At 33.9% G+C, this 142,137-nt stretch overlaps 14 protein-coding genes, 4 long non-coding RNA genes and 2 pseudogenes across 27 annotated transcripts; 12 read left to right on the top strand and 8 right to left on the bottom strand.

The window, feature by feature from the left end:
- Positions 1-6,719: 6,719 nt before the first annotated feature.
- On the top strand, positions 6,720-9,409 carry LOC112764213 (probable disease resistance protein At1g15890). Of its 4 annotated transcripts, none has more exons than XM_025809763.3 (2): positions 6,720-7,030; positions 7,251-9,409. In XM_025809763.3, exon 2 carries the CDS (start codon positions 7,313-7,315, stop codon positions 9,194-9,196), a length of 1,884 nt encoding a protein of 627 aa, XP_025665548.1. In that variant the 5' UTR covers positions 6,720-7,030; positions 7,251-7,312; the 3' UTR covers positions 9,197-9,409. The 4 variants fall into 4 exon arrangements, with proteins under 4 accessions (XP_025665548.1, XP_025665547.1, XP_025665550.1 ...); XM_025809762.3 differs by having other exon boundaries at positions 6,734-7,035; XM_025809765.3 differs by having other exon boundaries at positions 6,738-7,035; positions 7,248-9,409.
- Positions 9,410-12,665: 3,256 nt separating this feature from the next.
- On the top strand, positions 12,666-14,507 carry LOC112767314 (UPF0481 protein At3g47200). Of its 2 annotated transcripts, none has more exons than XM_072222184.1 (2): positions 12,666-12,869; positions 13,079-14,507. In XM_072222184.1, the coding sequence occupies exon 2, from the start codon at positions 13,117-13,119 to the stop codon at positions 14,338-14,340; it is 1,224 nt and encodes a 407-aa protein (XP_072078285.1). In that variant the 5' UTR covers positions 12,666-12,869; positions 13,079-13,116; the 3' UTR covers positions 14,341-14,507. The 2 variants fall into 2 exon arrangements, with proteins under 2 accessions (XP_072078285.1, XP_025668969.1); XM_025813184.3 differs by having other exon boundaries at positions 12,673-12,869; positions 13,072-14,507.
- A 793-nt stretch (positions 14,508-15,300) lies between these two features.
- LOC114924042 (uncharacterized) lies at positions 15,301-17,748 on the bottom strand. The gene is made up of 3 exons (XM_029294177.2): positions 17,061-17,748; positions 15,870-16,957; positions 15,301-15,786 (listed from the first exon to the last, which is right to left on the bottom strand). The coding sequence occupies exons 1-3, from the start codon at positions 17,718-17,720 to the stop codon at positions 15,741-15,743; spliced, it is 1,794 nt and encodes a 597-aa protein (XP_029150010.2). The 5' UTR covers positions 17,721-17,748; the 3' UTR covers positions 15,301-15,740.
- A 12,155-nt stretch (positions 17,749-29,903) lies between these two features.
- On the bottom strand, positions 29,904-32,287 carry LOC112766840 (uncharacterized). Its single transcript, XM_025812737.2, has 3 exons — positions 31,568-32,287; positions 30,392-31,461; positions 29,904-30,308 (listed from the first exon to the last, which is right to left on the bottom strand). The coding sequence occupies exons 1-3, from the start codon at positions 32,279-32,281 to the stop codon at positions 30,263-30,265; spliced, it is 1,830 nt and encodes a 609-aa protein (XP_025668522.2). The 5' UTR covers positions 32,282-32,287; the 3' UTR covers positions 29,904-30,262.
- A 4,482-nt stretch (positions 32,288-36,769) lies between these two features.
- LOC112762621 (uncharacterized) lies at positions 36,770-39,088 on the bottom strand. The gene is made up of 3 exons (XM_029294734.2): positions 38,807-39,088; positions 38,272-38,680; positions 36,770-38,007 (listed from the first exon to the last, which is right to left on the bottom strand). Exons 1-3 carry the CDS (start codon positions 38,984-38,986, stop codon positions 36,938-36,940), a joined length of 1,659 nt encoding a protein of 552 aa, XP_029150567.1. The 5' UTR covers positions 38,987-39,088; the 3' UTR covers positions 36,770-36,937.
- LOC140180841 (uncharacterized) lies at positions 37,673-39,253 on the top strand. The gene is made up of 3 exons (XR_011874841.1): positions 37,673-37,830; positions 37,918-38,178; positions 38,264-39,253. It is a non-coding gene; the product is annotated as an uncharacterized lncRNA (long non-coding RNA).
- Positions 39,254-41,826: 2,573 nt separating this feature from the next.
- On the bottom strand, positions 41,827-42,912 carry LOC112762619 (F-box protein At2g23160-like). Its single transcript, XM_025808491.1, has one exon. The coding sequence runs from the start codon at positions 42,910-42,912 to the stop codon at positions 41,827-41,829; it is 1,086 nt and encodes a 361-aa protein (XP_025664276.1).
- Positions 42,913-68,741: 25,829 nt separating this feature from the next.
- LOC112762617 (UPF0481 protein At3g47200-like) lies at positions 68,742-70,039 on the top strand (annotated as a pseudogene).
- A 1,094-nt stretch (positions 70,040-71,133) lies between these two features.
- Positions 71,134-72,070, bottom strand: LOC112762616 (probable CCR4-associated factor 1 homolog 11; annotated as a pseudogene).
- Positions 72,071-75,365: 3,295 nt separating this feature from the next.
- Positions 75,366-78,392, top strand: LOC112764838 (anaphase-promoting complex subunit 5-like). Of its 2 annotated transcripts, XR_011875741.1 has the most exons (7): positions 75,366-75,493; positions 76,582-76,759; positions 76,863-76,941; positions 77,027-77,102; positions 77,199-77,297; positions 77,649-77,829; positions 77,972-78,392. XR_011875741.1 is itself a non-coding variant. In XM_025810633.3 (6 exons), the coding sequence occupies exons 1-5, from the start codon at positions 75,409-75,411 to the stop codon at positions 77,255-77,257; spliced, it is 477 nt and encodes a 158-aa protein (XP_025666418.2). In that variant the 5' UTR covers positions 75,366-75,408; the 3' UTR covers positions 77,258-77,297; positions 77,649-78,392. The 2 variants fall into 2 exon arrangements, 1 of the variants encoding a protein (XP_025666418.2); XM_025810633.3 differs by having other exon boundaries at positions 77,649-78,392.
- LOC112762614 (UPF0481 protein At3g47200-like) lies at positions 77,972-80,242 on the top strand. Its single transcript, XM_072221614.1, has 3 exons — positions 77,972-78,112; positions 78,251-79,264; positions 79,931-80,242. Exons 1-3 carry the CDS (start codon positions 77,972-77,974, stop codon positions 80,144-80,146), a joined length of 1,371 nt encoding a protein of 456 aa, XP_072077715.1. The 3' UTR covers positions 80,147-80,242.
- A 748-nt stretch (positions 80,243-80,990) lies between these two features.
- Positions 80,991-82,100, top strand: LOC112764837 (UPF0481 protein At3g47200-like). The gene has a single exon (XM_025810632.2). It carries the CDS (start codon positions 80,991-80,993, stop codon positions 82,098-82,100), a length of 1,110 nt encoding a protein of 369 aa, XP_025666417.2.
- A 1,036-nt stretch (positions 82,101-83,136) lies between these two features.
- LOC112764833 (disease resistance protein RFL1) lies at positions 83,137-85,607 on the bottom strand. The gene is made up of 2 exons (XM_025810628.3): positions 85,343-85,607; positions 83,137-85,202 (listed from the first exon to the last, which is right to left on the bottom strand). Exon 2 carries the CDS (start codon positions 85,128-85,130, stop codon positions 83,292-83,294), a length of 1,839 nt encoding a protein of 612 aa, XP_025666413.1. The 5' UTR covers positions 85,131-85,202; positions 85,343-85,607; the 3' UTR covers positions 83,137-83,291.
- A 5,129-nt stretch (positions 85,608-90,736) lies between these two features.
- Positions 90,737-95,005, top strand: LOC112764839 (uncharacterized). Of its 2 annotated transcripts, none has more exons than XR_003183366.3 (5): positions 90,737-91,436; positions 91,578-91,669; positions 92,748-92,816; positions 94,077-94,283; positions 94,367-95,005. It is a non-coding gene; the product is annotated as an uncharacterized lncRNA (long non-coding RNA). The 2 variants fall into 2 exon arrangements; XR_003183364.3 differs by having other exon boundaries at positions 90,862-91,436; positions 91,531-91,669.
- A 1,954-nt stretch (positions 95,006-96,959) lies between these two features.
- LOC112764834 (UPF0481 protein At3g47200) lies at positions 96,960-99,265 on the top strand. The gene is made up of 2 exons (XM_025810630.3): positions 96,960-97,160; positions 97,764-99,265. The coding sequence occupies exon 2, from the start codon at positions 97,764-97,766 to the stop codon at positions 99,039-99,041; it is 1,278 nt and encodes a 425-aa protein (XP_025666415.1). The 5' UTR covers positions 96,960-97,160; the 3' UTR covers positions 99,042-99,265.
- Positions 99,266-102,151: 2,886 nt separating this feature from the next.
- LOC112762613 (probable CCR4-associated factor 1 homolog 9) lies at positions 102,152-103,058 on the bottom strand. The gene is made up of 2 exons (XM_029294214.1): positions 102,998-103,058; positions 102,152-102,906 (listed from the first exon to the last, which is right to left on the bottom strand). The coding sequence occupies exons 1-2, from the start codon at positions 103,056-103,058 to the stop codon at positions 102,152-102,154; spliced, it is 816 nt and encodes a 271-aa protein (XP_029150047.1).
- A 6,679-nt stretch (positions 103,059-109,737) lies between these two features.
- LOC112762420 (UPF0481 protein At3g47200) lies at positions 109,738-112,572 on the top strand. 2 transcript variants are annotated; one of them, XM_029294653.2, is made up of 4 exons: positions 109,746-109,876; positions 110,602-110,715; positions 110,831-110,880; positions 111,172-112,572. In XM_029294653.2, the coding sequence occupies exon 4, from the start codon at positions 111,176-111,178 to the stop codon at positions 112,106-112,108; it is 933 nt and encodes a 310-aa protein (XP_029150486.1). In that variant the 5' UTR covers positions 109,746-109,876; positions 110,602-110,715; positions 110,831-110,880; positions 111,172-111,175; the 3' UTR covers positions 112,109-112,572. The 2 variants fall into 2 exon arrangements, with proteins under 2 accessions (XP_072079918.1, XP_029150486.1); XM_072223817.1 differs by lacking the exon at positions 110,602-110,715 and having other exon boundaries at positions 109,738-109,876.
- An 895-nt stretch (positions 112,573-113,467) lies between these two features.
- Positions 113,468-119,291, top strand: LOC112762610 (UPF0481 protein At3g47200). Of its 2 annotated transcripts, XM_072222183.1 has the most exons (4): positions 113,468-113,650; positions 113,772-113,835; positions 117,789-118,568; positions 118,903-119,291. In XM_072222183.1, the coding sequence occupies exons 3-4, from the start codon at positions 117,789-117,791 to the stop codon at positions 118,906-118,908; spliced, it is 786 nt and encodes a 261-aa protein (XP_072078284.1). In that variant the 5' UTR covers positions 113,468-113,650; positions 113,772-113,835; the 3' UTR covers positions 118,909-119,291. The 2 variants fall into 2 exon arrangements, with proteins under 2 accessions (XP_072078284.1, XP_025664270.1); XM_025808485.3 differs by having other exon boundaries at positions 113,472-113,650; positions 117,789-119,291.
- LOC140180838 (uncharacterized) lies at positions 114,380-116,491 on the bottom strand. The gene is made up of 3 exons (XR_011874837.1): positions 115,849-116,491; positions 115,551-115,731; positions 114,380-114,654 (listed from the first exon to the last, which is right to left on the bottom strand). It is a non-coding gene; the product is annotated as an uncharacterized lncRNA (long non-coding RNA).
- Positions 119,292-120,498: 1,207 nt separating the features above from the next.
- On the top strand, positions 120,499-122,579 carry LOC112766922 (uncharacterized). 2 transcript variants are annotated; one of them, XR_003815009.2, is made up of 4 exons: positions 120,499-121,193; positions 121,332-121,521; positions 122,083-122,180; positions 122,366-122,579. It is a non-coding gene; the product is annotated as an uncharacterized lncRNA (long non-coding RNA). The 2 variants fall into 2 exon arrangements; XR_011875508.1 differs by having other exon boundaries at positions 120,578-121,193; positions 122,076-122,180.
- Positions 122,580-142,137: the final 19,558 nt, after the last annotated feature.

Raw genomic sequence — 142,137 nt, 5'->3', positions numbered from 1 at the left:
GAATTTATACGTTAGTGTAAATTAGTTAATTAATTAATTACTTTGAAAAAATTAAGTGATCTTAGTAATAAAATTAGTGTTAGAGTTTTGGTAATTAATCTTAGTAATTAATTAATTTAATGTTGGTAAAATTAATAATAAATAATTAATGTTAGTAATTTTTTTATGTAATGTTATAGAGATACTAGAGAGTAATGTAGATACTTGTAAAAATTTCTAGGTATATATATAATTATTTAGTTATGTTAAGTCATTAATTATTGACATTGTAAATACATAGGTTTAGATATTAAAAATATTTTTTAATTATTTAATAATAATGAATGTTGGTATATATATAATGAATATATTTATTATAATCAAGGTTTTATAGATATGTTTGTTTGATGTGATATTTGGCTATATTTTGTATGCTAATTTGGAAGTCAATTAATCAATTGAAGACATAAATGTTAGCTTGTTATGTGAAACCATGAATTTGGATATTTTAAATTTTAAATTTTTATTTTAGAGAATAAAATATAATCTCTCATTTTTAAATAGTTTCTTTCTCATATATTTTTTTTATCTCACCTATATAATAAGAATTTATGTAACATCCTTACTATCAGAAGTCATGTTTTCAGCTGCGCTACTCTGATAGCAAGAAATATTACGACTATATTACATACTAAATATTAAAATAGGAGCCTGTGACTCGACACTGTATCACTTATTTCTTTGAAAACCGGAAATAAACACTTTATCTTAAGAAAAATACAAACAGGCATAGATTCATATACAAGACTCCTTACATAATAACTCATAATATGATATACATATAAAACATACAATTCCTATCCCTCTTACAAACTTGTAATAAAAAAGACGAGGGAAGAAAATAATCTAATTAATACAATAACTTATAAACCAAACGCAGTATAACTCTTCCTAATGCTTCTTCATCCGGTTCCTGAAAAGATAAAGCTGTAGGGGGTGAGAACCTAACCACACGTTCTCACCACGGAGTTTCAAAGTTGTCATAAGAAGATATTTCAATAAGAAAACTGCTTTCAAATTCAGTGATTATCATTGCCTTATGAATCCTTTTAAAAATCCAATAGCTAATCGTTCAAAACCTTTTCAAAGAAACAACGTTCAATATTTTTAGAAATCCAAGGTCTTTCTTTTCTCATAAGCAAATCTCAGTCAGAATCCAACCACGCAATCAAACCACACAATCATTAATTCAGCACCAAAGTCCATTCTTAAATGTAACACGCCAGGACAAACACAAGCAAGACAAACAAGTAAAACACAAGTAGAAAGCAGTTACAGCAAATAGTTCAAGTAGCAGTTAGGAACAATTTAGCAATTAGGCAAACCAAAACAAGTTCAAACCCAAGCAAAGCATACAAATGCATATGATGCATGCCTGTTCTATGGCTGATGAGGCTCATCTGTCGGTTATCCAGCCAACCCGACAAGTCTGAATTGTACTTAGACTGTCCCCCGACGTGCATCCCAAAGAGTCTATGCATAGCTTTTTCTCAAATAATCAATATTGCTCAATGGGGGTAACATTCCCGGGAATTTATATAGTGTCCGGTCACACTTACATCGTAGGGTCAACAGAGTATCGAGTTTTCAACCTGGTACACGTGGTGGCAAGCCATGGTACTTTATCCAGGGAACCTCGTATCTCAGATAATTCAAATTTATAAGCCATGTGAATAATTTCAAAGTTCATATCTCAACATTCTCAACATTCTCAACATTTTCAACATCATAATCGTTCATCAATCCAATTCTCATTTCTAAATTCATTCAAAACCCATATTTCAAAGAAATCCTCATCATCCTTCTTTTCATTCTGTTTTACTAACAATTCTCAATCCAAAACATAACTTTTTCTTTGATAAATGAAGTAATCTCAAATCATATAATACTTAAAATTAAACCTTTTAAAACAACTTTTTCAAATGAAGCTTCTGGTTTTATAAAATTTCGGCAACATCTCCTCTAAAACTCAGATTCTGCCACCCTTTTCTCGCCTTCCCCTGTTTGGAAGGGTTGGTAAGGTTGAAATAGAAGAGGAAAACGTCCACCGACACCGGCAGCTCCAGGTGCTCGCAAACCATTTCGAAGCAGCGGATCGAAGCCCAGCTGTTCGGATGAAGCTGAGACGGGGGGACGAATATCCGGTTCAGCAGCGCCATTTGAAAGTCGGAGAACGGTATCCGAACGCCAACTTGTGTGAACATGGACTTGTAAAACCAGATCCAATCGGGGACACGAGGGGAGTGAAAGTTGAGCTCATAAATACGCTCATGGGGGGCAGGGACAATGGCCTCGTAGTTGGCCTCCTCGTCAGTCCCCCCACACAAGTAGCCGGCTTACCGGAACTCGGTCAACTCCTCCAAGTCCATTTGGTTGGGTGAGCTCCTTATATCATCGGTCACCCAGGCGTACGGGTCGTAGGCCACGCCAGTTCCTGAAGACCGGGAAACGATGCGAGGCATACCTACATCGGGGTACCACTCCGTTAGACTATGAGGTCGGGAGTCCATAGAAACCCAGAAACTACGCCTTTTCAAACTCAGATCATGGCCAAGAAAAGTTAAAAACTACGCCTATCGTGCAAATCACCTAAAACCTACCCAGGAATGGTACCCCTCCCTTAATTCATCTACCCCACCAGTGGAAGGCCATTCGGCTAAAAGTAAACCAAGCATACAACCATCACAAACAACAACTGCGCAGCGGTAAAAATGGCATAAACACAAGAGAAGAGGGAGCAAAAATTACCTGAATCGATTGCAGAAACTTGGGAGGAAAAAGAAGGCACGAGAGGGCTCGAACAGGAAATTTTGGATATCAGGGAGAGAGGAAAGTGAAAATGGCGAGGGTAGAAGGAAAAGAGAAAGAAAACTGTTTAAAAACCCCCACGAGAAGCGCGAAAGAAAGCAGGGGCAAAACGGTCTTTACGCGCGGGGTTTTTTCAAACCATTATGAGCATTTAATGCTCAGCACGAAAAACGAAGCGACGAACGAACGCCTCAGCAGACCAAGGGGCACGCGCACGAAAGACGCGCCTCTCTTACGGTCAGCCGACTCAACGACAACGCACAAACAAGGACATCACGCGCCACCGATCGCCCTCACGACCCTCACTGGCGCGTCGGGGGCACTGTTACGGCCCGGCCCAGGACTCTCGCGGGTCAACCCGACCCGAGCTCCACCCGGCCCGGTTGCGCACCCTCTAACCGACCCGGACACGCATCCCGTACGGCTCATCCGCAGCTATGGGACACCGTCCTTGAGAATATGGGCCTGCCCTCCAGGGGAGCCCACTGCTGACATGTATATAAGGGGAAGATTGGCTCTTCCCCCGAGGTACGTCACATTTTTCACATCACCCCTCTTTCCGCCTGCACATTGTCTGACAAGAGCGTCGGAGTGTCTTTGCAGGTGGCACCCCCCCTTTCTCCACACAAAGTACTCGGGACCTCGCACCTCTTGGACCGTACGACAGTGACCAGACGAGCCCCTCCATCACTCCGAATCCTGACCCGAACCGTCCGGTAGCCGACCTACCGAACAGATTGAATGGTGAGTGCCAACTAAATTCTCAAAGTGATATTTCATATTTACCGTTTTTATCATTTTACTTAAAATTTATTTTTGGACACTATATTAATTTCTTAATTTTAGTATAAAATCAGTAAATTAAAGGTTGAATTGATTCTAACTTATTATACTGAATATAAGACTAAATAATATTATTTTATTTTAGTATTTGTTCATACTCTGAGTCGAGCTATCCGACCTGGGACGATTGGAGATAAAGCGACCGACCTCTTCAGAGGGAAGAACTCACCAGCGGATGCACTCTTTTTCCTGAAAAGGTTTTTTAATGAGGCACCAGGTCGAGACCTAGACCATACCCAATTTAAAGAGGATAAGAAATCCCCACATGTACATATTTGCATTTTTTCTTGGAATAAAATTTATTTAGGTATTCTACAAAGATTTCAAGACGCATTAGTCTGAAGTATTCATCGTCCGATTATAAAGCTACAGGTCGACAAAAAGTGAAAAACAATTTCGCTGCACGACCACGATAAAGATAAATCGTCCGATAAAGGTGAAAACGCGATTCACCCAAAGGACGAATTCGAGATGCCAACCATTTTCTACAAATCGGCAAAGATGAACACAGAATAATGTAAGAAGTTATCGAAAGCAATCCAAAAAAAGAACCTGACGAGGTCTTATGGATAGCTAATATAATAACTTAAAAAGACTGGCCGACGTCAAACAATTAACTTGTAAAGCATACAAGCCCTAATGACTTGTATGCAGAGCTTTTCTCAAACAATAAATAGGAATTCAAAGCATCTCTCTCTTTTCTATTAGGAGAAACTAACTTTAGTCCTTATTGTGGTCACACTTAATTAATTAATTAAAGCAATTAAAATTAAGAGTAATACCCCAAATAGGTCCCCAAGAAATTTATTATCCGACAGTTTTGTCCCCCACAAAATTTAACTAAGATTTCGACCCTGAGGTTCTCAGATATCCCCCAGATACGTCCCCAAAACCGTTTGATCCGGTTAAAGTGATGACGTGTCAGGTTAACTGTGACATGTCACCTTTAGGACATTTTGGTCCCCATCCACGCTGGACAAAACGACGTCGTATTGGAACCAGGGGCAAAACGACGTCGTTTCGGGGAGGACAAATTCGTCCCCACTTAGACAGAGAATGCAAACGGCGCCGTTTTCATGTGGGGGACCTATTTGTCTCATAATAGTATCTTAGGGGACCTATTTGACCTATAATTTGTGATGTTAAAAGAAGCTATATTTACTTCAACGCAAACCTTAAAAACACATTGACATTGGTCTGTTCATTTATCAAAATGGTAACATAAACTTGAGAACCCAAACATGTTAACCACACAAATATTTTACTTCAATAGCAACACAAACCAAATCAAGTCAAAAGAAGGTTTATTTTCTTCAACATAAACTAAACAAAACCATTATAAACAACATAATGTCTTCTTCCTCCAACATAACAAAAGGTGGTAACATAACTAAGACAACAACTTTCACACTAATTCTTAGAAGCATTATTTCTTGAAAGACTGGTTCAACCCTCGTGTTGGAATGAATTTGAACAACTTAGATACTGTGCCACTGGTTACAGCTGATATTGTCTCAACACTAACACTCCCCGAATTCACGGCCCTAATTACTGTCTCCTTTGGACGTCTAAAAGAAAGCTGAGATTAGAATAAAAAGTATTGTTATCACCATGTTTCACACAAAATTTCAGTATTGCTGAAACATGGTGATAACAATACTGTTTATTCCAAGCTCAGCTTTCTTTTAGACGTCCAAAAGAGACAGTAATTAGGGCCGTGAATTCGGGGAGTGTTAGTGCTGAGACAATATCAGCTGCAACCAGTGGCACAATATCTAAGTTGTTCAAATTCATTCCAACACGAGGGTTGAACCAGTCTTTCAAGAAATGATGCTTCTAAAAATTAATGTGAAAGTTGTTGTCTTAGTTATGTTACCACCTTTTGTTATGTTGGAGGAAGAAGACATTATGTTGTTTATAATGGTTTCGTTTAGTTTATGTTGAAGAAAATAAACCTTCTTTTGACTTGATTTGGTTTGTGTTGCTATTGAAGCCAAATATTTGTGTCGTTAACATGTTTGGGTTCTCAAGTTTATGTTACCATTTTGATAAATGAACAGACCAATGTCAATGTGTTTTTAAGGTTTGCGTTGAAGTAAATATAGCTTCTTTTAACATCACGAATTATAGGTCAAATAGGTCCCCTAAGATACTATTATGAGACAAATAGGTCCCCCACATGAAAACGGCGCCGTTTGCATTTTCTGTCTAAGTGGGGACGAATTTGTCCTCCCCGAAACGACGTCGTTTTGCCCCTGGTTCCAATACGACGTCATTTTGTCCAGCGTGGATGGGGACCAAAATGTCCTAAAGGTGACATGTCACAGTTAACCTGACACGTCATCACTTTAACCGGATCAAACAGTTTTGGGAACGTATTTGGGGGATATCTGAGAACCTCAGGGTCGAAATCTTAGTTAAATTTTGTGGGGGACAAAACTGTCCGATAGTAAATTTCTTGGGGACCTATTTGGGGTATTACTCTAAAATTAATGTAGTTGTTATTTTGTTTACAATAATATTATTAAAATTTATAAATTCAAAAATAATTCACTATTAAAAATATTAAGATTCAAAAAAATAATTAATAATTTCATATATAATAATAGTACAACAATTATTTAGCCGCTAGTATTGTAACATCTAATTTTGTAATGTAGTTAGCATTTTAAATTTTATAAATAAAAATAAATAATCAAACCAAAAATTATTTTGTAATATGTAAAAATTTAATTTAATTTTTTATGTAGATAAATTTAATTAGTTATAATTTAATATAAAAATATAAATAATATTTAATATTTATTTTTTATAATTATTTATATTAATTATAATTTAAATAACTAATATAAATAATTAATATAAATTATTAATTAAATAAAAATATAATTATTTAATATAATTAATTATTATAATTATTAATAAATTAATTATAATTTAATTATTTAATAAATTGCTATATGTGAAATTACAAAATTACTTAATATAAACATATATATATAATGTAATGTAATATATATATATTTTTAAAAAATTTTTTATTGAAAGGCCCTAAGGAACTTTCCTCACTTTTTCGTACACTGAGTCTTTTTTTTTCCCATGTGTCAGAATAGAGCCTCTCTTTACTACCATTGGAGTTGCTCTTAACGCCCTGTCCTATCTCAAAACAGCGTTATCTTCTGTGTTCCGGGTCGATCCGAATTACTGAATTTCATCTTCATCTTCTTCTTCTAGTTGATTTCAATAGAGTAGAAAATCAAATCTTTTGTGATTAGCAAGCGGGAAGACATCACAAGCGGGAATCTCATACACTACTAATTACCCTGGAATTTGAGAAAAAGTAAGGTGAGCTATGGTTTCATAATTTGACTCCATTTATGGATTTTTTCTATGTTTACGAATTCTAGGTATGACTGTATGAGATACTGTGCTAATTCACTTTCTATATGTTTGCCTAGGAAGAAAGCTCTGATTATTACTAATGTGATTTTTCAGTTAGCTTCTATGTTTAGTGTTATTTAGCTTCTGCATGTAATGTAAACATTGAACTGTTCCAGCAGGAAGGAAGACTATTCCGGAGTACAAAAGATAATACTTACCCGTCTGTTTTCTGAGCTACAACATGGTTCATGAAGGAGAGCGAATTATCAAGATGGAAGAGGGTATTTCTGTCACAGATGATTATGATTCTGGATATTTGATGCAGTTCCAGTCCAGAGAAAGCACTTTCGATCAAATTTTGGAAGCACTAAAAGATTGTAAGATCTCTCAGGTTGCATTGTCTGGCATGGGTGGATCAGGAAAGACAACCTTAGCAAAACAAGTGGGTGAAAAGGCCAAGCTGTTGAACATCTTCAACCTTGTTGTATTCGTTCCTGTGACATCTACTCCAAGTTTCATGAAGATACAAGGTGAGATAGCTGACCAATTGAGTCTCAGATTGGGAGAAGAAGCTGGTCTAGCTGCAAGACAGAGAAAAAAATCAATGACAAGTAAAGAACTGGTTCTTATAATTTTGGATGATGTGTTGGACAGGCTCAACCTGGAAAAGATAGGGATTTTTAATGGTTGTAATGGATTGCAGCTTAGAACCATGGGTAGGCGTATGAGCTGTAAAGTCCTCATGACTACAAGTACTCAAGAAGCAGTATATAGGATGGGATGCCAACCAAGCATTAACCTGTCTTTATTAACTGAAGGAGAAGCTTGCGATCTTTTGAGGAAGCATGCAGACATTAGTGACGGCTCCCCTGAATCAATTGTTGAAGTAGCAAAACAAGTTGCGAAACATTGTCATGGTTTACCCCTTGCAAGTTCAGTGATTGGATCCACTTTAAGAGGAAAAACTGTTGACCAGTGGAAGGAAGTATTAAAAACAATGCAGATGCTACCAGTGAAGAGTTTGCAATGTGAAGCTGACACATCTAAATTTATTCACCAGATTATAGAAGTAGGCTATCATGAACTGAGCACCAGAGTAACTAAAACCATATTCTTAATATGTGGTTTGTTTCCAAGTGGTCGTGATCATGAACATGAAGTTCTCATTGAAGAGCTGTCACAATATGCAATCCGACTAGGCTGGAGGAAAGATGAAGTGAGAGCAGCCATCAATGACCTCATTGAGTCTAGTTTGCTGATGCTTTCTGATAAAAGCAAAGACCATATCATAATGAGTAGTCTGGTGCGTGACATTGCTAGAAAGATGGTTTATGAGGATATCCCTGCCAGCAAGATGGTTAATGTTTGTGATTACATGTTTGCACAATATAATCAGGAAGATTTCCAGTGGCGTGTAGCATTACATCGACTTCTTCACTTGTTGTATGGCAGTGCAAATGAGCTGGCATCTTCATCAACGACCAATGCAACATTTGCTGAAGAGGGTCTTGAATTCCAAGATGTGTCGTCCTATTCCTATCCAAAGGTTGCTACAGTTCCTAAGCTATCAGGGAAAATGGTGAATTTTAAAAGGCTGTGTCAGGTGGACAAATCATTCCTGCCTCTGCTCAAGAAAGCGTGTGAGAACCACCCCCAGCTGATTCATAGCCAGAAAAACCACTCTGAAATAGTAACACAAAGCGCCTTTGATAGCTTAGGGCGGGTGCTGTTTCTGTTGAAAAATGTTGAGAAGAGGGATTGGGTGTATCTGGAAGATGAGTTACGTATTCTCTGGAAGCAGTTAAACGAGTTCAAATTTGATTTGGAATGGTTAAGTCCTTATGTGAAAGAGGTGTTCTCTACCACTAAGATCACCAGGATTGAAGTACTTCGGGAGAAAGAGAAGGATTTGAAAGACGAAGCTGCTAAGCTGCGTGCACTGCTTGGAGCTGCAGAGGACGAAGCTGCTAAGCTGCGTGCCCGGCTTGGGGTTGTTGAGGACGGAGCTTCTGAGCTACGCGAACGACTCAAGGTGACCGAGAACAAAGCTGCAGATGTTAGGGCTGAAGTTGTCCGCAGAGAATCTGAGATGATTGAATCTGCAATTGCTATTGTTATGGAGTAAATGGTTAAGCCTTGACTTGTTTCACACGTCATTTCCACTTGGTGAGTTTATTTGGTTTTGGTTTATTCGAAAGACATTATGTTACCTTAAGTTTTCATTTTGAATACTTTGGTTCCTCGTATGGTAAAACTTTGTTGCATCCAAACGTATGGTCACTAACGCAATGGCCTCTTTGGATTTATATGATAAAACTTTGTTGAAGTCTTCTGTTAATTGGTACGCTTTCGTTGATTGAATGTATTTTTTTTTTTTTTTTATGTTATCTTTGTAATTGTGTATTTAGAAAATTATTTAATTTTTGTATTTATTTTAAAATTTTTCTATTTTCTTTATAATATAACAAAGACAAAAATATTGAACATGAAAACAAAAACTAAATTGTTCATAATTTTTTTACAATCTCTTATTTATTGGATATATTAATTTTTTTTTTAATTTTGAACTTTTGTATTTCCTGCTCATGTGTTTTTATGGAAGTCATTAGTTAGTTTTTATTTTAAAGTTATAATTTATTACCAATCATATATTCTAAACTCATATTTTAATAATCAAATGTGATATTGGAAGGGCCAAACGAGTTAGCTGAGGTACCAAAGGCCGTAGTTGTAGAGTGCATGGCCAAATGTTGATGGCAAGTGTGCTCAAAACTGGTACTCTGCCAAATAGAACGTTCATTTCCATTATACACCATGAAGTCCATGGCTCTATTTGGCAAACACGTGATTTTGCTTGAAAGTAAAAAATAATGCCTTAAATACTTTACTGTTATTTTTCTCCTTAATTTCTATAGAGGTTTGGGGTTGTTTCAAGTGTTATGTTATGGTGATTCCAAAGCATAAGACATTTTAACTTCCAAGATGGAAGCAAAAGGCCAAAATCACTGGTCTGGGCATTGGACTGCTTTAGTTTTCAGTTTTTCTTTTCACACTTTATTTTGAATCATACTTAATTTTTATAAAAAAAAAATTAGTAGTGTTACAATATATAGTATGATTAATTCAATGAGTTAAGATTTCACATAACTAAATCAATTATCAGGTTCAAGTGTTCAACTTCTACATTTTCCATTCACTTATTACTTTTTCTCAGTCCAAATTGGACTAATAACCTTTGTGTTTTTGGCTTTGGCTAATTTACTAGTTGGTTAAAACCTTTAAATCTCTTAGACAAAAGAAAAAAAAAACCCTTCAATTTTACGTGGTATTACTTGTAGTAAAAGAAAAAGATTTGCAAATATCACTTTCAAAGAAGTAAACATCACCTTTAAAGTCACCCAAAAAAAAAAAACACCTTTAAAGAAAAAGAAAAGCAAGGGTCTCGCTTGTAGAATAATTAAAAACAACATGATTTTATAATGAGTACTGCTAGGGAGTCAATGGCTTAAGTATACAATGTGTACAATGGGCTAAATCTTTAGTCCATGAATAAAATGAACACCACCTATACTACCCGGATACCAGATAATAAACTTTTCGGATCTAGAACTCTAATACCATGTCATGAAATCACTCATCCCAAAAGCGTAACCTGATAAGATAATGTAACACTAATGGTCATATCTCTAATACTTCCTAAACCTCTATTGTACACATTGTACGATTAGACTTCATTGTACACATTGTACGTTTAGACCATTGCCTCTGTATACTTTTTCTTTTACAATTGTCACGTTGCAATTAGTAGGATTGGAATTAAGATTTGTTTATTTTATTCTATTTAGTATTATTGCATTTGTATAGATTTGATCACAACTTGCAACTTTTGAAGTTATGCTAAAAATTATGTTAAAATTTAAATATAAATGTCATTATGTGAACCAATATAATTGGGTTAAAATCATTGATCCTTCCAAAAATTCTCTTCAAATTCCGCTACTTGGAACCAGTATAACCATTTTCCATGATGCAAGCATTATGTGCTGACATGCTGTATATAAAATTAGTGGAAAATTAAGATTTCTATTATTCTGTTTCTCTTAATTACGGATGAGATTTGTAAATTTTAAGAATTTTTTGGTTGCCTGTGTATTTTTTTTCTACATTTCCTTTATTTAGAATTTCATAAAGAAAATATTGAAAATAAAAGTTGTCAAAATAAAAAAATTATGAATATCAAATGAAATGAATTACAAAAATATTATTTGTACACTAAAAGTAGCTACTAAAATTAACCACCAATATATTTATGTATAAATATATATATTGTTCAATTTATTTTCAATGTGTAGTTATATTTTAACATGTATTTTATATTAGTAGTTAATTTTGGTGACCGATTTAAAAGGTACACTTAATATAGTTCATGACTTATTAATTATATTATACATTACATACAATTTTTAAGCTGATATGGAATGAAGTGCATGTTATGCAATACTTCTGAGGGGAAGGCAATTTGGGCCAAGCATACAGAATAGAAGTTGACCAACTCCAAAAAAAAAAGAAAAAAGAAAGATTAAAAGTTGATCAAAGTTGACTTTATTTGCTAATAACCGCCTTAACAAACTCGCTTCTTAAGTTTTAACTTTGCTCGCCATTGTAATTTTGCAAAGTATATTAGGAATTATACCATTGAAGAAAATTGTGTTCAGATCTCAAAGTTATTTAGTTAATTTCACAAAAAAATACAAAAAAAAAAAACCAAACAAATAAACAAATTAAAGAAATTGGTGAAAGAGATCAACGGAGGAATCTTCATTTACTTAATACTGAGCAAGTTGAAGAGGCACAGTGAGTTATGGTTTTCATCTTCTAAATTTTGAATTTTTTTTATTTTTTTGGGTGACTATTTTAAATTTTATTTTAGAATAAAAGTATAATCTCTCATTATTTATTTCATAGATTTGAATTTTTTAAATTTTAAATTTAACTTTAAAAAATAAAGTATAATCTATTACTATTTATTTTATAGATAGGACTAAGAGAATATATAAAAAAAAATTATTTAATAGTAAAAAATCTCACTTTATCCTATAAAATAAAAAAATTAGAATTTAGAAGATCTAAATTGTAAGGCCCAAAACTTTTGAAAAGTCTTATTTTAAACTAATTTCAAATTATATATTTATTTGTAGTTTTAATTTCAAAAATTATTTTTAGTGAAAATAATTAAAGGCAATTAATTGGATTTGAAATAAATTAAAGTTTTTATCCAAATTCTATACTTATAGATTATTTTTTTATTTATGATCAAAGTTCTAGAAATTTGAGAAAATAACGAGGTTTAGCTATTTAAATTAGAATTTTATAATTATTGAATTATTTTCTATATTTAAATTATAAAATTGATAGTTATGAAATAATAAGAATTTTATAAGATCTGATTTTAGATAATTTAATTTATATCATTTAATACTTTAAGTTAAAGATAAAAAAAAATAATCTTAAACAGGACTATTTCTCTATTTAAACAGCTCATTTGTTTTGTTTTATATTTGGTGTTTAATTTATTTCCGTCGCTAAAAAAAATTAATTGACTGAGCGTAGACTATATGAAAGTTGCAACTGTATATATCAGGCGACCAGTACTGTTGACCAAATGCACGTTGACTAGCTCGACTCCGATGTCCGATCCATTCATTCTAGAGTTGCTCTTTCAGAAAGTGCTTTCACAGTGTCAACTTTTGAGATCTCTCTGACTATAGCAAGACCTTGCTGAACTCTCTTTTTGTGAGGTAATGGCTTTGTTGCTCTTCATCTTATATAGTCTTTTTCTCTCTTTGTGATGTTTTTACTCTAGTCTTTTTCTTTTTAATAGGCCAATTTTCATGTCTTAAGGTTGGATGATTTGGATCTACATTTTATTCTATGTGATAAACTAATGATTATAATTTATAGTTGACATTTCTTCCCTGGTGTTCTGATTTTGATTCATAGATGGCAGATCAGAATTGTAATCATGTTACAAGGAAGATTGAAGAAATGTTGAAAGAAGCAAAACCCCTTTTCACACGTGAATGCTGCATCTACAGAGTGCCCCGTCAAATCCGCAAGTTAAATGAAGAAGCATACACTCCAAAGGTTGTTTCAATTGGTGCTTTCCACCATGGAGATGAAAATTTGCTAAAGATGGAAGGCCAGAAAAGAATATACTGTGAAAAATTCATTGAAAGATCCGAGAAAAACTTGGACAGGTTGGTGAGATGTGTGCAGCAGTTGGAACCAAAAGTTCGAAGATCTTACTCAGATAACATTAACCTTAATGAGGAGGATCATGTCATGGTGATAGTGGTAGACTGTGGTTTCATAATTGAGCTTTTACTCAGGTATCATTTCAATTGTTGGACAGATGATGATGCTATCTGTTTATCACCATGGTTGAGGAGTGATATAAGATGGGATTTGTTGTTACTTGAGAATCAACTTCCTTTCTTTATATTGGAAAAAATATACAATTTAGCCTTTTTTTCTAAACTGAATAATGGTGATCATGATCATCCTCCATTTTTATCCCTCACTCTTAAGTATTTTGGCCATAGTCCAAACTTTCCCTCTAATGACAGCATAGCTCATTTCACAGATCTATCAAGAACCTTAAAATTGAATTCATGTACTAGTCTACCTATAAGGAAAGAAAACTCTTTACCTCGCCTTTATAGTGCAACTGAGTTACATGAAGCAGGAGTGTGCTTTAAAGTAAGTAAAACAAGTAAAGACTTATTAGACTTAAGATTTGAAGGTCATACTCTTAGAATTCCAGAGATTAAAGTGGATGATACGACTGAAATCTGGTTGAGGAACGTCGTAGCTTTCGAACAATGCCACTATCCTGATCAGTCCTACATCACTGACTACATTGCAGTCCTTGATTTACTTATTAACACTGAAAAAGATGTAGATCTCTTGGTCAAAAGTGGGATAATCGTCAATTGGTTAGGAGATAGTAATGCTGTGGCTGAATTGTTCAATGGTCTTTGGAAGAACGTTGCACAGTCAACTTTTAATGAAAATTATCTTCGCACTTGTCAACAGTTGAATGCTTTCCGTGGACATCCATGGAACCGTTTAATGGCAACTTTGAGGCGCGACTACTTCAACACTCCATGGAAGATGGTAGCTTCCATTGCTGGAATTGCATTGCTTCTTCTCACTATTATTCAAACAATATGTTCTGTCATCCAAGTAGTTCAAGGTTCCTCCAATTAGTGCAAGTGTTGCAGAGATATATAGTTGAATAATGTTTGCAATAAACATCTTTCTGTATTTTAATTGTTATTGTACTTTGTATTTCTCGTTGTTATTGTTACTGTTATTCAGATAAACATGTTCTGTTCTCTAGCATCAGCTTGTATAATTCCATTTTATTGTTTTTATTAGCCGTTATCATGCTACTAACTCTCCATAGCATAAAAAAAAGAGTTTAGCTTTAAAAGTAATAAAGTATCATGATAGAACAGTGGGTATCTCACAAGTTGTATCATCAAACTCTATTGAGTGAGTTTGAGAGCTTCTCACCATAACGGAATCCATGAGTATGGAGAAAAGGTTCACAATCTATTATTGTGTTACAAGTAATGAACAGAGGAATGAAAAGCTTAAACTAAGTCTTGGTTATCAGCTTTGTATAGTTGGTCTTAATTAGTTGAACGGTCTAACAAAAACTACCAAATCTGGTCTTACTCTAACTAACTTGCTGACTGGAATATAACTAACTCTAATTGGTTATTGCACGTGAATATACATCCTCTAATATCTTTCTATTGTGTATTTAAATACTTAAAACAAAAAAAAATGCTAGAAGTAATAAATTTGTATTAACTAATGGGTCGTTACTCATAGTATATCTTGAAGATGAGCCTTGTGTAAATATGTTTCTTATTTTATAATGTCAGTGATACTTGCCTTAGAGCATCCAAGAAAAAAAAAAGTGATATACACGTCTTCACTTTGCAAGTTAAGATCATTATACTTGTCTTTATTTGTTCCCAATCTCAGCTATATATAATATTATATCTTTGTCGTCGCATAACACAACTTTTATTTTTTTTATAAGGTTGTGCGTGTTTCCTATTCCACCCATGCTGTATTTCAAACTCTTGTGATTCTTCCAAAACTTTTGATTCTTAAATTATGATTTCTGACAAAAGGTTCAACTGTTGTTGTGTTGTGTAGGGTACTAAAAGAGTATATACATCTGAATTGCACTTAAACTTGATGTTGAGTCGTGTGTTTCAGGGCCAAAGAGGTAAATACATAGCTTACAAAATATTTGTAGAAGAATGCTAGGGGGACAGCAATTTTTGTAATTTGTAGCCATCAAATAACCATTAATGGTGATTTTAATGTTGTGAGATTGATGTGACATTTTATCTAATGACTCACTTTTTTTTGCTGGTTACTGGCCATAATTTAATAAAGTTGTTAGTCCCCTAAACTTTTCTTTATTTGTAGACTTGTAGAGGCAGATTGGCATGCATGTCTTGGCAACAAAGTTGGATTCAGGGTGGCTAGAGCTTTCATATCACTTTGCTATCCATCAATTCTTTCTTTGGCTACTTGTCATTCATGCTCAAATTCTAATTCCTAATATCCACCACACCCCTATACTAAACTACAGTCTTCTCTTTATTGCCTTCATCTCCAGCAGCAAACCTGTCCACCGAGTTAAACAAGTAAATATCAAAGCTCAATCAATGGATAGGGTGAAACAAGTTTAAAGAGAAGCGCATACTCACATATTGTATTTGTAATGAGGACCAACTCTAAGATAACCCTTGGATTCAATCTTGGCAGAAAAAGTTTGGAGTTGGAGCCTGACTCTGGCATAAGGAACAAGATGAGGAAGATCTGACCCTTCCTCTAGCTCCTCCTCTTTCACGAACTCGTGTTCCGTGAATACATAGATCAAACTTTCTTTGCTACTGTGGTGACAACAAAAAATATTTGATACCCGCACATCGTCGTCCTCCAAACCATCCACGTGCACTATTGCCACAAGCTTCTTCTCAGACAAGTCATAAATATACCACATTGGAACGAAGTCTACAATCAGAAGAAAATGGCTACATCCCAAACGAACTAATTTTCTAAGACTAAATTCAGGAACTGGCGGAAAATTACACTCAACTTCTTCCCATCTGTTAGCCTTGACGTCATATGACATGAGCAACTGATGATTATCCTCAAAAGAATACAACACAATGAGGGTCTTCTTGCGAGTCTTGGTGCTGTCCTCCCACAGGAAGTACGAGTGAGCTGAGAAGAGAGCACTATCGGGCATTTCCCTTTTTTCCCATAGACCTGATTTTAGGCTATAGATCTCAACCCAATTTGCATATCCATACCCACCCCCAAACATGCACAATTTGCCATCGTATGGGACTACTAAGGGACTTGATCGGGAGCAGAACATGCTTCCACATAGACTCCAAACCCAAGTAGGATCCTCATACTTAAGGCACCACAGCTTTGAGTAGGGACAATCATAATAACCCCCGTTCGGATGTGTTATAAGACCATCCACATCACCAGTAAAGAAAAAGCAGCTACCAACAGAACAAAATCCTCGAAAATCTGGTAACACACCGTTGTCGATCAATAGATCATCTCTAAGAGGCCATTGGAAAGGTATATGACATACTTGTTCAAGTTCAACAGTGCCATTCTTCATAAAGTTGTCGTCAGTGATAGTTAACATCCTGTACCTGGTGGTACTAGAGAATCTCAAATAAGGCTCGGTTTGCTCTATTACAAAATCCTCATTTTCTACCAACATATATAAACGCTGTGTCATGGATAGCTTTAGATCAGAAGAACCAACATCCTGGAATTAGGGAAACAATTAACTATTAAACAGAGAGCTCTGCAGTGTGATAATAATAAATAGAAACGGATAGTTATCCAGTTAAGAGGATGCAGAAACGGACCTCAGGATCAGATTCCCCGCATATTCCATCAGCAGCATCTCCCAAAACAGCACCTTCCAAAACCGCAACAACACTTCCCCACCAGCTATCAAAATCCGCTTTCGATTCAGCAGTGTGCCCCAAATCCCTAATCTCATTGGCGGCCTTAGCCATCAAATTCTTGCCACCGCTGCCCACGACAAAGGCACTGAAACTGCAAGCATTCACAACAAATGCTCCAACCTTAAAGGCGTTCTTTTTTTCCTCGATCCAATTGACGAAGAACTTTGCTCCCCAAGGTAGGTCGTGATCGGAGTAGAAATCCCGTGCGGAATATAGGTTCCAAACTTCCGAAGTTGAAGCAACGAGGAGGACGAGGCTCTCCTTGGGTAGGGCTTCGGGCTCGTAATTCCGGGCATCTACGAGGTCCAAAACGATGCCTTTCGACTCTAACAAATCGCAGAGGCACGTCGCTAGGGCTTTTGAAGTTCCGATTTGGGAAACGAATAGCACCTTGCCACGTTGATTGCGTTTGGGTTGTTGGCGACGGTGTGTTGTGAGGTTCTTTTGGTAGGGGCTGACGCGCATGAGACGACACTTGCAGATTAACAACAAGGTTGTGGCAATGGCCGTGGCGGCGCTCACGGTGGAGAAGAGTGCGGGCGCCGACATGATTGGCATGTTGCTTTCTGTTTTAGGTTTTAGGTCACCAAACACTATCTTGGCCATGCAATGCATGAAATTATATACAAAGTTTCTTAACAAAATGCTCCTTTTTCATGCTGGTTTGTTACTAAATGCTTTCCCCTTTTCTCTGTTTTTTTAATATTTAATTTTACATTATTTATATGTTTATTTCATTATTTTTATTTTTAAATAATTATTCATTTACTAATTGTGAAAATAGTTTTTATTAATATTGAATATATATAAAATGTCTTTATAATATCAATTATTTTTTATTTTTTTATCAATGCAGACAAAGATGTAGATTTCCTTATTAAGAAAAAAATAATTGTGAATTGGTTAGGTGATAGCAATGCAGTGGCCAAAATGTTCAATAGTCTTGGAGTGAATCTTTTGTATCCAGATTTTAATGTGCAAATTCCTTTATTTTTGAAGAGTTGAATGCTTTCTGTAACATTCTATGAAAAATAGTAGTTTCTGTTGCTAGAAATTTTCTGCTTATTCTCACTTATTCAAACAGTATTTTCTATCCTCTAAGAAAAACGCTAGTACTAGATTAATGTTTGTGTTGTCTAATGTGGATTGGATGATTATATGTTCAATTTCCAATATGGTGTGGTAGTTTTGATATCTTTGTATTTTGTAAGAATTGAAGTGTTTCGTATGAACATGTGGCCACTTTGTTATGTAATTATTGAAGACCACTGCATATGGCATATTTTGTATTTTACAACTATTTGTCAAGAGCAAAGCAGTGATCGACTTCTGTTATTTCAAAGTGAAAGTCAATTTTTTTTTTTATGAAGGGGTCCTAACAAAACAAAATTAAGTATTATGTTTGCATCTAACAAAAGAGCAAAAAAGGAGGAATAGTAGAGAAATTCTGGATTTCCAGCGCGAGAATTATGTCATTTGAATCTCTGGTTAAATTATCATTAGAATCGGAATCTTTATTTTAAAAGATTGAACCATCTATATTTATTTTGCACCAATTTTCTTTTAGCAGAGTCCACTTAACCAGAATTGAGTGCGACACTTGTAAAATTATTAACCTCTTTTTATTTTAAAACGCACCTTATCTAAATACTTAGTATCTCGTGTATTAACACTTTTTTTTTTGTCTTAAAATATTGATCTTTTAGCATTCTTATTCTCAATTTAATTTTCTTATTAAATTAAAAATTGAAAATTTTATTTAACTAATATATACTTTTTATTTAGGTATTTATAGTGGATGATGATAACTAAATTTCTTTGTAATTTTTGGAGTGATGACTAAGATATAGAGTTAGTCTCTATTGACTTTTGAAAAAGTATTTAATTTTTTTATTTTTTAAATATTTTTTTAACAGAAAAAAATTTATTTTATATTTAGATAATTTTTTTTTTAAAAATTCAAGTATTAAAAACGCTTTTGTTTCTATTTTTTTAAGGCAAGATATTGTTAGCTTTTAAAAAAATAAAAAATCAAATAATTTACTTTTTTTAATAAAAGTAATTTTTTAAATATATATTCAAATAGATTTTAAATTAAATAAAAATATTTTATTTAAAAATAAAATTTTAATTTAAAAAATCAATTCAAACTAGCACATAATAAAACCTTAATAAAAAAATCTCTTTTTGTTTACATTTTAGATATTGTTTAAATATAATGTATTAAAAATTTATTAAATCTAATAAATAAATAATATATTATCCCATATATATAATTATATATATATATTTAAAAAATTAAAGGAAAAAAATTAGAGACGATAAAGTCTAAAAATCCACCAAAAATCAAAGACTACTACTCCTCAAATCTGAGGTAAAGAATATTTATATCAATAAACTTCAAAATCAATTATTAATTAATTACAAAGAAATAGGCAATTAAACATCTAAGTTGACACTACTTTTATTTTAGGGGAAAGAACATTTTAAATTCAATTAATTAGTAACTTTTTTTTATTTGCAGATTACTATATATAATAATATAATTATTTAGTTCAATTCAATTGTTATCAATAATAACAGTTGAATAAATTGTTTCAATTTATTTTTTTATTAGTCATGAACACACACACACATATATATATATAATAAATTAAAATACATAATTTTTTTTTGTGTTCAGCCATAACATTAGTTAAATTTTGGACTTGAGCTTGATGTCATACTTTCTGTGTCAATATAAAACTTTTTCTTTGTTTAAAAATTATTATTTGTATTGATTTTGTTAAATAAAATCTTATTATATAATATTTTTGCTATTCTTATTTTATATTGTAATTATGAATATTTACAAAATTCTATTACCTTTTAAAAAAAGTTTTCAACAAAATTTTCTAATTATATATATATAATAAAATTAGATTTATTTATTAAAGATAATTTTTTATAATTTCAAATAATATAACTTTAATGATAATTTTTTATAATTTCAAATAATATAACTTTAATTTATCGTGAGTGACAAAAAATAAAATGAGAAGCATGTTACATTATTTTAAAAAAAAATAATGACAAGTATATTATGCCTTTAAAATATTTTATTACGTAAATTTAATGTGATAGTAAAAAAAAATTAAAAGATGATAGAAATAATCATAAAATAATATCTATTCCCTCTTTTACATGACTTATTACAGTTTTTCTTAATTAAGTACTAATATATATTTTTATATTAAAGAAATTATTACTATTGTTTTTTAATTTTTTTCTCCACTATTACATCAAATTTATGCACAAAGAAAAAAGAATAATTTTATTAAAAAATTTTACCAAATAAATTTTTAAAGTCATGATATTTTTTGTTATACAGGATAAATTAAATTTATATTATTTAAATTGATAAAACAAAATATTTAACAAATTAATATAGTTTTATTAATTTTATTAATTAATAATCATTTTTAATTCTATTCTCTTTAGTCTTTTCTCTTTTTAAAATTCACACTTTTTAACTTCTTTCTTAAACCTTTTTCGCTTCACATTTTACTTTTTTTTTCCTCTTCAAATATATATTAAGCCAAGGTAATTAACCATCACATTCTTATGTCAGTAAAGAAATTCAGCATGTAATGTTTGTTTGTTTGATTAAGAAAACTATGGTTAGTTCATTATGTTCTTTATTTAATTCATCATCAAGATCAACTTTAATATTTTATTTTAGTTACCTTCAATTTTTGCGCTAGTTTGTTTTTCCTATTAATCTTTACTCCAATTTTCTTGATTTCTCTTATATATGATATATCGAAATTTTTTTTTATGATATTCTTTAATTTAGTGGGTATGTCTAAAACGAGCTCAACCATTATGTACTTATTGAATGAGCCACATTTATATAGGCCATTAGATTTTATTAGATAAAAATCAAAGGCTAATATAAAACAAGAGTATTGATGGACTCTAATAAATATAAAATATCTTAGTACATAAATAAATGTTTTAAATGGTAATATTTTAATACACAATACTTTAAACGGCAACAAAATCTTTTATTCTTAAATAATTAAATATAAAATATATGAATATTTTTTATTTATTAAAATTAATTATTGCAAAAAAATTTTATAATATTAAAAAATTATATTAAAATAATATTTTAAACTATAACTAACATAAAAATATAAAATAATTAAAATTTTATTTTATATTATTTGACAAATAATTAGATTATTATATTTAAAATTTATTAACTAACTAAATTTATTAAAAATATTATTATATAATATAATTTTTTATAAAAATATTTTAAAAATATAATTTATTTAAAATATTATATATAATACATGAAAATATTAATTTTTTTATTTTTTTCAATTTTTTTAAGAAAAACAGAATAAATAATATAATTTTAAATACATACCTAAATAAAAAGTTAATATTTTCATGTATTTTATATAATTTTTTAAATAAATTTTACTTTTACAAATATTTTAATAAAAAACTATATGATATAATAATATATTTAATAAAATAATTAGTTAATAAATTTTAAATATAATAATCTAATTATTTTTTAAGTAATATAAAATAAATTTTAATTATTTTATATTTTTATATTAAAGCTTAAAATATTATTTTAATATTATAAAAAAATTTTGCATAATAATCGATCTTAATGAATAAAAAAATTTATATTTTTTGTATTTATTTAATTTATATTTTTTAGAACAAAAAGTTTCTACTTTTATATAGTAAAATATGTGATAATCTTCTTAATATATATTAGGGGTGGCAAAACGGGTCGAGTCCGTCGGGCCGACCTGTTGAACTCGCTAAAAAAGGTGGGTCGGACTAAGATTTGAAATCGGTCAAATTAAAAGAATTTGCCAAATTCACAAAATTTTTATGCAAATTTTTTTTATAATATTAAAAGATTATATTAAAATAATATTTTAAATAGTTATACTGTAATAGATTTAATATGTTTTCTGATTTGAATGTTATTATATGATTATAATTATTTAATATATAAAAAAATTACTAGATAGTATATATATAGGGGTGGCAAACGGGCCTAAACCCGCCGGGTCGGCCCGCGTAACCCATCAAAAAAGGCGGGCTGGGCTGGAAAATTGGGACCGCCAAATAGCAAAAGCCCGCCTAATCCGCACTGTTTAAATCACGGGCTTTGGCAGGACGGAGCGGGTTTTCCCGCCGGGCTTAGTATTTTTTTAGCAAGAGATATTTTTACAATGTTTTTGCCAAAATCCAACTTCCCCAACCTAACTTACAAGAGAATAAAGATGAAAATTGAGTGTTTTGGATTATATTTATTTTGTTTTAGAGACAATATTTATAATTATGTTTTGGATTATGTTTATTTTGCTTTGGGAACAATATTTATAATTATGTTTTGGATGAAAACTTGGTTTATATTTATATTTATTAGATATTTATAATTACAAAGACTTTAATGTTTGTAAATATAAAAATTATAATTTGTTTATACTTTTAGAAATTATAATAGTTAAAAGTAAAAAATAGGAGAGATTTTTTATGCATATGTATATTATTTAATAGTTAAAAGTAAAAAAAAAAAAAAAAAAGAGGATATTTGGCGAGCTATGCCCGCCGCCCGCCAGCCCGCCGTTAGGCGGAGAGGGCTAGGATTTTGGGACCGCCTCACTAGGCGGGGCGGGGCGGGCTTCCCCGCTTGCCACCCCTATATATATATATTAGGGGTGGCAATGCGGGCCGGCTCACCCCAACCCGCCCCGCATCACCTAGGCCCGCACCTTAAGTGAGACGGGGCAGCCCGCCCCGCCAACTAAAGTGGGTACAAAATGCTAGTCGTTTGACTTTGTTTTTTTTTTAATAAAATTAACTAAAAAATAATAATTAAACAATTAATTACAAATAAAAAATAGTCAAATTATAATATAACTTTTTATTATTTTTTTTAAAATTTTTAACTTCAATAAAATTGTTTAAAATAATATTTGTCAATAGAACCATCTTTATTTTAAAAAATAAGTCACAAAATTTGAACATATATACAAAATTGTAAAATAAAATAAATAAAGTCACATAATTAGAACATATATACATAATTTAGTGATTTTTTTAATTTGACAGATTTCAAATTCTAACCCAATCCACATTTTTTAGCGAATTCGGCAGTCGGTCCGACGAATTCGACCCGTTTTAATTTACCATCCCTAATATATATATATATATATATATATATATATATAAAAGAAGATTATGACATATTTTATTATATAAAGATAAAAAAATTTTGTTTTAAAAAATATAAATACAAAAAATATAAGTTTTTTTATCCATTAAGATTAATTATTATATACAAATTTTTTTTATAATATTAAAATGATATTTTAAACTACAACATAAAAATATAAAATAAATAAAGTTTATTTTATATTACTTAACAAATAATTAGTTTATTATATTTAAAATTTATTAACTAATTACTTTGTTAAATATATTATTATATAATATAATTTTTTATCAAAATATTTTTAAAAGTAAAATTTATTTTAAACGTTATATATAATACATAAAAATATTAACTTTTTTATTTAGGTATGTATTTAAAATTATATTATTTATTCTGTTTTTCTAAAAAAATTAAAAAATAAAAGAATAATATTTTCATATATTATATATAATATTTTAAATAAATTATTTTTTAAAAATATTTTTATAAAAAATTATATTATATAATAATATTTTTAATAAAAATAGTTAGTTAATAAATTTTGAATATAATAATCTAATTATTTATCAAATAATATAAAATAAATTTTAATGATTTTATAGTTTTATGTTACTGTTTAAAATATTATTTTAATAGAATTTTTTAATATTATAAAAAAGTTTTGCATAATAATTAATTTTATTAAATAAAAAATACTCATATATTTTATATTTATATATTTTATATTTAATTATTTAAGAATAAAAGATTTTGTTACCATTTAAAGTATTATGTATTAAAGTATTACCATTTAAAGTATTTATTTATGTACTAGGATATTCTATATTTATTAGAGTCCATCAATGTTCTTATTTTATATTAGCCTTTAATTTTCATCTAATAAAATCTAACAGCCTTTATAAATGTGGCTCATTCAATAAGCACATAATAGTTGAGTTCGTTTTAGACATACCCTAATTTAGTATGTTAAAGATTAATTTGTCAAGTTTTATTAACCAATGAATTGCTAGATGTTGTTTCTTAATTATCCATAATTTATTTATTTATTTATCGAGTCTTCTTTCTTTCATCTTCTCAAGCTTATTATTGACATTGATGCACCCATGATATAGCTTCTTAATTTGATTGACATGTGTTTTTTTAATTAATTAGCAATCAAAATCTTGTTCTTAATTTAAATCTTGGATTTTGTTTTTTATCCTTTTACCGCTACTTTCATATCATCCGTATCTTGTTGATTCCTAGCCATGATTCTTTCCGTCTTTTTAATTTTTTTTTATCTTAATAATTTTGTTCCTTCGATTTGTTCTTTCTATTTCAGCTCCTTCCATTGTTGACGGCATAACATAACTACATCTCCTCAATCATCGTCAAGACAATTTTGAAAGCAATTGAATTTCAGGTACTAATTAAGTTCCTGCTTTCAACATAAATGAACTACTACTGTTTTGCTTTTTATTTTAGGGTAACCTAACCAGAAAACTAATCTCTTTTGTTTGTGGTTTTCAATTTAAATAAACTTTTTTTAGGTCCTTTTTTTCTTAGTGTGTGTTGATTTTTTTTTTTAATCCACATGAACCAGTGAGGAAGAAAAGTTCCAAGTTAATTGATAGTATGGGTCAGGGTTAGTTATCAATAACTCAATGTTTTTAGATTTTAGGGCAGCTTCTAAGAATTTCAAATATAATAAAGGAATTTGTAAAGGAATATCAATAAAAATTCTTATTTTATTTACTTTTTTAAAGGTTTCCTATCTTAAACGCATTAATTTAAACTCGACAAACCGCAAAAAATCATTGTCCGACCTAAAGTGGACGACAAGATGAAGCGACGAGATACAAGTTAATGTAAGAAGTTATACAAACAACTTGTACAAAGTGATCTCAAATAAAGGATATCCGGCTATGCAAAAGCCGTTCTCTAAAGCAGATGCTCCATGATAGAAAATAAATTTTGAACATTACTTGCTAAAAGTTGTCAAAACAACTAAACAAAGTTAAAGTGTTCAAAAAACTATTAAACTAATACAAAAAACTAAAGTATCATCAAAGCCTGCAGGTCGGGATATTATGAAAAACAAAAGATAACAAAGGAATTTAAAAAAGTTCAAGACTTCTCACCCATTAGAGGATTTGAGAGCCTCGCCAGTCACAACGTCTTTGCCCCCAGCTGAAGGAGTGTGAGGATGCATAAAAACTGACACAGCCGAAATATTCTCAGGAGCAGAAGAAGAGGCCTCCACAACAGAAGCTTTGGGTTAGGCTCCCGAGGTGGAAGTATGACTGACCTGAGGTCCCGAAGTCTTCAGATTCTGAGGAGGCTCCTCCTCTTCGTCCGACTCGAGTGCAGGGACTATCTTCCCGTCCACCACTATATTGTCTACGCTGAAGAGGGAAAGGTCAAGCTCGGGAACCAAGACCTTAACCTGAGCTTCCAAGTTGTCAAGCATCTCGTTCATTCCCAGAGCGGCCAACTCCTAGGACTCAGCAAACTGCTCCTTCAGTTTTCCCAACTCCTCCTCCCGTGCCATTCTCTCCCCAAATACACGAGTGAAGCTTTTCTAAAATTTCTTGGCCTTTTCCTCGGCAAAAGCAGCAGCAGCCTCCGACTTATTAGCTCTTTTCCGAGCTCTTTCAAGGTCGGACTTCAAGGTCTCCTGTTCCTGCTCCAAGTCCTTTTTCAGCTCGTTCACCCTCTTTACATCAGCTCGAGTAGCCATAAGAGCACTAGTTGTGGCCTGTATAGGAGAGCTCCTCAACTCTCTAGCCAAAGTAGCACACATCCCAACTGTTCGAAGCCCTCCACGGGCCAAAGGCTGTAGGTGGTTCTGAATGACAACATCGTCCATGATTAGGTGGTGGTAAGGGAGCACGTTCTTCTCACCCCAAGTTAGGGCATCGAAGCTCCTTGAATAAATGCTCTCTTCATCATCCACCTTCTGCTTCTTGAAGGGGGGTTCAGTGGAAGAAGGAGATTCAGGGGAAGGCTCAGATGGAATAAGCTTGGAAAGAGGGGTAAGAATGATGACCTTCTCCTCAGAGGGACCCGACCCCGATTTCTTCCTCGGGGAAGATCGGACCAAGGACCTAGCCCCGGCCTCCTTTTGTTGCTGGAGATTCTTGGCAACAATTGACTTCTTGGTATTCCGAAAATATTTCATAGCTGATTTTAGAGCCATACTTTCTGAAAACAAAATAGGACGCAGTAAAAAATAACAACTGTAAAATAAAAAGAATTCAGTAAGTAAAGGAAGGAGAACTACCGAGGTCCGACTTCAGAAGGCTGGGATGTCCTAAATATCTTTTTGTGTCCAAATGGAGAGCTTCATCCTATGTACCCAAAACAAAATCAACACTCCTCTCTAAGTCATCTAAATCGGCTAGATCATGCCTAACGATATTAACGGTATCTTGCCAGTATAAGGAAAACGAGGGTTCTTGATTCTCGGACAAGAAGAAAGGTCGGACACTCACAGCACCCAGGACCTTAAAAAGTGATTTTTAAAATTGTGGAAAGAATCATCAAAGATAGAAAAAGCCTTCCGACCCTGTACAGCTCGAAAAGATATCCACCCCGAATTCGGAACTATAGGGTTTTGTTGCAACAAAGAGATAAAAGAAGACGTTCAAAGTATGAACTTTGCTTCAGAAATTGCTCACACACACTCACACATCCCCAGCGATTTACTGAGTCTGCCTCGAGTTAATTCTCTGTAGGGTTCCTTCCACTTGTTTTACTTTTCATTTACATTTTTCTGCAAACTTTACCTTTCTTGCAAATTTATCTTTCAAGCAAAATTTAACATTCTTGTCCAATTTACATTTCCAGTATTTTTATTTTCGAATTCAAAGTCCTTTGATCCAATCAAAGGCATTTTATTACTTTATTTAAATTCAATGCAAACCATTTCAATTCCAGTCATTTTCTTTTTATTTTCAAAATCTTTTATTTATTTGTTGTCTTTTCAGTCTTTTCCTCTAATTTTATCTAATTTGAGGGTCTTTGATGCACTTCTAGAATTGTGGAAGCTAAGATGTTTTAAATAGGGTTGGATTCAGTATAGGATTCATGAATCGATCCCACTTTGTGTCAGCTTTTCCTCAGAATGTTCAAATGGATGAAGTGTCAAGAGGAATGAAAAATCCTAAAATAATTATAAAGTTCGCAGGAGAAGTTGGAGAGTCAACTATTGAACATGTTGCTCGATATTTGGTCGAGATTAGAAATTCGGCCAATGATGAAAGTTTGAAAATGAAGTTTTTCCTTCCTCATTAACGAGGAATGTGTTTACTTGGTTTTTGAATCTTAGACCAAATTCGATAACAACATGGGCTCAGTTAGAAACTACTTTTCATGCCCTATTTTATCGGGGAGAATTGAATGTGGCAGTTACTGACCTGGTGGCTTTGAAACGAGAAGATGGTGAAACCATTGATGATTATATGATTCATTTCAAAAATGCTAGAAGTCGTTGTTATGTGTCACTTCCTAAAAGTGAAGTAGTGAAGATAGCAGCTATGGGATTAGAATTTTATATGCGTTGAAAATTACTCAATGTGCATATTCCTAATTTGGCCAATTTGGCTGAAAGAGTTCGTTAGGTAGAAATTCTGAAAAAAAAGAAAAGGAGAAATATAAGAATGAAAGGAGATTGAAGAGTAAATCTTTTTCTCAAAAGAGAAAGTTGCTTATGTAGCCATGGAATCCTCTGATGAGGAATCCGATTTAGAGGCAGAAGTTGATTTGGCTGAACTTAAGAACGGTCATCCTTATGTTTGTTCTTTACTTAAGAAAATCCCTGACAATGAAAAGTCAAATGTTTCAAAATTGAAAAGTGGAAAGAGATATAGTTTTAATATTTCAAAATCTGATCAGATTTTCGATGTGTTGCTTAAAGATAAACAATTAGTTTTGTTGGAAGGCAGAACTTTGCTTTCAGCGAAAGATTTAAAAGGGAAATTTTATTGTAACTTCCACCAAGTAACTAGTCATTCGACTAACAATTGCGTTCGTTTCAAGGATTTAATTCAAGAGGCCATCATGGAAGGGAGGTTGAAATTCGATGATAGTAAAAAGGAAATGAAAGTTGATTCTGATCCTTTCGATACTGAAGCTAGTTTTGCTGAACCATATTTTGGTGTAAACATGGTTGGAATGTCTTATGACTTTGATATATCTCTAGGAAATTTTGAATCAGATGTCCAATCTGTATACCCTGGAGTAGGAGATGGGTTGTTGGATTTTTTGGTGCAGCAGAAGTTAAAAGATCGGGACGTATCTCTATGTCCTTGATGCAATGTAGTTTTCGATGCTGAAGCTGCAGCAATTTTTGAGAAGGAAAGAATGAAGAAGGAATTGGATCATAGGGAAAAACAAGCCCGTCAGAAACAACCTATTCAACGAATGAAAGGGTAAAGTTCTGGAGGTCCTCAGAAAAATCCTATTGCGCCTACCAACCGTTCTCAAGCCATTGGCATACAATGGATTTGAAACTGCCGAGAGTTCCAGAATAGGGTTGCTCATTACAAGCGTACCCCATAGTTGGGGCATAGAGGTCCTCCTCGAGGTCGATTTTCATATTTCCATGGCCAAGCTAGGAGGTACCCACGAGGCAAAGGCCAAAAAGGACAACAGCCACCTAAGATATCTCTTGCTGACAACGGCAAGGGGGCAACACCATCTGTGTTCTCTCAAATAGTCTTTTCGACTGATGGAGAGACAAATCCGAAGGGAGTTACTTCCCCTGTGAAATTGGATAAAGGAAAAGCAGTCGTTAGTGTTCCAATCGCTGATAAAGATAAGGGTGCTTATCTGGACGAAAAATTACTTCAAAGAAGGATGTGATGAAATGGTCGGTACCATCTCAATTATCCCAACTGAATATCTGGGGGAATATGAAGGAAATCTTATAGAGGATTATGATGTGGACGATGAAGAAACCTTTTCATTCATTCGATATGAGGATGAACCCGATTATTTTCGAAGGGCTTCTGAAAAACAAAAATCTCATTTGCGCCCATTGCATATTACTGCAACTATGAGTGGGATAAAAATTTACAAAATCCTGATCGATGGAGGGGCAGCTATAAGCCTCTTACCCGAGAGGATGCTGATGAAGGTAAGCAAGCATCCTGATGATTTAATCCCAACTAATATTTTAGTAATAGGTTTTAGTGGTGCTTCGACTCCTGCTAAAGGACTTTAAAATATTTGACATGACAAAATAAAAAATAAATGCTAGGGACGATCAGAATTTATTATTTTTAGTCAGTTTTATAATTTAACAACATACTTTATCTTATACTTTTAAACATTGACGAGCAACTGATAGCTAAAAATAATAAATTCTAATAACATAATTATTTATATTAAATTTATCTCACAATAATTTACTATTAACTTTTTTTTATATAATAAAAATAAATAAATAATTTTATTTGAACATAATTATTATGGTATTTTATATTAAATAAGATATAAACTCTAACTAATAAATCTGGCAAAATGATAGTAGTATGATCTGTAAGGAGATAATATCTTGTGCTCGATATGATACAAGTCACATTAGTACTTAACGAAAGTTGAAGATTCTAATATCTCAAAATCATGATAAAAGAGTATATACATCTGAATTGCACTTAGACTTGGGAGATGTTGAGTCCTGTGTTTCAGGCCAGAGGTAAATACATAGCTTACAAAATATTTCTGTACAATAGAAAGGCAGATTGGCATGCATGTCTTGGCAACAAAGTTGGATTCAAGGTGGCTACAGCTTTCATATCACTTTGCTATCCATCACTTCTTTCTTTGGCTACTTGTCATTCATGCTCAAATTCTAATTCCTAATATCCACCACACCCGTATACTAAACTACAGTCTTCTCTTTATTGCCTTCATCTCCAGCAGCAAATCTGTCCACCGAGTTAAACAAGTAAATATCAAAGCTCAATCAATGGATAGGGTGAAACAAGTTTAAAGAGAAGCGCATACTCACATACGGTAATGGTAATAAGGACCAACTCTAAGATAACCCTTGGATTCAATGTTGGCAGAAAAAGTTTGGAGTTGGAGCCTGACTCTGGCATAAGAAACAAACTCAGGAAATTCTTCCTCTTCCTCGTGTTCCGGGAATATATAAATCAAACTTTCTTTGCTACTGTGTTGGCAACAAAAAATATTTCTTACCCGCACATCCTCCTCCTCCAAACCATCCACGTGCACTATTGCCATAAGCTTCTTCTCAGACAAGTCATAAATATACCACGTTGGAGCGAAGTCTACAATCAGAAGATAATGGCTACATCCCAAACGAACTAATCTTCTAGGACAATATCTAGGAACTGGCGGAAAATTGCACTCAACTTTTTCCCATCTGTTAGCCTTGACATCATATGAGATGAGCAACTGATGATTATCATGAAAAGAATACAATACAATGAGGGTCTTCTTGGGACTCTTGGTGCTGTCCTCCCACAGAAAGTACGAGCTAGGCAACGGGTGATGTGAGAAGAGAGCACTATCGGGCACTTCCCTTTTTTCCCATAGACCTGATTTTAGGCTATAGATCTCAACCCAATTTGCAATTTGATAGTCACCCCAAAACATGCACAATTTGCCATCGTATGGGACTACTAAGGGACTTAATTGGGAGCAGAACATGGTTCCACATAGACTCCAAACCCAAGTAGAATCCTCATACTTAAGGCACCACAGCTTTGAGTAGTACCGATCGTCACTCACGTTATGTGTTAAAAGACTACGCGCATTACCAGCAAAGTAAAAGCAGCCACCAACAGAACAAAATCCTCGAAAATTTGGTAACACACCGTTGTCGATCAATAGATCATCTCTAAGAGGCCATTGGGCAGGTATATGACATACTTGTTCAAGTTCAACAGTGCCATTCTTCATAAAGTTGTCATCGGTGATAGTTAACATCCTGTGCCTGGTGGTACTAGAGAAGCTCACACAAGGCTCGGTTTGGTTTGTTACAACATCCTGATTTTTCACCAACATATATAAACGCTGTGCCATGGATAGCTTTAGATCAGAAGAACCAACATCCTGGAATTAGGGAAACAATTAACTATTAAATACAGAGCTCTGCAATGTGATGATAATAAATAGAAAGGCCATAGTTATATAAGGATAAGAGGATGCAGAAACAGACCTCAGGTTCAGATTCCCCGCATATTCCCAAAACAGCACCTTGCAAAACCGCAACAACACTTCCCCACCAGCTGTCAAAATCCGCATTCCATTCAGCAGTGTGCCCCAAACCCCTAATCTCATTCGCCGCCTTAGCCATCAAATTCTTCCCACCTTCAGTAACCTCTCTGCCCACCACAAAGGCACTGAAACTGCAAGCATTCACAACAAACGCTCCAACCTTAAAGGCGTTCGCTTTTTTCTGGATCCAATGGACGAAGAACCTTGCTCCCCAAGGTAGGTCGGGCTTGGAAGAGAAATTCCGTGCGGGAGGTAGGTTCCAAAGTTCCGAAGTTGAAGCAACGAGGACGACGAGGTTCTCCTTGGGTAGGGCTTCGGGCTCGTAATTCCGGGCATCTACGAGGTCCAAAACGACGCCTTCCGACTCTAACAAATCACAGAGGCGCGTCGCTAGGGCTTTTGAAGTTCCGATTTGGGAAACGAATAGCATCTTGCCTCGTGGATCGTGTTTGGGTTGTTCGGGATTGCGTTTGGGTGGTTGGCGATGGTGTGTTGTGAGGTTCTTTTCGTGCATGAGACGAGACTTGCAGATTAAGAACAAGGTTGTGGCAATGGCCGTGGCGGCGCTGACGGTGGAGAAGAGTGCGGGCGCCGACATGATTGGCATGTTGCTTTCAGTTTTAGCTTTTAGGTCACCAAACACTATCTTCGCCATGCAATGCATGACACTATACAAAGTTTCTTAACAAAATGTTTTTTTTTTTTTATAGAAGTAAAAGTGGTGATATACCTTAAAAGTGGTGATATATTTTAACATTGTAATTTTGGGTGTTTTTTAAAATTGTGAAAAGTACATAAATTTCTGGGTCCGATTTCTGTACTTAAAATTTTTAGATTTGTGTACCTCTCAGAAATTGGACGGTCCAATTTTTGTACCTCTACAAATCGATGGGTCCGATTTTTGCTTCTCTAGTTAAATGATTCTACATTTGAATATAACACCCCAACAATCCACATTTAAAAAAAACACCACTACCACTCTAATATTAAAAATAAAAAGTTCAAATGCTTTCCTCTTTTCTTTATTTTTTTAATATTTAATTTTATTCACCTGATTTTATATCATTATGTTTTATTATTTTTTAAATTGTTATTTTTGTTTTACTTTTTATCTTTTTTTAGGTTATTTTTAAAAACTATGATGCAGTGATGAAACTATTAGATAAAATACAAGTATAAATATTATTAAAATTTTGATAATCAAAAATGATATTTAATTTTTAAATTTTATTTTTCATAAAACATGATAACATGTATTTTTAACAATATTGTTACAATTAAATGATATTAAAAAAATGTAATTTGTTGAAAGAAAAAAGAAGTGATATATAAACAATAAAAATATTATATAACTTATGAATATAATTACTCAAAAAAATTGAAAAATTAATAAATACAACGAGGGACGGATTCATGTTGATGGATGTGGGGGTAAGTGCCCCTGTAGAGTTTAAATTTTTTTTAACTAATACATAGTAATAAAATCTATTTGTTCTCACTATATAATTAAATTTGACTCTACTATAATTAAACGTCACTCATCAACTTCAATTATGTAAAAATAAATGGTAATTCAAAATTTAAATGAATTTGTTATAATAACCTTTAAAAAGAAAGAGTGAAATAATTATAGATTTTTTATTTTATAATTGCAACTAATAAATAAATTTAAAATTTTAAAAAATCTATTTATATACTTAGTGAATATCACTATTGTGACGTGTATATATATATATATATATATATATATATTCAAAATAGAAGTTACTAATTTTAATTTACTATCCTAAAGATTCAAGCACCACAAAATAATCCTTGAATGATTTGAAAATTGCGATAAAAATAACTAATAAATATTATATTTATTAAAAGTGACAAACAAAATTTTATATTTAACAAATAACATATCCATTTAATCTAAATTGTTTTGTCAATGTTTGAATAAATATTTAGAAGATGTACAAAAATATTTAGAGAAAAATTTGATCTCTAAATTTTTATTTAATTTTTTATAAAAATTTAGTCATTCACAATTAAAAAAATTTTAAAAAATTCACTTGACATAAAATTATAAATTTTTAAAAATGAAAAAATCTTATTTTTTTAATATTACTTGTAAAAAATTGTATCAAAATATAACATCTAAAATCTTTTTTAGAATATATATTTAATGTATATCTAGTTCGTTGGGTTTTTTTTAATGTATACCTAGTTCTTTGTGCCTTTTTTAATATTGACTATTAAATAAAAATAGTTAAATAAATAATAATAATAATAAAAAAATAAGAAATCAAAATAATACTGTTTATTCATTAATCATTAGTGTTTTTTTTTAAGTTAACTTTAGTTTTTCTGGGACAACGTCAGTTTAATTTTTTTTTTAAAATATGAATATTATAAAGAATCGATTTCGTAATTATATGAGATGAATTTTTAAATGATTATTTAATAATATATATAAAAAGAGACATTTAATTGTATTGACTATGAAAAAATTATTTAATTTTTTTAAAATATAAAACTTAAAAAAAAGAAATTTAATTTTTATATTATTATTTAAAAACTAATTATATTTTATAATAACAAAGTATAATTATAAAAATTATTATCATATTATATTTATTTTGTCCCCACTCACAAAATCTTATGGATCCGTCACCGAATATAATCACACAATCATCTAATATATATGTTTACCAAATTTTAAAAAAAAAAAACTATATATGGCCATCAACTAAATTTTAGTTGTGCAAAAAATTAGCAAGAATGGAGAGAGAGAGAAAGGAAAAGAGGTATGAAGTTATGTGAGAGAAGATAACGAAAATGTGTGAAGTAGATATTGTTTTATAATAAATATAAGAATGAGTATTGAGTATGAAAAGAGAGGAGAAAGAATTAGATTTTAATTAAATTTTATACCTATTAAAAATAAGAGTAAAGTCTCGTTTTTGTCCCAACGTTTGGACCAGAGTAAGTTTTAAAGTTGTCCCTAACGTTTCAATTGTCCTGTTTAAGTCTCTAGTATTTCAAAATCGACTCAATGTTGTCCTGCTGTTAGGGATTCATTAACGGAATTGACGGCGGGACAAAATTGAGACGATTTTGAAACGTTAGGGACTTAAATAGGACGAAAATGTTGGAGACAAAAAATGATACATAGAAATAAATTTTAATTTTATCCTTCAACAATATCAATTTTTTTACCGTACATAGTATTCAATTATTTTTTAATCACATATAAGTAAATTACACTTAATCACATTACTTTTATTCTAAAGTTTGGTACTTAGTGTCGGTTTGAATTGATTTTTTTGGGTACAAATTTAAAAAAAAAAAATTAAGTATATTTATTCATTTTTAAATCTATTTGGATATATCTTTAAAAAAATATTTTTATTAAAAAAGTATTATTAATATTTAAAAAGTCTTTTTAAAAAAGCTATTCAAATATAAAATAAGCTTTATCTATTAAAGAAAACCTTTAAAAAAATGAAAAAATAAGTATTTTTTTTAAAATCAATCTAAACTAATTCTTAATTTGTTAACAAAAAATAAAAATTAATATTTAATTTAAAATATATAAAAATAAATCATTTAAATATTTAATATTTATCTTAAAATATAACTTTAATACTAAATTAAAAAACACCAAGAGAATTTGTGGAGAAAGGAATGCAAATATATAAATAGAATGCAAATAAATAAAAAAATAAAAATAATTTTTTAAATAATTTAATTATTTTAAATAAAATATAATTAATAAGGCATAATATTTATATGACATAGTTGTTGAAATAATAAATGAAAATGACATTACTTTATAATAAAAATATGAATTTTTTTTAAACCAAGATACTTATATAATACATAAAATCATAGTGGTTAGAACCGAACTGGTGATCGAATCGGTCAAACTATTGGTTTATTGGTTCAACCGATAAAATCGGTCTCACGTAAATATAAAATATAAAATACTTAAAAATTTAAAATTAAAATTTGAAATACACATCTTTACTAACATTTTATGAAGAATCAAGTCTCAACTTCTAAAAATAACTAATATAAAAAAACCATAAAATTTATCAGTAATACTACAATAGTATCTTAAATTTGATACAATAAAAAAAATAATTAATTCACAAAGCCTATCATCTAACTATAATATCAGTAAATTTTAACACTAATAATATCAAAATAAATAACCTTAATCACAATATAGATCAAGTAAATTAATAAATTTTTAGTGAAATTTATATTTATATTAATAATGGTATATAATTAAAATATAATTAATTTAAAAAATAAAAAAAACAAAAATTAAATTAAATTATATATTTATGTATACTATATAATTAATATTTGTCACATATAATAATAGGAAGCGCAAAGGTTGAGTGGCAAGTGGAAGCTGCTTTTGCTAAGAGATTCTTAATGGTATATAATTAATATTTGGCAAGTGGCAAGTGAAAATAGACCAATTCGGTTAGACCAGTTTGTACCGGTTCTTGTCAATTTTGATCGGTTTGATTCGGTTTTTATAGGTTCATATTGTTTTTTTTTAAATAGTCTAAAAAATAAATTGAACTGGATTAAAATTTGGTTTATCAATTTTTTGTTCGAACCGGTCGGTTTGGTTCGATTTTTATAATTATGCATAAAACTGAGAAAATTTTTAGAGCCAAAAAGTAAAAAATATCTATTTAAAAAGTCATAAAAAAATAACTAAAGAAGTATACTCATGTTTTTCTATTGTGTTATATTTTTAATTAATTGTACGATGTGTTACACTTTCAATGGATTGAATAAAAAAAATTCTGCAAAATTTAATGTATTGTACTTTTAATCGATTGAACAAGAAAATTCAATCAATTGTGTTATACTTACAATCGATTTTTTGACACCACTTGTTTTTAGTAATCGATTGGCATCAAATAAATTAATTGAATTAAGACACGATTTTTTTCTAATTTTTACAAAAAGAGAACAAAAAAACTTGCTGATTCATATTAATAAAATATTTATAAAGGTCACGATTAATAAAAAAATTATTTTATTGTTGTTTTTAATTAGAAATAAACATAAATGAGCCAACGAGTTATATCTCAAATATGAGATAATTTTTTTCTACTCATTTAGAGGTCGGTTTTGAATCCAAAATTTTGTGGGAGTTGGTAAATAGGAGAAGAATCCAGATCCAAATTAAATTACAAGCTTAATAAAACTGTGGAAACAAAACATCCACTCTTTTTACTAACATCTGATATCTGATAACTCATTATATAATAAGGATCTTCAAGATATTTTTTTAACTTTACCTTGAAGATTTCCTAGTAGTCCTTGTACTCCTCTTGATGGACTCGATTCTCTGAAGCCTTATTTGCTCCCTAAACTTGGCTATGAACTCATCAGCTTTCTTATCTACGTCACAAGAAGGTGCTGCACTTTCTTCTTCTTCCTCTTCTTCAGTCTTTGAAGCTTCTTCAACATGTGGTGCTAGATTTTCCACTTTCTCTTTCTGCATCATCCTTGCTTCTCTACCAACATCTTCATCTTCATATTCTGAGGACTCATCATCCTCATCGTCCTCGTCATCATAATGATCATTTTCCATCATCCCCTTGTCTAGGAAGCTTTCTTCTTTCTCCTCTTCTTCTTCCTCTGCTAATTCCATTGTTGGAGCTTTTGCCTCTCGCATGAATTTGTTCTTGATTTTATTCTTATTATTATTATCAGCAATAAAAGTTCTTCTCCCTTCACTTGTGAAGCTCCTCTTCAATTCCTTATCAAAGGAACGACCACTTCCATTGAATGAAGAACCGTACCTGAATGGTTTCATAGAGACTGATTTCTGGAACATGGGCGGCGGTGGAGGCGGCGGAGGAGGACAAGACTTGCAGAACACCACCTTCCTCATCACCTTCTCAGAGTTCTTTGCAACTGACTCTGCAGATGAAATGGGACTTGTTCTTGATGAGCGTGAATAAGTTTGGGACCTCATCACTGATCTTGATTCCACCTTGTTGAACTCAGATTCCTCCATTGAAGAAGGATACTGAGCTGTTGGGATTTCAATTCCTTTCCCTGACCTTGATCTCCATGGAATTGGAGATGGAAGCACAACATTACTGTCCTTCATGTTTTCCTCAATTCTTGGACTACCGGGACCTTCAAGTTCACCATTTCTAGTCTTCATTGAATTACTGGGTGACAATCTTTTGGATCCTATTGTCTTGTTGTTATTAGAATTTGATCTATTAAGACACACAGAGCTTGTTGTTGTTCCATTAACAGGTTTAGCAATTTCATCAGCATCATCAACATGTGGATCATCACATAATCGAGACTTCAAGCTTCGAACCGGCAGAAACAGAGGCTTCTCACCTACAAAGTTAATATTATTATTAAATACAATAATTCTACTGTAGAAACGAAGCTAAGGAATAATCACACCATCAACATCACAGCTTGAACAGTTTAAGGCATGAGATTTTCTTCAAATACAATAATTCTACTGTACGAGGGAAGCCAAGGAAAAATCACAAATTTAAGAAGGTAAAAAAAATCCGGAAACAAGTTCGTGTCTTTGTTTTCGCCTCTTTTGAGTTTCAGAAATGAATTCTTTTTTTTTTTATCATAGCTTCTCACCAATAATTCTCGAGCCTTCACCACTTGCTAAGCTGCCACTGCCACTGCCACCACCCTTGTTTTCGAAATTAGAGCGATGTTGTGCTGGTTGTTGCTGATTTGCCACAACCACCACAGGCTCCTTCCTGTAGTGTTGATTGTTCCAAGTTTGCACTTTGTTGCTGCTAGTAGTGGTGGCGGCGGTGGTGGAGCTTTCATCAGAAGAAGAAGAAGAAGAAGGGGTTATTTCAGCTTCGTCCTCGAAGAACGAAGACACCTGAAGGAACCTCGAAACAAGCGTCTGCGCGTTATCGAACTTGGTTCCATTGTTCTCTTTCTCCACCTTCTCATCATTTTTACGGCTGAAGAGGCCATAAGAGATTGCAATACCAACAAACAGTATGTGAAGGAGTTCCCAGTTTCTTGTTACCTACGTTGCACATATACAAATACCGATTCTGAGTGCCAAATAAGACATATGAACACGAAGGATAAGATAGATAACAGTGTGGCATATATGAAAAACATGAATATTTAGTGCAACAAAGGTGATTACCAGAGATTGGTTGATGAAGTCAGGAGCTTGTGAAGGAAACATAGGAAGGATAACGAAGAAGATTGCAACTAAGGCTGCTTTGTAGAGAAAATGGTAACAGAACTTGTTGTTGGGGTCATCTTGGTTTTTTTCTGGTGCTAGTTTTTGGTGTTTGGTGTGGATTGCACTTGCACTTGCCATTGAAGAAGGGAAGGGAAAGAATGCAAAGAAAGGAGAGAGAATATTTGAGGGAGAGATTGGAGAAGGAGGAGAGCAGACTTAGAAGCTAAGGTTGAGAAAATTAAAAAACAAAAAAGAGAAGGAAAGAAGGGTCATGAAGGAGGGAATGAAGAAAAAGGGGTGAGAGCAAATCTAATGCCTTTTTTTTTTATTCCTTGCCTTTACACCGTCAAAGACAAATTGTGCGTAGCCTTGCCCCCTTAATTATTCCACTCCCCTATTGATGCCTTTTTCTCTAATTTAAAAATCAGTCTGGCTAATTATATGCTAAAATCGACCATTATAAAATCAACTATTAAAATTTAAAAAAAAAATCATTTGTATCTATTAACTTTACGAACACTGACAAAATACTCGTCAAAGAAAAAAACTAATGTTATACCCTAATGGGTTTCGTAGTATGATAAAAGTACTCAAACTGAAATTGAGATTGAAGATAAAGGGCGGGAATAATTTGAGAATTTTATTAAGAAGTCAACAAAAATTTGGAGTTTCGATACTTTTATCGGACGAAACCATGTTTGATGGGTACAATTGGTCTGCATAATAGTGCAGCAGCATATGTATAAATAGCTTGTAGTCTTTTGGATTAGCTTAAATGAAAAGAATCACTTTTATGTACACCTTTCTTTCATGTACAATAATAATAGAGGTATATTTAAATTAGTATAGAGTTGTTGCATCTGTTTTGTTTTCTCAAGCTCTCTTCTGCTGTTATTTGTTCTTCAAGCGATTGCATACGTCTATAGCTGTTTTCAGTTTCTTGGAAAGTTTGCCAATCGATGTATCTAAATGTATACAATAATGTATTAAAAAAAAGTAGTATTTAACTACAAGTTCCATCTTGGCCGCATTTGAGGAGATTTATCTGGGTCTACTCTTTCCTCACTTTTTCTCCATTTAATTATAATAGAGTATATATGCATAAGAATCAAGAAAACCAAGAAACAGATCAAACAAATACCGCAGAAAATGTTAGTAGTTGATGAGCAAGTTATGTAGTTAGTTATCAGTTATTTTGTTGTGACTAGTCTTGGAGTTAGCAAGCTGACTCACCTTTCATTTAGCATAGCTTATATATGTTGTACTTGAGACACATAATAATTCTGATTCACAATACAAACATATTTTTCCATTTTCTGCACAACTCATCTCTAAATGATTTCAACCACTCTCACCTAAACAATTGCAAAATCGAATTCTGGGGCTAAGTGCTATCATAGTAACACCATCATCATGGTTACTCCCTCTCTCCATGCCACTCTTATTCATTAAATTGGTGCCTTTCTGCTTATTTTTGTCATAATTGAGTTAAGACCGTTAATCCTTCTTATGCAGTTGTTAAGTGAGTCACCCTATTCAGCCTTGGTTTCATTTCATATCTGAAACATCACTTATTTGAATGTCATTGTTATTATTATGTTCATTGTTTTCTATATCATTCTGTATTTGAATGGATTTATAGCCATGTATGCAACCCTTGCAAGCAGAGAATTCCAGAATCACTTTTATCATGGAGTTCATTGAGAAAAGACTTAAAAGAACAGTAGTTGCTGAGGGTGCAGGGCAAGAGGGTACAGGGCGATGATAGCAATTAGTCAAACATATGAATTGTCAGTTTTCATGCTTGCAAAACATCAAGTACATTGGTGAGATCCCTTCCATTTCATGTAAGTTCTAGTTGTCTATTTACTTCTGGAGAGAGATGCTACTCTTGCAAGATTATAGTTCGAATATGCAGCTGATAAATGAAGGAGGTTACTAGCTTCAACTCATCAAACCTAGCTTCTCAGACGGCTAAACACATCCTTGAACCTCATTTTTCAGTCCAGTTCACTTATTTATCCAAACAAGGAGCACCAAATGGTTCATAGCACCGTCTTTGAACCTCATTTTTCATTTAACATCGTTTTAAAACAATGTAGAAAATGAAGCTGCTACAAAATGCAGCTGCTATTGCAAGATCAAAAACACAGTTAAATTATTATGCAGACAACTACTTAAGTGGTTAAAGAAAGAAGCGTCAATGTTTTAAGTATGGGAAAAATCTTTATCAACTTTTATATAATGTGTATTATAAACTCTTACATTATGTTGGAGTCAAGAATTAACTTGTCTTTTGTCCAGAGGCATTTTAAAACAACCTTAGTCCCAATTGTACCATCACAAAAACTCCAAGCTGATGAAACCAATTGAAGGCAACACATATGTAGAATAGGAAGATAAATGGCTTCTAATCAAAATTTTATTATTTTGCCATCCATGATGTAATGTTCTAAAATCAGAGTGACTACATGCAGAATAATGTGCTAGATTATCAGACTTTACAGAAAAAAGTTTAAACGCTCTTAATTAACTAATCTAACAATCCACATTAAGCATAATGAAATCTCAATATCTGAGCTTCTCTCTGAATATGTCCATCTTTGTTTGTGCAAAAGTCCAAACTTAATTTAATTAATGATGGATTATTATTTAATTAGTTGTCAACCAAAGAGAAATATACATTACTATTTTTAATTAGCTCTTAACTCTTAAGAATCATCCAGATGTTGGACTCTATTCACCATTGTCTGCGAATTTGTTTCATTCATCGGATACACACTTTCAATTTATTTTATATAATATATACATTGAATGACGAAATAAGGTGGAAAGTGTGTGTAATCCAATACATAAAAATATTCATGGATTAAAATGTTATAAAATAAAATTATGTTCATACTGAATGGTAAAAAAGCAAACCAAACAAAATTTGACTCGAATAAATGAAACAAAACATAAAACATGGAGCAGGAACATTATCGTGAATAAATATTCTGCACCAAAACATTATCTCCGATGATAATATCCTTCAATGGAATGAGAGAAGGAACATGGTGAACTATTTGAAAATGGTCATCATACCAAGGAGTAGTCAACAAAATCCTAAACTCTTGATTTTCAGGATCATGGTAGGCAATGCAATCATGTAATTGAAATGTACTGTCGGAACTTGCAGAATACTGGAAAATAGGAGTCCAAGATTCTCCAACTCCATATCTTTCCATCCTCCACATTGTGCCAAGCAGCTTATTAAAATATATCAAGCAAAGAGAATCCCTGAATTCAAATAAGATGAGTTTTGTACCTGGATCCCTGGGTGCCATAGAGAAGGTTTGAAACTTCTCCGTGTCGAAATTGAAGGCCCATATCGAGACATTTCCATCAACATCTAAACCAATCCAATGAAGTGCCCCATTTAAATAAGTACCAATCTCACACAAATTTATCAAATTCTTGGGATAATCTATTTCAATATTTATCCATGTCGATGTTCCAACTGTGTGCATTTCAACAACCATACTATGATCTTCAAAGATATGTATTCTCACTAGCTTGTATTGGTTTGTTTTTGGGTGGAAACCAAAACCCCAATGTATTTGCTTGCAGTGTTTCCGGACTGGAGGGATTTTTGGAAGTCTTATGAACTCACCTGTTATTGGGTTGCAAACAAGTGAAATGTTTCTATACTCTGGACCACTCAAGTAAAAAAGACCATTACAAGGAAGTACTTCAATATAAAGTTCTCTACCCTTTAATGATTTAGGACCAGGTAGAGGAATCTCAAATTTAGGATCAAGTTTTATGCTGCTACTACTATGATTCAGGACGTCAAACACCCTGCAGCAGCATGGATTGTTTCTCCGTTCATGCCATTCAATTGGGTCATATTCAGCAAGGCGAAAGATTCTCGACCGAAAGGGTCGGATCATGGTAGCAGGAAGTGTACGAGTAAAGAGTAATTTGGCAAAGTTTGGATCAGAAATTAATATGTTCCAATCCTTACAAACACATCTACAAATCAGAACAGATTTCATGGGAAGTCTAACAAAAATATCGATCATTATATCGACCGTAAGGCTGGCAAAACAAGACATGGTTGAAGCAAGTGAAGTTGATGCTTCTAAGGGTGAAGTTTGCTGATATTTATAGGCATGCTACCGAATGTGAAATCAGTTACCAAAAGAATAAAATTGTATTAGGTGTGAATCTTTATCTTTATCTTTATTGAATTTATCTTTATTGAATTTGGAAATTATTTGTTTAGGTATCTTTATTAGAAATTTTTAAAATTTTATTTATAAATTATAAATTAAATTATTTATTTAGCTGGTTGTTTTTAAAATTTTTAAATACACTTTTTTAAGTTGTTAGATATTTAGTTTTTAAAATTGTTGAATTAATTTAAAAAAATCATTTTATTTGGTTGCTGTTAGTGTTAGGGCTTGTTTGGATGAGCTTTTAAAAAAAAGATCTTTTTTCGAGTTATCTTTTTTTAAAAGATCTTATAAAGAAATAAAAGTAATTTTATGTTTGGATATCTCAGGTAAAAAGGTCTTTTTATCTATCAATTATGTTTGGGTATAACAATATAAAAGTACTTTTTTGTTTATTTATTACATGAAAAATATCTTTTTTTTTAAGGAAAAAAGATCTTTTAAAAAAAGATGTAAATTACAGCTTCTCAAAAAAGATTTTTTTTTATTTTACTAATACTTTTACTACTAGAAATTTGCCAAACACGTTAAAAAATAAAAAAAAATCTTTTTTTTCATTGAAAAAGATCTTTTTTTTAACAAAATAATGGCGCCCAAACATGCACTTAGTCAGTGTTAAAAGAGAGCCCACTATTGTTGTCTGTTCTCTACTTTAAATCCGGAAACGCAGTTCTAGGCCTTCCATATGCATTAGCAAGCCTTTCATTCTTTAAACGGAAAACATATATACTGTATCAACTTTAAATCTCTATGAATGTCCATCATACAATTTATTTTTCTACACTTTATCTACCATGTATGTCCTATGAATGGTCTTCTTGTAGCAACGGGCAAAAATTTTATAAATAAAACTCATATCCTATCTAATAATAAATAAATGATATATTAGCATACAATACAGGACAGCTATATTAAAATAAAAATACTCATCCAAAGTGTGTCAGCAGCTGAAGAGGGATAAGGGTTTGTGGGCACTGGAACTGAACCAAACACATTTGCACCAATTGAGTTTGTGGTGTTCAATACTGATGAACTAGTACTGCAATTTCAATTTCAATTTTAGACCCCAAAATTATTCTCTTTTTTTTTTTAAGGAAAAAAAAAAAGTAGGTATATTGGCAATCGTGGTTCACCTTGTTGATGGATACTGACATGTAGTAGTGCCTGAAAAACAGGTAAGTACATTAATTAATTAAATTGTCTTAAAATAAAAAAATTAAATAAATAAATAAAATAGAATTATTATTTCAACAAATAATTCTAATAAATGTGATACATACAATACAACACTTTTTTATTCGTATGTTACTTTTTTCTTATGTCTCATTTATACGTAGTATTCACTTTGGTCATTTTTGTATAATGAAAAAATTAAAATGATGAACAAAAATACTTCTAGATACCAGTGACAAATTGACAAAACATTTGCCCCTGATCCCTATTATTCTAATTCATAAATTTTGCATCTTTTATTTCAATTTAAATTTGTTTGACGTGATAGTATTTATGCTTGAAATGTAAATTTTTTATTTTTAATATTGGAGTGGTAGTGGTGTTTTTCGTAAATGTGGATTGTTTGAGTGTTATACTTAAATGTGGAATCGTTTAACTAGAGAAGCAGAAATCGGTGCCAGGGATTTGTGTAGGGTACACAAATCGGTGCCAGGGATTTGTGTTAAAAAAAAATTAAAAAATTTTAAGTACAGAAATCGATGCCAGGGATTTGTGTACTTCTACAGTTTTGAAAAACACAAAAAATTACCATGTTAAAGTATATCACCACTTTTACTTCCATAACAAAAAAAATTTGCCTTGAACTTGGTTACCTTCTTTTGTGCACTTTGTATTTCTTTTATTCAAGCTTGAACTTGTTTCGACCTGATACTCCATCTTCTTTTATATTGTTCCTATCAAAGTTCCTTGATTCAGATTTCTTTCTTAAAATGCGAATTGACTTTCTTTTTAGCACACTTCATTCTTTTGTACATCATCGCTTAATTGCGATCTTGTACGTCCTTCCACGTTCTTGCGAACACCAAGTGTGTTATTTGCTTTTTCTTTCTAAGTTTTGAATCCTACTGAGTAAACTCGAGCTTGTTTTGGTATAACATGTGATTCCTAGATTAGCAAGCTATACGTTAGCTCTTTAGGATACAACTTATTGATGCTGAAGTTCGGAAGGTTGTAATCCTAAGATTTGACATGAAACCGGCGGTTATTACTATGGATATGTACAACAAAATCAAGGAGATTATGAGGTAAAAGTGTATTTTGAGGAGATTGACGAACGAAGTGAAAAGTTCTATGTATATCTGAGTTGTCAAAGGAACGAGAGTAGACGAATGTCAACTGCATCTTTTTAAAACAAACCTATCCTGTAACCTTTTGTACCGATTATACTTCTTCCTCATGCTTGGTAAAAGGCTAAAATCATGTAACATTTTGTACACTGTATCAATTTTTTAGGGCGAAAATTTTTGTAAGGAGGGTAGAATGTAATGTCCCAAGCTTCTTTTTTCTATTATTACTACCCTACCCTTTAATTTTATCAAAATTCCTGCATTACCCTTTTTCTTCCTACCCAACCCTAACCCTAAATTACTAAACAACTTCCACTCTTCCTCATCAACCACAGCCCCGCTTCTTTTCAAAACCCACACCATACACAAATACACCCACGCAGAAAAAAAGAGAGAACGGCAGAAGGGGCTGCTGCCTCCACGCCTCGCCGCCGAAGTTCTGCCACTACCAAGTCGCCATCAATGTCAACCCAAGAGAAAGAGGGAGTCTGCGAGTTAAAGGAAGCTGGAGGAGTGTCACTGCCGTTAGCATTTCACCGTGCCGCCATCATGGTCGCCGAGAGGGAGGAGGACCCGCGAGGAAGAGAGGGATGCGGTTAGTCTCATCGTCGCCAGATCCGTCGCCTCCATGCTTTTTCCACCGCCGATCCGTCTTTTCCGATGAAGACCCCGTTGCCGAGCTGCTGTGCCGCCGCTGTCACTGTTGGGTTTCCGGAAAGAGGAGCTCGAACGGGAGAGAGAAAGAGAGAGAGAGAAAGTTCGCAGAAAAAGAAACATGACTATACACGAACAGAGGGGGGAGGAGGAACTCGCCGGAGGAAAGGGAGACTCGTCGCCGCGCCTCTAGTTGCCAGGAACGGCGCTACCATTGCCGGAAAACATGCCGGAGCTTCCAAACTCACCGGCAACACTATGTTGTCACTGTTTTGGTCTAACTTATTCCCTTAGTCTGTTCTATTTTTACCTTATCTCTGCCACCATTTCATTTTTCTACCTTGGATTTTCCAGAATTTTATTTGCCTTTGTCTCTGTATTCGATTTGAAATTACTGCCTGGTGTTGCGGTCATTGTCGCTGTCGTGAGAATTGAAGTTGTTGTCATTGCCTTGGTCCAAATTCTGTGCTCTTCCGTTTCATTCTACTTCAACTTTCCTCACCTTTTAATTTCGCACTCCGGGTTCGGCTTCTTCGGTCCCTTAGGACCATATTGTGAGTAGGCTTTACATTTATAGTTGTTTGATTGTGCATCTATAATTATTTTGACATATATCTATTATGATCTTTGAATTATAGCTATATTTGCTTTGAACGATTTTAAATTGATTAGAATAATTGATTTATTAAAATTAAATAATTCAATTTTATGAAGTTTATACTTTCGGAACTATACATGAGACTATATATATTTTTTTGATGAAGTTTTGCATTATTCCAAAATGTTTGATTTTACTTGAATATCTGTTTTTGAGGCATTGAAGTATTTGTTCGTACTCGTTTACTTTAAAAATTGTGAAATATATTTGAAATCTCTTATGATTGAAAAAGATTTTCGATGAGAAAGTATTATCTGATTTGATTTGATTTGATACCTTATATATTTGAAAGAGCAAATATTTGTTGTATTTGAAATTATATGTTTTGAATTGGTTTGGAAGGCTCATATTAGAAAATCGTAGTTAACGGCGGTTATGATGTTAACCTAAATGCATCTAACTCAGACTCCAGCTAGCAGGAGTGTTGCTAGCCTAACGTGTAGGCCACACGTTAGATCTGTTATTCTGTTAGGACACACAAGAGGAAAGGGCTACCCATAGAGGTGAAGCCGCCCAAGTGTGGACTTTTGATTTGATTTCTGTATGAGAACTCCTTTATTAATTCACTTATTCATATAAATTATTATTTTTCTAACTAAAATCTATTCTATTCTTAATATATAAAAGTAGATACATAAGTTTACCTAGGGATGTCAATGGGGCAGGGCGGGGGCGGGGGATGCCTCCCTGCTCCCCATCCCCGCCTTCAGATTTGCTCCCCATCCCCATTCCCCGCGGGGACCCCATTCCCCATCTACATAATAGTTCTAACTTATTATTAATTTTCATATGAATAGAGCTGCAAGTATCTATCTTTTACAAAAACTGCAAGATTTTATACAAAAAGTCTAAATGACACGATGGTGACTTCTTTCGAAATAACACAATGGGGGGACGCAACGACGAGTCAAAGGACAAAGCAGTGGAAGAGGTGGGAGACGCGGCAACAGAGAGGAGAATGGACACGACGGCAGAGTTATGAAAAGGAACATCGCAAATAGAAATTACGACGCGGTAAGGGTGATGGCACGGTGAGGTGTGACGATGCGGTGAGAAGGGTGACAAGGGGTGGCTGCAGAGAGGTTGGATGGAGTATGGACAACTTTAGGGATCTCTGAATTGAAGAAAGGTTATGCAAATAAAGATTAGGAGTTTTGGGTTTCTATATATATGTGTGTGTGAGAAATGACTAAAAAACATATATGAGAAATAAACTATTAAGGATAATTCAAGGAATTCATAAATTTCGGGGAATAGCGGGGATGGGGCGGGGATCCCCGCTCGGGTCCCCGCGCTTGCTTCGGGGGAATTTTGTCCCCCATCCCCATCCCCGCGGGGAAAATTCCCCATAATCGGATCCCCATTCGGGGCAGTCTCCGCAGGGATCCCCGTGTCTCGGGGAATTTTGCCATCCCTAAGTTTACCCACATTACTTTTAAAACATTTTTTTCTTTCTACTAATGCCATGTCAGCAACATCGCTTACTTGGCAAAATATTAGAATCAATCACTCAATTTTTGCCAAATCAACTATTATTTTCAAATCAGCAAATATATATATATATATAAACATTTGTAATCAAATTTGTAACCTACACAGACATTGAATCCATATCCATATATTTATTATATCTCACCGTTATAAACAATACAATAAATTTATAACTCCAATAATTAATTTATTAATTTCTATAAATAACTCATTAAATATAATAAACATTCATATTACAAATGTAATAATAATATTATTAATCATAATAAATTTTACGTTACAAATATTCAAATTCTTGAACTACTTATATAAGTCTTTCATCACTATTCCTTTAAATGACATCAAATTTAGCACAAAAAATTTATTTCCAAACTACACAACATCTCAAACTTACTCAATGGAGCATTATTCTTTGGACAATATCACCAAACAAAAAGACAATTAGTTTATCAAAGTTCGCATGGTTTATCTATGAAAAACATTAACACCCACAAATGAAGAAGAGTTTCTTTGCTTAGAAATGATTATATTAGATGAAAAGGTACAAAACAAACATATTTATTATATTTTTAAATTGAATTTACGAAAAAATACTTTAATTATTTTTGCTTTTTATACTTTTTATATTATTTTATAATACTTTATATATAATTGTATTTTAATATCGCTAAAATTATACTTCTTTTAATATGCTATTCATTATTCTTTTTTAACTAATTATGAACTAAGATTTACTAACAACTGCAGGGAAGGAAAAGTCTATACTATAAAAAATTTAAAAATAGAAGATACAAATGATTTGTATAGGCCAATTAAAGGTATAATGAAAGCAAACTTTTTAGTTTTTACTCACAATTATTGTGAAAGAAATTAAATATCAAATTTTGAACATTTTCTAAGACTATTTTGAATTTGCATCACTTGAGACATTATCTAACAGAGTGGGTCAAAGAAAAATACTAACAGGTAATTTTATTTTATACTATTTCAATTATTCTTATTAAAAATAACTTATTCGCCAATGAGTAATAGCTCAAATGGCATAGTCTCCCCATACTCAATTAAGAGGTTGCGGGTTCGAGTCTCCTATCTTTGGTAAAAAAAAAATAACTTATTCAAAAAAAACTATACATTTTTGTTCTTTTTATTGTAGATGTCATTGAAAAACTACATCAATAGATTAAGAAAAAAGAAAACCATATAAATTCAAGACACATCTTCGAAAAAGAAGAAAGTAACAATTCTAACAATAAACAATAAAGAAAAAGGAAGACGAGCGCCACATAAGAAGACTAAATCCATCAACTAAAACAAATGCAAAAATCAACCTACCAAATAAAAATGTCACTTTGTACAATTCCAACATCTAAATCTTTTATACTACAAATTATTTTAAACAAAACATCTTTCAAATTTAATTTTAGTTTACACATATTTAGTTTAATTCTACAAAATATAACCATTTTAATATTTATTATATATTATCATTAATTTACTGTCCGCGCATTGCGCGGGCCTCATTCTAGTTATTGTTATAATAATGTTTATATGGTCTCATGTGACTTATAGATGTACTGTCTAGTCACTGGGTTGCAAAACTCACTCCGTTTTTCTAAAATTATTTTTCAGGAATAAATACTTAATTATGTGAACCTTTCTATTCGAGAGTAATGATCTACAATAGGTATCTATTCTTTGTTGAATTCTTAAACGTCATCTGCTCCATATGTCACAGACATGATTCATTTATATTTATTTATTTTATTTTTATTTAAAACATGAAATTATTTATTTTAAAAAGTGTAAATTTATTCAAAACATTTGTAACCTTCTTGTTTATCTTATATTTAAATCTGTTAGGCTTATTAGGGGATAAATTCTCTCAGCGCCAGTCATAGCTCATTTTGGGTCGTCACATCTTAGGTCACTGGACTTGATTCAACACCAATGGAGAATACAATTTGGGTCCATGATAGAAAATGTTTTGAGATATTTCTATTTTGGGGCCAAGCTGAAGAGGAGAGTGGAGCTCTCACCCTTCCAGATATTGAACTAAGGGGTCTGGCCCAAATTCTATGGTTCATTAACACACTATTTGCTAAGGATTTTTAAATGCACTGCATTTGCCTAATTCTTGTCATACCTGGCACAAGTTCTACAATCAAACAAACATCTTTAAAACGGTATATTGTACTAGGGATGGTAGAATTTAGCAGTTGGTACTTTGATTTCAAAGCAGAGCACTAATAATTACACTTCAAATTCTTCAATGAAAAAGTCTAGGGGTCAGCAACTTTTGTGTTTTGTGGCTAGCACTTAACCATCAAAAGAAAAGTGAGTGATTTCCTACCATTGGATGTAATTTCACACCATTAAAAAGATTATTGATAACTAATTGATGGTTACAAAATACAAAAGTTGCTGACCCTTAGCACTCTCTTCTTCAAAATGGAAAGGAACCGGTCCAAATCAAGCAAAAAGAAGAATGAGTTAACTTTTGGTTGCCAGTGGGATTGTGGAATATTATCAGCATAAATCCAATTTTGAAATTGCAATTAAGCCTTACTGACATTCAACAAAAAATTAGGGGTAGAGAAAGACCTAAAAAGACTTTGAATGAGGTGGTCAAGAGAGATTTAAACATAAATGATTTTTTTTTCTTGGTGGTAAAGCATCACTAGAGAGATCTCGGTCAATATCACTTTAAATTTTTTCTTTCTAATATTTCCTTATGAATTTATATCCTTTTGAAAAGACAAGCCCTCAAATGTCAATAGACAGAACAAAGGAAGAACCGGTTGTGGAACTAGTGGAGTTATGACAAGACCGAAGAATAAATTATATGAAAAACTCATTGTTTTTAAATATATGAATAAACAGATCACTATTTCATCATCTTGTCCAAAGTTTGTTATTCATATTTTGGTCAGGCAAATGATGATGCTTCTAAAGGTCTTGTTTTCATTTTCACTCTACCATCCTTTTTCAATCTGATGGAGAAGGCTCTTGTAACCAAATTGATGAGTTTGGAAAACTCTAAATTAATATTTGTGATGACTAAAAATTATTAAATATTTAATTACAAAATTATTAATTTGTTTTTCATTTAACATATGTTAATTAATAATTTTGTGATGCAGGTTTTTATTGGGCCGAAAATGAAATTCTTGTGCAAGCCCAATATGCATATAAACTTTCAGCCTTGATGTTAAATTATTGTGATCATAGTGGCTGAAATAATGTGTTGTTAATTGGGCCAGCAATTGTGATACAAGCCCAAACTAAAAGTCTTGGTACAAGATCAAAACCTGCTTGGTCCGAAATCAAAAGGAAATGGGCACAATGCATTTCTTTAACTAAAACTCATTCCTTTAAACATGTTACAAGCTTCCAACGGAATCCATTCTTAGTGGAATTCAAATTTCACTAAAGTAAATTGAATACCTGCATGGGAAATATGAGAGAAAATTTTCATTGATTTGATTGATGGCCTTTAATGAAAGGCACGCTACCAAGAAACAAAAAGGAAGTGGACATTTAATTTATTTTGTTTAAACCCTTTAGTCAATGTTCATACTTTCCTTTCTTCTCTCTTTTGCTTCTAACCTTCGGTCATAACACAGAGAAACCATGGAAGCTAAGCATAGCCACCGAAGAGAAAAAGAAGCACGCAACAAGACCATGAAAATGATGGCACGAAAAAGAAAAAGAAAAGTATGCTGTGGCTAAGATTTGCATCACTTATGGTAAGATTTTGTGATGAGATCTTGGCTTCTTCATACCAAAAAAGGAAGAAGGAGATTCGGCCAGCAAGGAGGAGATTCTTGGAGGAGATGGCTTGTCTTTGATTCTGCTCAACCACCACAGGAAGTAGCTAGAGTGGCGAAGTGATGGTAGAGGCAGAGATTGAAGCAGATGAAGTCATCATCATCATGAAGCATCAAGGGCCAGAAATCCATCTTGGAGAGCAAGCCAAGGATGGAGAGCTCGGATTGATGAAGAGTGATGACCAAGGAAGGACTAGAGGTAATTGCATGTTGGTTATTGCATGGTTATCTCTTCTCTCTCTATGTGGCCGAACCGGATCTGTTCATTGAAGGAAGAAGGAGTTGGCTTGGGTTTTTGGCTTCAAGTGTGGAGGCTTCTCTCTTCTATAAAAAGGGGGAACAGCCACTGGTTGGAGCAAGGAGTTAGAAGTAAGCAGTGAGAGTGCAAGGCACAGGATTCTCAGAGCTACCTAAGCTTACAGATTTTCTTCTCCTTCAATGTATTCTTTGTTTAGTATTTTTCTGTTTAATTTTGTCATGTCTTGAGTCTCAGAGTAAAAGGAAAACAGTGAGGTTTGTATGAAAAAGCCATAGAGCGAAAAAAGGCAGAGAGTGCAAAATTAAAAGAAAAAGCCATAGATGTCTTAGAGGTCCTTTGTTCATCTATGTTGTGTTTCATGATTCTGTGGGAATCCCCTTGTAAGTTGGGTTAGCACTTTACAAGTTGTAATCATATTGATTATAGTGAAATTCCATCATGTTTGTGATGGAGACTGGATGTAGGCTGCACTGCACTTAGCAGCTGAACCAGGATATATCTGGGTGTAATTTTTCTTTCTCTCCTACTCCATTTCTGTTCTCTACTGCACAGGAGCAAAAACCAAAAATGTCTCGTGCCAAGTGACAAGACAAAATGAAAATGTCTCGTGGCTAGGGATGAGCAAAAAATAGAAAAGTCTCCTCTAAATCCAGCAAGTGTTAGCAAGCAAAAAAAAGGGGCTAAGATTCAACCCCCCCTTCTCTTAGCCATTGAAACCATCAATTGGTATCAGAGCTTGGTCTCAAAGAGATCAAGCTTTGCAGCTTGGAGTAAAGATCCTCATGGCAGAAAACAGTGGCTCTAATGTGGTGACGTATAATCTGACTGAAGGTCAATCAAGCAATAGACCACCTCTCTTCAATGGGAAAAATTATACCTATTGGAAGGAGAGGATGAAGATATTTGTATAAGCAGTGGATTACAGACTTTGGAAGATCATATTGGAAGGTCCTAAGTTTCCAACTACCACAAATGCTCAAGATGTGAGCTCTCTTAAACCAGAAGCAAGCTGGACAGAGGAAGATAGGAAGAAAGTGGAGTTAAATGCCAAGGCAATAAATCTGCTCAACTGTGCTATCAGCTTTGAGGAGTACTGACGAGTATCACGATGCACAACGGCAAAGGAAATCTGGGACAAGTTGCAAATCACTCATGAAGGAACCACCATTGTAAAGAAGACTCGGACAGACATGTTAAATAGGGAATATGAAATGTTTGCAATGAAGGAAGGAGAGTCCATTGATGAACTGTTTGAACGGTTCAATGCTATCATTGTTGGCTTAGATGCTCTTGGAATTACCCATTCAGAATCTGTGCTAGTGAGAAGAGTGTTGAGATGTCTCACAAAAGAGTGGGAAACAAAAGCTTTAATCATTTCTGAGAGTAGTAGCTTAGATTCCATAACACTTGATGATTTGAGAGGAAATCTTCTTGCTTTTGAAAACACCTATTTGAAAAAGGATTCAAAAAAGAAAGGAGTTGCTTTTTCTTCTGTGACTAACCCCCTGGATGATGAATCTAGTGATAATTCTTCTGAAAATGAGTTTGTGTTGTTTGCAAAAAAATTCAGGAAGATGACAAAGCTCAAAGGCAAAGGCAGCAGCATAAGGAGGATGAAGAAAGACCTTAGCAAAGTAATCTGTTACAATTGCAAGGAAATGGGACATTTCAAATCTGATTATCCTAAGTTAAAGAAGGAAGAAAAGCCGAAAAAGGGAAAGAAGAAGGGACTGATGGCTTCATGGGAAGATTTGGAAAATGACTTAGAAGATGATGATGAAGAATCAGAAACCAAGTCACAACAATGCCTCATGGTAGATCATGTAAATCAGGTAGTCTTTCAAAATCCTAACACTGAAGATCTTCATCTTATGATAGACCACCTTTCTGAGAAAATAAGATGTTTTTCATTGGAAAATCAAGAACTTGAACAAAAAATCACCATTCTTCAAGCAGAAAACAGTTTTCTAAAAGAAAAAGTGAGAGAGACCGAAACTGCTTGTGATCTTGTTGAAGAGAATAAGCAGTTAAGAGCCCAAGTTAAAAGCTGTAAAAGTGACCATTTGGTTCTTGCATATGTGGATTATTTTAAGCAAAATGAAGAGTTGCTTAAAGAGGTTAAAAGACTTAAAGAAGACTTAGCCAAGTTTACACAAAGTTCTGAAAATTTAAATCAAATCTTGGCTAGTCAAAAACCTCTTTATGATAAAGCTGGGTTGGGGTTTTATAAATCTGAAAAACCTCATTTTGAAAACATTGCTTCATCTTCAAATGATACAAAGTATCAAGACCCAACTCACTTTAACAAAACAGCAACACCAAGATTTTGTAGGCTATGCAACCGAAGTGGACATTTTCCTATTCAATGTTTCTTTGGTGAAAGAATAATTGGTGATAAGGTTTGTAAATTTGTTTTTTATTACAATGGCTTAGGACATAGAAGATGGTTTAACGTAAAAGGATCCAAAAAGATTTGGATACCTAAGGTTTCTTAAGCATTGTGTTGTAGGTGTGCCTTGCATCCAAAAGGAAGGAGAACATGTGGTATATGGACAGCGGATGCTCTAGGCATATGACCGGAAAGACAGCCTTCTTCATTAAGCTTGATGAATATGATGGAGGGCTTGTCACTTTTGGAGATGATGCAAAAGGAAAAATAGTGGATGTTGGGAAAGTTGGTAAAAATTTTTCATCTTGTATAAATGATGTGCTTCTTGTAAATGGTTTGAAACATAACTTACTTAGTGTTAGTCAATTGTGTGATTTAGGTTTTGATGTTATTTTTAAGAAGTTTGTTTGTTTGGTTGTTTGTGAGAAAACTGGGGATGTTTTATTTGAAGCCAAGAGATGCAACAATGTGTATGGATTAACTCTTGAGGATTTAAAGGAACAAAATGTAACATGCTTTACCTCTTTTGAATCTGAAAAATGGCTTTGGCATAGGAAGTTGGGACATGCTAGCATGTACCAAATTTCTAAGCTAGTTAAAAGGAATTTGGTTAGAGGAATTCCAAACATCAAGTTTGATAAGGATCTTACTTGTGATGCATGTCAATTGGGCAAGCAAGTAAAATCCTCTTTTAAATCAAAAGATGGAATCTCAACCAAAAGGCCATTAGAAATGTTGCATATTGATCTTTTTGGTCCTACTAGAACTCAAAGTTTAGGAGGTAAACACTATGGTCTTGTAGTGGTAGATGATTACTCTAGATTTGGTTGGGTAATTTTTCTTGCTTATAAGAATGATGCCTTTCATGCCTTTTCAACTCTTTGCAAGAAAATTCAAAATGAAAAAGGATTTAAAAATTGCCCATTTGAGAAGTGATCATGGAAAGGAATTTGAAAATCAAGATTTTGAAAAATTTTGTGATGATTTAGAAATTTCTCATAACTTTTCATGTCCTAGAACACCCCAACAAAATGGGGTGGTTGAAAGAAGGAATAGAAGCCTTCAAGAGATGACTAGGGCTATGCTATGTGAGAATGAGGTTCCTAAATTCTTGTGGGCTGAAGCTGTGAACACAGCATGTTATATTTTGAATAGAACTATCATTAGAAAAGGGTTAAAGAAAACCCCTTATGAGCTATGGAAAGGAACCCCTCCAAATCTTAAGTACTTTCATGTTTTTGGATGCAAATATTTTATGTTTAATAATAAAGAAAACCTTGGAAAATTTGATCCAAAATCCTATGAAGGAATGTTCGTTGGATATTCCACCACAAGCAAGGCTTATAGAATTTATCTCAAAGAGCATAGGACAATAGAGGAATCCATACATGTTACTTTTTGTGATTCTAACTTAATTCCCAGTACTATGATAGATAATGATTCAGATAGTGAAGAAGCTGGAACAAGCAAATAAAATCCCAAATCTGTTCAGAATGAAGAATCTGCCAGTCCAGTTTTGTCTCGTCAGATTGGAGGAGACATTTCCATTTTGTCTCCTGAGCAGGCACGAGCAACTGAAACAGTGAGACCACCAGAAGTTCATCAAGGCTCTACACCTGTCCAAAAGCCTAGAGAATGGAAGTCTATGAGGGGTTATCCTCATGACTACATCATTGGTGATCCCTCTTAAGGTATAACAACAAGATCCTCCACCAAAAGGCAAACCAAACCTAGTAACCTCGCTCTCTTGTCACAAATGAAGCCCAACAATGTCAAACAAGCTCTTGAAGATCCATCATGGGTCAAGGCCATGCAAGAGGAGCTTGCTCAATTTGACAAGAATAAGGTTTGGACATTAGTACCTCATCCGGATGGTAAGAAGGTAACGGGTACTAAGTGGGTATTTAAAAATAAACTTGGTGAGGATGGACAAGTTGTTCGTAACAAGGCTAGATTAGTGGCCCAAGGTTACGATCAAGAAGAGGGTATAGATTTTGATGAATCTTTTGCTCCGGTAGCTAGAATGGAAGCAATTCGATTGCTTCTTGCCTATGTCGCCCATAAAGGTTTCAAAATGTTTCAAATGGATGTTAAGTGTGCCTTCCTTAATGGCTTTATTGATAGAGAAGTGTATGTGGCTCAACCCCCCGGTTTTGAACATAAAGAATTTCCAAATCATGTTTTTAAATTAACTAAGGCTCTTTATGGTCTTAGACAAGCTCCTAGAGCTTGGTATGAAAGGCTTAGTGCCTTCTTGTTGGAAAATAAATTTCAAAGGGGTACCACCGACACCACTTTATTCATTAAAGTATCTAATGATGACATGCTCCTTGTTCAAGTTTATGTTGATGACATTGTATTTGGATCGGCCAACATTTCCTTGTGTGAAGAGTTTGGAAAACTCATGACTAGTGAGTTTGAAATGAGTTTAATGGGAGAGCTTACTTTCTTTCTTGGCCTCCAAATTAAACAAACTCCTAGTGGCACTTTTATTTACCAAGGAAAGTATGCAAAAGAGCTTATCAAAAGGTTTGGCCTAGAAAACTCCAAATCAATGGGCACTCCTATGCATCCCAATACTAAACTTGAAAAGGATGATGATGGCCAAGATGTGGATGAAACAAGGTATAGAGGAATGATAGGTTCACTTATGTACCTTACCTCCTCTAGACCGGATATAGTCCAAAGTGTGGGTGTATGTTCAAGGTTTCAATCTCATCCAAAAGAATCCCACCTTATGGCTGTTAAACGCATCATTAGATACATTAAGGGAACTTGTAATTATGGATTATGGTATCCTAAATCTGATGACTTTTGTGCAGTAGGGTTTTGTGATGCAGATTATGCGGGAGATAGAGTGGATAGAAGGAGCACCTCCGGTATGTGTTGCTTCCTTGGAAGCTCACTCAACATGTGGTCAAGCAAGAAACAAGCCACAGTGGCTCTATCCACAGCTGAAGCTGAATATGTTTCCGCATCTGCATGTTGCTCACAATTAATTTGGTTAAAAACACAATTAGAAGATTACAAATTAAAAATCAATAGTATACCCTTATTTTGTGATAATATGAGTGCTATAAACATTTCAAAAAATCTAGTTCTGCACTCAAGAACCAAGCACATTGAGATAAAATATCATTTCATTAGAGAACATGTGCAAAAGGGTACTATTGATATTCAATTTGTAAAATCTGAAGACCAAATTGCTGATATTTTTACAAAACCCCTTTGTGAAGACAGATTCTGCACCTTGAGAAAAAGTTTAGGAATGTTTGATTTAAATTCCATTGATAACTTGTGAAATATTAATTCTGCCCAGTTTTATCTCGTAGGAATGGAGGAGATAAATTCAGGATGTGTTGAACGGGCCATGATACAGGGGGAGACTGAACTGAAGTTAATTATTTTGGGCCCCACCAAATCTCTTTGACCTCACTCTGACCCGTTTCTCATTATACTTTTGGGAAGTTGTCAAATCAAATCTTTATCCTTCCCTCATCCCTTGATTCTAGGAACTATTTCCACTTGTTTTGAATTAGTATGGACTGCATTGTTTTTTTTTTCATTTTTGCAGGGTCGCTCCTTGATGAACAAAAAAAAAAAAAAAAGAAAAAAGAAAAAAAGGGGGCTGAATTGAAACTGTTATGTTTCATTGATTTGTTGCACTATTTTATAAACCTGTTTTGCTCTTTTTTATGCTTTGATCTGGCTCTGTTTTGAGTACTCTGTGTTAGTGGTTTAATTTTGAGTTGAGCCTTGATTGTCATTTGCTCAAATGCATGTGTGCTGACTGGCCAGGGAATGAAATTCGTGTGGATTTATGATTATCCTTGTTATAAATATTGTGTTTTTGAAGATTATGTTTTGTTGATATAATGCTTGTGATGCATTTGTTTTAATAATGTGGCTGCCTGGTGGTTAATATTTTTTTTATCTTGATGAATAAGTTTTGGATTGGGAACATACTTCTGATTCATCTTGGTAAATATGCTTGTTGAATATTTTGTTTTTGGCAATTCCTTTAAGCATTGAGTATGAAAATAAATGTTGAGAATTGCTGTGATCATGCCGTGATTAAAAATATTTTCTTACCATAAGTATGTTGCTCTGATTTGATTGAAAAATATTTTTAAAACAGCAATTTATTCTCAAAAATATTTTTGGTTGATTATGTTGTGAGTTTGAGCAGAAAATCAAATTATTGATAACAAATGAGTTTTGATTATCATCCAACTCTGCTCATAAATCAAGCATTTAGCATCATGTAATAAATATGCTAAATAACATTGTTATTTGAAGCTTGATTAAAATTGTTACAGGTTAATGCTTCCCTTGGTAAAAACAACATACATTAAGGGGGAGCTATGTGACAATTAGAAAGGGGGAGAAATTCAAATTGAAAGGGAGTATTCTTTACTCAATCTTTAAATTTCTTTCCATTTCAATTTTAATAATGTTTGTCATCAAGGGGGAGATTGATGAGTTTGGAAAACTCTAAATTAATATTTGTGATGACTAAAAATTATTAAATATTTAATTACAAAATTATTAATTTGATTTTCATTTAACATATGTTAATTAATAATTTTGTGATGCAGGTTTTTATTGAGCCGAAAATGAAATTCTTGTGCAAGCCCAATATGCATATAAACTTTCAGCCTTGATGTTAAATTATTGTGATCATAGTGGCTGAAACAATGTGTTGTTAATTGGACCAGCAATTGTGATACAAGCCCAAACTAAAAGTCTTGGTACAAGATCAAAACCTGCTTGGTCCGAAATCAAAAGGAAATGGGCACAATGCATTTCTTTAACTAAAACTCATTCCTTTAAACATGTTACAAGCTTCCAACGGAATCCATTCTTAGTGGAATTCAAATTTCACTAAAGTAAATTGAATACCTGCATGGGAAATATGAGAGAGAAAATTTTCATTGATTTGATTGATGGCCTTTAATGAAAGGCACGCTACCAAGAAACAAAAAGGAAGTGGACATTTAATTTATTTTGTTTAAACCCTTTAGTCAATGTTCATACTTTCCTTTCTTCTCTCTTTTGCTTCTAACCTTCGGTCATAACACAGAGAAACCATGGAAGCTAAGCATAGCCACCGAAGAGAAAAAGAAGCACGCAACAAGACCATGAAAATGATGGCACGAAAAAGAAAAAGAAAAGTATGCTATGGCTAAGATTTGCATCACTTATGGTAAGATTTTGTGATGAGATCTTGGCTTCTTCATACCAAAAAAGGAAGAAGGAGATTCGGCCAGCAAGGAGGAGATTCTTGGAGGAGATGGCTTGTCTTTGATTCTGCTCAACCACCACAGGAAGTAGCTAGAGTGGCGAAGTGATGGTAGAGGCAGAGATTGAAGCAGATGAAGTCATCATCATCATGAAGCATCAAGGGCCAGAAATCCATCTTGGAGAGCAAGCCAAGGATGGAGAGCTCGAATTGATGAAGAGTGATGACCAAGGAAGGACTAGAGGTAATTGCATGTTGGTTATTGCATGGTTATCTCTTCTCTCTCTATGTGGCCGAACCGGATCTGTTCATTGAAGGAAGAAGGAGTTGGCTTGGGTTTTTGGCTTCAAGTGTGGAGGCTTCTCTCTTCTATAAAAAGGGGGAACAGCCACTGGTTGGAGCAAGGAGTTAGAAGTAAGCAGTGAGAGTGCAAGGCACAGGATTCTCAGAGCTACCTAAGCTTACAGATTTTCTTCTCCTTCAATGTATTCTGTTTAGTATTTTTCTGTTTAATTTTGTCATGTCTTGAGTCTCATGGTAAAAGGCAAACAGTGAGGTTTGTATGAAAAAGCCATAGAGCGGAAAAAGGCAGAGAGTGCAAAATTAAAAGAAAAAGCCATAGATGTCTTAGAGGTCCTTTGTTCATCTATGTTGTGTTTCATGATTCTGTGGGAATCCCCTTGTAAGTTGGGTTAGCACTTTACAAGTTGTAATCAGATTGATTATAGTGAAATTCCATCATGTTTGTGATGGAGACTGGATGTAGGCTGCACTGCACTTAGCAGCTGAACCAGGATATATCTGGGTGTAATTTTTCTTTCTCTCTTACTCCATTTCTGTTCTCTACTGCACAGGAGCAAAAACCAAAAATGTCTCGTGCCAAGTGACGAGACAAAATGAAAATGTCTCGTGGCTAGGGATGAGCAAAAAACAGAAAAGTCTCCTCTAAATCCAGCAAGTGTTAGCAAGCAAAAAAAAGGAGCTAAGATTCAACCCCCCTTCTCTTAGCCACTGAAACCATCACAAATGATACTCATATATCTAAATCACAGCAATACATAATCAGCTTTTCATATGATGACGATGAATGTAAAACTTCAACTAGATCATGCAAACTCTTGAATTTTGAGATGATATCTTCAACCTAAGCAAAAAAAGAAAGAAAGACAATTTTCTTAAATGCCAAACACCACCTTTGAAACTGAAACTTCTGCCCAGATGTCTGAAATAAGATCACAATTTATTAACATTTTGTGATTATGGGCGTGGGAGAAGCCCATTTCCAGCAGGCAGCAGCACCCTACTGTTCCCCTCATGCCCTCAGAAGTATCTACCAACTTTCAGCAAACAATTCTGCATAATATATAAATTAAATAATGCATAAACCATATAACTGGATTTAATAAGATATGATCATTTTATAGATATAGAAAATGGAAAAGTTTGTTTGTCCCAGGTAAAAGATTTATATAACATCCACAGTGACTCAAGTCTCAATTATCTTGAAAAGGTAAAAGTGAAAACATAGGTCAAGGACTTCAGTTTCAGACATGTTGAAAGATTGGAAAACTATGCTTTATAGATAATTCTTTCTTTTGCTTTGCTTTTGGAAGCAAAATATAGATATGCTGACGAGCCTCCTGACATCACACAGCATCAAGGACATTACCAGAAGCATTCATGAGAAGTTCCTCACACACCATAATCAGCAATGAAGCCTGAAATATCATCTTCATCAAAATCTGCATTACATAAAAAATGAATAACTCTAACTACTTATAAGAGACCACCATTAATGTAGAGCAAAACACAACTCCCTAGATAAACAAAAGTATAGAGCCAGAACTCAACAAATTCAACATCAACTCATTGGCTTTCTAATGTTTGGAGTTGGTGCTCTAAAAACATGCTTCCTTTGGTCAATCCATCAATCTACTTGCCTACATGGATTCATAATATTGCCATTACATGTAATGATTGTAAAGGCCAAAAGAGATAGAAAGTAAACAATAGAACTAGAAGAGCTGGGGTAGGAATTAATTTGTGTGAAATCACCCCTTCCCCAGTTATAGAATTATACTGGAAATGCAGGAAATTATAGAGCAGAAAAAACTATGTTACTCCCTCTCTCCATGCCACTCTTATTCATTAAATTGGTGCCTTTCTGCTTATTTTTGTCATAATTGAGTTAAGACTGTTAATCCTTCTTATGCAGTTGTTAAGTGAGTCACCCTATTCAGCCTTGATTTCATTCTGTATTTGAATGGATTTATAGCCATGTATGCAACCCTTGCAAGCAGAGAATTCCAGAATCACTTTTATCTTGGAGTTCATTGAGAAAAGACTTAAAGAACAGTAGTTGCTGAGGGTGCAGGGCAAAAGAGTACAGGGCGATGCTACTCTGGATCAGTTATTTCAAGATGTTGAAGATGATAGCAATTTTTCAAACAAGGAGCACCAAATGGTTCATAGCACCATCTTTGAACCTCATTTTTCATTTAACATCGTTTTAAAACAATGTAGAAAATGAAGCTGCTACAAAATGCAGCTGCTATTGCAAGATCAAATTATGCAGACAACTACTTAAGTGGTTAAAGAAAGAAGCATCAATGTTTTAAGTATGGGAAAAATCTTTATCAACTTTTATATAATGCACATTTATAAACTCTTACATTATGTTGGAGTCAAGAATTAACTTGTCTTTTGTCCAGAGGCATTTTAAAACAACCTTAGTCCCAATTGTACCATCACAAAAACTCCAAGCTGATGAAGGCAACACATATGCAGAATAGGAAGATAAATGGCTTCTAATCAAAATTTTATTATCTTGCCATCCATGATGTAATGTTCTAAAATCAGAGTGACTACATGCAGAATAATGTGCTAGATTCTTAATTAACTAATCTAACAATCCACATTAAGCATAATGAAATCTCAATATCTGAGCTTCTCTCTGAATATGTCCATCTTTGTTTGTGCAAAAGTCCAAACTTAATTTAATTAATGATGGATTATTATTTAATTAGTTGTCAAGCAAAGAGAAATATACATCACTATTTTTAATTAGGTCTTAACTCTTAAGAATCATCCAGATGTTGGACTCTATTCACCATTGTCTGCGAATTTGTTTCATTCATCGGATACACACTTTCAATTTATTTTATATAATATATACATTGAATGACGAAATAAGGTGGAAAGTGTGTGTAATCCAATACATAAAAATATTCATGGATTAAAATGTTATAAAATAAAATTATGTTCATACTGAATAGTAAAAAAGCAAACCAAACAAAAATTGACTCCAATAAATGAAACAAAACATAAAAAACATAGAGGAGGAACATTATCGTGAATTAAATATTTTGCACCAAAACATCATCTCCGATGATAATATCCTTCAATGGAATAAGAGAAGGAACATGGTGAACTATTTGAAAATGGTCATCATACCAAGGAGTAGTCAACAAAATCCTAAACTCTTGATTTTCAGGAACATGGTAGGCAATGCAATCATGTAATTGAGATGTATGGACGGAACTTGCAGAATACTGGAAAATAGGAGTCCAAGATTCTCCAACTCCATATCTTTCCATCCTCCACATTGTGCAATATGCTTTTGACTGAATAGAAATTACGAGAACTTGCAGAAAATTAGGAGAACACTAAGGAGAACAATATGCTTTGTCATGGGACGAGTAATTGACATAAAGGCAAATAAACCTAAAAAGTGATAATTGAATAGAAATTAACATAAAAATAAGAACAATTAGAATATTATTAACAAAAGAAATTAAAATATACATCAGTGTAACAAATATGAGTAAGCCAAAATTTGACTGAAGCTAGAAACCAAGCGTACGGATTTCACAGTTTCATCACACTAAGATGAATTAAAAAAGAAAGTAGCTGGCTCGAGTTTGTTTGAGAAACATTGGTAAAGAAAATTGTCGAAAGAATAATATAGTAGTTAGCAAAAGAGTTGAATCCAACACGTTGATGCCTACGTGGCCTTCTTCCACTTTCTGCTTCTTCCTTTGGTAACAGTTTCAGAGCTTCTTTCCCTCTTGAAGATCTTATTCCTTTTCCTCTCTTCAGTTGACCACTTTTCTGTCAAAGCCTTCCAAGTAATTTCAAAGCTGTCACTGAATCTCCTTGCAACTCTATGAATCTGATCCCTTTGAGGGTACATGAATCCATAAGAAAACAAAAGCCTCATATCCTTTGCAAATTCATCAGGCCCTGAATACACGAATTTGTTCAGCTTTGACTCTATATCCTCAAACCCTATTGGCTTCAACAACACACTCTCACATTTGTTACCAAGAATCCCTAACTTCTTGGGATCCAGAGTTTTATTGAAAGCCCAGCCATCTCTTCCAACCATGAAGCGCTTCAAGATCACCCAACACTGCATCTTTTGATAACGGTCCATTCTCTTCTCATTCAGAACAACCTTCATCTCCTCTTCCTTCTTCGAACCGGTTCTTGGGATTCTTGAACATGCATTGTGATGTTCTTCCTCTTCCTTCTTTGTGTTCATTGAGTCAAGCACCTTAGAACCTTCAGAAGTTGCCAACTTTCTTCTCTTTCTGCCTCCGCGAGAATCAGCACCATCATCGTCCTTCTTCTGTTTGCACTGTGCATCAGTTGACAAGGTTCTAGAACCTTCTGCATGGCTCTTTCCCACTACAATACACGAGTATTCAGTAGTGCTGCAATGCTGATCTTTCTTCCTCTTCTCAGAAGCCATAAATTCTGGTCCAGGCTTTGCAGTATCAGCATCATGCTTTAGTTTGCACTCTTCGGATGACACTGTTCTTGAACGCGGCAAACGAAGCTTAATTATGAGTCTCTTTCTTGGGGCAACCTCTGCCTCTGCCATTGAAAAGCTTCGAGTGAATAAGGATTTCAAGACTGGATCTTTGGTAGGATTAATTACGGAAAGAAGAAAGAAACAAGTTGGTGGGGGTAGAATCACTACTACAATGTGGTATAATATAGGACTAAAAGGGTTTGCTTTACCGTTACTGGTTTACGTACAAAACAAGGCAAAATAACATAGAAGACATTATGTACATTCTTTTGGACTTGTGGTAGTTCTTTTATAATATGGTTTGTTTGAGTGAAATCCTATTTTTTCTATAAAAGAATAAAAATAATTTTATTTTTGGATATATTATGTAAAAAGATTTTTTTTTGTTTTTTAATTATATTTAGGTATAATAATATAAAAATATTTTTTTGTTTATTTATGATGTAAAAATTATCTTTCTTTTAAGGAAAAAGATTTTAAAAAAAAAGATATAAATTATAGCTTTTTAAGTTATACGAAAAGATCTTTTTGATTAACTTAAATGAAAAGAATCACAATGAGTAATAGTTCAAATGGCATAATCTCCCCATACTCAATTAAGAAGTTGCAGGTTCTAGTCTCCTATCTTTGGTAAAAAAAAAAAAATTAAAAAAATCACTTTTGTGTACACCTTTCTTTCATATACAATAATAATAGAGGTATATTCAAATTAGTATAGAGTTGTTGCATCTGTTTTGTTTTCTCGAGCTCTCTTCTGCTGTTATTTGTTCTTCAAGCGATTGCATACATCTATAGCTGTTTTCAGTTTCTTGGAAAGTTTGCCAATCGATGTATCTAAATAAAGTAGTATTTAACTACAAGTTCCATCTTGGCCGCATTTGAGGAGATTTATCTGGGTATACTCTTTTTCCTCACTTTTTCTCCATTTAATTATAATAGAGTATATATGCATAAGAATCAAGAAAACCAAGAAACTGCAGAAAATGTTAGTAGTTGATCAGCAAGTTATCTAGTTAGTTATCAGTTATTCAGTTAATTGTTTAATAATTCTGATTCACAATACAAACATATTTTTCCATTTTCTGCACAACTCATCTCTAATGTTTATGTTTGCTATGATTTCAACCACTCTCACCTAAACAATTGCAAAATCAAATTCTGGTGCTAAGTGCTATCATAGTAACACCATCATCATGGTTCTGACTTTGTTACTCCCTCTCTCCATGCCACTCTTATTCATTAAATTGGTGCCTTTCTGCTTATTTTTGTCATAATTGAGTTAAGACTGTTAATCCTTCTTATGCAGTTGTTAAGTGAGTCACCCTATTCAGCCTTGATTTCATTCTGTATTCTGCAAGTTCTACATCTCAATTACATGGTTGCATTGCCTACCATGATCCTGAAAATCAAGAGTTTAGGATTTTGTTGACTCCTTGGTATGATGACCATTTTCAAATAGTTCACCATGTTCCTTCTCTCATTCCATTCAAGGATATTATCATAGGAGATAATGTTTTGGCGCAGAATATTTATTCATAGTTCAAATTGAGGTTCTACTATTTGTTAGTTTTAGGGAAAAAAAATTCATTTCAATATTTTTTTATTAATAGCAAATTTATGCTTAATTGTTTTAGATTCACATATAATGCTCACATCTTATTTGGTTGCTTAATTATTGTCTCTAGCTATTCAACAGTGTTTGCAATGTTAACAAAATTCCTTTTTCTAAACTATTATAATTTGAAATGTAATTTAAATTAATTGATTAATTCAATTCATTTTGTAATCCCTGTAAGCCCGAGAAGGAGCACGAGAGGGCGATAGAGATGTGTATGGGAACAAGAAGTTTAACAGGTGATCACATATTGAATCTTATGCATTTGCCAATTTTGTTTGATAAATGCTCTTGGTATGTCTACTACCACAAGCTTAGAAAAGAATAATGTAACCAATCAAAAATCAAAACATGATGATTATATTGCTGCTTTGGAGAATCTTCATTGCTACTTGGATTACAGGTATTTGAACTCTACTGATATTGAAATTGGACAATGAATTGTTAATTCGCGCCATCTCATCCCCAGCTATTTCCTAATAATAGCTAAGCAAAGAATTTTAATTTGGCTGAATTAGACCTTAGCTTCTTATCCCAGGAAGGAGAAAAAGGTACTGGTTGCTGCTAGTGTTAGTCAGTGTTAAAAGAGAACACACTATTTAAAGGGTTGCGTTTCACTTTTTATATTTGGCATATTATTTTTCCAGGCCCTCTTCTGCATGTGCTACAAGTACAATCTGCAAGTTGAGAATGCTTCAGTTCTTCTTTTACTTGCTGAAATTCACAAGGTAATGTGATCATATTATTTGACACACTTTTGGTTTGTGTATTCTCTGTAAGTTTTGTGTGGAGCAAAATATTCTAAGCCAGTAGAATTGGGGAGAAAAGAAAATTCAAGTAAGGAAATGCTTGGGTAGATCCATAGATGATGTCTGTGTTTGTATATAGGCATTAAACAGCACCATGGTTTCATCTAAGGCAAAAATTTGTCATGAGTTGTGATTATTGATGTATATCTTTTATATTCTTCAATTTATACTAGCTTATGATATTTTTTTTATTGTGTATACTTTTTATGTGAGATATTGAAACAACCTAAATGATTGACTACATTGTGCCAGCATTCCTATTGTTGTCTGTTCTCTACTTTAAATCCGGAAACGCAGTTCTAGGCCTTCCATATGCATTAGCAAGCCTTTCATTCTGCCGATCTTCTAAAAGCCTCTGCTACTCTTACTCTAGCTGAGTTGTGGCTCTCTCTTGGATCAAGCCATGCGTTTTCACCATAGTAAGTTAAGTTCACGTGAAGTTGATAACTGCACATGAGTTTTCACCATATTCTATACCTTTGGTGTACACTTAGTATAGTCCTTCTTATATACACACTAATTTGACAAGCGGCTAACTAAAAGGGCAAACTATTCATATAGATGGCAAGTTGGAATACTAATGAAGTAATGAAAGATTAAAGTCATGTTGGAGGAGGGACAACCTCGCTTTAAGGACATATTCTGACTAAGAAACTAGAAACAAGAGTTTACCAAGTTCATGAACAAGTCAACTACTACACAGTTCAAGTTGATGGAACATGCGATGTTATTCTGTATTTTTTTTTTGCGATTCGAATCCAGAGAAATCATTTTCAATTCACAAGCTTAGGACACCTAGCTAGCAGCTTCCCCTTCATATTTTAATGTTCAATATTTCTGCATGTTTGAGAAGTTGAATGATTTCTGTAATCATCCTTGGAACAAAAAAGTTGCCACTTTGAAGCTTGATTACTGCAACACTCCATGGAAGATAGTAGCTTCAATTGCTGGAATTTTTCTCCTTATTCTCACTATTATTCAGACAGGATTTTCTATCCTCCAAGTAGTACTAGCTTAATGCATGTGCTTTCTAGCTTGGATGATGATTATATACTAATGTGTCAATCACTCATGGTATATCTTGAGGCCGAGCCTTGAATAAATATGTTTCTTATTACATAATATCAGTGATACTTGCCTTAGATCATTATACTTGTCTTTATTTTTTTCCCAATCTCAGCTATATATATCTATCTCATGTTGAATGATGCTCTTGACATTTGGAACTGTGGTTGCATAACACAACTTGTTTTTTTATAAGGTTGTGTGTCCTATTCCACCCATGCTATACAATCTCTTGTGATGCTTCCAAAACTTTTGATTGTAAAACAATGATTACTGACACAAGGTTCAACTTGTACTGAGGCAAAGGCCACACTCTCATATCGTTTCACTTTTCAAATACACAAAGGCTGAAAGGTGAGTGTGCCTTATTATATCGCATTATCCTCCAATATTTTTTTAAACTTTCTGCTAATATTAACTGATATAAAATCTATCTATGTAAATAGCATCTATGTAATCAAATAATCAATTTCATAATTTCTTCCAGTGTTGTAACAAATAAGTATATAAAATTCTAACTAAAAAGGAAAAGTATTAATCTATTCATATAGATGGCAACTCCGAATCCTAATGACGTTGTAATGAAGATTAAAGCAATGTTGGAGAAGGGACAACCTCGCTTTACAAAGGAATGTTGCATCTACAACGTTCCCCACAACATCTATGCATACACTCCAGAGATTGTTTCAATTGGTCCTTTTCACCATGGAGATGAAAAATTGCTAAAGATGGAGGACCATAAAAGACTATATTGCAAACAATTTATTGAAAGATCCGAGCAAACAAGTTAGAAAGTTTTGTGAATTGCGTGCAAGAGCTTGAGCCAAAGATTCGTGCTTGTTACTCAGATGACATCAAGCTTAGTAAAGAAGAACATGTTATGGTGATCTTGGTGGACTGCTGCTTCATATTAGAGTTTTTACTCAGGTACCATTTCATGCTTACGCGTGGCGACGATGCTATTCTTTTGCCAACACGGTTAAGGGTCTATATACGATATGATTTGTTGTTGCTTGAGAATCAAGTCCCATTCTTTGTTCTTGACAAGCTTTACAATCTACTTTTTCCTTCTACCTTCATTGGTCGGAGCCACGATAGGCATCCTTTGTTGTTAAGTCTCGCTCTTTATCATGTAGTTCCTTGTAGAATAATCTTTCCTGGTGATTATAAGGGTGAGTTATCAGTATCCACTGTTGGTGGAATAGCTCATTTCACAGATCTTTCTAGAAAGCTTCTATTATTGTCCTGTAACTTATCAATCTCTAGATGTTCAAGAGAAGCACAGATAGTGCAAATTTATAGTGCAACTGAGTTGAAGGAAGCAGGAGTAAAGTTTGAGGTAAAGAAAGCTAGTCAATGCTTACTAGACTTGCAACTTTCTGGTCATACTTTGAGAATCCCATTCTTTAGAGTGGAGGACACTACTGAAGCTGTTTTGAGAAATTTGTTAGCTTTCGAGCAATGCCATTGTATCAATGAATCCTACCTTGCTGACTATATTGCTGTGTTAGATTTTCTTATTAACACAGACAAAGATGTAGATTTGCTTATTAAGAATGGAATAATTGAGAATTGGTTAGGTGATAGTAATGCAGTGGCCAAAATGTTCAATGGTCTTGGAGTGAACATTATGTATCCAGATTTTAATGTGCAATATTCCCTTCTTTTTCAAAGGTTGAATGCTTTTTGTGCACGCCCTTGGAACAAAAAAGTTGCGACTTTAAGGCGCGATTATTGCAACACTCCATGGAAGACGGTAGCTTCTATTCCTGGAATTTTTTCTGCTTGTTCTCACTGTTGTTCAGACAGTATTTTCTATTCTCCAAGGATTACACCAGTACTAGATTAATGTTTGATATCTTTGTAATTGGAAGAATTGAAGTGTTTATTATGAACATGTGGCCATTTTATTATGTAATTATTGAAGACAACTGCATAAGGCAACTGCCTTCTCTGTAATTGTGTATCAAGTTTGAATGATATTTTTTTATTATTGCTTTCTGGTTTCTATACATTATTTACACATCTTTATTCTGAAATTAGTATTCAAACATCATGTTCTATCTTAAAAAGAGCGAGGGCTTTTGAATTTCAACTGTAAGATAAAGATCAACATGCATTTAGACTAACATTGTTGGCTAATCAATAAAGATCATCATCATCCGACAAAGACACAAAATGCCATATAGTCATGGTTTTCCTCAATGTACTAATCAAAAGCTAGAAATGATACAATTACAAACTAGCAAAAGTGATTAAAAAGAAATACTAACCAACATGAAATGAAACAGAGTAATAGATTAGCATATCTGGAAGAGATACCAATAATTTTAAGAGAAGATAATTGTAAAATCCCTACAATACCCTTACTCCTCTTTTTCCCAAACCCTGAGAATGAAAGAATGAAAAAGAGACAGAGAGGTTAAAATTGCTTTAGATAATGGTTAATGGATAGCATGTTCATCGTGTTCAGTTATATTGTGTGAATATGTGCCCTACAATAATACAGAGGACTCTAGTTTTTGGTAAGTACGTGCCAATTTTGAATTGTGTCACAGTAAAGAATAAAGAATATGTGTTGTAATACTGCACTCCTTTACCGAGTCTGTAAGATGATGAAGCCAATAATAAGATTAACATGTTTGCTAAAACTTCAAAGGCAAATAATAATCAAAGGTAAATAATAATGAAAGTCTGTTAAAAGCTGTTTCTAAACTCAAATATAAACTTGGTCACTGGAGAACAGATTCAAAGACAGAACCATGAAACAACCATTGAAGTGTTAATAACAACTTTGTCATATCCAAAAAACAACCAATTCAAGTGTTGTAAAACAATTGTTATATCCAAAAAATAACCCGTTGATACTACTTTGTAATTCACAGACAAAATGTTGTTACATGAATAATCTAATGTATAATCATTTCTTTCAACTTAAGAGTATTAAGCTTTTGCAATTTCTAACCCAAAAAATACATTAACATACTCCCTAAACCCATCCTCATCAGCCAAAAAATAAGTTTCTCTAATCTTGTGAAAGGTGTGGCAGGTGAGCAAGCTGTCAGACCCGGCCTGATGGCACTTCCCAGCAACTCGATCCACGTGAAGTGTGTCAGCCACCTTCTCCAAACCGCCATAGAGGCCATTGCAGAACCTCATCACATGCTTCACATCATAAGCATTTCCCCCAAACAGCTCTTTTACAAGCACCAAGAACTCCTCCAAGCTTTTCGGAAGAACACCCCAAGTCAGAATCTTCACCAAATATCCAATATCATAAGCACCATGGAATGTGACCCATGTCAGTGCTTTGTTGAACAGCAGCCCAGATGCTGCTGCCAACTTCGCAAAATGCATCGAAGAAACTCCAGCCACTGCATTGCGTGCAAAGTCGATGCCCTGGCTGCGTAGGAGTGCCACAGAGTCCTTTGCGTGGATGTCACGCATGAGATTGAAGTCTCGGAAATTGAACTGCCAGATGTAGTGAGTTTTGTTGTTGGTTCCTAGGTCAGGGAGGTTGCCGTGTTCATTGGAGAGAGTGAGTCCAAGCTGGATGATTTTGAGGGCGTCAACATTGGCCTTCATGACTTGGTAAGTTTCCTCTGGAACAACCGTAGTTCTTGTTGCGGGGCAGGATGACTACGCCGGGGAATTCAGTGTCAATCAGGCTGCCTATGATTTGGAACTCGGAATCAGCGTTGGCAGCCCACACTTTGCCTGATCACAACCGAACTATTGGGACTAGGCTCAAGAAGCGGCAGTCGCTACACAAACCTTGGCTGAGCAGCAAGGCGGAAAACCAACAACCATGGGCAGTGGCATCAGAAAAACTCTCGGTGGTTGTTAGAAGTCGTTCTCGTTCATCATCGACCCTCGTCATTCTTGTATATATGGTCGTCATGCTCTTCCTGGAAAGCAACTCTGTTAAATAATTATTAGAAACTGAAGAAAAAGATAGAACAAAGGAATGTAAATTGTGTGCTGTGTATGAGTGACTGGAAATGGTGCAGTACTTTTTCTTTGGGCGGGTTCGTCTAAGGAATGCTTTGAGGCTTGGGCAGATAGGGGTATGAGTAAGAAAAAGAGTTTCTTGCGGTGATGTGGTTTGTGTGGAAGGGTAGGAATGAGATGATTTTCAACAATGTTATGTTTGATGAAGAAAGAATGAAACTTGATATAGCTGTTTCCTGTTTGTGCTTCAAACTGGAACCCGGAGAGGGAGCAAAGAACCTTTCATGCAGGTGTGGACGTTGTTGTTTAGGTGTTGCCTTCTACTAGTTAATATTGAAAACTAAAATTTGATAATCAATTCAAAGACAACTAAATGTGAAGATAGATTAAAGGGTGCGTTTTGGTCTTTAGTCTTTAGTGTTTACCTACGTCCTGTTTCAAAGATATGTATGATTTATAGGGGAATATATATATTTTTATCTGTCTCAAGTACAACATATATAAGCTATGCTAAATGAAAGGTGAGTCAGCTTGCTAACTCCAAGACTAGTCACAACAGAATAACTCATAACTAACTAGATAACTTGCTCATCAACTACTAACATTTTCTGCAGTTTCTTGGTTTTCTTGATTCTTATGCATATATACTCTATTATAATTAAATGGAGAAAAAGTGAGGAAAGAGTAGACCCAGATAAATCTCCTCAAATGCGGCCAAGATGGAACTTGTACTTAAATACTACTTTTTTTTTAATACATTATTGTATATATTTAGATACATCGATTGGCAAACTTTCCAAGAAACTGAAAACAGCTATAGACGTATGCAATCGCTTAAAGAACAAATAACAGCAGAAGAGAGCTTGAGAAAACAAAACAGATGCAACAACTCTATACTAATTTGAATATGCCTCTATTATTATTGTATATGAAAGAAAGGTGTACACAAAAGTGATTCTTTTTATTTAAGTTAATCCAAAAGATCTTTTCGTATAACTTAATTTTTTTTATTTTATTTATCATTTTAAAATTTTAAAATACAAAGATAAAGTACTTATTTTGGTATCATTATCTTGATAAAAAAAGATAACTCTTTTAAAAAAAGATAACTTGAAAAAATAGGATTTCACTCAAACAAACCATATTAAAAAAGAACTACCACAAGTCCAAAAGAATGTACATAATCTCTCCTATGATATTTTGCCTTGTTTTGTAAGTAAACCAGTAACGGTAAAGCAAACCCTTTTAATCCTATATTATACCCCCACGAACTTGTCTCCTAGTGATTGTACCCCCACCAACTTGTTTGTTTCTTCTTTCCGTAATTAGTCCTACCAAAGATCGAGTTTTGAAATCCTTGTTCACTCGAAACATCAACAACCAAGCTTTTCAATGGAAGAGGCAGAGGTTGCCCCAAGAAAGAGACTCATAATTAAGCTTCGTTTGCCGCGTTCAAGAACAGTGTCATCTGAAGAGTGCAAACTAAAGAATGATGCTGATTCATGCGGCGAGAAGAGGAAGAAAGATAAGCATTGCAGCACTATTGAATACTCGTGTAATGTAGTGGGAAAGAGCCATGCAGAAGGTTCTAGAACCTTGTCAACTGATGCACAGTGCAAACAAAAGAAGGACGATGATGGTGCTGATTCTGGCGGAGGCAGAAAGAGAAGAAAGTGGGCAACTTCTGAAGTTTCTGTTTCCACAAAATCTTCTGTGCAAGAACACTACAATGCATGTTCAAGAATCCCAAGAACCGGTTCTAAGGTGCTTGACTCGAAGAACACAAAGAAGGAAGAGGAAGAACATCACAATGCATGTTCAAGAATCCCAAGAACCTGTTCGAAGAAGGAAGAGGAGATGAAGGTTGTTCTGAATGAGCAAAGAATGGATCGTTATCAAAAGATGCAGTGTTGGGTGATCTTGAAGCGCTTTATGGTTGGAAGAGATGGCTGGGCTTTCAATAAGACTCTGGATCCCAAGAAGTTAGGGATTCTTGGTAACAAATGTGAGAGTGTGTTGTTGAAGCCAATAGGGTTTGAGGATATAGAGTCAAAGCTGCACAAATTCGTGTATTCAGGGCCTGATGAATTTGCAAACGATATGAGGCTTTTGTTTTCTTATGGATTCATGTACCCTCAAAGGGATCACATTCATAGAGTTGCAAGGAGATTCAGTGACAGCTTTGAAATTACTTGGAAGGCTTTGAAGGAAAAGTGGTCAACTGAAGAGAGGAAAAGGAACAAGATCTTCAAAAGGGAAAGAAGCTCTGAAACTGTTATCAAAGGAAGAAGCTGAAAGAGGAAGAAGGCCACGTAGGCATCAACGTGTTTGATTCAACTCTTTTGCTATGTACTATATTATTCTTTCTGACAATTTTCTTTACCAATGTTTCTCAAACAAACTCGAGCCAACTACTTTCTTTTTTAATTCATCTTAGTGTGATGAAACTGTGAAATCCCTACGCTTGGTTTCTGGCTTCAGTCAAATTTTGGCTTACTCATATTTCTCACACTGATGTATGTTTTAATTTCTTCTGTTAATAATATTTTAATTGTTCTTATTTTTATGTTAACCAAAGAGAAATATACATTACTATTTTTAATTAGGTCTTAACTCTTAAGAATCATCCAGATGTTGGACTCTATTGACCATTGTCTGCGAATTTGTTTCATTCATCAGATACACACTTTCAATTTCAAGTTTTTAAACCTGTTCTTGCATGGAATATTTTTCTACAATATATATATTGAATGATGAAGTAAGGTGGAAAGTGTGTGTAATCCAATACATAAAAATATTCATGGATTAAAATGTTATAAAATTATGTTCATACTGAATGGTAAAAAAGCAAACCAAACAAAAATTGACTCGAATAAATGAAACAAAACATAAAACATAGAGGAGGAACATTATCATGAATAAATATTCTGCACCAAAACATTATCTCCGATGATAATATCCTTCAATTGAACGAGAGAAGGAACATGGTGAACTATTTGAAAATGGAATGAGGAACATTATCTTTATCTTTATTGAATTTGGGAATTATTTGTTTAGGTATCTTTATTAGAAATTTTTAAAATTTTATTTATAAATTATAAATTAAATTATTTATTTAGCTGGTTGTTTTTAAAATTTTTAAATACACTTTTTTAAGTTGTTAGATATTTAGTTTTAAAAAAAATAATTTATAAATAATAAATTAGGGGAACCGAGAAGAGGAAGGAGTTGTTAGGGGAAAGGGAAGGGTGGAAGAAGGAGAAGAGAATGAAGAAAGAAGAAGGGAATCCCGAGAAGGGCGTTGATCGGGCCGCAGCGATAGAGATGTGTATGGGAACAAGAAGTTTAACAGGTACCATGTTTTTAATGTTATGCATTTGGCAATTTTGTTTGAAGCTCTTTTAAATTCAGTTAGGATCATATATATTTCTAAAATAAAGTTACAAAATTAGTAGAGATATATGCCCTCCATTCAAATTTTGTATCTGACCTGCAACTGTTTTCTTGCTTGATCGTGCACAAGGTTCTGACTTCTGGGGTCTCATTATTGTAAAACATAATATGAATGTGACATTGTCTATTTGAGTTTTTCAGGAAGTAATTCAGAATATGCCTGAGATCCTCGGTCCATCTTATTAACCTGGGTTTTTTTTTTTTTTTTCAATCTTTGTTGCTGTTTCACTGTCCACTATTTGAATGGTGTCATTTTTTTCTAATATTGATTTATTGAATTGCTCCACATCTAAATATGATACTTAACATTAGAATTCATAATTTTTTAACTTAACCTTTGGACTTTTCCTTTCCAAAGTATATAGTCAGATACAATTGTAAAGGAATGTTGAGTGAATGTTATGTTTGCGAAAATGGACTACTGGCCGTATTTCTTTCTTTACATTTACATATAACAGTAGATACTAAGCCTAGATGATGACAGGCCAAAAAGTGCACATCATACCTGATGTTACGAAAGTGCACATCAATGGAACATGGACCTAGAGAATTTTGTAAAGAAGAATTCTCAAATTGTCCTCCTAACGAAGCACTTAGTTTAGATGATTCTAGTAGTAATCTGGAGACGTATCCAGAATATAAGAACATGGACCTAGAGAATTTTGTATATGAAAAGGTTTCAGAAGAAATTGAAGCAAGAAAGGAGGCTAATGAAAGAATTCCATTCCATCTTCATTTTCCAAATACGCTTCTGAGTTTAGTTGATGGTATGGTTGTGATTGGGCTGTTCTCTGTTTGCTATTTTGTATAGTTCATCCTTTAATTAAAGATAGAAAATAAAAAATAAAATCAGAACATTAAATAAACTCATCCTGGTTCATGAAGGCGTCTGAATATAAAACCAGGACTTTTTATAATTTATGCTTTTTTTGGCCTGTTTCTTGACATAGTGATCTAACTATGCTTGGTCAAAATTTACAAACACAGATATTGATGTTCCGGGTGATTCGGCATCTAAACTGAGTGAGAATGTTAGAGTAGCTAGTCCTTATGGAGATCCTTCAAGTAACATGCTAAGAGATGATGATCCAAGTGGTGCAATATTCCTGCGCACAAACTGGCAGTTGCAAGGGTACTTACAAGAGCAAGATGATATAATTGAAAAGTATGCATCTTGTAGGCCTTGAACTTCTCTTGATATATTTGAATATGGAATTGTAGAAGTGCCTTTCATCTATAGTAAATTTCATTTTTTATTCTTGTTGCAGGAATGGAGTTCCTGTCTCTTTGAATGGGTTTGAAATTGTTCTACGACAGCTACAGAAGTTGGCACCTGAACTACATCCAGTAAGCTTAGGAGGTTATTTTTTGTGTTATTTATGGGCTTCATTTTTTTTTGTTATTGCTGATCTTGATTTTTACATCCATCTAGGTTCACTTTCTGAGCTACTTGAATTTTAATTTGGCTGAATTAGACCTTAGCTTCTTATCCCAGGAAGGAGAAAAAGGTACTGGTTGCTGCTAGTGTTAGTGAGTGTTAAAAGAGAACACACTGTTTAAAGGGTTGCGTTTCACTTTTTATAATTGGCATATTATTTTTCCAGGCCGCTGCTGTGGCACACTCCCTCTTCTGCATGTGCTACAAGTACAATCTGCAAGTTGAGAATGCTTCAGTTCTTCTTTTACTTGCTGAAATTCACAAGGTAATGTGATCATATTATTTGACACACTTTTGGTTTGTGTATTCTCTGTAAGTTTTTAGAAAATAAAAATTGTATGGAGCAAAATATTCTAAGACAGTAGAATTGGGGAGAAAAGAAAAGTTAAGGAAATGCTTGGGTAGATCCATAGATGATGTCTGTGTTTGTATATAGGCATGAAACAGCACCATGGTTTCATCTAAGGCAAAAATTTGTCATGAGTCGTGATTATTGATGCATATCTTTTATATTCTTCAATTTATACTAGCTGATGATATATATATATTTTTTTTTTGTGTATACTTTTTATGTGAGATATTGAAACAACCTAAATGATTGACTACATTGTGCCAGCATTCCTATTGTTGTCTGTTCTCTACTTTAAATCCGGAAACGCAGTTCTAGGCCTTCCATATGCATTAGCAAGCCTTTCATTCTGCCAGTCATTTAATTTGGATCTTCTAAAAGCCTCTGCTACTCTTACTCTAGCTGAGTTATGCCTCTCTCTTGGATCAAGCCATGCGTTTTCACCATAGTAAGTTAAGTTCACGTGAAGTTGATAACTGCACATGAGTTTTCACCATATTCTATACCTTTGGTGTACACTTAGTATAGTCCTTCTTATATACACACTAATTTGACAAGTGGCTAACTAAAAGGGCAAACTATTCATATAGATGGCAAGTTGGAATACTAATGAAGTAATGAAGATTAAAGCCATGTTGGAGGAGGGACAACCTCGCTTTAAGGAGGAATGCTGCATCTATAGGGTGCCCCATGAGATCCGCAAGTTTAATGAAGATGCATACACTCCAAAGGTTGTTTCCATTGGTCCTTTGCACCATGGAAATGAAAAATTGCTAAACATGGAGGATCAGAAAAAATTATATTGCAGACAATTCATTGAAAGATCGGAGACAAATAACTTGGAAAGTTCTGTGAGTTGCGTGTGAGAGCTGGAGCCAAAGGTTTGTTCTTGTTACTCAGATAACATCAAGCTTAGTGAAGAAGAACATGTTAGGGTGATATTGGTGGACTGCTGCTTCATATTAGAGCTTTTACTCAAGTACCATTTTAACCAGAGGACCAGTCATGATGCCATTTTTCTGTCACCATGGTTACAGACCTATGTAGACTTAGATTTGGTGTTGCTCGAGAATCAAGTTCCTTTCTTTGTTCTTGAGAAGCTTTTCAATCTAGATTTTCCTTCTACTTTGAATAGTGGCAACCCAAGCCATCCTTCTTTATTATTAAGGCTCGCTCTTGTTTATAAGGTTCCTCACAGTACCATTCCCGGTTATATTGATGAGCTAACCTTAACCGGTGTTGGTAACATAACTCATTTCACAGATTTATCAAGAAAGTTTCTATTAGCATCCTCTCACTTATTCCAACCATCAGCCTCTGGATGCTCAAGACAAGCACAGCTAACACAACTCTATAGTGCAACTGAGTTGAAGGAAGCAGGAGTGAAGTTTGAGGTAAACAAAAATAGTAAATGCTTACTGGACTTGGAAATTACAGGTCATACTCTGAGAATTCCTTTTACTAGAGTGCATGACTGGACTGAAGTTGTTTTGAGAAATTTGTTAGCTTTCGAGCAATGCCATTGTATCAGTCAATCCTATCTCGCTGACTATATCTTTTTCTTGGATTTTCTTATCAACACAGAAAAAGATGTAGATTTGCTGATTAAGAAAGGAATAATTGAGAATTGGTTAGGTGATAGCAATGCAGTGGCTACAATGTTCAATAGTCTTGCAGTGAATCTTGTCAATGTAGGTTTTAATGTGAAATATTCCTGTATTTTTAAAGGCTTGAATGCTTTTTGTAAGAAACCTTGGAACAGAAAAGTAGCAACTTTGAAGCGCGACTACTGCAACACTCCATGGAAGACGGTAGCTTCAATTGCTGGAATTTTTCTACTTATTCTCACTGTTATTCAAACAGTGTTTTCTATCTTCCAAGGAGTACATTAGTTACTACATTAGTTACTATATTAATTGACATGTTTGTTATTCAAACATGTTCAATGAGAATTTAATTTCTTGGATGTGAGAAAAACATGAATTTATTATAGATGATTGATAGTTGAGACAATAATTCATACAAAAAAATAGTCTAAGCCAAACTTGGAGGCCAGGTGAACTACTGAATCACTGAATTTTGCTTTCTTCCAACACAAGAAATGGTCATATGAAAGGGAGAAAGAAATGTTTAAAAACTCTGATTAATCACATGGGGAAAAAGCCTCAAAGAATCAATAATTAATTCACAATAATAAATTATATGAAAAAGAATCATTACATGTTACAGATTTCTTAAAAAACAATCTATTTATTAGTGAGGATTAAATACAACTTTTGCATGATGTAATATAAAAGTAATAAAATCAGGATAACTTTTGCAGCCATCTGTGTTTTGTAAGCACTACAAACACACATACAATTACAATGGGTCATCAAGGACATATTCTGACTAAGAAACTAGAAACAAGAGTTTACCAAGTTCATGAACAAGCCAACTACTACACAGTTCAAGTTGATGGAACATGCGATGTTATTCTGTATTTTTTATGCGATTCGAATCCAGAGAAATCACTTTCAATGCACAAGCTTAGGACACCTAGCTAGCAGCTTCCCCTTCATATGAATTTTAATGTTCAATATTTCTGCATGTTTGAGATGTTGAATGATTTCTGTAATCATCCTTGGAACAAAAAAGTTGCCACTTTGAAGCTTGATTACTGCAACACTCCATGGAAGATAGTAGCTTCAATTGCTGGAATTTTTCTCCTTATTCTCACTATTATTCAGACAGGATTTTCTATCCTCCAAGTAGTACTAGCTTAATGCATGTGCTTTCTAGCTTGGATGATGATTATATACTAATGTGTCAATCACTCATGGTATATCTTGAGGCTGAGCCTTGAATAAATATGTTTCTTATTTCATAATCTCAGTGATACTTGCCTTAGAGCATCGAAGAAAAAAAAAAATGATATACTTGTCTTATATTTGCAAGCTAAGATCATTATACTTGTCTTTATTTTTTTCCCAATCTCAGCTATATTGATCTCATGTTGAATGATGCTCTTGACATTTGGAACTGTGGTTGCATAACACAACTTGTTTTTTTATAAGGTTGTGTGTCCTATTCCACCCATGCTATACAATCTTTTGTGATGCTTCCATAACTTTTGATTGTAAAACAATGATTACTGACACAAGGTTCAACTTGTACCGAGGCAAAGGCCACACTCTCATATCGTTTCACTTTTCAAATACACAAAGGCTGAAAGGTGAGTGTGCCTTATTATATCGCATTATCCTCCAATATTTTTTTAAACTTTCTGCTAATATTAACTGATATAAAATCTATCTATGTAAATAGCATCTATGTAATCAAATAATCAATTTCATAATTTCTTCCATAGTGTTGTAACAAATAAGTATATAAAATTCTAACTAAAAAGGAAAAGTATTAATCTATTCATATAGATGGCAACTCCGAATCCTAATGACGTTGTAATGAAGATTAAAGCAATGTTGGAGAAGGGACAAGCTCGCTTTACAAAGGAATGTTGCATCTACAGGGTTCCCCACAACATCCGCAAGCATAAAGAAGATGCATATATACACTCCAGAGATTGTTTCAATTTGTCCTTTTCACCATGGGGATGAAAAATTGCTAAAGATGGAGGACCATAAAAGATTATATTGCAAACAATTTATTGAACGATCCGGGACAAACAAGTTAGAAAGTTTTGTGAATTGCGTGCAAGATCTTGAGCCAAAGATTCGTGGTTGTTACTCAGATGACATCAAGCTTAGTAAGGAAGAACATGTCATGGTGATCTTTGTGGATTGCTGCTTCATATTAGAGTTTCTACTCAGGTACCATTTCATGTTTACACATGGCGATGATGCTATTCTTTTGCCACGACGGCTAAGGCTTTATATACGATATGATTTGTTGTTGCTTGAGAATCAAGTCCCATACTTTGTTCTTGACAAGCTTTACAATCTAGTTTTTCCTTCTAACTTCATTGGTGTGAGCCAAGACAGGCATCCTTCGTTGTTAAGTCTCGCTCTTTATCATATAGTTCCTGGTGGAATAATCTTTCCTGGTGATTTTAAGGGTGAGTTATCGGTATCCAATGTTGGTGGAATAGCTCATTTCACAGATCTTTCTAGAAAGCTTCTGTTATTGTCCTGTAACTTATCAATCTCTAGATCTTCAAGAGAAGCACAGGTAGCACAAATTTATAGTGCAACTGAGTTGAAGGAAGCAGGAGTAAAGTTTGAGGTAAAGAAAGCTAGTCAATGCTTACTAGACTTGCAACTTTCTGGTCATACTTTGAGAATCCCGTTCTTTAGAGTGGAAGATATGACTGAGGTTGTTTTGAGAAATTTGTTAGCTTTCGAGCAATGTCACTGTATCAATGAATCCTATATCGATGACTATATTGCTGTGTTAGATTTTCTTATTAACGCAGACAAAGATGTAGATTTGCTTATTAAGAACGGAATAATTGAGAATTGGTTAGGTGATAGTAATGCAGTGGCCAAAATGTTCAATGGTCTTGGAGTGAACATTATGTATCCAGATTTTAATGTGCAATATTCCCTTCTTTTTCAAAGGTTAAATGCCTTTTGTGCACGCCCTTGGAACAAAAAAGTTGCGACTTTGAGGCACGATTATTGCAACACTCCATGGAAGACGGTAGCTTCTATTGCTGGAATTTTTCTGCTTGTTCTCACTGTTGTTCAGACAGTATTTTCTATTCTCCAAGGAGTACACTAGTACTAGATTAATGTTTATGTTGTGTAGCTTGGATTGGATGATTATATGCTCAATTCTCAATATGGTGTAGTAGTTTTGATATCTTTGTATTTTGGAAGAATTGAAGTGTTTATCATAAACATGTGGCCACTTTATTATGTAATTATTGAAGACCACTGCATATGGCATATCCCTTCTCTGTAATTGTGTATCAATTTTGAATGTGTTGCTTTGGAGTTTCTATGCATTATTTTCACATGTTTATTCTGAAATTAGTATTCAAACATTATATTCTATCTTAAAAAGAGCGAGAGCTTTTTAATTTCAATTGTAAGATAAAGATTAATCATCCAACAAAGACAAAATGCCATATAGTCATGATTTTCCTCAATGTACCGATTAAAAGCTAGAAATGATACAAAATAGCAAAAGTTTTTAAAAAGAAATACTAACCAGCATGACATGAAACAGAGTAAAAGATTAGCATATCTGGAAGAGATACCAATAATTTTAAGAGAAGACAATTATACAGGACTCAACCATTGAACATGAAACATCATGATCTTTACCTGCTCCGGAAACATTTGAAGCTTTGGAACAATAATGCTCCGAAATCAATTGGTAAGGTGATGTGCAGCAGTGGCTAAATTGTTCAATGGTCTTGAGAAGAACATTATCCATGAAACTTTTAATGCTGAGTATCTTTGTATCTGTATAAGACTTGAATGCTTTCTGTAAACATCTTTGGCACAGAAAAGTAGCCACACTCTTGTAATGCCAAAAAGAAAAGCTAGCAGTAGTAAATTTGTAATTACTAATGTGTCAATGACTAGTCATACTGTAGTATCCTTTAAGGCTAAGCCTTGTATAGATATGTTTCTTACTTCATAATCTCAGTGATACTTGCCTTTGAACATCCAAGAAAAATTAAAGGGATCATATACTTGTCTTTGTTTTGCAGCTAAGATGAGCTTCTTTTCCCAATCTCAGCTATATATCTATCTCATGTTTTCTATAAGCTAAGAAAAAAATTTAACTGAACTATAAAATCAATCTCTGGCAGAACAATGATTCTAAACTAATTTTCTATATATCAGTGACAATATCAAGAAGAACTAGTAAAAGTGAATAACAAGAAGTACAAATCAACATGCCATAACTTGCATAATAAGTAATACACTAGCTATATTCATTAAGATCTCAAGAATTTTGTTATCTAAATAGAAAAATTTTCCTCCAAGGACTGACTTTGGAAACAACCCCAGCCTCTGAACCATAACCAATTGCAAAACCATCCAACTTAGACTCTGTGAGGACAATCTCAGTTCTAATGACTGCAGCTTTATCCTCCACAATCTTGAGTTTCTCTCTTAGCTTAGAAGCTTCTTCGTTCCAATACTTCTCTTCCTCACGCAATGCTTCAATCCTTGCAAGATCGGCCGAAGATAGGACTTGTTCCATAGCAGGACTCAACCATTCCAAATCGAACTTCATGAGCTTTGCCTGCTCCCAATACATCTGCAGTTCTTGTTTATGGTTTATCCAATCTCTAATCCTAACATTATGCAACAGAAACAACAACCTTCCTAAGCTATCAAAAGCACTCTGCCTTAACATTTCAGAGTGTTTTCTCTGGCTTTCTATCAGATTTGGATTCTTGGTGCATGCTTCTTTGAGCAGTGGCAGAAATGATTTGTCAACCTGACACAATCCATAAAAATCCACCATCTTCCCTGATGGCCTAGGAATTGTAGAGGAGTAGGACTGTGCGACTTGGAGCTCCGAACTTGTTGAAGAAGAAGATTCTGGATACTCAGTTGCACCAAACAACCGACAAAGAAGTTGATGTAATGCCTCTTGCCATTGAAAATGTTCCTCATTATAAAGCGCATTCATATACTCACTGATATTGTCCCTATTGGTAGGTTTCTCTTTAAAGATTATCTTCCTAGCAGCATAACGGACCAAATCATGCATTAGCACATGGTCTTTACTTGTAATGGAAGGCATCAACAAGCTAGAGTCCTTGAGGCTAGTGATGGTTGCAATCACATCAGTTTTGCTGCACAACCTTAGTCTAATTACATGTTGGAACAGATCTTCAATGAGAATTTCATGATCTTCTGGATACATACCACATATTAAGAATATGATTTTAGTTTCTTTGCTTGCAAGTATAATATTATAGATCACCACTATTATTTGGATTATAAAATTAGTACTATCATCTTCCCAATTCAAACCCTTCCCTCTTGAACTCATTAAATCTTTTAAGACTTGTTTCCACAGGTAAACAGTTCTTGCTCTTAGAGCTGACCCCAATATTGAAATGGTAAGTGGTAATCCTTCACAGTGTGCTGAAACTTCCTTTGCTATAGCAAGTAAGTCCGGCTCGAACCGATCATCATGGATGCCTGCGCACCTCTTGAACAAATCCCAATTTTCTTCTAAAGTTAAAAGAAATAGATGAAAGCTGCGTTGACATCCCATCAAATATGCAACTTGTTGACTTCTCGTAGTTAAGAGGACTTTACAGTGATTGTTTAAAATCCCAATCTTTTGCAGATCAAGCTTATACCATAAGTCATCCAAAATTATGAGTACATGTTCTTCATTTCTTAATCTAAGTGATAGTTGTCTCTGTCTTTCAGCTAGATCGGATTCCTCTCCCAATCGAAGTCCTAACCCGGCAGCTATGTCACCTTGAATCCTCTTGACATTTTCAGCTGTCGTCACATGAACAGGTAGAACAAGGTCAAACATGTTCATCTCCTTTACTCTTTTACCTACATGCCTTGCTAAGGTTGTCTTTCCTACTCCACCCATGCCGTACACTGCCACACTGGAGATGCTATCATCTTGTAAGGCTTCCAAGATTCCATTGAAAGTGCTTTGTCTTGATTCAAAGTCAAACTGCATAAAACAACCGCCTTCAATTCTATCAACTTGAACTGTGTTCTTTACCTGTTCTTGTACTTGCTCAACTTTTGTCTCCAGTTTCCTCCTAAGATGTTCTGGTTTCGTCGTCAGAACATGTCCCTGATGACCCATTATAAAGCTCACAAGCACAGATATGGCAGCAAGTGCAAGGTGATGATGTATTACTCCAAATTTTCTCCCTTTCTGTAGGTTTAAACAATTGTTTCTTATCATATATAACAACAAATCATTTGATTCAGATAGCTGACTACACCTAGATATATATATGCTACTGGTCTTAAGAAAAAGTTTTGCAAGGTATATATGAATTCATGAAACCATACCTCAATTTGCTTTCCCAAGTTACTCAGAAGTCTTCAAGGACTCTTCTGTTGATCTCTTCTTGTGGTTGATCACCAGAAACAGAATATGGCAATACTGATTGATTGATAAAGAACAAAGTTACAAGAGATTCATCTCAAGTACTTGAAAAATGAAATCACCGCTATGATAGGTGAAAGTGAAACGCGTCTATCATAATCTGGTTATTAAAGAGTAAAGACCCTGCCAAAGTCATTTTTAGACTAAGAACTAGTTTAATGACCCGTGCATCACGGGAAACTTTAATCCTGGAAATGAATAAAAAAAAAACAAAAACAAAACAAAACCAAGGGTAAAGTGGCAAAGTCAATTTTAGACTAAGAATTTGAAAAAAAAAATCCTTTAAAGTGACCAGTTTAGTAAAGTAGTAAGTAATGTTTTATTCACCTTTGAATTTGTATCATTTATTATTTGTGAGCCTTATTATCTTAATCCAAAGATGATTAATGGTATAAATTAACTTCTTTTTTTCTAGAGTGACTAAATAATTTTAGAAGAGTTGTGATGAGTTTGGAAAACTCTTAATTAATATTTATGATGACTAAACATTATTTAAAATAATTAACTGCAAAAATTAATAATCTGATTTGATTAAATAATTTTTGTTGCAGGTTTTAATATTGGGCCGAAAAATGAGTTTCTGGCTTAAGCCCAATAACCAACCTTGTTACAAGTTTTTATACTAAGTGGCTGAAATTTTATATTGATGGGCCAAACTTAATGTTGATTACAACCAAGCCCATGGTTAATTTTTGATAAGAGCTTCCTTTGTTTGATCCGAAACAAAGTTCATCAGGAAAGCAAATGTTAACCAAACGGGCCAGTTTTAATTTCAAAGCTATAAGCCCAAATCTCATTTGTGATGTATGGTTCCAAACTTGGTCCGAAACCAAGGAAAAATGAAAGCAAAGTGCTTCCAACGGAACCAAGCCTTTAACCATGTGATGGATTTCAAAATCTATTACATTGTTAATTAATGCATGGGGAATATGAGAGAGAAAAATTCAGCTGAGTTGATTGATGGCTATTATGACAAACACGTCACTCTAAGCTAGGGAAGTAAAAGCAAGCTATTTTCATTTAATTTGTTTAACCACTTTGTATTGCTTTTCTTCAGATTCCTTTCTTTCTCTCATCTCTTTCTTCTTCTTTCTTCGGTCCTTGTCCAGGAAACAATGGAAGAAATGTTCTTCAACCAAGAGAAGGAAGAAGCTGCATGCATCAAGACCATCAAGCTAATGATGGCAAGAAAACATACTAAAATAAAAATGAGCTGTGGCTGAGATATTCACCATATTTGGTTAAGATTTGGTGATGTATCTTGAGCCTTTCATGCTCAAAAATGGACGATGAAGATTCGGCCAGCATGGAGGAGATTCTTGAAGCATGGCTTGTCTTTGATTCTGCTCAACCACCACAGGGAGTAGCTAGAGTGGCGAAGTGATGGTTGAAGGCAGAGATTAAAGCAGATGAAGTCATCATCATCATGAAGCATCAAGGGCCAGAAATCCATCTTGGAGAGCAAGCCAAGGATGGAGAGCTCGGATTGATGAAGGGTGATGATCAAGAAAGGTCCAGAGGTAATTGCATGTTGGGTTTTACATGGTTATCTCTTCTCTCTCTATGTGGCCGAACCGGTTCTGTTTGTTGAAGGAGGAAGAAGTTGGTTCGGTTTTGGCTTCAATAAGTGGAGGCTCCCCTCTTCTATAATAAGGGTGGACAGCCACTGTTTGAAGCAAGGAGAAAATTTGAGAGTGCAAGGCACAGAGTTCTCAGAGCTACCTGAGCTAACAGATTTCTCTTCTCCTTCAATGTATTCTGTTTAGTATTTTTCTGTTTAATTTTGTCATGTCTTGAGTCTCATGGAAAAAGACAAACAGTGAGGTTTGTATGAAAAAGCCATAGAGCGGAAAAAGGCAGAGAGTGCAAAATTAAAAGAAAAAGCCATAGATGTCTTAGAGTTTCTTTGTTCATCTATGTTGTGTTTTATGATTCTGTGGGAATCCCCTTGTAAGTTGGGTTAGCACTTTACAAGTTGTAATCAGATTGATTATAGTGAAATTCCATCATTGTTGTGATGGAGACTGGATGTAGGCTGCACTGCACTTAGCAGCTGAACCAGGATATATCTGGGTGTAATTTTCTCTCTTCTCTACTCCATTTCTGTTTTCTACTTCACAGGAGCAAAAACCAGAATTATCTCGTGCCAAGTGACGAGACAAAAAGAAAAGTCTCGTGGCTATGGACGAGACAAAACAAAAGTCTCGTGTGCAGTGAAGAGATAAAAAGAGTACAATCCTCCAGAATTAGTCTAACAAGTCAGCAAGTGTTATCAAGCAAAAAGATGGCTTAAGATTCAACCCCCCTTCTCTTAAGCCACTGAAACCATCAAGTTGAATCCTTAAAAATGACTCTAAAATTTTTGACAAACTTAAAGAATAAGAAAATATACTTTATCTAAAATTATAGGCAATTTACATAAATAAATTGTTTGGCCCCCAAATTTGCACAATTTCAACTTTACAAAGAAGAAGACGCAAATACATTTTTCCATATCTCTATAGAAACCGCTACTAGCAGTAGCGGCTTACTTCGCTATAGGCAGTCGCGGATTATGTCGTTGGAGGGTGATACAGAAACCGCTAGAGGCAACAACAGTTTATGTTGAAGGTGGCTTGTGCATAAACCGCTACTGCTAGTAGCGATTTATGTGTGTGGGGATGCTTGCGTAAACCGTTGGAGGCAGCAGGAGTAAAGTTTGAGGTAAAGAAAGCTAGTCAATACTTTGAGAATCCCATTCTTTAGAGTGGAAGATATTACTGAGGTTGTTTTGAGAAATTTGTTAGCTTTCGAGCAATGTCACTGCATCAATGAATCCTACCTTGCTGACTATATTGCTGTGTTAGATTTTCTTATCAACACAGACAAAGATGTAGATTTGCTTATTAAGAATGGAATAATTGAGAATTAGTTAGGTGATAGTAATGCAGTGGCCAAAATGTTCAATGGTCTTGGAGTGAACATTATGTATCCAGATTTTAATGTACAGTATTCCCTTATTTTTCAAAGGTTGAATGCTTTTTGTGCACGCCCTTGGAACAAAAAAGTTGCAACTTTAAGGCGCGATTCTTGCAACACTCCATGGAAGACAGTAGTTTCTATTGCTGGAATTTTTCTGCTTGTTCTCACTGTTGTTCAGACAGTATTTTCTATTCTCCAAGAAGTACACTAGCACTAGATTAATGTTTTTCTTTGTAATGGGAAGAATTGAAGTGTTTATTATGAACATGTAGCCATTTTATTCTGTAATTATTGAAGACCACTGCATAAGGCAACTCCCTTCTCTGTAAGTGTGTATCAAGTTTGAATGTGATATATTTTATTTGAAAAAGTCTAGGGGCCAGCAACTTTGTTAAATTCTGGCCAGCATGTAACCAGCAAAGAAAAGTGAGCCATTGGATGAAATCTCACACCATTAAAACCATCATTGATGGCTACAAATCATTATTGCTATTATTGCTTTCTGGTTTCTATACATTATTTACACATCTTTATTCTGAAACTAGAATGAGACCCGCGCGATGCGCAGAACGGTAAATTAATGATAGTATATAATAAATATTAAAAATTGTTATGTTTTATAGAAATAAATAAATATGTGTAAATTGAAGTTAAATTTAAAAGGTGTTTTATTTTAAATAATTTGTAATACAAAAGATTTAGATGTTGGAGTTGTACAAAGTGACATTTTTATTTGGTGGTTTGATTTTTGCATTTGTTTTAGTTGATGGACTTAGTCATTTTATGTGACGCTCGTCCTCCTTTTTTTGTTGGTTGTTAGAGTTGGTGCTTTCTTCTTTTTGTTGTAGGTTCTTGCGAAGACATGTTCTTTATGAATTGTTGAGTTTGATGCACTTTCTATTGTGTTATTTGGTTCCGTATTTGTATGTATGTTTTTCTTTCGAATATGTGTCTTAAATTTGTATGGTTTTTTTTCTTCTTAATCTCTTGATGGGGTGGTGCTTCAATGTCATTATTTTTCTGAAATGTCATTAGATTTGAAGCAGTTGTGCCCAATAAGTTTTTTGCATCGTCATCAAATAGTACAAAAGTTGTTGTAACACTTTGATCTAAAACCTTTAATTGAATTCTGAACCTAAAATAAGTATTGGGCTAGCAACTAATAATTTAATAGATGAGATTATGAAAAGTATATAAAGTTACCTTATTGTTGGATATGCAAATGTAGTTGTTTCTTTTTTTTATATGCTTTCTTCTGACACTTTTTACATTTAACATAGTTCCATCCTAATTTGTCATCAATTTCATTTATAGTTGCTAAAATTGTGAAGATCTTTTCCTATTCCAATATTCAATTTATGTTATCATTAGGTATATGGTATTTGAGTAAGTATGAATGTATGATGTATGTTGTGATTTTTTTTTGTCATACCTGATCATCAGATTCTCATTGCATGGCCATTAGATCTTGGATAGTTATTCGATTTCTAATCGTTCTGCTCTGAAAGAATGATGCTCTATTAAGTAAGTTTGAGATGTGCAGTTCGAAAATAAATTTTTTGTGCTAAATTTGATGTTATGTGAAGGAATAGTGATAAGAGACTTATATATGTAGTTTAAATGGTATTGAATTTAAATACTTATAACGTAAAATTTATTATGATTAATAATATTATTATGACATTTGTAATATGATGTTTATTACTTTTAGTGAGTTATTTATAAAAATTAATAAATTAATTGTTGTGGTTATAAATTTATTGTATTGTTTATAACGGTCAAATTGAGTAGTTGACCAAATAATAATTATTCTAAAATATAACTCATTGGCAAAAATTAAAATGATTATAATAATAAAATATAATTTTCATTTTTTAAACTTTTAATTAATTGTTGCGATTATAAATTTATTGTATGTTTATAACGGTAAGATATAATAAATATAAGAATATGAATTCAATATATTTGGAGGTTACAAATTTATTGGATTCTATTTTTTAGTTTTTTATTTGTATATATTTATTTTTTTGCTGATTTGAAAATAATAGTTAATTTGGCAAAAATTGAGTGGTTGATTCTAAAGTTATGTCAAGTAAGTAATATTACTGACATAGCATTAGCAGGAGAAAAGAAATGTTTCAAAAGTAATGTGGTGCATACTTATATATCTATTTTTGTATATTAAAAATAGACAGATAGATTAGTATTCAAACATTATGTTCTATCTTAAAAAGAGTGAGGACTTTTCAATTTCAACTGTAAGATAAAACATGCATTTAGACTAACATTGTTGGCTAATCAATAAAGATCATCATCATCCGACAAAGACACAAAATGCCATATAGTCATGGTTTTCCTCAGTGTACTAATCAAAAGCTAGAAAGGATACAAACTAGCAAAAATGATTAAAAAGAAATACTAACCAACATGACATGAAACAGAGTAATAGATTAGCATATCTGGAAGAGATACCAATAATTTTAAGAGAAGATAATTGTAAAATCCCTACAATACCCTTACTCCTCTTTTTCCCAAACCCTGAGAATGAAAGAAAGAAAAAGAGACAGAGAGGAGAACCAAGACGCCAGAGAGAGAAAGAGAGGGAGGCGCGCCGTGCCTTGTTGCCGTCGCTGAAGCATCCATCGTCGCTGAAGCATCCATCGTCGCTGTGGTTGCCTGGGTCATTGTCGAATGGAGCCGTTGCTAAGCTTGAGAGAGTGAATGAGGGAGCTTCTTAGAGAGAGAAGGGGGTTCACGGAAGAGGAAGAACCGCGACGAGGGAAGAAGGGAGGGCCGCCTCCCTCACGGACAAGCCATTGCCGTTGAGGCCGCCGCTGTCTCTGTTTGGGGCCGCCGTCATTGCTGAATGAAGGAGAGTTTGAGCTGGCCAGAGAAGGGAGGAAGAGAGGGTCGCGATGGAGGAGCCGTTCACCATCGTCGCGTCTGCTGTTTTGGTCTTGCTCAGCCCCACACCCCCTTCATTCTTGTCTCTGAATCAGTACCATTTTCCCCTATTCTGACTCCATTTGTGAAACTGTAATGCTTCCACCTTTACTCTGCTGCATTTTGTTCTTTTCTTACATGCTCTTGTTTTAATTGCAATGATATATGTCTGATGTCTCTGTTTTAGTACTATCGCTCAACTTTTGTTGCATTTCTGCTGGAAATTATCTCCAGTATTGGTATTGGTGCTGTCATGGAACGGTTGGAGCTGTTGATGTTACAATTACATCTGCGATGTAGCCGTGGAAGTTGCTGCCACTGTCTCGGTACAAATTCTATGCTCTTTCTTTCCATGGCATTCAAAAATGATCATACAATTGCCATTAATTTGCAGAGTTCCAGCTTGAACTATTAATGCAGTCCCTTTTTCTTTCTTGGGTGATTTCCTTGATTATATTTTTTTTGTGTCTTTATTTATTTGTGAATCATTCTTCCCTTCCTGGTACCGTTTGCGTCACCTGTTGATGCCATAGAATATGTATAGGGAAAGGTGGATTTATAACATGCATGGAATGATGTAAGTGTTTAAAAGTTAAACAAAAATCAACCGATATATATATATATATATATATATATATATATATATATATATATATATATATATATATATATATATATATATATATATATATATATATATATATATATCAAGAACTGCTAACCCTAATTAAAGTAATAAACATAGTATAATTGGTAAATGACAAATAACAAAATCCTTCGTTAATGACATTCCATATTATATTCTGAAGATTATCGTGACATACATTAAATATGCAGGATATATTGAATTTTTTCTGAGATATTCTGACATTATTCTTCCCGATCGAGTCTACATTACTCTTATATCTAGTAGGTACAATATAATCAACTAGAAAAAGTTCCTCTAAAAGAAGAATGGAAGGGTGTATCTACCGTTGAATCATTTTGAGTTATGATTACAATACTTTTGTTGATCTAGAGGTACATAAACATAAACCCTTGCCTTCATATTTGAAAAGCAAGCTGACTGTAGAGCTAAGGGCATATTTGTCTTGCATGTTCATGCAATTTATACTGGAAGTATTACACAATAAATTTGGAAAATGTATTTGAATTTGGCTTGATGAGGTTAAAAATCTTTAGTTATTATCTCAGTATTCAAATCCCAAAGATGAGAAACTCCCTCTACATGTTTATCTTGGATGATCTTATTCAGCATTTGCTTATTTTAAATACATTAATGAAAAATGTTTATCTAGTTCTCTCTGCATTGGCAAGTTGCTGTGTCTATTGGTCCTTTGATGTGCCATAATATTTCTGGCATCCGCTGGGGAACAATTAATTGTTTATATATTTTCCTTACAGACAAGTCTTTCAGAGGGAGAAAATGACAGTAGTTTGACCAGGATTACCATTGCAGGTCTATGTTTTAAGGTTTGTGTTATATGCTCTGCTCGAATAACTACTATTGAAAGGATTAAGTAATTAACTAATCTTGTTTTGCTCATGGGTCTTTCATATTGTTTATCGGTGTTAATAGGACTTTAAGTTGAGTGGAAACTATATACAAACTAATCTATAAGTATTTAAATTAATATAGGGTGTTTTGGTTTTAGTCCCTCAAAAAAAATTTCTTGGCGTTTGTTAGCAGGCTTTTCCAATATTTAGGCCTTACATATTTGATGCTACGAGTATTAGTTCTAAACTTTGATCATTGTAAGTCTAAACTCTCCAATATTTAGTCCTTACATATATTGGAAGTTTCTTTTTTGGTCCTTGTAAATATTTGATAAACCTTCTTTTGGAATTAAGGATTTCTTGATGCTTTCAAGAATATAGTATTTTTTTTTCAATTCATTTTATCTGACAACATATCCAGATAGATCTGTAGTTAATGATTTAATTAGTCTTGCTTAAATCACATTGAGAAATCTGGCTAGTTTATTTCTAAATTGAATTGGTGCCCTTGGTATACTAAAATTATAATATAATGGAGTACTAAATTCAATCTATGGTTGCTTGGATGTCGAGTCAGTGGCTGCAATTTTTGTTTGTTCTGTGTGACATACTCTTTTCAAAAATCAATTTAGAATTATTTCTTTTACTATGACTTAAATCATCTATCCATGTCAATAAGATTCAATAACTTTTTTACACTAGTTATTGATTTCCTAACTCTTCTGTCCTGGAACTAGCAGTGTAGAGGTTTGCGATAAAGCACGACATGGGAAATTAAGGTGAAATGGAAGAAGCTGAGTGATGCTATGAGTGTTATTTGTGATAAAAATCTACCACTCAAGTTTAAAGAGAAAAAATTTATGGCACAGCTAGACATGTGAGAAAAAGTTGGGTTACTGGAAGTTCTAGTAAGTAGATTAGATTAGGCTGAGGGTAGCTTAATAGTCAAAGATAGGGGGAGACCAAGCACACCTACATGAAAAAGCATTTAGATGAATTTAGATTTTTACGATAAGACATGGTCCATAAGAAGACACTAGCTTAGTCCATGCAATCGACCTTACACACTGAGATCAGGTCTGGTGGTGGCTGTGTTGATAGGGTTGTCAACAATTGTTTACTTGCACTGGAGGTCTTAAAAATAAACTGAAACTCAGATACTAATTGATGATCTCTCTGTGCAATTTGTCATTGTCTTTCCTGTTATTAAGGTGTGTTCTGTCATACCTCTTACAGGTTGGAATCCAAGGGATGCAGATCATGAAGCCGCAGAGACCGAAAGAGATTCATTTGTCAAAATCAATTGCAAATGGTGCTAAAAAGGTTAACGGTACTGCTATGGGAATTTGTCTTCAGCTGGGTTTGGTATCAAGGGAGGATAACGTTGAAGTTGAAATGGCTAATTGGGAAGTGGAAAATCTAACGTTCACTATTAAGCAACCAGTAATGGGAATTCCATATTTAATCATGATGTCATTGTCTCTCTGTCTATGATCATTGTGTGTGATTAAGATTTTACTATGCAGATAGAGGTGGTTTTAACCAGTGATGAGGCTCAACACCTTCCTTTTCTGTGCAAATCTGAAGTTGATTTCATGGGCATGCAGGAAGTGAAGGCATTGACAAGATTTTCTCTCCTAAGCACAGCAGAGATGATAGTGTCCACAATAGGGGATTTTGTCCATCACTGAAGCTGGTAAACAAAAGCTTGCACAAATCGACGATGGAACCGACATTAACTTTGTTGGAGGAAGCAGTTGCAGATTCACAGGAAAAGATCAATGCCTTAATCAGTGATTTTGGTATTTCAGAGTCCTCTGGGCAGCAATTTACCATTGCTAAAAAACTCAGTCAAAAGATTGTATCAATGGAGGGTTTATTGAAGCAACTACGGAATAAAACTTAGTCTCATTCATATTTGTATGTAATTAGAATTTAAGATTGTCCTTTTTGGCTTTTTCTTTATTGATATATTTGACATAGGTCACAATTCTTTTTGTATATAGCAAAGAAGATCATATTGTCAAGTGTTGTATAAAATAGTTAGAAATTAGGATTCTTCATTATTGTAAGAAAAATTTTGTTCGGTTGAGCCTGTACTGCTGCGAAATAACAATTTTGGTAGCTTGCCTTTATCTCATGAAATTTTCTTTTGGGCGTTTTAATTTGTTCATGTGGAATACTGTATTCCGGAAATGTTTAATTAATATTTATCAAGTTAAAATTGCTTTAGATAATGGATAGCATGTTCATTGTGTTCAGTTATATTGTGTGAATATGTGCCCTACAATAATACAGATGACTCTAGTTTTTGGTAAGTACGTGTCAATTTTGAATTGTGTCACCGTAAAGAATAAAGAATATGTTGTAATACTGCACTCCTTTACTGAGTCTTAGTAAGATGATGAAGCCAATAATAAGATAAGGGGGAGTGCTAGGTAAACAATGAACATGTTCAAAGACAAATAATAATCAAAGGCAAATAATAATGAAAGTCTGTTAAAAGCTGTTTTTAAACTCAAATATAAACTTGGTCACTGGAAAACAGATTCAAAGACAGAACCTGGAAAACAAATTAGGAGGTAACCATGGTTAATATCTTATGGCTAAACATATAAGAATAAAATATTTAAATTATATTTATCTTTGCTAATAGTGAAACTCAATTTGAAATAATAAATTTGACCATAATCGGTGATAAGTTACATAGATTACTGCAGGGGATGAAAATTAATTCTAACCATTAATAGTTTTGTTTGGCCAAATAACAATTCTAAATTCTAATAAATTCGAGACAATTTTTAAGCACTTGCAGAAAATTAGGAGAACACTAAGGAGAACAATATGCTTTGTCATGGGACGAGTTAATGACATAAAGACAAATAAACCTAAAAAATGATAATTGAATAGAAATTAACATAAAAATAAGAACAATTAGAATATTATTAACAGAAGAAATTAAAACATACATCAGTATGACAAATATGAGTAAGCCAACATTTGACTGAAGCTAGAAACCAAGCGTGCGGATTTCACAGTTTCATCACACTAAGATGAATTAAAAAAGAAAGTAGCTGGCTCGAGTTTGTTTGAGAAACATTGATAAAGAAAATTGTCGAAAGAATAATATAGTACTTAGCAAAAGAGTTGAATCCAACACGTTGGCCTTCTTCCACTTTCTGCTTCTTCCTTTGATAACAGTTTCAGAGCTTTGTACTAAAATTTTTATCTTGGAGTTCATTTGAGAAAAGACTTATTTGAATGTCATTGTTATTATTATGTATCTGAATTACTTCATTGTTTTCTATATCATTCTGTATTTGAATGGATTTATAGCCATGTATGCAACCCTTGCAAGCAGAGAATTCCAGAATCACTTTTATCTTGGAGTTCATTGAGAAAAGACTTAAAGAACAGTAGTTGCTGAGGGTTCAGGGCAAGAGAGTACAGAGCGATGATAGCAATTAGTCAAACATATGAATTGTCAGTTTTCATGCTTGCAGGACCACTTTTGCAAAACATCAAGTACATTGATGAGATCCCTTCCATTTAATGGCAGAAACTGCTACATCTAAAATAATGTGATTAACTGTAATTTATTTAGATGTAATTAAAAAATAATTGAATACTATTCTTAAAGGAAAGAAGAGAAGCTTTTCAATTTCAATTGTAGATAAAGAATGTGCACTATTCTTGTGTTACAAGTAATGAACAGATGAATGTAAAGCTTAAACTAAAAGTCTCGGTTATCAGCTTTATATAGTTGGTCTTAGTTGAATGGTCTAACAAAAACTACCAAATCAGGTTTTATTCTAACTAACTCTAATTGGTTATTGCACGTGAATATCTATTGTGTATTTGAATACTAAAAAAATGGGCTAGAAGTAATAAATTTGTATTAACTAATGGGTCGATCACTCATGATTATATCTTGAAGCTGAGCCTTGTATAAATATGTTTCTTATTTTATAATCTCAGTGATACTTGCCTTAGAGCATCCAAGAAAAAAAAAAAGAAAAGTGATATACTTGTATTCACTTTGCAAGTTAAGATCATTATACTTGTCTCTATTTGTTCCCAATCTCAGCTATATATAATATTATATCTTTATCGTCGCATAACACAACTTGTATCTTTTATAAGGTTGTGCATGTTTCCTATTCCACCCATGCTATTCAAACTCTTTGATTCTTCCAAAACTTTTGATTGTTAAACAATGATTTCTGACAAAAGGTTCAACTGTTGTTGTGTTGTGTTGTATTGTGTTGTGTAGGGTACTAAGTCAAAGGCAACACTTTTCAAATTCACAAAGGCCTCAAGGTAAGTGTGTCTTATTATATTGCAATATCCTTCAAAAGTTTCTTTGACCTTTCTGCTAACATTAACTAATATAGAATTATTTTTATAAAAAAGAAATAAATAATCATAAAGACATAAATTAAGTTATTTCCACATATGAACATAAAAATAAATACATAATTTAGTTATTTACTTGATTTTAGACATAAAAAATACTAGTTAATTCTTAAATACCAAAAACTATATACATCCAGTCATATTTCTTGAATTTTGTGTTATTAATTTATTTTAGATCAAGGATAAAATTAGAGTATTTTATGAAAGTCAAAATTGCAGATCTAAATACAAAAATATGTATATTAAAAATTGGTTACTACATTAATTATTATTATACATATTTATACATATTGATTTAATATTTTTCTAATAAAATAATATTAAAATAATCAAATCTGTCAAAAAGTAAAATAATCAAATATGTAATAAACAAATATTTTAATATATATTTTATACGTATTTAATTTAGTGGCGAATTTTAATGTGTTCCGAAAATAATTGGTGCATAGTTATAAGAAATTTGACGACGAGTCAACTAAAAAGTCAACTATTTATAATTTTATATAGATGGCAAGTAAGAATCCAAATGAAACTGTAATGGAGATTAAAACAATGTTGGAGGAGGGACAACCTCACTTTACAGAGAAATGCTGCATCTACAGGGTGCCCCATAACATCCGCAAGTTTAATAAAGATGCATACACTCCAGAGGTCGTTTCAATTGGTCCTTTTCACCATGGAAATGAAAAACTGCTAAAGATGGAGTATCATAAAAGATTATATTGCAGACAATTCATTGAAAGATCCGAGACGAAGAACTTGGAAAGTTTTGTGAGTTGCGTGCAAGAGCTGGAGGCAGAGGTTCGTGGTTGTTACTCAGATGACATCAAGCTTTGTAAGGAAAAGCATGTTATGGTGATCTTGGTGGACTGCTGCTTCATATTAGAGTTTTTACTGAGGATCCATTTCAAGCAGTTGCAGGATGCCATTTTTCTGTCACCATGGTTATGGGGCTTTATATCATTAGATTTGTTGTTGATTGAGAATCAAGTCCCTTTCTTTGTTCTTGACAAGCTTTACAATCTAGCTTTTCCTTCTACCTTGAATAGTAACCATCCTTCATTATTAAGTCTCACTCTTCTTGTGGTTCCTAATAATACCATTCCTCCAGGTTATAATAATGAGCTAACTTTATCTAGTGTTGGTAGAATAGCTCATTTCACAGATCTAATAAGAAAGCTTCTATTAAGATCCTCTCAGTTTTTCCAACCATCAGCCTCTGGACGCGCAAGAGGAAAAAAGATAACCCAAATTTATAGTGCAACTAAGTTGAATGAAGCTGGAGTGAAGTTTGAGGTAAACAAAAATGATAAATGCTTACTAGACTTGGAAATTTCAGGCTGTACTTTGAGAATCCCATTTATTAGTGTGGATGACTGGACTGAAGTTATTTTGAGAAATTTGTTAGCTTTCGAACAATGTCACTGTATCTATGAATCCTACCTCACAGACTATATCATCTTCTTTGATTTTCTTATCAATGCAGACAAAGATGTAGATTTCCTTATTAAGAAAAAAATAATTGTGAATTGGTTAGGTGATAGCAATGCAGTGGCCAAAATGTTCAATGGTCTTGGAGTGAACCTTTTGTATCCAGATTTTAATGTGCAATATTCCCGTATTTTTGATGAGTTGAATGCTTTCTGTGCACGCCCTTGGAACAAAAATGTTGCGACTTTGAGGCGCGATTACTGCAACACTCCATGGAAGACTGTAGCTTCTATTGCTGGAATTTTTCTTCTTATTCTCACTGTTATTCAAACAGTATTTTCTATCCTCCATTGAAAACACTAGTACTAGATTAATGTTTGTGTTGTGTAGTGTGGATTGGATGATTATATGTTTAATTCCCGATATGGTGTGGTAGTTTTAATATCTTTGTATTTTCTAAGAATTGAAGTGTTTATTATGAACATGTGGCCACTTTGTTATGTAATTATTGAAGGCCACTGCATATGGCATATTCCTTCTCTGTAATTCTGTATCAAGTTTGAGTGTGATCTTTTTTTTATTGTTGGTTTCTAATTTCTATACATTATTTACACATCTTTATTCTGAAATTATGTTTTATCTTAAAAAGAGCGAGTTTTTTCAATTGTAAGTTAAAGATTAATATGCATTTCTAGACTATCATTTGGAAGCTTCTCATACAAGTAACCACCTTCAATGACAAAACCAATCAGAGAAAGGGTTCACAATCTATTCTTGTGTTACAAGTAATGAACAGAGGAATGTAAAGCTTAAACTAATAGTCTTGGTTATCAGCTTTATATAGTTGGTCTTAGCTGAATGGTCTAACAAAAACTACCAAATCTAGTTTTATTCTAACTAACTTGCTGGCTGGAATATAACTAACTCTAATTGGTTATTACACGTGAATATACATCCTCTTCTAATATCTTTCTATTGTGTAATAAAGTTGTATTAACTAATGGGTTGATCACTCTGCATCATAGTATATCTTGAAGCTGAGCCTTGTATAAATATGTTTCTTATTTTATAATCTCAGTGATACTTGCCTTATAGCATCCAAGAAAAAAAAAGTGATATACTTTCACTTTGCAAGCTAAGATCATTATACTTGTCTTTATTTTTTTCCCAATCTCAGAACTCAACTTGCTTTTTTGTAAGTTTGTGTGTCCTATTCCACCCATGCTGTACAATCTTTTGTGATGCTTCCAAAACTTTTGATTGTAAAACAATGATTACTGACACAAGGTTCAACTTGTACTGAGTCAAAGGCCACACTCTCATATCGTTTCACTTTACAAATATACACAAAGGCTGAAAGGTGAGTGTGCCTTATTATATCGCATTATCCTCCAATGTTTTTTTTTTAACTTTCTGCTAATATTAACTGATATAAAATCTATCTATGTAAATAGCATCTACGTAATCAAATACTCAATTTCATAATTTCTTCCATAGTGTTGTAACAAATAAGTATATAAAATTCTAACTAAAAAGGAAAAGTATTAATCTATTCATATAGATGGCAACTCCGAATCCTAATGACGTTGTAAAGAAGATTGAAGCAATGTTGGAGAAGGGACAAGCTCGCTTTACAAAGGAATGTGCATCTACAGGGTTCCCCACAACATCCACAAGCTTAAAGAAGATGCATACACTCCAGAGATTGTTTCAATTGGTCCTTTTCACCATGGAGATGAAAAATTGCTAAAGATGGAGGACCATAAAAGACTATATTGCAAACAATTTATTGAAAGATCCGAGACAAACAAGTTAGAAAGTTTTGTGAATTGCGTGCAAGAGCTTGAGCCAAAGATTCGTGGTTGTTACTCAGATGACATCAAGCTTAGTAAGGAAGAACATGTTATGGTGATCTTGGTGGACTGCTGCTTCATATTAGAGTTTCTACTCAGGTACCATTTCATGCTTACACGTGGCGACGATGCTATTCTTTTGCCAACACGGTTAAGGGTCTATATACGATATGATTTGTTGTTGCTTGAGAATCAAGTCCCATTCTTTGTTCTTGACAAGCTTTAAAATCTAGTTTTTCCTTCTACCTACATTGGTCGGAGCCACGACAGGCATCCTTCGTTGTTAAGTCTCGCTCTTTATCATGTAGTTCCTGGTAGAATAATCTTTCCTGGTGATTATAAGGGTGAGTTATCAGTATCCAATGTTGGTGGAACTCAACAGATTCAACATCAACTCATTCTTTCCGCTTGGAAACAGATTTCTAATGTCTTAATTTATTTTGGCTCAAACCCTATTTGGTGTTTAGAATTTAACTCATAATTGGAATTGCTCCAAATACTTGAAATGCTATTAGAAATGGTGTGCCTTTCTAATGTTTGGAGTTGGTGCTCTAAAAACATGCTTCCTTTGGTCAATCCATCAATCTAGTTGCCTACATGGATTCATAATATTGCCATTACATGTAATGATTATAAAGGCCAAAAGAGATAGAAAGTAAACAATAGAACTAGAAGAGCTGGGGTAATCACCCCTTCCCCAGTTATAGAATTATACTGGAAATGCAGGAAATTATAGAGCAGAAAAACCAAAGTTGTCATCTCTCGAAGAAATATGTTTCTTGATATTTTGGACAAAATTGGGATTGGTGGGTGACACTCTTGTAGACCCAAATATTAAGCTTCAACCAGATCAAAGAGATTTGGACGAAAGAAGATATCAAAAGATTTGTTTTATGCATTACATGTATTAGCAGAACATCTTTAAGACAGACAACAAAAGCAGAGAAAAGAACAGGTTGTTAGTGAAGTGGAGTTTTCAGATTCTATAAATGTCTGACAGGGGAAAACCTCTAAAAAATCATGAGTTTCACACCAAATAGAGGACAAATATCCAATTCTGCCCAAACTTTTCTTGTCCACGTGTTTGCTATCTAATATAGTTACCCCCAACCAAATACACCAATTAGTGGCACAGATAGCACACTACTGCAAAGATTTGGCTTCCTTCCTCCTCCCAAAACCAACTTACCTAAGTCAACAAGAACTGCTCCAGAGATCTAGAACACCCAACACATAAATATATAGAATTAGCCATAAAACAAATATTCAACTGATTCTAAACTTGCACTTATATTTAGTATTTCCATTTCACAATGCATGGCACACAATCCCAAATCAAATGAAGAAGGATCTCTTGTAAAAAGCATCAGCATAGTCTCTACATTAAAATAAAGCAAATCATGAATGTCCCACATCGTACTGCTAAAAACCAGTGCTGCCTATTCAAATATATGTTACTGATATCTGAAAAAAGGCCACTTTGTAATTGAAGTGTTATAAAACAATTGTCATATCCAAAAAATAATCAGTTGATACAACTTTGTAATTCACAGACAAAATGTTGTTACATGAATAATCTAATGTATGATCATTTCTTTCAACTTAAGAGTATTAAGCTTTTGCAATTTCTAACCCAAAAAATACATTAACATACTCTCTAAACCCATCCTCATCAGCCAAAAAATAAGTTTCTCTAATCTTGTGAAAGGTGTGGCAGGTGAGCAAGCTGTCAGACCCGGCCTGATGGCACTTCCCAGCAACTCGATCCACGTGAAGTGTGTCAACCACCTTCTCCAAACCGCCATAGAGGCCATTGCAGAACCTCATCACATGCTTCACATCATAAGCATTTCCCCCAAACAGCTCTTTTACAAGCACCAAGAACTCCTCCAAGCTTTTCGGAAGAACACCCCAAGTCAGAATCTTCACCAAATATCCAATATCATAAGCACCATGGAAAGTGACCCATGTCAGTGCTTTGTTGAACAGCAGCCCAGATGCTGCTGCCAACTTCGCAAAATGCACCGAAGAAACTCCAGCCACTGAGTCCTTTGCGTGGATGTCACGCATGAGATTGAAGTCTCGGAAATTGAACTGCCAGATGTAGTGAGTTCTGTTGTTGGTTCCTAGGTCAGGGAGGTTGCCGTGTTCATCGGAGAGAGTGAGTGCAAGCTGGATGATTTTGAGGGCGTCAACATTGGCCTTCATGACTTGGTAAGTTTCCTCTGGAACAAGACTCCGGTAGTTCTTGTTGCGGGACAGGATGACTATTGGGAATTCAGTGTCAATGGAGACAAATCGATATTTGTCAATTAGGCTGCTTATGATTTGGAACTCGGAATCAGCGTTGGCAGCCCACACTTTGCCTGATCACAACCGAACTATTGGGATTAGGCTCTAGTAGCGGCAGTCGCTCCACAAACCTTGGCTGAGCAGCACAATAAAAAGGCGGAAAACCAACAACCATGGCTCTCGGTGGTTGTTGAAGTCGTTCTCGTTCATCATCGACCCTCGTCATTGTTGTATATATGGTCGTCATACTCAAAGCAACTCTGTTAAATAATTATTAGAAACTGAAGAAAAAGATAGAACAAGGGAAGTCACTGGAAACGGTGCAGTACTTTTTCTTTGGGCGGGTTCGTCTAAGGAATGCTTTGAGGCTTGGGCAGATTGGGGTATGAGTAAGAAAAGGAGTTTCTTGCGGTGATGTGGTTTGTGTGGAAGGATAGGAATGAGATGATTTTCAACAATGTTATGTTTGATGAAGAAAGAATGAAACCTGATATAGCTGTTTCCTGTTGTGCTTCAAACTGGAAGCCGGAGAGGGAACAAAGAACCTTTCATGCAGGTGTGGACGTTGTTGTTTAGGTGCTGCCTTCTACTAGTTAATATTGAAAACTAAAATTTGATAATCAATTCAAAGACAACCAAATGTGAAGATAGATTAAAGGGTGCGTTTTGGTCTTTAGTCTTTAGTGTTTACCTACGTCCTGTGTCAAAGATATGTATGATTTATAGGGGAATATATATATTTTTACTTTGAAAAAAATATATATAAAATAAATCTGCAACACATCACTTAAATACTAGTGATTGACACATTAGTAAATACTGCTAGCTTTTCCATTTATGAACATGTTTAAACTAATATCTATGAATAGAATTATTCTTTATTATTCTACTAAGTTTTCCTTCAATGAACTCCAAGATAAAAGTGATTCTGGAATTCTCTGCTTGCAAGGGTTGCATACATGGCTATAAATCCATTCAAATACAGAATGATATAGAAAACAATGACGTAATTCAGATACATAATAATAACAACGACATTCAAATAAGTGATGTTTCAGATATGAAATGAAATCAAGGCTGAATAGGGTGACTCACTTAACAACTGCATAAGAAGGATTAACAGTCTTAACTCAATTATGACAAAAATAAGCAGAAAGGCACCAATTTAATGAATAAGAGTGGCATGGAGAGAGGGAGTAACAAAGTCAGAACCATGATGATGGTGTTACTATGATAGCACTTAGCACCATAATTCGACTTTGCAAATGTTTAGGTGAGAGTGGTTGAAATCATAGCAAACATAAACATTAGGGATGAGTTGTGCAGAAAATGGAAAAATATGTTTGTATTATGAATCAGAATTATTATCTGTCTCAAGTCCAACATATATAAGCTATGCTAAATGAAAGGTGAGTCAGCTTGCTAACTCCAAGACTAGTCACAACAGAATAACTGATAACTAACTAGATAACTTGCTCATCAACTACTAACAGTATTTGTTTGATCTGTTTCTTGGTTTTCTTGATTCTTATGCATATATACTCTATTATAATTAAATGGAGAAAAAGTGAGGAAAGAGTATACCAGATAAATCTCCTCAAATGCGGCCAAGATGGAACTTGTAGTTAAATACTACCTTTTTTTAATACATTATTGTATATATTTAGATACATCGATTGGCAAACTTTCCAAGAAACTGAAAACAGCTATAGACGTATGCAATCGCTTGAAGAACAAATAACAGCAGAAGAGAGCTTGAGAAAACAAAACAGATGCAACAACTCTATACTAATTTGAATATGCCTCTATTATTATTTTATATGAAAGAAAGGTGTACACAAAAGTGATTCTTTTCATTTAAGTTAATCCAAAAGATCATTTCGTATAACTCAAAAAGCTATAATTTATATCTTTTTTAAAAGATCTTTTTCCTTAAAAAAAAGATAATTTTTACATAATAAATAAACAAAAAAATATTTTTATATTATTATACCTAAATAGAATTAATAAACAAAAAAAAATCTTTTTATATAATATATTCAAACATAAAATTATTTTTATTTCTTTATAAAATTTTTTAAAAGAAGATAACTCTTTCAAAAAAAGATAACTTGAAAAAATAGGATTTCACTCAAACAAACCATATTAAAAAAGAACTACCACAAGTCCAAAAGAATGTACATAATGTCTCCTATGTTATTTTGCCTTGTTTTGTAAGTAAACCAGTAACGGTAAAGCAAACCCTTTTAGTCCTATATTATACCACATTGTAGTAGTGATTGTACCCCCACGTTCGTTTCTTCTTACCAAGCTTTTCAATGGCAGAGGCAGAGGTTGCCCCAAGAAAGAGACTCATCATTAAGCTTCGTTTGCCGCGTTCAAGAACAGTGTCATCTGAAGAGTGCAGAGTAAAGGATGATGCTGATACTGAAAAGCGTGGACCAGAATATATGGCTTCTGATTCATGCGGCGAGAAGAGGAAGAAAGATCAGCATTGCAGCACTACTGAATTCTCGTGTAATGTAGTGGGAAAGAGCCATGCAAAAGGTTCTAGAACCTTGTCAACTGATGCACCGTGCAAACAAAAGAAGGACAATGATGGTGCTGATTCTCGTGGAGGCAGAAATAGAAGAAAGTTGGCAACTTCTGAAGTTTCTGTTTCCACAAAATTTTATGTGCAAGAACACCACAATGCATGTTCAAGAATTCCAAGAACCGGTTCTAAGATGCTTGACTCGAAGAACACAAAGAAGGAAGAGGAAGAACATCACAATGCATGTTCAAGAATCCCAAGAACCGGTTCGAAGAAGGAAGAGGAGATGAAGGTTGTTCTGAATGAGCAGAGAATGGATCGTTATCAAAAGATGCAGTGTTGGGTGATCTTGAAGCGCTTCATGGTTGGAAGAGATGGCTGGGCTTTCAATAAGACTCTGGATCCCAAGAAGTTAGGAATTCTTGGTAACAAATGTGAGAGCGTGTTGTTGAAGCCAATAGGGTTTGAGGATATAGAGTCAAAGCTGCACAAATTCGTGTATTCAGGGCCTGATGAATTTGCAAAGGATATGAGGCTTTTGTTTTCTTATGGATTCATGTACCCTCAAAGGGATCAGATTCATAGAGTTGCAAGGAGATTCAGTGAGAGCTTTGAAATTACTTGGAAGGCTTTGATGGAAAAGTGGTCAACTGAAGAGAGGAGAAGGAACACGATCTTCAAAGGGGAAGAACGAATAATAAAGTGCACCAAAAGTTTTAGTACAAAGCTCTGAAACTGTTATCAATGGAAGAAGCAGAAAGTGGAAGAAGGCCACGTAGGGATCAACGTGTTGGATTCAACTCTTTTGCTAAGAACTATATTATTCTTTCGACAATTTTCTTTACCAATGTTTCTCAAACAAACTCGAGCCAACTACTTTCTTTTTTAATTCATCTTAGTGTGATGAAACTGTGAAATCCGTACGCTTGATTTCTAGCTTCAGTCAAAGTTTGGCTTACTCATATTTGTCACACTGATGTATGTTTTAATTTCTTCTGTTAATAATATTCTAATTGTTCTTATTTTTATGTTAATTTCTATTCAATTATCACTTTTTAAGTTTATTTGCCTTTATGTCATTAACTCGTCCCATAACAAAGCATATTGTTCTCCTTAGTGTTCTCCTAATTTTCTGCAATTGCTTAAAAATTGTCTCGAATTTATTAGAATTTAAAATTGTTATTTGGCCAAACAAAACTATTAAGAGAGTGAGTCCAAACTGGATGATTTTGAGTTCGTCAACATTGGCCTTCATGACTTGGTAAGTTTCCTCTGGAACAAGACTCCGGTAGTTCTTGTTGCGGGGCAGGATGACTAATCCGGGAATTCAGTGTCCATGGAGACAAATCGATATTTGTTAATCAGGCTGCTTATGATTTGGAACTCGGAATCAGTGTTGGCAGCCCACACTTGCCTGATCACAACCGAACTATTGGGACTAGGCTCGCAGTCGCTCCATAAATCTTGGCTGAGCAGCACAATAAAAAGGCGGAAAACCAACGACCATGGGCAGTGGCATCAGAAAAACTCTCGGTGGTTGTTGAAGTCGTTCTCGTTCATCATCGACCCTCGCCATTCTTGTATATATGGTTGTCATGCTCTTCCTGGAAACCAACTCTGTTAAATTATTAGAAACTGAGAAAAAGATAGAACAAAGGAATGTAAATTGTGTGCTGTGTATGGGTGACTGGAAACGGTGCAGTACTTTTTCTTTGGGCGGGTTCGTCTAAGGAATGCTTTGAGGCTTGGGCAGATTGGGGTATGAGTAAGAAAAGGAGTTTCTGTTTGTGCTTCAAACTGGAACCCGGAGAGGGAGCAAAGAACCTTTCATGCAGGTGTGGACGTTGTTGTTTAGGTGCTGCTTTCTACTAGTTAATATTGAAAACTAAAATTTGATAATCAATTCAAAGAACCAAATGTGAAGATAGATTAAAGGGTGCGTTTTGGTCTTTAGTCTTTAGTGTTTACCTACGTCCTCTGTCAAAGATATGTATGATTTATAGGGGAATATATATACTTTTACTTTGAAAAAAAAATATATAAAATAAATCTGCAACACATCACTTAATTATAAACACATACTTAATTGAGAAATCAAACATTCTGCATTGGCAAGTTGCCATGTCTATTGGTCCTTTGATGTGCCATAGTTTTTCTGGCATCCCTTGGGGAACAATTAATTGTTTATATATTTTCCTTGCAGGCAAGTCTTTCGGAGGGAGAAAATGACATTAGTTTGACCAGGATTACCATTGCAGGTCTATTTTTAAGGTTTGTGTTATATGCTCTGCCCGAATAACTACTATTGAAAAGATTAAGTAATTAACTAATCTTGTTTTGCTCATGGGTCTTTCGTATTGTTTATCGGTGTTAATAGGACTTTAAGTTGAGTGGAGACTATATACAAACTAATCTAAAAGGATTTAAATAGGGTGTTTTGGTTTTAGTCCCTCAAAAAAATTAATATAGGACCATAATTGCAAACAATTTATTGAAAGATCCGAGACAAACAACTTAGAAAGTTGCAAATTTATAGTGCAACTGAGTTGAAGGAAGCAGGAGTAAAGTTTGAGGTAAAGAAAGCTAGTCAATGCTTACTAGACTTGCAACTTTCTGGTCATACTTTGAGAATCCCATTCTTTAGAGTGGAAGATATTACTGAGGTTGTTTTGAGAAATTTGTTAGCTTTCGAGCAATGTCACTGTATCAATGAATCCTACTTTGCTGACTATATTGCTGTGTTAGATTTTCTTATTAACACAGACAAAGATGTAGATTTGCTTATTAAGAATGGAATAATTGAGAATTGGTTAGGTGATAGTAATGCAGTGGCCAAAATGTTCAATGGTCTTGGAGTGAACATTATGTATCCAGATTTTTCAAAGGTTGAATGCTTTTTGTGCACGCCCTTGGAACAAAAAAGTTGCGACTTATTGCAACACTCCATGCAAGACAGTAGTTTCTATTGCTGGAATTTTTCTGCTTGTTCTCACTGTTATTCAGACAGTATTTTCTATTCTCCAAGGAGTACACTAATACTAGATTAATGTTTGATATCCTTGTAATTGGAAGAATTGAAGTGTTTATTATGAACATGTGGCCACTTTATTATGTAATTATTGAAGACCACTGCATAAGGCAACTGCCTTTTCTGTAATTGTGTATCAAGTTTGAATGTGATATTTTTTTATTGTTGCTTTCTGGTTTCTATACATTATTTACACATCTTTATTCTGAAATTAGTATTCAAACATCATGTTCTATCTTAAGCTTTGAAACATTACGATCTTTACCTGCTTCGGGAACATTTGTAGCTTTGAAACAATAATGCTCCCAAATCAATTGTTTAGGTGATAGCAAAGCAGGGGATAAATTGTTCAATTGTCTTGAGGAGAACATTATCCATGAAACTTTTAATGCTGAGAATGCTTTCTGTAAACATCTTTATTAGCAGTTATCATGATACTAACTTTCCAGAATATCAAAAAATTTAGCTTTAAAAACATCATGATAGAGCAGTGGGTATCCCACAGGTAGTATCATCAAAATCTATTGCACGAGCTTGAGAAAAAAGAAAAGAAGAGATGAGAATATGTGAATCAAGAACGGACGAAGGAAGAAAAGAATGATGCTGCTGCTGTTTCAGCAGCCTTGATTTGGAAGCTTCCTATACAAGTAACCACCTTCAATGACGAAACCAATCAAAGTGACGCGCAAAGGTTCACAATCTATTCTTGTGTTACAAGTAATGACCAGAGGAATGAAAAGCTTAAACTGATAATCTTGGTTATCAGGTTTATATAGTTGGTCTTAGCTGAATGGTCTAACAAAAACTACCAAATCTGGTTTTATTCTAACTAACTTGCTGGCTGGAATATAACACAATCTAATTGGATTACACGTAAATATATACATCCTCTAATATCTTTCTATTGTGTATTTGAATACTTTGTGAAATGAACTAAAACTAAACAATTTTCTTCTGCATTACTTGCTTGCTATTCTTTTTCACAAAACAATGGTGAGCCAAGTAAAGTACTAAAAGTAGCAAAGTTAATAATACACAAACTCATTTTGTTTATATTAAAATTTAGCTTTTACTCATTAAATCTCAACCACACTCTTGTAATGCCAAAAGGAAAAGCTAGCAGTAGTAAATTATAATGTGTCAATCACTAGTGATACTGTAGTATACTTTAAGGCTAAGCCTTGTACAAATATGTTTCTTAATTCATAATCTCAGTGATACTTGCCTTTGAGCATCCAAGAAAAAATAAAGGGATCATATACTTGTCTTTGTTTTGCAGCTAAGATCAGCTTCTTTTCCCCATCTCAGCTATATATCTATCTCATGTTTTCTATAAGCTTGTGTGTCGTATTCACCATGCCACACAATCACTTGTGATGCTTCCAAAACTTTTGTGTTGTGTTGTTGTATAGGGTACTTCACTACTAAGTCAAAGGCGACACTCTCATATCGTTTCACTTTTCAAATACACAAAGGCTGAAAGGTGAGTGTGTCTTATTGTATTATCTTCCAAAATTTTCTTTTTGACCTTTCTGCTACATTCACTGATATAGAATTAGTTATAAAGATAAAGACATAAATAATCACCAAGACATACATTAAGTTATTTTCCATATGTGAATATGAAAATAAACAAAGACCGATTGAAGAGGAAAGAAAGCATACATATATTAGTTTTTTTTACCACTATAACACCTATTTAAACAATTACCAATATTCAAATGTCATTATTTTACCACTATAACACCTATTTTTTTTTTTTTTTTGATATCTTGACTGGAAGGTGTCTATTCGAAAAGTATTTCTAACCAAAAAAAATACTAACCCATAAAATATTTACTGTATAAAAGACACTAAAGCAGAATAAAAATCTCTTATTCTTCGTTTTCTCTCATTTAATTAAGTTTTTAATATTTATTATAAAACATTAGATATTATTAATTTTTAAAATTTTATAATAAAAATTAAATAATAAAATACAATTTATTTTAAAAAATTTATAATTTTGTGATATTATTATGAAAAAAAAATACTTGTAAATAATAATACACAAACTCTTTTTTTTGGGGGTATTAAAATGTCAATCTTGTATACATGTGTTTCTTCATAATCTCGGGTGATACTTGCCTTTGAGCATGAAAAACATAAATATATAGCAGCATCCAAAAAGAAAAAAAAAAGTGATATATACTTGCCTTTGTTATGCAGCTAAGATCAGCTTCTTTTCCCAGACTCATCACTATATCTATCTCATCTTGAATATGCACATGCCATTTATTTGGAATTGTTGTCATCACATAACACTGCTTCTTTTTTTGTAAGGTTGTCTTTTCCTATTCCTCCCATGCCATGCAATGTCTTGTTTTGATTGGAAGTGTTTTTCATTCAAACCGCATAAAATAATGATTTCTGACAAAAAGTTCAACCGTTGTTGTAGGGCACTGAGTCAAAGCCAGTCAACACTCGTATATATTAAAAGGCTGCAATGTGAGTTTGTCTTACTATATTATATTATCTTCCAAAATATATCTTTTTGTCTTTTTAACTAGCATTAATTAATAACATAGTAATAGTTATAAAGGTAAATAAATAAATAATCATAAGGAAACATGTTGATTATAATTAGGTGGAAACTCAGGTGCAGTCGACTTTACCTAAAAGTTGATACTTGAGAGTCATTAGATGATTTGACTGATATCAACTTCACGTGAAGTCGACTTCGCTTGAGTTTTCACCTAATTATAATCAACATGTTTCCTTTGTATACTATTTATACAGCTAGATGGCAAATCCGAATCCTAATGTTGCAATCAAGATTAAAGCAATGTTGGAGGCAGCACAACCTCGATTTACAGAGAAATGTTGCATCTACAGGGTGTCCCATGAGATTCGCAAATCAAATGAAGATGCATACACTCCAAAGGTTGTTTCAATTGGTCCTTTTCACCATGGGGATCAATATTTGCTAAACATGGAGGAGCCAAAAAGAATATTTTGTAGACAGTTCATTGAAAGATCTATGACAAACAACTTGGAAAGTTTTGTTAGTTGTGTGCAAGAGCTCGAACCAACGGTTCGTGCTTGTTACTCAGATAACATCAAGCTTACTGAGGAAGAACATGTTATGGTGATATTGGTGGATTGCTGCTTCATATTAGAACTTTTACTTAAGCGCTATCATGGGTGGAGACGAGGTGATGCCATTGTTCTGCCACGAAATTTAAGGGATCCTGTAGCATATGATTTGTTGTTGCTTGAGAATCAAGTTCCTTTCTTTGTTCTTGAGAAGCTTTATAACCTAGCTCTTGATTCTCCTCCATTACTAACACTCGCTCTTCGTTATATTGTTCCTTATAGTATCATCCTTCCTGATAGTATCATTTCCGGTGATGTTCTTAGGCTATTATCCAACGATACTGGAATAGCTCATTTCATAGATCTATCAAGAAAGTTTCTATTAGCATCCTCTGGCTTCTCTGGATGCTTAAGAGAAGCAGAGTTCCCCCACATTTATAGTGCCACTGAGTTGAGTGAAGCAGGAGTGAAGTTTAAGGTAAACAAAAATAGCCAATGCATGCTAGATTTGGAACTTTCAGGTCATTGTTTGAGAGTCCCATCTATTAGAGTGACACCCTTTACTGAAGCTATTTTGAGAAATTTGATAGCTTTTGAGCAATGCCACTGTATGAAGGAATCTTACCTGCTGACTATATAACAGCCTTGGATTTCCTTATCAACACAGAAAAAGATGTAGATTTGTTGATTAAGAAAGGAATCATTGAGAATTGGTTAGGTGATAGCAATGCAGTGGCTGAAATGTTCAATGGTCTTGCACTTCATGTTATAAATCCAGATTTTAATGTGCAATATATCCGTATTTTCAAAGAGTTGAATGCTTTCTGTGGCCACCCTTGCAACAAAAAAGTTGCAACTTTGAGGCGCGACTACTGCAACACTTCATGGAAGACAGTGGCTTCAATTGCTGGAATTTTTCTGCTTATTCTCACTGTTATTCAGACAGTATTTTCTATCCTTCAAGTGGTACACTAGATACTAGTGCTAGATTAATGTTTGTGTTGTGACTGGATGATTATAATATGGTAGACTTGATATGTTTGTATTTTGGAAGAACTAAAATGTTTGTAATTATTATTTATTGAAGACCTCTAAATTTGAATATGATCTTTTGTTATTGTTGTTTTCTTTGCATTATTTACACGTTTTTATTTCGGGAGAGTGCTAGGTAAATAATGACCATCTTGAACATCATGAGCAACCACCAATCAAATAAAAACACACTACATCTCCAAATTACTCATCTAAATCTTACTATTAAAATAACCATCCGTACACCTAGTGAAATGAACATATAATATATCTATTGTTCACATTATTTAATATTTTTATTGTCTACCTATACTTTTCCTTTTATTCTGAAATTAGTATTCAAACATCATGTCTTGTATCTTAAAAGAGCGAGGGATGCTTTTAAATTTCATTCGTAAGATAAAGATTAATGATTTAATGTATGTGCATTTGTAGAGTAAACTTTTGGCTAATCAATAAGGATCATCATCCGACAAAGACTCAATGTCATATATATAGCCATGATTTTCCTCAAGGTACCAATTAAAAGCTAGAAATCATACAAACTAGCAAAAGTGATTAAAAAGAAATACTAACCAACATAACATAGGGTAATAGAGATTAGCATATCTGGAAGAGATACAAATAATTTTAAGAGAAGATAATTATATTATTGGTTTTATTTACTACTTGCTATGTTGCTGAATTTCTTGAGTATAAGAATTTTACTTGAATAAAATTTTCCTCCAATGAGGAGTTACTTTGGAAACTAGTGGAGCCTTCTTAGAACCTTGAAATAAAGAATATGGTGCAAAGATAGAAGTTGAAATGTAGAAACACTTTAAAATAAATAAATAATAATACAAAAACTCTTTTTTTTTTTTATTTGGTATTAAAACTTAGATTCTAGTCGTAAAATCTCAGCCATCAATCTTGTAACGCAATACAAAAAAAAAATGCCAATCTTGTATAAATGTGTTTCTTATTTCATAATCTCGGTGATACTTGCCTTTGAGCATGAAAAAAATAAATATAAAGCAGCATCCAAAAAGAAAAAGTGATATACTTTACCTTTGTTATGTAGCCAAGATCAGCTTCTTTTCCCAGCTTCATCACTATATCTATTGCCATTTATTTGGAATTGTTGTCATCTAACACTTGTTTCAGTAAGGTTGTCTTTCCTATTCCTCCCATGTCATACAATGTCTTGTTTTGATTGGAAGTGCTTATTATTCAAACCACATAAAATAATGATTTCTGACAGAAAGTTCAATTGTTGCTGTGTTGTGTAGGGCTGTAGGGCACTGAGTCAAAGGCAGGCAAGACTCTTATACATATAAATAGAAAGGCCGCAAGGTGAGTTTGTCTTACTATATTATATTATATTGTATTATATTATCTTCTAAAAAATATCTTTTTGTCTTTTCTACTAGCTAGCATTAACTAATAATATTGTAGTAGTTTATAAAGGTAAAGAAATAAATAATCATAAGGACAAAGATGAAGGTTTCCCCCATAAGAATGTAAAAATAAAAGGTTATACCAAAATTCGTCACTAGTATAAAATATATGCTAGAATATAAATACACATTAAAAATAAATTAAATTATACATATATTTATATACAAATATATTGATAGTTGATTTTAGTGACTAATTTTAGTGTACAAATAACATTTTCTAAAAATAAATAAGGGCTAATTGAAGAGGAAAGAAACAACATACACATAATTTAACATCTATTTACTTGATTTAAGACAGAAAAAATGAGCATTATTTACCATTAGATTTAGACTCGCACCACATGCGAAATATTAATATTATAGATTTTTATACATAATCTTTTAAATAAGGAAAAGTATAAAGAGACAATGAGAATATTAAATTGTCATGGCCGAAAATGAACTATGACCGGCGCTCAAGGAAACAGTTCCATAGCAAGCCTATCAGACTCAAATATAATTTAAATAAGAAAATTACAAATATTTTAAAATAAATTTACAATTTCTAAAATGAATAATTACATATTTTTAATAAAAGGTAAAATAAGTAAATATGGATGGATCCTGCCTGTGACATATAGAGCATATGACGTCTAAGAACTCAACAAAAATGAAGTACCAATTACAGATCATTACTCTTGAATAGAAGGCTCACTTATTCAAGTATTTGTTCCTGAAAAAAATATTTTTAGAAAATAGAATGAGTTTTGCAACTCAGTAACTAGACAATACATCTATAATCCACATGAGACCATATAAACATTATCATAAAAATAATTTTAGTTAGAAAATAATAATTTATACGAATATGTGAATCAATAAGGGAGTTCTCATACAAAAATCAAATCAAATAATCCACACTTGGGCGGCTCCACCTCTAAGGGTAGCCCTTTCCTCTCGTGTGTCCTAACAGAATAACAGATCTAACGTGTGGCCTACACGTTAGACTAGCAACACCCCTGCTAGCTGGAGTCTGAGTTAGATGCATCTAAGTTAACGTCATAACCGCCGTTAACTTCGATTTTCTAATACGAGCCTCCCAAACCAATTCAAAACATATAATTTCAAATACAACAAATCTTTGATCTTTCAAATATATAAGGTATCGAATCAAATCAAATCATATTATACTTTCTCATCAGAATCCTTTCCAATCATACTTTTTCAATCAAAACACATTTCAAATATATTTCATAATCTTTAAACTAAGTAAATACCAACAAATACTTTAATGTTTCAAAAACAGATATTCAAGTAAACTCAAACATTTTAGAATAATGCAAAACTTTATCAAAAATATATATGGTCTAAAAAAACAGATATTCAGATAAGATCAAACAATTTAAAATAATGCAAAACTTCATCAAAAATATATATGATCTCATGTATAGTTTCGAAAGTATAAACTTCATAAAAATGAATTATTCAATTTTAATAAATCAATTATTCTAATCAATTTAAAACCGTTCTAGACAAATATAGTGAGTATAATTCAAAGATCATAATAGATATATATCAAAATAATTATAAATGCACAATCAAACAATTATAAATGTAAAGCCTACTCACAACATGGTCCTAAGGGACCGAAGAGGCCGAACTCGAGTGCCAAATTAAAAGGGTACGAAAGAGCGCGGAACTTGAACTGAGACAATGCAGCAACTTCAATTCTTACGATAGCAACAATGGCCACGACACCAGCCAAAGGCAGTAGATTCAAATTGAATGAAAGACAAATACAAATATAGTTCTGAAAATCCAAAACAGAATAGAGGCAAAAAATAAATCAGAATAAGAGCAAGACAGAGAAACGAAATGGCGGCAGAGATAAGGTGAAATTGGAACAGATCAAGGGAAGAAACTAGACCAAAACAGTGGCAAGACAGTGTTGCCGGCAAGTTTGGAAGTTGTAGCATGTTTTCTGGCAACAATAAGAGCTACGCTGGTGAAGCAAAACAGCAGTGGCATTAGATCCTCTCCTCCAGCAGTGGCATCAGTAACTCCGACGAAAACAGGGAGGCCAGGGGTCAACCACGGTGGAGCAAGTTAGGGGATGAAGTAGCTTCAAGTGCACCAGCGGTGAGCTCCAGCGACAGCAACAGCAGAAGCCTCCATCGTCACCTCCTCTCACGACTGCCACCTTCCTTCCCTCCATCTTGTAGCTCTCTCACCCTCTCTTCGTCTCTACGCTTTCCGCTGCAACGACAAGGTCTCCCTCCAACGGCGACGACGGCAAGGCGGCACGACAGCAAACTGAACGCGGCTGGGCGAGACGGTTGCGGTGGCGGCGCGACGGCAAGTTGGACTACGGTGAGGCGCGACGCCGGTGCAATAGCCCTCTCCCTCCTCTTCTTCCTTCTCTCCTCTTCTCTTTCGCTCTCTCGATCTCCATCTTCCTTTTTTTTTCCTTTTCTCAGCTCGTGGGTGTGTGCTGTGAGGAAGATGGTGTGAGGGGAGTGTGTGTGCGACAGTGAGAGGTGAGTGAGTTTGTTAGAAGAGGGTTAGGGTTTGGTTTGGAAAAAGAAAGGGAATAAGGGCAGTGTAGGGATTTTACATAAACAATGTCAACAATAGATATATCGGATGTTCAATTCAATAGATATGTATATGATTATATAATGATTCTTTTTCATTCGGTTTATTTATGGATAGTTTACAATGACCGGATGTTCAATTCGTTAGGTGTGTGAATGATTATCCTAATATTATAGTTTAAGAGATAATTTGGGATAGAATATTTTAAGAGAGAAATTAAATAGTCTTAAATTTGTACTGAATCAGTTTTGGAATTCGAATTGGCTAGTTTTGTCCGAATTTGACAACTATAGGTATTTCTTTATAGGAAAAGTCTACGTTACCAACAGCATATCTGCCAACTTCTGCCAACTCTTATTTATAATTGTATTTCATAGAAGTGTGTTCGTGGATGTGTCTAATAATTAATATATTTTAAATACATATATAAAGAGACACATCCAGAAAATATATCTATAAAGACACTTCTATTAAACACAACTATAAAAAAGACATTTTTATTAGATACATCCACAAACACACTTCCATGAAACACAATTATAAATAAGAGTTGGCAGAAGTTGGCAGATATACTGTTGATAACGTAGCGGAACCGTTCTTTATATATGGCGAAGTGTTTTTTGAATAAATTAAAATGATTTATTATCTATTTGAATTATATCAATTCATCATATAACTATATAGGACATGCATTTTTATATATAGGAAGTTAGGAACTAATTATAATTATAAACTTTATTCTACACATAGTTAGTTGCAATATAATAATATGAAAATTGATTAGAAATTAAAAATATTCGAAAGAAAAACAAAATAAGACATAAAATATATTAAATTTAAAATTTTGATATAAATTAAATCTTTTATGATATGTTTTCAATATATATATATATAATTTAATTAACATGAGAAATTAAGAGTTTGGTAATAAGTTAATTATCAACAATACTACATACACATTAAAAACTAGCCACTAAATCAGTCTGTATAGAATATTTACTGAAATATAAAATATATATTAAAAATAAATTAAAAAACATTAAATATATGATAACTGATTTAGTAAATTTTTTTTATGTGTAAATAATATTTTTGGTTAATTATATGTAAATATTATTCTTTAAATATGTAGATAGATGATGTTGTATATTGTTAAAAAATAAATAAATAAATAAATTTGATGTTAGATATGGCAAATTTCTAAAGGACGTGACATCTTAAGAATCATTGATAATAAATAATAGATTGACACGGTTCGTTCACATACTATAGATGGCAAATCCGAATCCTGGTGACGCTGCAATAATAAAGAAGATTAAAGCAAAGATGGAGAAGGCATTGCCTCTCTTTACGGAGGAATGCTGCATCTATAGGGTGCCTCATGAGATTCGCAAGGTCAAAGAAGATGCATACACTCCAAAGGTTGTTTCAATTGGTCCTTTTCATCATAGGGATCCAAACTTGCAAAAGATGGAGGGCCAGAAAACAATATATTTCAAAGAATTCATTGAAAGAAGCGAGACGAAGAACTTGGAAAGTTTTGTGAGTTGCGTGCAAGAAGTGGAGCCAAAGGTTCGTGGTTGCTACTCAGATGACATCAAGCTTAGTGAGGAAGAACATGTTATGGTAATATTGGTGGACTGCTGCTTCATATTAGAGATTTTACTCAAGTTCCATTTCAAGCAGTGGTCAAGTCATGATGTCTTTGTTCTGTCACCTTGGTTATGGCCCTATTTGAAACATGATTTGCTGATGCTTGAGAATCAAGTCCCTTTCTTTGTTCTTGAAAAGCTTTACAATCTAGCTTTTCCTTCTACCTCAAATCCTTCACTGTTAACTCTCACTCGTTATATCCTTCCTCGTGTTATCATTTCTGGTAATAGGGACGAGCTATCCTTAACCAATGTTGGTAGAATAGCTCATTTCACAGACCTAACAAGAAAGCTTCTGTTATTATCTTCTGACTTATCAATCTCTGAATGCTCAAGAGAAGCGCATCTAACGCACCTCTATACTGCAACTCAGCTGAGGGAAGCAGGAGTGAAGTTTGAGGTAAAGAAAACTAGTAACTGCTTACTAGACTTGCAACTTTCTGATCATACTCTTAGAATTCCATTCATCAGAGTGGTGGACTCTACCGAAGTTGTTTTGAGAAATTTGTTAGCTTTCGAGCAATGTCACTGTATCTACAAATCCTACCTTACTGACTATATCGCTGTCATTGATTTTCTTATCAACACAGACGAAGATGTGGATTTGTTGATTAAGAATGGAATAATTGAGAATTGGTTAGGTGATAGCAATGCAGTGGCTAAAATGTTCAATGGTCTTACAGTGAACATTGTGACTCGAAATTTTAATGTGAAATATTCTTGTATTCTTAAAGGCTTGAATGATTTCTGTGAGAAGCCTTGGAACAGAAAAGTAGCAACTTTGAAGCGCGACTACTGCAACACTCCGTGGAAGACGGTAGCTTCCATTGCTGGAATTTTTCTGCTTATTCTCACTCTTGTTCAGACAGTATTTTCGATCCTTCAAGTTGTACTCTAGTACTATATTAATGTTTGTATTGTGTTGTGTTGTGTTGGATGATTATGTTAATGTTCAATATGGTGTGGCAGATTTAATATTATTTGTATTTTAAAGTTATTGAAATGTTTGTTATCAACATTGATAACCATAACCCATGTATAATGTATTTATTGAAGACCACTTCATATGGTAGCTCCCTTTTCTGTAATTGTATCAGGTTTGAATGTGATTTTTGTTTTATTATTGTTGTATTCTATAAGTTATTTACACGTCTTTATTACGAAGTTAGTATTCAAAATCAATTGGCTCTCTAAATTTGCATATCAATCTTAATTTAGTTCTTGAAATTTTTATTATTTTTATTTAGTCTACAAATTTTGTAAACATGACTCATGTTAGTCTATTTTGAGATAATTTTCAACACATAAAGCTGAATGTCACATTAGACTCTGTAAAGCATCGTCATTTTTGTTTTGGCATTCAAATAGCTAAAAAACATCATGAGTAGTATTTATTGAAATTTTTTCGTCCAAAACAAATGATCCAACATCGTTTTTAGGCTATTTGAACGCCAAAACCAAAACAATATCATTTTACAAGTTCTAGCGTGATATTTGTCTGTCCATGTCAAAACTCCATTAACATTTGTGTGTCGAAAATTTTTCTAATGACTAAATGTGAGTCACGTTTATAAAATTTAAAGATTAAATAAAAATAATTGAAATTTCAAAAACTAAATTGAAGTTCATGTATAAATTCAGAGACCAAATTAAATATTAACTCATTCAAACATCATGTTTTATCTTAAATACAGCTAGGAATGCTTTTCAATTTCAATTGTACCATAAAAAATGTCCATAGACTAAGTCTTGAATCAAACTTAGAAAAGTAACAAGGAAAAAAAATACTAACATTCATACAACTAAACGAGAAGGTAATATTATTAAGTGGATATTACCAATAGAGGATGTTATTTAAACATTGACAAATAAGTATTAACTGAACATCCACCATGATCTAAAAATTTAAAATATTTTTATATAAAATTTATAAGTTAATCTATAATTCCTAAGTATCTTTAATTTAGATTAAATATTTTGTCTACAAAAATCTAAATAAATGAAACACAAAATTATGCACAGGCAACGAAATAAATCTTAAAAGTTTGCAAATCTCATCCCTAATTAAGAGAAACAGAATAATAGAAACTTTTTAATTTTTCACCAATTTTATATACATCACATAATGCTTGCATCATGCAAAATGGCTATACTGCTTCATGATGCAAGGCATGACAATTAGGTGTGATTCAAAATAGTGAAAAAAAAAAAAAACTGCCAACTAAAGCAGTCAAATGCCGAGACCATTGTTTTTGGCCTTTTGCTTCCATCTTGGAAGTTAAATGTGTTATTGTAATGCCCCAAGTATTTTTTATTACTACCTTACCCTCATATTTTATCAAAATTTCTAGACTACCCTTATCCCTCTTTTTCCCACTTTAACCTTAATCCAAAAATCCCTAATGTTATAACACATACACCCACAAATAAGAGAAAGAACGGGAGAAAGGGAGGAGAACAGAAATCAAAAGAGGAGCGATTGAAGAAGAAAGGAAGAAGAAGAAAGGGAAAAGAAGAGACGATGCCAGCAGGGGTGGGCGCTACTGTTGCCATCGCAGAGAAAAGAATAGATGCGCGAGAGAGATGAGAGTGAGATCACAGGCCTTCCACAGAGAAAGAGGAAAGTGCGTGACGTAGAAGAGGGAGGAGGGAGTCTTGTCATCGTCGCTGTGCCCGTCGCCGCCCACTGCAGTTGATTGAGACTGTCGCCGCCCTGGTTGAGGTCATCATCGTTGCCAACTAGGGCAGAGAAGGAGGACGCGAATGGGAGGGAGAAAGGGGAGCTCTGCTGGAGCTCGTCGCCAAAGTGCTGCCGCCTTCCACCACCGTGACACAGAGCCAGCCTTCTGTTTCTCCACCGACATTGGGGTTGCCTCCGTTGCAGGTGGAGGAGGTCACCGGAGAAGGATTGTTCTGTTCTGCTTCTAGTTTTGGTTTTCCATTGATTGCCGGAGTCTCTAGGGCCATGAAAGTTGCTGCCGGAGTCGTCGCCGCCAAGAGCCACCACTGCTATACCTTTCCCTTGGTAAAACAAACCCCATTCTGCTTGTACTTGACATCTCTTCTTATTCCTGTTCCACTTTAATCTACCTTACTGTGTCGCTCTATTTTCGTGCCATCTTTCTTGATTGATTTGCTTTTGCTGCTGTTTGTTACGGGCTAGAAGTGGTAGCGATGCTGCTGTTGTTGTCGAGATGACATTCGAGACGTAGTCGTTGGTGCTGTTTGAATTGAAGTTGCTGCCACTGGCTCGGTCCAAACTCTGTGTTCTGTCGTTCCATTCTATTCCAACCTTTCTCAGCTTTTAATTCGGCATTTTGGGTTCGGTTTCTTCGGTCCCTTAGGACCAAGTTGTGAGTAGGCTTTACATTTATAATTGTTTGGCTTTACGTCTATAAATATTTTTTTTTATATACGGTGCTTTGAATTTAGTTATACTTACAAAGATTATTATCAAAGGATTTTAAATTGGTTTTACTAATTGAGTTATTAGAACTATATATTTATCATTGTTAAGCTCATTCTAATATGCATTCTAATATGCACATGAGACTATATATTTTTATGAGACTATATGTATGTTTGAAGAAGTTTTATATTATTTTAAAGCATTTGATTCTACTCGAATATGTATTTTTGAAGCATTGAAATTTTGTTGGTACTCACTTATTTTGGAATTATGAAATATGTTTGAAATGCTTTAAGATTGAGAAATAGGATTGAATATGATTTGGATGAGAAAATATTATCTGATTTGATTTTATTCGATACCTTATATATTTAAAAGATCAAAGATTTGTTGTATTTAAAATTATATGTTTGGAATTGGTTTGGGAGGCTCGTATTAGAAAACCGTAGTTAACGGCGGTTATGACGTTAACTTAGATGCATCTAACTCAGACTCCAGCTAGCAGGGGTGTTGCTAGCCTAACGTGTAGGCCACACGTTAGATCTGTTATTCTGTTAGGACACACAAGAGGAAAGGGCTACCCATAGAGGTGGAGCCGTTCAGGTGTGGACTTTTGATTTGATTTTTGTATGAGAACTCCCTTATTGATTCACTTATTATTATCAACTGCTATTTTCTAATTCAAATTACTTTGATAATAATGTTTATATGGTCTCATGTGGATTATAGATGTATTGTCTAGTCACTGAATTGCAAAACTCATCCCTTTTTCTAAAAATATTTTTCAGGAACAAATACTTGACCATGTGAGACTTTCTAATCAAGAGTCACGATCTACAATGAGTATCTATTTTTGTCGAGTCCTAGATGTATATGCTCCATATGTCACAGGCAGGATCCATTCATATTTATTTATTTTACCTTTTGTTAAAAACATGTAATTATTCATTTTAGAAATTGTAAAGTTATTTTAAAATATTTGTAATTTTCTTATTGAATTTATCTTTGAGTCGGTTAGGTTTGCTAGGGATTATTTTCCTGAGCGCCGGTCATGGCTCGTTTTAGGCTGTGACAGTTATGCTTTGGCATCACCATAACATAACACTTGAAACAACCCCAAACCTCTATAGAAATCAAAGAAGGAAAATAATAATACTATTTGAGGCATTATTTTTGCCTTTCAAACAAAATGACTTATTTACCAAATAGAGCCATGGACTTCATGCTGTATAATGGAATGTTCTATTTGGCAGAGTACCAGTTTTGAGCACACTTGGCATCAACGGAGAGGTCCACTTTTAGAATGTTTTTTCCATGGAAGGGTTTGGCCATGCATTCTACAACTATGGCCTTTGCTACCTCAGCTGATTCACTTGGCCCTTCCAATATCACTTCATCATGAACCTGCTTTGTCAAATAAAAATCTTAGATACAAAGTACAAAGAAAGTTGCTTCATGGATATTGAAAAAGGATTCAGATTTGGATTAACATCAATAATACAAAGATAAAAAGGTTAATGTTTTATAATTGCCTATGACAAATAGAAGGGCATCATAATTTTAGGGATGAATGCTCATGCTCTCCCGAGAAATTAAGGAGTGCAGCGCTCCATGAAAATTAAGTTGCTATTAAAAGGTAGAAATGAAGAGGAAACCAAAAAATAAATACCTTAAACTCTAAATCTGAACTATTAATGTCATGGTCGACTTCCGTTTCAGACATGTTGAAAGATTGAGCAGTGGGTACCCCACAAGTTGTATCATCAAACTCTATTGCGAGAGCTTGAGAGTTTCTCATACCTTAACTACCTTTTCATACACGGTGGTAGGGGTGTTCATAAAAATAACTAAATTGTGGTTAATTGGTTAAAAAATTATAATCTTAACCAATTTAATAAAATAATTTTAAAAATTATATCCATATTTTTTAAAATTGGTTAACTAAAACCAAAGTTAAAAAAATCGATTTTTAACAGGTTAATCAAAACTAAAACCAAATTAAAATCAAAACCTAATTTCAAAATCAAATTACTTACTCTTTCTCTCTCTCCCTCTCCCCCTTCCCCCTCTCTCTCTCCCCCTTTCTCTCTCTTTCTCTCTCCCTCCCTTCTTTCTCTTTTCTCTCTCTCTCTCCCTTTTCTCTCTCCTCCTATCTCTCTTTTTCCTTTCTCTCCCTTCTCTCTCTCTCATTTTTCTCTTTCTCCTTCTCCTCTTTATCCTCTCCTTTTCACTCTCCCCCTCATCTCTCTCTCTCTTCCTCTTCTCTCTCTATTCTCTCTTCCCTTATCTCTCTTCTTTTCCTCCTATTTCTCTCCCCTTTCCCTCTCACTCATTTTTCTCTTTATCTCCTCTCCTCTCTCTCTCTCTCTCTCTCTCTCTCTCTCTCTCCTCCCTTCTCTCCCCTATCTCTCTCTTTTCCTTTTTTCCTCTCTTTCTCTCTCTCCCCTCTCCCTCCTCTCTCTCTCTCCCCTCTCTCTCTCTCCACCTCGTCTTTCTTTCTCTCTCCCTTGTCTCTCTATCCTTCTCTCCCTCTCTCTCCCGTTTCCTCTTTCTCTCTCCTTCTCTCCTTCTCTCTTTTTTTCCTTCTCTCTTTCTCTCCTTCTCTCTCTCCCATATCTCTCTTCTTTCTCCTCTCTTTTCCCTTCTCTCTCTTTCCCTTTCTCTCTCTCTCCTCTCCTTCCTCTCTCTCTCTCCCCTCTCCTTCCTCTCTCTCTCCTTTCCCTCACTCTCTTTTCTTTTCTTTTCTTTTCTCTCTTTCTCTCTCTCGCTCCTCTCTCTTTCCTTTTCTTCTTTCTCTCTCCCATTTTCTCTCTCCTCCTCTTCCTCTCTTTTTTTCTCTCCTTCTCCTCTTTCTTCTCTTACTCTCTCTTTTCTCTTTCTCCCTCAACCTTCTCTCAATCTCTATCCCTCTTCTATCTCTTTTCTCCTCTTCTCTCTAAAGCGAGAGAGAAGAGAGATAGGAGGAGAAGATAAAGGAGGAGAAAGAAAAAATGAGAGAGATAAGAAGAGAGAAGAAGGATAGGAGAGAGAGAAGAAGAGAGAAAAAGAGGAAGAGAAAGAGGACAAAAAGAGAGGGGAGAGAGAAAGAGGATGGGGAGAGAAAAGAGAGAGAGAGACAGAAAAAGAGAAAGAGAAAGAGAGAGAGAGAGAGAAAAAAAGGAGGGGAGAGAGAAGGAGAGAGGGAGAGGAGGGGAGAGAGAAAGAGGAAAGGGAAGAGTGAGAGCATGGGAGAGAGAGGGAGAGAAGGATAGAGAGCATAGTTATCAGACCCGGCTCGATCCGGTCGGTTCGACCGGAAATCCGGTCACCCGATCACCTAACCGGACCGAGCCACACATTGAACCGGAGATGCAATTGACCCGGCAAAACCCGGTTCAACCCGGCAGGTTTGATGAAAACCGGTGACCCAGCCGGGTGATTTGACCCGGTCTGGGTCTGTGTATTTTTTTTTTGGTTTCTTTTAAACGGCGTCGTCAGACATTCCCCCCTCCCCCCCCCTTTTCGTTGAATCTGAAATCAATGAACCTTAGGCTATCCCCCCTTCCCCATTGCCTCACTCACATCTCCCTAATGGCATCTGATCTGAGAGACTAAGACAGATCTCTTGAGTGTTGAGAGTTGAGTGTCTGAGATCAAAAACAAATTCATCAATCGGCCTCATCAGTCACTGCCGAATGTCGTCGTCACTCTCCGCAGCGTTGTCACTCTCCGTGGCGGCGTCACTTCTCCCGGCCGTCACTGCTTCTCCCCCCACCTTGCCGTGTTCGTTGTTATATTGGTCGTTTGTGGGTTGTGCTTCTTCTGCTTCTACTTCGTTGCTTTTGCTTCTGTGGTTTGTGGGTGCCTCACATCGCCGAACCTTCATTAGACGAGGTCACTCTCTGCGGCGTCGTTACTTCTCCCGGCCGTCACTGCTTCTCCCCCACCTCGCCGTCAGAAAGCTCAGCAACAATTCATCTTCTACCTCAGTGCTTCTGCTCCCTCAGGTCAGTGCCTCTGTTATTGACCTATTGTTATGGAATCTGTTGATAAATTTGATTTTTTTATAGTAGTTGTTGAAGCTGGTCGAAAGTTAGTTAAAATTGTTCTTGAATTGTATTGTTGGTGCCTAGTGGTTGCTAGTTGGTATATTAGTTAACTGTTCTATTGTTGCTGGTTAAAATCTGCTGAATTGTGGAAAGGTTGCTGTATTTTTAGTTGCTGGTTGCTGTATTTTTGGTTGCTGGTTGTTGTATTTTTAGTTATGTTTAAGACCTGATATTTGATTATTAATGTTTGTAAGACTCAAATTTTAAGTTTTAAGACATTATTTTAATTTTATTTATATAATTTTATATTTTTTTTAGTTATAACCGGGTTAACCGGGTGAATCAGTGACCCACCGGTTGAACCAGTAACTCAGTGATCCGGTCATATGACCGGGTTGATTACCAATTTGGTTCTGATAACTATGATAGAGAGAAAGAAAGGGGAGGGGCAGAAAGAGGGGAAAGGGAGAGAGAGATAGATAGATAGGAGGGGAGAGAGAGAAAAGAAAGAGAAGAGGAGAGAGAAAAATGTGTGAGAGAGAGAGAAGGAAGATAAGTGGAGAGATAGAGAAGGGGGAGAGAGAGAGAGAGAAATGGGAGAGAGGGGAGAGAGAGAAGAAGAGAAAGAGGGGAGGGGGAGAAAGAGGGGAAGGGGAGAAAGGGAGAGAGAAGGAAGAGAGAATAGGAGGGGGAGAGAAAAGGAGAGAGATGGAAAGAAAGAGATAAGAAAAAGTTACTCGTATCATTTAGAAAGAAAATTATTTATATTAGAAATTTTTTTTTATAGAAAATGCTGAAAAGAGATAAGAAAAAAAAAGGAACGAAAACAATGGAAGGGATTTCATTATTTACAAATGTTACTCGTATCATTCAAAAAGAAAAAAAAAATTAGATTAAAAATATTCAATTAAAAAAAGTTTAAAAATTTGGGTTTTTGTATGTAAAAATATTAATTTTTGTGTAAAATCTATTTTTACATGTAAAAACAAATTTTATGGTATAAAAACCAATTTTTTAGTATAAAATCCGATTTTTTAGTGTAAAAACCGGTTTTTAATGTAAAAATCGATTTTTATATAAAAATCGGTTATTTTTTCAAAAACAATTTTTGCTTTAATAACCGACTAAAAACCGATTTTAAATTTTACTAACCGATTAATAATCGATTTTATTATATAAAACTAATTTAATTAATTAATTAATACTATATTTTTAATTAACCAAAAAATTAGTTTAATTTTTGGATTAATCAAATCATGAACACCCTACACGGTGGCTCTAAGGGCTCTGGTACCATAACGGAATCCACGAGTGTGGAGAAATAATCAACAGTTTGACAATCTATTTTTGTGTTACAAGTAATGAACAGAGGAATGAAAAGCTTAAACTAATAATCAACAGTTTGACAATCGAAGATAGACATAGTCAACATCTTTTTGTTACATCTGTTAAATTATTATAAATCATTATTCCTTGGGTTGCGTCTCATTTTTTTTATACAATATATTATATTTTTTATTATTTTTTCATATCCACTTATAATAAGTGTTTATAAATAATTCATGCGAAAATAAATTTATAATAAATTTTATTATAAATTTAATATTCTTAATTAATAGATAAATTTATATATAAACTAAAGAGACAATATTTAAAGTTATTTTATATGATATAATATCCATAATTTCATGTATATAAATATGTAATTATATATTTATTACATCTAAAATTACATAATTATTTTAGCAATAACTAATAAATACTAAATAAAATAATTTTAGACTGTTTGAATTGATTTTTAATTATCTTTCAAATATTATTTAAAGAGAAATATTAAAAGGTCATTAGAATTTATTGTTTTAACCATCAATTAATTATCAATGTTTAAAAGTATAGAATAAAGTATGTTGTTGAATTGTTAGACTAAAAGAACTAGACTAAAAATAGTTAATGACTAAGTAATGATAAAAAATAAAAAATTCTAATAGTCTCTAACATTTCTTTTTGAAGGATTACCATGTATTCATAACACGCAGCGGAAGAAAAGAAAGTAATCCTTAAAGATTTATTTTTTTGCTTAAATTTTATTCCAATAATAAATATATAGTAGATCAGATCTAGAGACCTTTAGACGTTTTAGTAAAAACTTTATTCTTCGATTGTACGAAGACTCTATGCGTATCCACACCGAGACCAACCTTTGCTATCAACTCTTTGACCAATGGACATCTGATCTAAATTGAAAAACCTCTTGCAACTCTTTGCACACCATAAAATTCTTCTCCAAGAATTAGGCTCACATACATTTATGTGCGTAGAGGTATAGGAATAAAACTCTTGTTATTCTCTCTTGACTTTCCTGTACTCTTGACGTACATATATATAGTATGAGATTTGTTATTGATTTTAAATTTGATTCTCAATTCAAATTTGAATCATATCTTTTTATTCAAAATCTGAATCCTTCAAATTTTATGAATCATATCATAACAATTTAAAACAGAATCAGTTAGGATCTCATCCAAATTTAAAATTCAAATTCAGAAATAGAATAACTAATTATTCTCAAATCTCATTTAATATTCTCAATTATTATACTGTTATTATATTCTTGGTGCTAGCAAAAAATATAATAATATTCCATTTGAATTAATATAATTATTTATTTGATCAAATCAAAATAATAATTAAATAATTTTACAGCAAAGATTAGAACACTCGTTAGTGTGTGACCCCATAGGTTCAATACTAAGCGGGTAGTAAATTAGTCATACTAAATTTACTAATCAAGGTTGGCGTCTAGCAACACTCCTCAACGACCCGATAGTATGAAGTAATATATTTTTACTAAGAACCTTAGAAGAACAAAGTATAATTCCTTCCATCTTTCCAGCTCTTGGTTAACCCTTAGAGTATAGCTTAATTGTCAAACTCTAACTTGTTACCATTATTATAATGAACTGTGAATGACCTAAGAAACTCATTTCTTCATTCATTCAATTCCCTTGGCCAACATTTTATTCATCTCAGTCATTATAATCATAGAGCTCAAACTCTTTACCGAGAGTTGACGGATTCCTTATTGACTAATCATTAATTCTACAAGTATTTAAATCATACCCAATATCCATTCAACTAGCACCCTAGGGTATTAGGTGTCCGGAATCAAAGTATAATAAATACATTGTTAATTACTATGATAGTCGCAGGTCAAAGGAAACTCTATTACCATGTTCATCTTGAGAATATCCTATTGACAAATATGCGATAATTATAACCATTAGGAATTCTCAGAGTGAGTCAGTTCAATGGTCATATCTCTATATGCACCATATATATATATAATTTAATAAATGAGATCTATTAATTTTCATCCAATGAAGACCATTATATATATATTGATCTTTTCGGATTATTAATGTCCTTTTTAATAATTCTATGACCAAGAACAATTTAGATTAAAATTATAAAAGATTTATCTCTCAATATTATGATCACTATCACAATGATAAATCTATAAATTTAATCAAGAACCTTATTATATTAACATTTTAATATAATAACAATAACAAATTATTTGATATATGATTGATTGGATTCTGGTCATATTCCTTATTCCCAACACTTTTATTTAAATTAATAACCCAAAATCCACCAATATTTTTTTTGGACTTGTTTTATGGTACCTATATACTTGGCCGTTTTCAACTTCTTTTCATAGAGTTACCATTTGAAACTTAGAAAGATAAGATCTATGGTGATGAAATCCAAATAATTATTATTCAGGACAGCTATATATATATATATATATATATATGAGAAAATTGTACTATTTTATTGTTTTCAGTATAATACTTTATTCATGCATGCCTTTCGTAATTTTGTATTATTTCAGAGATTATGAGTAGACGCTGGAATCAAACAATTTTATATTATTTCAACAATTGAACCTCAAAAGCGCTGCTAATTCGCAGTGTTGTTCTGTTATCCAAATTTGGTAGTAGGTTTTAGGTTTATGTGTTTAAAATAATAATGCTGAATGTTTGATACACACATTCATAATTCACTAAGAAGGTGTATATAACGCAAATGCTGAATGTAGTAGCATATAGTTGCTTTAATGTTATGTTCTTTGTATTCCTTAGATACCGTTTGTTATCGGGAAAGACTAGGAGTCAATATTATATTTGTTGGTTCAGTAATTAGTATTAAAATTTTAGTCTTTGTTTTTTAAATTAAAGTTTTAGTATTTCAGTATTTTCAAGAATAAGTACACAGGAGATAAAAATTTTTGGAGGTAGAGACTAAAATTTTAATAACATTTTATATTCAAAATATTCTATTTTAATTAATTAATTCTAATTTTATTTTTTGTGTAAATTAAATTATAATTTTATTCTTATTTCAATCTATGTCTCTTACTTTACACTAAATACAATACTAAAACTTATTTTAATTTCTATCTCTCAGTTGCTATCTCTCAACTTCTATCTCTCTTTCAAACGCTACCTTTTGTCTTGAGGAGCGTATCTAAATCATAATATGGTTAGATCTTTTGATTAATTGGGGTGTTAATTTATAATTCAGTAATCATCATAATCTCGTAAGATTGGAAATTGGATAGTTAATTAGTTAAATACTGTAAAAAACTAGAGACAAATTAACAAATATTAGCTTATCTCTCTATTAACCCAACTTTGTCTCCTTTTATGTTTCTCTCTTAAAAATAGAATTTAAACGCAACTTAAAAATCAACAATATAAAAATAAATTAAAGTAAAAGAATAATTTAATTAATTAAGAATTATTGATACCCAACTAAACTTTGTCTCCTTCTTTAGCATTCATTTCTCTACCAGTGTCCGACTATATGAAGTTATCAATTTCTTTCAATAATAACTATCTGCAACCACTTTTGAAGTCTTTCATCGTACAAATTAAATATTGATATAGTTGGAGTAAGTCCCACTACATATATGAACATTTAATGTAAAGAGACAATGAAAAATTGTCGGTTCATTTTCAAAAATACTCCATAAATAATATTCCATAATATAAATCCAAAAAATTAGTCACCCCAAATTATCCCTATGTATTTATATATTTTTAGATTTTTTTTTCATATTTTTCAACAAAATAATTAACTACTAAAATAATTAAATTTGTCATTGTTGAACCTATAGCGCAATAAAATGCCTCTTTTTGTTGGAATGAAGAGCATTGTTAAAGATTATAATATTTTGAAGGGTTAATAGTGAAATTAGTCTTGGAAGGATAAGATATTCTTTTTCAATCAAATTAATTCTTCAACGATTACAAATTAATCATATTTATCCTCCAGTAACTTCATTAACAATTTTCTTTAAAGATTGATGTTGTAAAATGTTAATTGATAACATATATAATATTTGATATGTCTAATTGGGTATTGATCAAATATGTTTATGAAAATTTATTAATTTAGTCGTTTTTCCCAATTACAAAAATCATATTCCTAATATGACATAATGACTAAATTGATAGATTTTCGTAAATATATTTAGTCAACGTCTAATTGAACATGTTATGTGTCATGTATGCTGATGGTTTCAGTGGCTAAGAGAAGGAGGGTTGAATCTTAGCCCCCTTTTTGCTTGCTAACACTTGCTGGACTTAGAGGAGACTTTTCTGTTTTTAGCTCATCACTTCAAACGAGACTTTTCTTTTTGTCTCGTCACTTGGCACGAGATATTTTTGGTTTTTGCTCTTGTGCAGTAGAAACAGAAATGGTGTAGAGAAGAGAAGAAGATTACACCCAGATATATCCTGGTTCGGCTGCTAAGTGCAGTGCAACCTACATCCAGTCTCTATCACAAACATGATGGAATTTCACTATAATCAATCTGATTACAAACTGTAAAGTGCTAACCCAACTTACAAGGGAATTTCCACAGAGTCATGAAACACAACATAGATGAACAAAGGAACTCTAAGACATCTATGGCTTTTTCTTTTAATTTTGCACTCTCTGCCTTTTTTCCGCTCTATGGCTTTTTCATACAAACCTCACTGTTTACCTTTTTCCATGAGACTCAAGACATGACAAAATTAAACAGAAAAAATACTAAACAGAATACATTGAAGGAGAAGAAAATCTGTAAGCTTAGGTAGCTCTGAGAATCCTGTGCCTTGCACTCTCACTGCTTACTTCTAACTCCTTGCTTCAAACAGTGGTTGTTCACTCTTTTTATAGAAGAGGGAAGCCTCCACACTTGAAGCCACAACCCAAGCTTAACTTCTTTCCCTTCACACATAACCGGTTCGGCCATACAGAGAGAGAAGAGATAACCATGTAAAACCCAACATGCAATTACCTCTAGTCCTTCCTTGGTCACCATTCTTCATCAATCCGAGCTCTCCATCCTTGGCTTGCTCTCCAAGATGGATTTCTGGCCCTTGATGCTTCATGATGATGATGACTTCATCTGCTTCAATCTCTGCCTCTACCATCACTTCGCCACTCTAGCTACTTCCTGTGGTGGTTGAGCAGAATCAAAGACAAGCCATGCCTCCAAGAGTCTCTTCCCAGCTGGCCGAATCTTCTTCTTCTTTTTTGAGCATGAAGAGCTCAAGATTACCTCACCAAATTTATCTATAATTGGTGACAATCTCAGCCACAGCTCATTTTTATTTTAGTATGTTTTTTTGCCATCATTAGCTTGATGGTCTCGATGCATGCAGCTCCTTCTTTCTTTTGATATCTGAACATGGCTTCCATTGTTTCCTGGACAATGACCGAAGAAGAAGAAAGAAAGAGATGAGAGAGAATAAGCAATCTTGAAAGAAAAGCAATTTAGATGAGTTAAACTAATTAGTTGGTAAAAGTTGCTTTTACTTCCCTTAGAGTGGCGTGTAGCAATGATGCCTTCAATCAAATCAATGTCAAATTCTCTCTCATGTTTCCAATGCTAGCAATTAAGTTTTGAAATCCATCCCTAATAGAGATATGGAATCCGTTTGAAAGCATGGAGCCAACTTACTTTCTTCTTAATTTGATTTCGGACCAAGCTTGGAAACATTCATCAAAAATAATATTGGGCTTGCTAGCAACAACTTTTAATCTGGCCCAATTGGTAACATTTGCTTTCCTGATGAATTTTTGGATCATGTATAAAACACATAAGAGAGCATTTTCAGTTTGATTAAGTTGGCCCAAGTAACAAAAAACAATTCAGCCATATTCAACATATATTATCAAAACCAATGGCTGAATGTAATTGGGCTTGCACCAGAAATTTGTTTTTCGGCCCAACATTAAAACCTGCAACAAAATTATTTAATCAATATATGTTAAATAAAAATTAGATTAATAATTTTGTAATTAATTATTTTAATAATGTTTAGTCATCACAAATATTAATTTAGAGTTTTCCAAACTCATCAATCTCCCCCTTGATGACAAACATTATTAAAATTGAAATGGAAAGAAATTTAAAAGATTGAGTATGAGTACTCCCTTTGAAGATTGAATTTCTCCCCCTTTCAAATTGTCACATGGCTCCCCCTTAATATATGCCATTTTTATCAAGGGAAGCACTATCCTGTAACAATTTAATCAAACTTCAAGTAACAATGTTTTTCAACATATTTGTTTTAAAATGTTGAATGCTTGATTTATGAGCAGATTGTGATGATAATCAAAACTCATTTGTTATCATAAATTGATTTTCTGCTCAAACAACATAAAAAGATTTTGCTGTTCAAGAAAATTTTCAACAAATCAGAGTAATCATGGTTATGGTAGGAAAAATATTTTCATCAACATGATATAATCTTTCCAAACACAGCAACTTTCATCATTTCAAACTAAAGGAACTGCCAAAAATAAATCTAATCATCAATCATTCTATCAAGGTAATTCAAATAAAACACATATTTCACCAAGATAATCATCAAGTAATGGCAGTAATTAAAGTGGAACTGAATGCTATATTAACAAAACATCATCAAACATAATCCTAATGCATTTTCATAATGCATTATCCATCATCAACAAGGGTGATCATGAATTCTCAAGGAAAATTTCATCCCCTATTTTTCAGTTTCAATTTTGGACCAATTTCCTCCCCCTTTTGGCATCAAGGGGCATTATGTACCTGCAGCAAAACAAATTGGCAATATAACAAAATATTCATAAAATGCCAAATGTGTCAAGGTGTTAAGGAGCAGTGAGTATCAAGTCATGCTTCTACAAAAGAAAGATTGAGCCTAATCATGCCAATATCAAATAACATAAAACAACAGTCATCAATCATCTGATAGATTAAGGTCAGATGCCTCAGCGCCTTCTTCACTATTATCTTCCAGATCCTCCTTAAGACCTTCTAGCATCAGACTAACCCGATCTTTGCATCTTTTCCAAGCTTTCTCGCTCTCATAAGCTAGCTTACGGGCCTCTTTGTGAGATTGAACCATCATGTCTGCCATGTTTGTGAATTCACCCAAAATCTGTTTGATGGAATCGGCTGTTTTGGTAGATTCTGGCCTGCCCTCATAGTCACTATCGGATGCAACAGATTTGCGCCCTTTGGTTCCCTTAGTCGCTCTTCCTCCTTTGATTGAGGACACCTTATTTTCTACAGCCTCATTCAACAGATCAACTTTAAAGTATTCAAAAATTCTAGTTGAAAACATACCATAAGGTAGGTTAGCCTTTTTGGTGCTTCTAACAGAATCCCACATATGCCTAATCATAACATAACCAAAGGATATCGGTGTAGAGGTAACCAAAGCAAATAATATGAGATAGTCAGAGAACGTTACTCTGTTGTGTGAGCCGCTTTGGGGAGTCAGAATGTGGGTGATGATTCGGTGAATCAGAGAGTTGACTGGTCCTAGAGCTTTGTAGGTTGGAGTCGTTCCATGCAAGCCAGAGAGGTTCTCGCAAATATGCTGAAGAACCGTTTTGTATGAAACGCCAACTTGTGTATCCCATTTGTCTGTCATGTATGCTCGCGGTCCTTCATCCTTGAAGCCCAGGGCCGCTCCAATGGTCTCAGAATCAAGGGCTATTTGAACCCTTTTGACATAGGAATGAAGAGTGCCGTCAATGAGTCGCATATTGGCATAAAACTCTCGGACTAGGCCAGGATAGACAGGTTTCTGAATGAGAAGAAGTGGCTTCCAGTTGAGGAGTTCAAACAGAGAGGAGATGTTGATGCCTTTGTTAGTGAGAGTGTCGAGGTTGACAAGGTAGGTTGCACACAAATGACGTTTTTCCATAACTTCATTGTGAAACTCAAATGAAGCACAAGAGTTGAATCTGCCCGGATCATAATGAGAGTGAGTCTTGCTGTACTTGTTTTTTAATTCCAGGGATTCCAAATTTGGAGGTTCGGTGGTGTCGTTTAGTGCAAACCCCTTGGTTTTCTGTGAGCTTTTTCTGGGAGTAGTTCTCTTTGGTGATGAAGGTGGTGGTGAATGAATAGGCGAGGTATGAGATTCGTCCTCTTCCTCAATGCGGGGCTTCTTATTTTTCCCGCTTCTTCTTCTTCCGGAACTCTTCTGTGCTATTACTTTCTTTCTCATGGCTTCGGTGTGCTTGGTTGGGGGTGAGGGAGAAGATGAAGAGGTAGAATGTATGTGGATGTGAGTGTGGGTTTGAGGGGTTGATGGTTTTTGAGAGTGAAGGATTCTTTCACTCTTTTTTGGCGCGGTTTTCTTTTTCATGGTGATGGAAGTAATGGAATATGAATGGTTGATGAAGTAACCGAATGGAGTGAGAGAAGCAAGGTGAGTGACACATTAAATATGGATTGGAGAGAGACTTGGGTGGAGGTAATGACCATTAGTGGACGGTTAATGACCATTATGGTGTAGTTATTACCTAAAATGACTCCCTTTTTATTTTTGAAATCAAAAACTGAAAAGTTGTTCCCTTAAATCAAGGGATTAGATGGAGAGAGGGATTTGATTTGACAATAACCACTTTTAAAAAGATATGATGACACAAGAAAGAGGATTCTTATTTGCATAGAGAGATAACTAACATAATGACAAGGTGGAGTCAAGAAAATTTGGTGGGGCCCATGAGAATTCACTTTAGACACTGTCTCCCCCTTGATCATAGCCCTTCCAATGCTTCTAATTTTATCTCGTCTAAACCTACGAGACAAAACTGAACAGAATCAACTTTTCACAATTTATCAATGAAACTTAAATCAAACATTCCCAAACTTTTTCTCAGGGCACAGAATCTGTCTTCACAGAGGGGTTTTGTAAAGATATCAGCAATTTGGTCTTCAGATTTTACAAATTGAATATCAATAGTACCCTTTTGCACATGTTCCCTAATAAAATGATATTTTATCTCAATGTGCTTGGTTCTTGAGTGTAGAACCAGATTTTTTAAAATGTTTATAGCACTCATATTATCACAAAATAAGGGTATACTATTGATTTTTAATTTGTAATCTTCCAATTGTGTTTTTAACCAAATCAATTGTGAACAACATGCAGATGCGAAAATATATTCAGGTTCAGCTGTGGACAGAGTAACTGTGGCTTGTTTTTTGCTTGACCACATGTTGAGTGAGCTTCCAAGGAAGCAACACATGCCGGAGGTGCTCCTTCTATCCACTCTATCTCCCGCATAATCTGCATCACAAAACCCTACTGCACAAAAGTCATCAGATTTAGGATACCATAGCCCATAATTACAAGTTCCTTTAATGTATCTAATGATGCGTTTAACAGCCGTAAGATGGGATTCTTTTGGGTGAGATTGAAACCTTGAGCATACACCCACACTTTGGACAATATCCGGTCTAGAGGAGGTAAGGTACATGAGTGAACCTATCATTCCTCTATACTTTGTTTCATCCACATCTTGGCCATCATCATCCTTTTCAAGTTTTGTGTTAGGATGCACTGGTGTACCCATTGATTTGGAATTATCTAGGCCAAACTTTTTGATAAGTTCTTTTGCATACTTTCCTTGGTGAATAAAGGTACCACTAGGAGTTTGTTTAATTTGGAGGCCAAGAAAGAAAGTTAGCTCTCCCATTAAACTCATCTCAAACTCACTAGTCATGAGTTTTCCAAACTCTTCACACAAGGATACATTGGCCGATCCAAATACAATGTCATCAACATAAACTTGAACAAGGAGTATATCATCATTAGATGCTTTAATAAATAAAGTAGTGTCGGTGGTACCCCTTTGAAATTGATTTTCCAACAAGAAGGCACTAAGCCTTTCATACCAAGCTCTTGGAGCTTGTCTAAGACCATAAAGAGCCTTAGTTAGTTTGAAAACATGATTTGGAAACTCTTTATGTTCAAAACCGGGGGGTTGTGCCACATACACTTCTCTATCAATAAAGCCATTAAGGAAAGCACATTTAACATCCATTTGAAACATTTTGAAACCTTTATGGGCAGCATAGGCAAGAAGCAACCTAATTGCTTCCATTCTAGCTACCGGAGCAAAAAATTCATCAAAATCTATACCTTCTTCTTGATCATAACCTTGGGCCACTAATCTAGCCTTGTTACGAACAACTTGTCCATCCTCACCAAGTTTATTTTTAAATACCCATTTAGTACCCGTAACTTTCTTACCATCCGAATGAGGTACTAATGTCCAAACCTCATTCTTGTCGAATTGAGCAAGCTCTTCTTGCATTGCTTTAACCCATGATGGATCTTCAAGAGCTTGTTTGTGACAAGAGAGCAAAGTTGCTAGGTTCGGTTTGCCTTTTGGTGGAGGATCTTGTTGTGACACCTTGAGAGGGGTCACCAATGATGAAGTCATGAGGATAACCCCTCATAGACTTCCATTCTCTAGGCTTTCGGACAGGTGTAGAGCTTTGATGAACTTCTGGTGGTCTCACTGTTTCAGTTGCTCGTTCCTGCTCAGGAGACAAAATGAAAATGTCTCCTTCAATTTGACGAGACAAAACTGAACTGGCAGATTCTTCATTCTGAACAGATTTTGGATTTTCTTTGCTTGTTCCAGCTTCTTCATCATCTGAATCATTGTCTATCATAGTACTGGGAATTAAGTTAGAATCACAAAAAGTAACATGTATGGATTCCTCTATAGTCCTATGCTCCTTGAGATAAATTCTATAGGCCTTGCTTGTGGTGGAATATCCAACAAACATTCCTTCATAGGATTTTGGATCAAACTTTCCAAGATTTTCTTTATTATTAAGCACAAAACATTTGCATCCAAAAATATGAAAGTACTTAAGATTTGGAGGGGTTCCTTTCCATAGCTCATAAGGGGTTTTCTTTAACCCTTTTCTAATGATAGTTCTATTCAAAATATAACATGCTGTGTTCACAGCTTCAGCCCACAAAAGTTTAGGAATTTCATTCTCACATAGCATAGCCCTAGTCATCTCTTGAAGGCTTCTATTCCTTCTTTCAACCACCTCATTTTGTTGGGGGGTTCTAGGACATGAAAAATTATGAGAAATTCCTAAGTCATCACAGAATTTTTTAAAATCTTGATTTTCAAATTCTCTTCCATGATCACTTCTCAAATGGGCAATTTTCAAATCCTTTTCATTTTGAATTTTCTTGCAAAGAGTGGAAAAGGCATGAAAGCATCATTCTTATGAGCAAGAAAAAGTACCCAACCAAATCTAGAGTAATCATCTACCACCACAAGGCCATAGTGTTTACCTCCTAAACTTTGAGTTCTAGTAGGACCAAAAAGATCAATATGTAACATTTCCAATGGCCTTTTGGTTGATATTCCATCTTTTGATTTAAAAGAGGATTTTACTTGTTTGCCCAATTGACAAGCATCACAAGTAAGATCCTTATCAAACTTGATGTTTGGAATTCCTCTAACCAAATTCCTTTTGACTAGCTTAGAAATTTGGTACATGCTAGCATGTCCCAACTTTCTATGCCAAAGCCATTTTTCAGATTCAAAAGATGTAAAGCATGTTACATTTTGTTCCTTTAAATCCTCAAGAGTTAATCCATACACATTGTTACATCTTTTGGCTTCAAATAAAATATCCCCAGTTTTCTCACAAACAAACTTCTTAAAAATAACATCAAAACCTAAATCACACAATTGACTAACACTAAGTAAGTTATGTTTCAAACCATTAACAAGAAGAACATCATTTATACAAGATGAAAAATTTTTACCAATTTTCCCAACAGCCACTATTTTTCCTTTTGCATCATCACCAAATGTGACAAGTCCTCCATCATATTCATTAAGCTTTATGAAGAAGGTTGTCTTTTCGGTCATATGCCTAGAGCATCCGCTATCCATATACCACATGTTTTCCTTTCGTTTGGATGCTAGGCATACCTGATCTATGTGGTCTGCCATGGGACATGGTTATGACTTGGTCTCGATTTCTTCATCATCATCATCTGAATCATTCTCCAAGTCTTCCCATGAGGCCATCAGTCCCTTCTTCTTTCCTCTTCTCGGCTTCTCCTCCTTCTTCAACTTGGGACAATCAGATTTGAAATGCCCCAATTCCTTGCAGTTGTAACAGGTTACTTTGCTAAGGTCTTTCTTCACTTTCCTTGAGCTGCTGCCTTTGCCTTTGAGCTTCATCATTTTCCTGAATTTTTTTTTGCAAATAACACAAATTCATGTTCAGAAGAGTTATCACTGGATTCATCATCCAGAGGGTTAGTCATAGAAGAAAAAGCAATTCCTTTCTTTTTTGAATCTTTTTTCAAATAGGTATTTTCAAAAGCAAGAAGATTTCCTCTCAAATCATCAACTGTCATGGAATCTAAGCTACTGCTCTCAGAAATAATTAAATCTTTTGTTTTCCACTCTTTTGTAAGACATCTCAACACTCTTCTCACTAGCACAGATTCAGAATGTGTAATTCCCAGAGCATCTAAGCCAACAATGATGGCGTTGAACCGTTCGAACAGTTCATCAATGGACTCTCCTTCCTTCATTGCAAACATTTCATATTCTCTGTTTAACATATCTGTCCGAGTCTTTTTTACAATGGTGGTTCCTTCATGAGTGATTTGTAACTTGTCCCAGATTTCCTTTGCTGTTGTGCAACGTGATACCCGTCGGTATTCCTCAAAGCTGATAGCACAATTTAGTAGGTTTACAGCCTTGGCATTTAGCTCCACCTTCTTTCTATCATCCTCTGTCCACTTTGCCTCTGGCTTAAGAGAGATTACTCCTTCAGCACTGGTGGTAGTTGGAAATTGAGGACCATCCAGAATGATCTTCCAAAGTCTGTAGTCTACTGCTTGCACAAATATCTTCATCCTCTCCTTCCAATAGGTATAATTTTTCCCATTGAAAAGAGGAGGTCTGTTACTTGATTGTCCTTCAGTCAGATTATAGGACACCACATTTGCGCCACTGTTTTCCGCCATAAGGATCTTTACTCCAAGCTGCAAAGCTTGATCTCTTTGAGACCAAGCTCTGATACCAATTGATGGTTTCAGTGGCTAAGAGAAGGGGGGGTTGAATCTTAGCCCCCTTTTTGCTTGCTAACACTTGCTGGACTTAGAGGAGACTTTTCTGTTTTTAGCTCATCACTTCACACGAGACTTTTTCTTTTGTCTCATCCCTAGCCACGAGACTTTTCTTTTTGTCTCGTCACTTGGCACGAGATATTTTTGGTTTTTGCTCCTGTGCAGTAGAAACAGAAATGGTGTAGAGAAGAGAAGAAGATTACACCCAGATATATCCTGGTTCGGCTGCTAAGTGCAGTGCAGCCTACATCCAGTCTCCATCACAAACATGATGGAATTTCACTATAATCAATTTGATTACAAACTGTAAAGTGCTAACCCAACTTACAAGGGAATTCCCACAGAATTATGAAACACAACATAGATGAACAAAGGAACTCTAAGACATCTATGACTTTTTCTTTTAATTTTGCACTCTCTGCCTTTTTTCCGCTCTATGGCTTTTTCATACAAACCTCACTGTTTATATTTTTCCATGAGACTCAAGACATGACAAAATTAAACAGAAAAAATACTAAACAGAATACATTGAAGGAGAAGAAAATCTGTAAGCTTAGGTAGCTCTAAGAATCCTGTGCCTTGCACTCTCAAATTTGATAGCCCGAGTTGAAATCTACTAAGGTATCAATATTTGGAAGAGGATATGGGTCTTTTGGACACGCCTTATTCAAGTCGGTGTAGTTAACGCACATTCTCCACTTGCCGTTCTACTTCTTGACCAGCACCATGTTCGCCAGCCAGGCTGGGTATTTAACTTCTCTGATAAAGCTGGCCTCTAGGAGGGCTTGTATTTGCTCTTTGACCACTTGAGCCCATTCAGGACCGAGCTTTCGTCTTCTTTGTTGGACAGGTCGGGATCCTGGGTATACTGATAATTTGTGCATCTTGAACTCGGGATCTATCCCGGACATGTCGGAGGCTTTCCAAGCGAAGAAGTCGGAATTTTCTTATAGGAGCCTTATCAGCTTCTGCTTCAAATCTCCTTTTAAACTGGCTCTTATGTTGGTATTTTTTCCGTCCTCTTGCCCGATTTGCACTTCTTCAGTCTTCCCTCCGAGCTGTGGTCGTAATTCTTCTTTAGCTCGGATGCCCCCGAGCTCAATGGTGTTGACCTCCTTGCCTTTACCTCTCAGGTTTAGGCTTTTGTTGTAGCACTTTCTCGCCAGCTTCTGATCTCCCCTGATGGTTGCAATTCCTTCTGGTGTTGGGAATTTCATGAAAAGGTGGGGGTGGATACTACTGCTCCAAGCCGATTTAAGGTCGTCCTTCCTATCAAGGCATTATAGACCGAACCCACATCGATGACAATAAAGTCGATGCTCAGAGTTTTGGATTTCATCCCCTTTCCAAAAGTTGTATGTAGGGGTATGAATCCTAGTAGTTTTATAGGTGTGTCTCCCAGCCCAAAGAGGGTGTCAGGGTATGCCCTTAGCTCCTTTTCATCAAATCCCAACTTGTCAAAAGCTGGTTTAAATAAGATGTCTGCTGAGCTTTTCTGATCCACCAGGGTTCTGTGTAGATAAGCGTTGGCGAGAATCATGGTAATTACCACCGGATTGTCATGTCCGGGAACAATACCCTGCCCATCTTCTTTGGCAAAACAAATGGTTGGGAGGTCGGGTAGTTCGCTCCCGACCTGGTAAACTTCCTTAAGATGTCTTTTATGAGACGATTTTGTGAGTCTTCCTCTAGCAAACCCTCCCAAGATCACATGTATATGTCATTCCGGGGTTCGTGGTGGCTAGGGGTGCACATGGCCCAGCCCGATCCGAAGACCCGGCCTGGCCCGAACACTTTAGGGGCTAATTTGGTGTGATTTCACCTGGTTTAGGACCGGGTAAGGGTCTCAAAAATAGACCCGGTCATTATTTCGGGTCAGGTCCGGGCCACAGCTCGGGTCACCCGAACTCGGCCTGGTGGCCTGGTTATCATACACAATTAATATTTTGTGCTATTAGTGATAGATCATGGCTTTTCTTATGTGGAATTTAAGTATTGTAAACCTTAATATTTTGTGTTATTAGTCATTATAAGACTATAAGTTAATGTTTTATGTTT

Source organism: Arachis hypogaea, chromosome 17 (genome assembly GCF_003086295.3).
Source record: "Arachis hypogaea cultivar Tifrunner chromosome 17, arahy.Tifrunner.gnm2.J5K5, whole genome shotgun sequence".
NCBI lineage: Eukaryota > Viridiplantae > Streptophyta > Magnoliopsida > Fabales > Fabaceae > Arachis > Arachis hypogaea.
Note: the sequence above shows the minus strand (reverse complement) of the source record. Positions and strands in the feature narration are given on the sequence as shown.

What these genes read in the sequence shown, in the direction of transcription:
- LOC112764213 (XM_025809763.3), top strand. Translation starts at nt 7,313, where the DNA reads ATGGTTCATGAAGGAGAGCGAATTATCAAGATGGAAGAGGGTATTTCT.
- LOC112767314 (XM_025813184.3), top strand. Translation starts at nt 13,072, where the DNA reads ATGGCAGATCAGAATTGTAATCATGTTACAAGGAAGATTGAAGAAATG.
- LOC114924042 (XM_029294177.2), bottom strand. Translation starts at nt 17,720, where the DNA reads ATGCCAATCATGTCGGCGCCCGCACTCTTCTCCACCGTGAGCGCCGCC. An exon ending in GCGGGGAATCTGATCCTGAG is followed by an intron (nt 16,958 to 17,060) that starts GTCCGTTTCTGC and finishes CCCTAATTCCAG; the next exon opens with GATGTTGGTTCTTCTGATCT. An exon ending in CCTCATTACAAATACAATAT is followed by an intron (nt 15,787 to 15,869) that starts GTGAGTATGCGC and finishes CTCGGTGGACAG; the next exon opens with GTTTGCTGCTGGAGATGAAG.
- LOC112766840 (XM_025812737.2), bottom strand. Translation starts at nt 32,281, where the DNA reads ATGGCGAAGATAGTGTTTGGTGACCTAAAAGCTAAAACTGAAAGCAAC. An exon ending in GCGGGGAATCTGAACCTGAG is followed by an intron (nt 31,462 to 31,567) that starts GTCTGTTTCTGC and finishes CCCTAATTCCAG; the next exon opens with GATGTTGGTTCTTCTGATCT. An exon ending in CCTTATTACCATTACCGTAT is followed by an intron (nt 30,309 to 30,391) that starts GTGAGTATGCGC and finishes CTCGGTGGACAG; the next exon opens with ATTTGCTGCTGGAGATGAAG.
- LOC112762621 (XM_029294734.2), bottom strand. Translation starts at nt 38,986, where the DNA reads ATGGCAAGTGCAAGTGCAATCCACACCAAACACCAAAAACTAGCACCA. An exon ending in ACTTCATCAACCAATCTCTG is followed by an intron (nt 38,681 to 38,806) that starts GTAATCACCTTT and finishes TGTGCAACGTAG; the next exon opens with GTAACAAGAAACTGGGAACT. An exon ending in TGAAGGCTCGAGAATTATTG is followed by an intron (nt 38,008 to 38,271) that starts GTGAGAAGCTAT and finishes TTAACTTTGTAG; the next exon opens with GTGAGAAGCCTCTGTTTCTG.
- LOC112762619 (XM_025808491.1), bottom strand. Translation starts at nt 42,912, where the DNA reads ATGATCGATATTTTTGTTAGACTTCCCATGAAATCTGTTCTGATTTGT.
- LOC112764838 (XM_025810633.3), top strand. Translation starts at nt 75,409, where the DNA reads ATGAAGAAAGAAGAAGGGAATCCCGAGAAGGGCGTTGATCGGGCCGCA. An exon ending in GGGAACAAGAAGTTTAACAG is followed by an intron (nt 75,494 to 76,581) that starts GTACCATGTTTT and finishes TTACAAACACAG; the next exon opens with ATATTGATGTTCCGGGTGAT. An exon ending in TGGCACCTGAACTACATCCA is followed by an intron (nt 76,942 to 77,026) that starts GTAAGCTTAGGA and finishes ACATCCATCTAG; the next exon opens with GTTCACTTTCTGAGCTACTT.
- LOC112762614 (XM_072221614.1), top strand. Translation starts at nt 77,972, where the DNA reads ATGGCAAGTTGGAATACTAATGAAGTAATGAAGATTAAAGCCATGTTG. An exon ending in AAGATGCATACACTCCAAAG is followed by an intron (nt 78,113 to 78,250) that starts GTTGTTTCCATT and finishes TGCGTGTGAGAG; the next exon opens with CTGGAGCCAAAGGTTTGTTC. An exon ending in TGTTTTCTATCTTCCAAGGA is followed by an intron (nt 79,265 to 79,930) that starts GTACATTAGTTA and finishes CCTAGCTAGCAG; the next exon opens with CTTCCCCTTCATATGAATTT.
- LOC112764837 (XM_025810632.2), top strand. Translation starts at nt 80,991, where the DNA reads ATGGAGGACCATAAAAGATTATATTGCAAACAATTTATTGAACGATCC.
- LOC112764833 (XM_025810628.3), bottom strand. Translation starts at nt 85,130, where the DNA reads ATGGGTCATCAGGGACATGTTCTGACGACGAAACCAGAACATCTTAGG.
- LOC112764834 (XM_025810630.3), top strand. Translation starts at nt 97,764, where the DNA reads ATGGCAAGTAAGAATCCAAATGAAACTGTAATGGAGATTAAAACAATG.
- LOC112762613 (XM_029294214.1), bottom strand. Translation starts at nt 103,058, where the DNA reads ATGACGAGGGTCGATGATGAACGAGAACGACTTCAACAACCACCGAGA. An exon ending in ACCGAGAGCCATGGTTGTTG is followed by an intron (nt 102,907 to 102,997) that starts GTTTTCCGCCTT and finishes GGTTGTGATCAG; the next exon opens with GCAAAGTGTGGGCTGCCAAC.
- LOC112762420 (XM_072223817.1), top strand. Translation starts at nt 111,176, where the DNA reads ATGGCAAATCCGAATCCTAATGTTGCAATCAAGATTAAAGCAATGTTG.
- LOC112762610 (XM_025808485.3), top strand. Translation starts at nt 117,789, where the DNA reads ATGGCAAATCCGAATCCTGGTGACGCTGCAATAATAAAGAAGATTAAA.